General features: G+C 38.0%; 1 protein-coding gene and 1 long non-coding RNA gene across 5 annotated transcripts; one reads left to right on the top strand and one right to left on the bottom strand.

The window, feature by feature from the left end:
* Window positions 1–45767: 45767 nt before the first annotated feature.
* LOC138182451 (uncharacterized) lies at window positions 45768–117748 on the bottom strand. Of its 4 annotated transcripts, none has more exons than XM_069118320.1 (5): window positions 117497–117748; window positions 98447–98535; window positions 97506–97730; window positions 63684–64151; window positions 45768–46682 (listed from the first exon to the last, which is right to left on the bottom strand). In XM_069118320.1, the coding sequence occupies exons 2-5, from the start codon at window positions 98461–98463 to the stop codon at window positions 46385–46387; spliced, it is 1008 nt and encodes a 335-aa protein (XP_068974421.1). In that variant the 5' UTR covers window positions 98464–98535; window positions 117497–117748; the 3' UTR covers window positions 45768–46384. The 4 variants fall into 4 exon arrangements, with proteins under 4 accessions (XP_068974421.1, XP_068974418.1, XP_068974422.1 ...); XM_069118317.1 differs by having other exon boundaries at window positions 97506–98367; XM_069118321.1 differs by lacking the exon at window positions 117497–117748 and adding an exon at window positions 99160–99657.
* LOC138182665 (uncharacterized) lies at window positions 50527–51051 on the top strand. Its single transcript, XR_011173843.1, has 2 exons — window positions 50527–50829; window positions 50944–51051. It is a non-coding gene; the product is annotated as an uncharacterized LOC138182665 (long non-coding RNA).
* Window positions 117749–141256: the final 23508 nt, after the last annotated feature.

Consider the following 141256-nt stretch of genomic DNA (forward strand, 5'->3'; position numbering starts at 1 on the left):
CCGTCCCGGAAGCCAAGGCCCTTGTTCGCAATGTCGACGACGGAAGAGACGACGATACCCATTCTTTGGTTCTTGCGTCCTCGGTCGGGGCATGGACCGTTGGAAGAGGTTGCGCCGTTTGCTTCCTGTTCTTTCGCCCCGCTCTCCCTCTTCCTCCTCCAATGACGGTAGTCAATCCTGCCTCGTCGGCTGACGACTCCCACGGTCGACCGCGAGGTGTCTCTCGCCGACCGCAATCGTGCTTGTATGGTTCTTGCGGCGACGCCAGCGTCCGTAGCCGGGGGGATTGCTCCCCCTGGCATTATTTCTCGCCGATACTCTTCCAACTTGCGAAGGAACAGGATCTTGAAATCTTCTAATGGATCTAAAAGGTCCTGGATCGCCGAATCTACCCGTTCTTTTGGCATGTGTATTACTCCCCGACCCGTCGGGACAGCGGAGACGACGCGACGCCGACCAGGGGTGTGGGGGAGGTGGGGGAGGGGGACCCATGACCATTCCCGCCGGGGCCCGGGGAGCATTTTCTTTTGTCCTCCTCGTAGAGGTGATCCCCACCTCTTGTCCTGTGCCGTCGTTGTTATCAACTTTGGCTGTCCTCTCCGCGCGATCCTTGGTCAGCCGTTCCACCGTTTCTTGGAGACGACTGACCTCTCCCTCCAGAAAACGCACCCTCCTTCGCAGGTATGCGACGTCCTCCTCTTCCTGATCGTGGGTCGGTTCCGCTTCTTTCACGGTCGCTTGTTTGTCGACCGGTCCAGTCCTCACTTCGTCCCTCCGCATGTCGTCGCCGCCGTCGGCACCGCCGCGGATGGTAGAGGCGGCGGCGGCCACGGTGGCAGCCTCGGCGTCGGTATCGGTGTCGGTATCCGTCCCGCGCCTCACGCCCCTCTTCTTCATTTTACCGGGAGCCGGAAGTAGCGCGGAGTCCGGATCCCACGCGGGCGCGTCCCCCCGCCGTGTGCGATGTCCCGCGCCTCCCCCGCGGCCGTTGGCGGCGGAGGCGGTGTTTTCTGTAGACTCGGCAATCCTGCGGTACGACCGCTTGCCGAGTGTGCCAGCGACGGTCGAATAGGAAGAGCATGACAACATTTCGTCGTCGGATCTCAACCCCCCGCCGCCACCGCGGCGCCTCCGCATCCCAGCCCGCGAAGGTCCCGGGCCGATAGTCAAAACGTCGGGTTCCTCCAACCTCTCTCCCCAGTTCGCGAGTCCCCTTCGCCAGACGCATGAGCGTGTCCAGGGGCCTGGCGGCTCACCCCCGGACGGCCACTGTTGCTCGATGACGACGCAGCGGGGCCCGCTTTACAACCCGCGGCTGCGCCGGTACTGGGGTATCCCTCCCCTGCACCGTAAACGATTCTTCGATTCGTTTTCCTATCCATTGTTATACAAAATTGCCGAGGTCGTCAACAAGGGTTTCCATCCTGGTGCCACTCACTCTTTCGCACCCTGCCCCGGTCAAGGCTGGTGCAGGGTGACGGGGAGCCCCACAAGAAGGTGAGGTGAGTGGTCTTGGCGGATACGGGCCCACCAACTTCTCCGAGGTTCTCTGCACCGGTTCGGCAAACTGGCGGGGGGCAAAGGCGCTGACCAGTCACCGTCCGGCTATAGGAGAATATCAGATTCATCGGGGTTTCCCAGGGCGTGTTCCCACTCCCTGAAAACCCGTAGCCGCCTCGTGCTCCCCTAATAACAGGACCAAGTGAAAGTTTAACTTCAACCCAATACATCGAAGGAAAGCCCACAACAATATGCTTTATCAACACTGGTAAGCAAAACTGTCATATTACAAACGAAATAGAAAAACTCGATAAACTAAGACAAATTAATAAATTTGCACAAATAATGTGTACCAAACCTATTGGTCCAGAACTTCGAGAACCTCTTGAGAAAATCCTTATGAATTACTTAGACGTTTTTAACATGGAAACAGACTCACTACCATGCACTAACTTAACCGAACATACAATCACACTCAAGATAGACAAACCTATAAACATCAAATCTTATAGATCGTCCGAATGTCATAAAAAAGAAATTGAGACTCAAATCAACGACATACTAAACAAACGAATTATAGAATCATCGGACAGTCCATATAACGCACCAATTTTGTTGAGATTATTCGATGTGTAATCAGAGAAAACTAGTGGATAAATTGTAAGGCAGAAAATATATTTAAATATAAGTGTAATTATAAGTAAGAATACAATTTGAGCTGGTCCAGATCCGCACGCTAGCTGTGTTACCCAATAACTGAAAACCCCGAAGCCAACGTCGCTTGTCTACTGTTTATGGTCTGACTTCGTCGCAGTCTTTTGTCTACGCGCTGTCGATGGCTTCAGTGCTTGAGAAACTAAAAAGACCAGATGTAGAGTTTTCTTATAAGCGTGACCACTTCAACACCCTCCCTAAAAACTCTACATGTCTACAAACAATTACCTCTTAATATCTTTTTTATTTTTCAAACCTAACTTTTGTCTTAAATATTCAAATCTTGGTTTTGGCAATGCCTTTGTACATATATCTGCCAGTTGCTCTTTGCTTGTTACATACGTTACATCAATTTCGCCTCTATTGTATAAATCTCGCAAGAAATGATATCTTACGTCAATATGCTTACTTCTTTGATGGAATTCTGGATTCTTAATTAATTTCACGGCACTAGTATTGTCTACACATAGCATATACTTAAGGATCTCTATTTTACATTCAAGAAATATTTTCTTTAGCCACATAATTTCTTTCGCTCCTGAGGCTGCACTGACATACTCAGCTTCGCCCGTAGATAGAGCTATTGTTGTCGCTTGCATTGCCATGTGATGGCCGCATTCGCATACTTACATACAACGCCTGATGTTGACTTTCTTGTTTCTTTGTCGCCTGCATAGTCAGCATCACTAAAGGTTTCGAGACTGCCTGCTTTTGTATATAAGAGTCCCATGTCCGCGGTCCCTTTTATGTAGCGCAAAATTCGTTTGACTAATTCCCACTGATACTGGTTTGGATTCTCTAAATGTCTCGCCGCTATATTTATTGCAAAACTAATATCTGGTCTACTTACGGTTTGTAAAAACATTAAGTTCCCTACGGCTTCTCTGTATGGTGCGTTACAATCATTATCGCCTATGTTACTTTCGTTCCAATTAGTCTCGATAGGTGTAGAAACACTGTTTGCCTCATTCATATTAAATTTTTCTACAAGAATCCACGTCTTATTTTCATGGTGCGATTTCATTTCATCGTTCATAGCTGTTTCCCATAACTCTTTCTTTTCGGAACTCATCGCTTCGTTAAAATCCACCGGTAATATTTCCGCTACGTACGTTACTGGGCTACCATAAAAATCGGTTCGTTTGATCTTAGCTCTATCTCTCAATTGTCTCACATTGTCGCTAGTTCCAGGAGGTTGTTTTTCATGTTCACTCTCTACACTTTCATACGTACATGCTCTATCGCTCTGCGCACACACATCTTCGCGCTCGACAATTTTCGGTAAACTTAAATTAATAAATTTCGCACCGTCTAGTTCGGGCTTAAATATTACGTCACGGCTTAATATTACATTTCTTACTGTCGGCACATACACTCGATACCCTCGTCCGTCATCTAGATAGCTTACTAAATATCCTTTGTTCGCCTTTTTGTCAAGTTTTGTTCTCTTCTCCGCAGGTATGTGTGCAAAGCACTCAGTACCGAAAACCCTAAACTTTTCTAAATTTGGCGGTTTTCCGTACCACAGTTCATACGGTGTTTTCTTGTCTTGTCTCGTCGGCCCGTTCTTATTTATGACATGTACTGCTGTGTTCATGGCTTCGGCCCATAAAAACAGCGGTAGATTTGGTTTCGAATATAGCATCGATCGGCCTGCCTCTACTATTGTTCTATTTTCCCTTTCTGCGACACCATTCTGTTCAGGAGTGTGTGGGACGTTAATTGTGTGCCTAATTCCCTGACTTCTTAAAAATTCTTTAACTTCTTTATTTTTGAATTCTTTCCCTCCATCACTATGAATTTCTTTAATCTTATCGTTGAATTGATTCTCAACTTCTAGGCAAAAAGTTTTTAATTTTTCGATTACTTCTGACTTATGTCGTAAGAAGTAAATCTTTGTGAATTTTGAAAAATCATCCTTAAATGTAAGAAAATACAGTTTCTTGCCTAATGACTCGACTTCCATAGGTCCATATACATCCGAATAAATAATTTTGCGAGGTTTAGTCGCACGATTGATTTTTTCATGAAAACTCGATCTATGCTGTTTCCCGTACGCGCAACCTTCACAGAAAAAGCTACTATCCTCCACGACTTTCATATTCGAATTTTTTAAAAACTTTTTAACATGTCTGATGTTTTGATGACATAGCCATTCGTGCCATAACTGCAATGTGTCCGCGTTTGACTCTGCTCTATTGCTAAAATTACAAACTGACGGTATGATAACTCGCATATCTATTTTATACAAATTTCCGATAACAGAACCTTTTGCTATTATTTTCTGGTTTTGTAAAAACATACAATTGGTCCCTTCCTTTAAAACACAGAAATCTATGCCCCTTCTCGCAACAGATCTAATGGAAAATAGGTTTCTTTTCATACCTGGTACGTACAGAACATCGTTCATTGTACATGTTACCCATTTGCAGTCCACAAAAGTCTCTACTTTGATTTTTCCTTTGCCGCACGCATCCATGAACGTACCATCGCCGATCTCTATCTTCACCGTGTTATCGAATTCTTCAAAGATGCTGAACCATTCCCGTCGTCCTGTCATATGATCCGTAGCTCCTGAGTCGATTATCCAAACATCAGGGTTTGCCGCTTGTATCGCTGAGGTGCTTCCTAATAGACCAATTCCGCTGTGATCACGATTTTGATTTCTAGGTTCCTGGCTGTTTCTACTGTTGCTTCTTTTATTATTTTTAAAACAATTTTTACTGGTGTGGCCTTTCCTTTTGCATATAAAGCATCTAAAGCAATCCTTCTTTAGATGGCCAACTTTTCCACAATTGAAGCAGCTTGGTCCTTGTTTCTCGTATTCACATTTGCTTGACTGTTTCTGCTGTTCCCTTTTATAATTGTTACCCTTTGTTACCAGCGCCACCGATGTTTCCTGGTCGTCTTTCTTCCATCTGGTTTCTTCTGTCATCAGCCTGGTACTAAGCCTGTCTAGGGTCTTCTTTCCTTCTTTCACCGAATCCCACGCACTGTAAAAATGGTCAAATTTGTTTGGTAACACCGATAAAATGCGTGTTATCAGCATTTTCTCGCCAATTTCACTCCCAAGGGCTTTCATCTTCGCCGCTATCAATTCCAACTTTGATAGGTTGTAGGCGACATTTTCAGATTCTACCCATTTAAAATCGAAGAACTGTTTCTGGACCATATTTAGATTCTCATCTGACTTCATGTCATATACTGTATTCAACTTTTTCCACATTTCATGTGCTGTTGTGCAACATAAAAGAAGATCCAACGGTTTCTTTCCTACTGAAGTCACGATTAATTTTCTCGCTAACCGATCTGCTTTCAAAAATCTTTCACGAGCGATTTCTTTCGCCGCGCTGTTACCTGGATGACACAGATTCCCTCCACGCACGTTGATCAGGTCGTCATCTTCCTCCAAAAGTGTACGCATAACAAAACGCCACTGGAGCCAGTTTTCTTCGCTGCGTAATATCTCGATCTTCGCACTTGCTGATTCCATTTTAGCACTATCCCTTACTTTACTAAGCACAACACTTTAACAATTTATTCACTTTACGTTGCTGCCTTGCAATTTACAGCTCTGGGCCCATAACCTGTTGAGGTTATTCGATGTGTAATCAGAGAAAACTAGTGGATAAATTGTGAGACAGAAAATATATTTAAATATAAGTGTAATTATAAGTAAGAATACAATTTGAGCTGGTCCAGATCCGCACGCCAGCTGTGTTACCCAATAACTGAAAACCCCGAAGCCAACGTCGCTTGTCTACTGTTTATGGTCTGACTTCGTCGCAGTATTTTATTTACGCGCTGTCAATGGCTTCAGTGCTTGAGAAACTAAAAAGACCAGATGTAGAGTTTTCTTATAAGTGGTGACCACTTCAACAAATTTGAATAGTTCTAAAGAAATTAGACGCATCAGGTAAACAAAAATGGAGAATCGTTATACATTTTAGAAAATTAAACGAGCAAACAGATCAAGACGCGTATACTTTACCAAATTCGGACGAAATACTCGATCACTTAGGCAAAGCTAAATTTTTCTCAGCCCTAGACCTCTCGTCAGGATTTCGCCAGATACCTATGGAACAAAAATCCAAAAAATATACTGTATTTTCAACTCCACAAGGTCACTTCCACTATAATCGCATGCCCTTCGGACTCAAAAACGCACTAGCAACGTTCCAACGCATGATGGATATCGCGCTACGGGGATTAGTAGGAAATAACTGTTTCGTATACTTAGACGACATCATAATATTCGGAAGCATCATCCAAGAACATAATCGAAATCTAGCTATTGTATTAGACAAATTACAAAATTTAAGATTAAAGATACAACCGGACAAATGCGAATTTTTGAAACCAGAGTTAGAATATCTAGGACAGGTAGTAACAAAGGATGGAGTAGAACCCAATCCTAAAAAGATTCTGACCGTGAAAGATTTTAAAATACCAAAAACCGCGACTCACATAAAATCATTCTTAGGACTCGTTGGGTACTACAGAAAATTTATATGCAATTTTGCTAAAATCGTGAAACTACTGACGGATCTCACAAAGAAAGACACTCCATTCCACTGGACTGATAAACAACAGCTTGCATTTGACACACTGAAACAAAATCTCTGTGAAACACCCGTACTACAATACCCAGACTTAGCAAAAACATTTACATTAATAATAATAAATAAATGCAAGTAACGAAGAATTAGGAGCAACACTCTCCCAAGACGGACATCCATGTTGTTACATATCCCGAACCTTGAACCCTCCTGAGAAAAACTATTCCACAACCGAGAAAGGGTTACTAGAAATAGTATGGTCAATCAATAGAGATTAAAGCAACATCTACTTGATAGAAAATTTAAGATTCAAAACGGTCATCAAGCTTTAGAATGGTTAGAAAATGTTAAGGATCCCTCGGCGAGACTCATGCGATGGCGCTTGAGACTCGGGGAGTATTATTATGAAATTGGATACAAAAAAGGAAAAGAAAATACAGCTACAGACGCTCTATCCCGATAGCATACTATCACCAATGAAGAAATCCAACCCGATCTAGAAGACCCGAACTATTATGACGAATATATCGACTAGAAAACCAACATCATCCCAACTCCAATAACTCAAAAACCTAACAGACCACACTTTAAACAAATTACAAAGACCGAACTAGGAGACTTTAACGAACAGCATTGGTTGCATCAATTAACTAAACACTTTATTAAACACTAAACTGGACACTTGCATATAAGAATAAACGACAATAGTTTCAGCATATTAGAAAAGGTAAACATTCAAATCGTGCTAAGGTTTCTAACAACCAGATTCCCTCAAATTAGACTAATATTTGGACAAGATCCGCCAGTAGACTACGATAACGAACAAAAACAAACGATACTACGCGAAAATCATAATGAAATAGTAGGACACTTAGGTATACACCGCAGCGTGGAACGAACACAAGAACACCATCACTGGACAAACCTAGAACAAGACGTCACAGAATTTATACAAAACTGTGAAACCTGCCAACGAGAAAAACTAAATCGTATCAGGGCCAAAGAGCAACCCATAATAACTGACATACCCCTTAACCCTAATGACAAAATCGCAATGGACATATTCGGACTTCTCACCAAAAACCAAACAAGGCAACCTGTTACCAACCAATTTATCCTGTCTATCCAAGATTAATTAACCAGATATCTCGTTCTCATACCTTTAAAAGACCAAACAGCAAACTCAATCATTAACGAACGTTTGGATCACTATGTGTACATATTTTCCGCACCGAAAAGTATCCTCACGGACATGGGACGAAATTTCATATGTAAACTGATGGATACATTTGAAAAGGCTTTCAAGATTCGACACATAAGAACTACTTCTTTCCACCCGCAATTTAACGGATCTCTCGAACGAACACATGCTGTAGTAAAAAATCTTATTCGAACTTGTACGACCAACGGACAAAACGATTGGGACAAAAATTTTAAACTAATATGCATGGGATATAATACTTCAGTACACGAAACGACCAGACATAACCCATTTGAACTAACATTTGGACGACAAGCTAACATGCCATTCTCAATATCAAACACTCCCACCCTAACTAAAGATCAATTATTTAATCTCTAGAAAAATCGACATAACATCTATATAGCCAAAGCAAAACACATCAACGAATCAAACAAAAAGCGATATCAGAGAGATCAGATACAAAAAATCATTAAAACACAAACAATATTCCAAGTAAAAAATAAAATATAGGTACATAACGATCACAAAACCAATAAAATAGACCACGAATGGCTAGGACCGGCAGAAATCCTCTCATTTAATCCACCCACCTATCTCAATGGCCAAACGCAAAGAATCCACGGTAACAGATCAAAGCCTTATTTTTCAGGAAGGAGACCATAACATGGATAATTCAAACCCTCGAATATATTCAAAGCGATTTAGTAGTAAGACCATGAAATTATACCAACGTTTCCATAAAACATATCGACGAAATTTTCAACACTATCATATCAGGAAAACAGGAAATCATAAACCCACAAATTATAGAAACTAAACAATTCTTAAAAACACTCGACCAAATAACGAAACAAAACTTCATGAGTAATCATATCTAATCTTCAGTTCAAAACTTTCAACTAATTCTAGATCTAAGTAAACTAAAATTATGGATAAATGATAACAAACTTATATATACGATAACTGTACCACTTTTAGAAGACAACGAGTGTTGAACACCCGTATTGAAAACAATTATCTTATTGAAGTCATACATGTGGTGTAAGTCCGAAATCAAAGATGAAAACGTTACAATGCTTAGCTTCTCACCTTTCTTATATGTGTTGTCGGTCGCACTCTTGGAATATCGTACTAAGTTAGTGTAGTTGTTGAAAGACTGACTGTATGAATCGTTTACGATTAACAAATGCTTGGTTTTACTTCTTGACGATAGTCAAAGACTATATTAAAACAATTCTCGGTTTCGCAAAAACTACTGTCCTTCTGAACTTGATATTAACTCTCGATAAATTTTTAACTGACACTTGACAAAATTTCAACTAACTGAACTGAACTGTATAATTGAACTGAATAACTGGAGTGAACTTTCTTTTAACTGACTGAACTTAAAGACTCTAAATAAAATTTGAACTGACTGAACTCAAAGACAATCAATAAAATTTCAACTGACTGGGCTCTCGACAACTGAACGACTGAAATCTTGTTTCTAAGTGGCTACCCTTATTTATACTGGACTATCATGGAAAATTGTAACGTGACGGATTAATCCATGATAGCGCGAAGTTTTGGCACGTGATTACTTCTGCGGACGCTGCAAACTTCGGTTCTCCTAGTGTCCTTCCAGAAATATTAGGGTTATAGCTGATGTGGTTTTCGTGGAAGTATTATTGAAGTTTTCCTTTTTTAAAGAAGTTCTTGCTGCTGTATTCTTCTTACAGTATTAGTTTCTGCTGGTGATAGGTCGTACTCTGCTAAACACATGGTTACCTTGCTGATGCCGATAATTGATCCTTTGGCGCGGGTCAGTTGTTCGTCACTGTAGATGCTATGTGAGAAGACCGTTGCATCTCAACTTCCATTATCTGCTTATTGCACTGTGTATTATGGTGGGGAGACCGCGCGCAAGGCAGTACGTGTCAGTGGACGTCTAATTGTTCCTTCTTTCTATTTCGATATTCTCAGATTTTAATTCTGTTCAATAATAATGTTGTGTATCGGTTTATTAATTTATAGTAGTGTCTTTTATTTCCTTTAAGTTTTCTGTTTTTCTTTTTTTTTTTTATTTCGTTTGCCTAGAGTTGTGGCTCGTGCTATTAGTGAATTACGGCATATCATGTTACGGCTGGTATGAAGCGCGAGACGTGACACATACAATTAGAAGATTGAGATATGACGATGGATTGTAATTTTGCAGCCAGTGCGTCTTGTTGAATAAGGAAATGAATCATAAAGTCTCACTCCAAGGACGTCTGAACAGAATGGCCTTATCGAGAGACAGAATCAGGAAAATCATCGGAAGTGCCAAAGTCATGTTGCATGACAGGATCATACTTATGTGCTAAAGCAACACACATGGCGATATGTCTGAAAAATCGTACAGCCTCCAAGACACTTTTGGATTGTTTTGGTAAAACTTAATTATGTTTATATTGCAAAGGGTGAACGCTCGAAACGGGAGAAGAATTCATTGGAATGTCAGATATTTGTATTGAGATATGTATAATTTTCTGTAATGGACTGGGTTAAATGCGTAGCAGAGATACTTGTATGTGGAGAGCACGAGGTGGCTACGGGTTTTTAGGGCGTAGGAGCACGCCCTGGGAAACCCCGATGAATCTGATGTTCTCCTATAGCCGGACGGTGACTGGTCGGCGCCTTGGCCCCCGCCAGTTTGCCGATCCGGTGCGGAGAACCACGGAGAAGTTGGTGGGCCCGTATCCGCCAAGACCACTCACCTCACCTTCTTGTGGGGCTCCCCATCACCCTGCACCGGCCTTGACCGGGGCAGGGTGCGAAAGAGTGAGTGGCACCAGGATGGAAACCCATGTTGACGACCTCGGCAATTTTATATAATTACAATTTTAACAATGGATAAGAAAACGAACCTAAAAGTCGTTTACGGTGCAGGGGAGGGATACCCCAGTACCGGCGCAGCCGCGGGTTGTAAAGCGGGCCCCGCTGCGTCGTCATCGAGCAACCGTGGCCGTCCGGGGGTGAGCCGCCAGGCCCCTGGACACGCTCATGCTTCTGGCGAAGGGGACTCGCGAACTGGGGAGTCTCGGAGAGGATTGGAGGAACCCGACGTTTTGACTATCGGCCCGGGACCTTCGCGGGCTGGGATGCGGCGGCGCCGCGGGGGCGGCGGGGGGTTGAGATCCGACGACGAAATGTCGTCATGCTCCTCCTATTCGACCGTCGCGGGCACACTCGGCAAGCGGTCGTACCGCAGGATTGCCGAGTCTACAGAAAACACCGCCTCCGCCGCCAACGGCCGCGGCGGAGGAGCGGGACGCCGCACACAGCGGGGGGACGCGCCCGCGGGGGATCTCGACTCCGCGCTACTTCCGGTTCCCGGTAAAAGGAAGAAGAGGGGCGTGAGGCGCGGGACGGATACCGACACCGATACCGACGCCGAGGCTGTCACCGTGGCCGCCGCCGCCGCCGCCGCCGCCTCTACCATCCGCGGCGGTGCCGACGGCGGCGACGGCATGAGGAGGGACGAAGTGAGGACCGGACCGGTCGGCAAACAAGCGACCGGGAAAGAAGCGGAACCGATCCACGATCGGGAAGAGGAGGACGTCGCATACCTGCGAAGGAGGGTGCGTTTTCTGGAGGAAGAGGTCAGTCGTCTCCAAGAAACGGTGGAACGGCTGACCAGGGATCGCGCGGAGAGGACAGCCAAAGTTGGTAACATCGACGGCAAAGGACAAGAGGTGGGGATCACCTCTACGAGGAGGACGAAAGAAAATGCTCCTCGGGCCCCAGCGGGAATGGCCATGGGTCCCCCTCCCCCACCTGCCCCACACCCCTGGTCAGCGTCGTGCCGTCCTCGCTGTCCCGACGGGTCGGGGAGTAATACACGTGATGCACGTAAAACGCTTACCGAGGGAACGGATAGATTCGGTGGTTCAGGACCTCGAGACCCACTAGAAGATTTCAAGATCCTGACCCTCCGCAAGTTGGAGGAATGTCGGCAAAAAATAATGCCAGGGGTGGCACTTCCCCCGGCTACGGATGCTGGAGTCGCCACACGAATCGTACAAGCACGATTGCGGTCGGCGAGAGACACCTCGCGGTCGACCATGGAGTCGTCGGCCGACGAGGCAGGATTCACCACTGTGGTAGGAGGAAGAAGAGGAAGAGCGAGGCGGAAGAACAGGAAGCCCACGGTGCAACCTCTTCCAACGGTGCATGCGCCGACCGAGGAAGCAAGAACCAAGAGAAGGGTATCATCGTCTCTTCCGTCGTCGACATCGCGAATAGGGGCCTTGGCGCCCTGGACGGCGACCAGAAGCAGCGAAACGAGGGCACGGACTTTCGCGGAGGCGGCCGCTCGGCCACCGGTGCGCCCCCGCACGGGAAGGGAATCCATGCGAGCAGCAGGCAGCGGCAATGGACTCGGAGCTATCGGGGCAGGAAGGAAACGCAACGCTAGCGGGCGGGACGCGCACAGCGAGAAAGTGCCGGGCCTTCCCCGACCCCCACGGTGTGCCGCGGTATCGCTCGCCGTGAGGGACGGCTCGGGCTTCACGTACAGGGACGCGATGTCAGTGGTGAAGAGAGAAGTCCAGCTCTCCGAACTCGACATCACGGAGTTAAGACCGAGGAGGGCGATCACGGGGGCGCTGCTATTCGAAATCCCAGGCCAGGACGCTGGAAGTAAAGCATCACGACTGGCCGAGCGGATGGCGGCCACGCTGAAAGATTTGCCCGCCAAGGTAACCGTCCCGCGAAGGACGGCCGAACTAAGAGTGACCGGACTGGAGGACTCGGTCACCGCAGAGGAGGTGGCAGCCGCCGTTGCTGAGGCCGGGGGCTGCCACGCCGACGAGGTCAACGTGGGTGTTATACGTTCCGCCCCTCGGGGCCTCGGGTCGGTATGGCTACGCTGCCCGATGACAGCGGCCAGGAGAATCAGCAGAGGAAGAGATGCCGGACCAGGAGGTAGGATCAACATAGGTTGGTCAGCGGCGAGGGTTTCCCCTCTCCCTGCGCGCCGACTCCAATGCTTCAGGTGCATGGAGTCACGCTTCGGGTCACGTGCGCCGGGACTGCACATCGACGGCCGATCGGTCGGAGCGCTGCTACCTGTGCGGGGCGGAAGGACATCGCGCCAAGGACTGCTCGGCGCGAGTACCCACGTGTCCGGTGTGCGCGGACCTGGGACTGCCCGCGTCGCACCGTATGGGATCACCGGCATGCAAGCCGCCTGCCCGTAGGAGGAGGGCCGCACAGGAAGCAAGAACCGTTCCAGGCGACGGTGGGGATGCGGTGACGAGGAAAGAAACAATACCGCCGTCAACTGACCCCACGAAGGACGGAAGAGAGGATGGCGAAGTCAGACACAACGACTGCGAGGGGAACGGCCCGGAGGAGGCTATCGAGACGGAGCCTTCCCCGACGTGAGCGGAAGAAGAGAAGGAGGACAACTGCTCCTGCAGTGCAATCTTAACCGCTCCCGCCGTGCTCAGGACTTAATGTTTCAGAGCTTGACGGAGCGGCGGATTGCTCTAGCGGCAGTGGCCGAGCCGTACTGCATTCCCGACGCGTCGTGAGGCGCTGGAGATCTGACCGGCTCGGTCGCCATATTCTTGACTGGGATTGCGGGAAGCCCTTCCTGCTCGGTAATTGAGCGGGGACGGGGCTTCGTGGCCGTGAAATGGGGCGACCTGGCCGTGGTAGCCGTCTACGTGTCGCCCAACATCTGCCTGGCAGAATACGCCTCCTTTCTGGACGGACTCGCGGCTTGCACGAGACGTTTGGGCGCCTGCCCGTCACTGGTCCTCGGGGACTTCAACGCCCACTCAACGGCGTGAGGCTCCCACCGGACCAACAGAAGGGGGCGCGATGTACAGGATTGGGCGGCCGCACTCGACCTCCGGCTTATGAACCGGGGGTCGTCCAGCACGTGCGTGGCGTGGCGGGGCGAGTCCATAGTGGACCTCACATGGGCAAACCCCACCGCATCCCGCCGCGTTTCCGGTTGGGAGGTCTCCCCGGAGGAGACCCTCTCGGACCATCTCTACATCTTGATGGAGGTGGCGGTTGGCGGCGCGATGGGCTACCGTTCGTCGGGTGCGCGCGGGCCTACCGGCCCACCGGGAAGGAGAAGAAAATTCCCGCGGTGGGCGGTGACGCGGCGCGACGAGGACTTCATGGCGGCGGCCGCTATAGCCGTGGCTTGGTTGGAAGAATCCCCGACCGACGAGGACGCGGAAGCGGGAGCGACTCGGCTGGGACGCGACATGCACGCGATCTGTGATTCATGTATGCCACGGTCTGGAACGCCGCGCCGCGCCGGCGCTGTGTACTGGTGGTCTGAGGAGATCGCTCGTCTCCGCGAGGCGTGTATCCACGCTCGGCGCCAATACACCAGATCCCGCCGTAGACGGCGGGAGGACGAAGGCACAGTGGCTCGCCTGTACGAGGCCTACTGCGAAGCGCGGAGGCCCCTCCAACGAGCCATCAAGGAGACGAAGAGGCGGGCCTGGGACGAGCTTCTGGCCAGCCTCGACTCTGATCCCTGGGGGCGTCCTTACAAGATGGTATTGAACAAACCCCGTCCATGGGCGCCTCCCTTAACGGAGAGCATGGACCCTCGGTTCCTGGAGGAGATCGTCGGCACCCTGTTTCCGGGAGCAGCGAACGAGGGAGTTGGCACCTTCACCGAAGAGGAGGAGCAGGAGTCCCAACCACTGGAAGAGGAACCACGGGTCACTGCGGGGAGTTGGAGCCCGGAATCGAGGGTCACCGAGGAAGAACTGGCCGTGGCCGTCGAGAGGAGCGGAGCGCGGAAAGCTCCGGGTCCTGATGGAGTCCCGGCCCGCCTGTGGAGGGACGTCGCCGGGGTCTTGGCCCCAAGACTAATGCGTCTGTTCGACGAATGCCTGTCTCGAGGTGAATTCCCCACTTCGTGGAAGGAGGGGCAGATGGTCCTACTGCCGAAGCCGGGGCACTCTCCGGACTTGCCTTCCGCCTTACGGCCGGTGTGCCTTTTGGACGAGGCGGGCAAGCTGCTGGAGAGAGCGGTAGCTGCCCGCCTGGAGTCGCATTTGTCCCGGAGCGTGCCCGGGTTGCACGATGGCCAGTTCGGTTTCCGGAGGGGGCGGTCTACGACCGACGCTGTCGCCCGTGTCCGCTCCCTTGTCGAGGGGGCCGAGCGGCGTGGTTATGTGGCGTTGGCCGTATCGCTGGACGTAGTCAACGCCTTCAACAGCATCCCGTGGGACAGAATATGCCGGGCCCTCGAATTTCATCGGGTACCCGCGTATCTGCGGGATGTGGCCCGGGCTTTCCTCCGGGACCGGAGTATCGTCTACACCGTCCGGGTTGGGGGGGGGGGTGACCGGGAGGGCTGTACACCGCGGGGTCCCGCAAGGTTCGGTGTTGGTCCCGTTGCTGTGGAACATCGCGTACGACGCGGTGCTTCGGACGCCGATGCCTCCGAACTCGGCGCTGGCATACTACGCCGACGTCACGTTGGTGCTGGTCTGGGGCACGGCATGGGGTAGAACCGTCCGCCTGGCGGAGCTGGCGGTGGCCTGCGTGGTAGCCGACATCAAGCGATTGGGACTGAGAGTGTCCCCTGAGAAGTCCGAGGCAATGTGGTTTTGCCGCAAGGCCGATCACGGGACGCCCGCAGCGGGTTACCGCCTGAGGTTGGAAGGGACTGAGATCGGGGTCGGGACCAGCATGAAGTATCTGGGCCTGACCCTCGACAGCCACTGGACCTTCGGCGTTCACTTCGAGCGCCTGACGCCGTCTCTCGAGGCGACAGCGAACGCCTTAGGACGCCTGCTGCCTCGGCTGTGCGGGCCCGACGTCGGGGTGCGCCGGCTGTACGCCGGCGTGGTGCGATCGAGGCTCCTCTACGGGGCTCCGGTCTGGGCGGAGGACCTGATGACCAATCGTCGCAGTCTCCTAGTGGTCAGGAGGCTGCACAGGACGGTGGCCATCAGGGTAGTGAGGGGCTTCCGCACCATTTCGGCGGCGGCAGCGGCGGTGCTCGCCGGGTTTCCCCCGTTCGAATTGCAGGCCCTGAGGTGCCGTGAGATTTATCTCCACACTCGGGGTCTGTCGGACGGGGCGGGCCCGGGGGGCGCCGACGTCAGGGTTCGGGCTCGGCGAGCTTTGCTCGACAGATGGCGCGCCAGCCTCGACACGAGAGCGGGTGCGCCGGTGATAAGAGTCCTCGGGGCCGTCCTTCCAAACTGGGACGTTTGGTTGGACGGCGGTGGGCCTCCCCTGACCTACAGGGTGACGCAGGTGCTCACCGGACACGGTTGCTTCGGTGAGTATCTGCACCGAATCGGGAAGGAGGCGACCGCGCGCTGCCACCACTGCGATGCGAGCGTGGATTCGGCGCAGCACACGCTGGAATACTGTCCGGCGTGGGCGCGGCCGCGCCACGACCTCATCGTGGAAATCGGCGGGGATCTTTCGCCTCCGGTGATCTTCGAAGCATTGTTGATAAGCGAGAGAAGGAGGAGGGCCGTGACCTCCTTCTGTGAACAGGTCATGCTTCGAAAAGAGGCTGCGGAGAGGGTGAGGGTGCGGTACTCTCACCCTGAAAGGACCGACCGGTGAGGGCGCGGCAGGGGTCATGGACGCGCTTCGGTGAGAAGCACTAGGTCCGCCGCGTCCCCCGGCGGGGTACAAACTTAGGCGCTGGCAGCTCAGCGCCCCCGGGGCCGCAGAGCAGCCCGGTAGGGGAACCGGACTGTCTGGCACGGCGGCCCCGGCGACGAGGCGCGGTGTGACATGGCCGCACACCGCTCCACTATGTGACGTATTGAGCGTGGGGGGGGGGGGCGGTGTATCGCTTACACCGGTTCCCGGGCCCCTCTCGATCGCAGCCGTGACGGTCATCGTGGAGGTTTTAGTCTGTTGGAGTCCGGCACTACCACGCCGCTTTTCCCCAGAAGCGACCTGGTGTCCGTGCGGATTTCCTCCACGTTAAACAAAAAAAAAAAAAAGAGATACTTGTATGTGGGTATCAGTGTGTGGATGTATGTGTGTGCGCGGCATCTCGAAAACAGATGACTGTACACTATTCAGTCGGTGATCCATGACTCCGTGACGGTTTCCTCTTGTTCAATCACTCTACAGCCCGATATTCGCCTGTAAACGTCGGAGGTGACTCATATGACGCTAACGCCGGAGCAGCCCCTCCACCTGACGCAGGTGTCCACCGAACCCTTTGTTCTCTAAGGAGAGCCTCTAAGGAACCTGAGCCTACCTGACGGAGTGCAGTTACGGGCGTCCACAGCTAATCTGGCCTGCGGTTCCCGCATTTCAGAGAGTGAAAACCATGACAACAACCTGGCTACGGTGGTAGTGCATTACGCATCCACCAACCTCGTCTAAGAACTTTTAAAACACTATGAGTTTGCTGTTGGATGAGACGCACAAACCTACCACCATTATTCCCCGCGGCAAACCCTCTGCCTCACTCACGCGCTTAAATCACGAACATCCGGCACTAAAGCCCACATTGCGATGTCTGAGCCGTCTAGGTCCGTAACATATTTAGGGCCACACCACGGTCTCCATACCCGGAATGGTTTGGTCATCACGGTCGAGGCGTCCCTCGTATTCCCCATTGTTTAGAAGAGCAGGGCCTGCGTCCGCCTCGAACATCCCAAATTAGCCTGGAGGAGATGCATAAAAAATTGAAACAATCACATCCATGGTTTTTTTCCAGGCCATCTATCTTCACCGTGGTAGCTCCTCCCGCAGCATATTTGAGGCGGCAGCAGCTGGCCCTTTGGCCCGTAGACCCCTTTTACTCTAGGGCAGAACTTCCGCCTCGTCCTTCTCTGAGACATAAACTTATTGTTTGCCGGCCAAACTCTGGCAAGGGTCTGGTTGTCGAGGAGACCACGAATGTCGCAGGAGTGAGGTGGAGGACATGGAAGGGCGAAAACTCTTCGCGAATGAGCAATGTGCGTAGAGTGAGGGAAGAGCACCGGTATGAATTCCTGATCCCGAAAATCTAGCACCCTCCCTCCCTCTACATATTGAAGGAGACCAGCATGGAACCAGGTTCTTCTAATCGGCAAGAATCCGGTACTATTCCTTTCTCTAGTGCAGGGAAATGAAGAGTTCTTCCGCGTTTAAAAAGACAAAGAAAGAAATGCTATGTATATGTCGGAGATGAAAGAACACCGGAGCCTTTGGAATTTCGGATAATCCCGCAACATTGTAATCTAGAGTCTACCATAGCTGTAATTAAACAATTGTAGTTATTCAATTCGATTGTAATTGTTCGAGACTTATGATAACGAGCTTGGTAACAGTCTTTGTCCCAACTACGGGAAGATAGGGGAGATTTATTTTTTCAACGAACGACGTCTCCCAATAGCAACTTTCCCTCCAGGGCGGCTAGCATCTTTTTCTAACCACCGATATGGAGATTGACCAATTAGCAGCAACGTCAATTTCCCTTACTTTCTGAACGAAAGCTATCCTCGACGAATCCGATGATCTCGTGTCCTTAGACACACCCCATCATAGTTTTCCTCTGTGGCATCATCGGGACGGGAAGTCATTTTCTCTTGCGATCTCATCGACGAAAAGAGTAACGCCTTACGATCGGTGAATATTACGCGTTTTATTAACAAAGAGTCCGACTTAGATTTTGTGAGCACGTACATCTATCATCCCGTTGACCGCGGATTCGTTATCGAACCTAAGGCCATTGTTACTAGTGTCGCGAGCGCCTAATCGCCGTGGTTGATTGTCAAGTCTGTGGTATCCATAGTTGTGTTAATAAACCATATCTTTGTTATACAATAACGATGGCTAATTCCAATGAAGATTCATCAAACACCCACAACCCTATCCACAATGCCATCCTGACATATATATATTATCGGCAATTATGTGGGAAAACAAATACGTTAGTTTGTAGACAATGAATTGTTTCTCCATCCCTTCTCTTTTTCATTTTGAAAGCTGTGTACATTTTTGATATACAGGAAAGTGTGCGTTAGTTACCAACCGTTCCACGTAATATATTTTACATAGTATTTTTTATTTTGTGAAAATTTATGAAGAGATATGACAGCATGCATTTAAAGAACTGTAGATTTTCATATTTCGATAAAAGAGTAAAGAAATAAGAAATTGATTATTATACTATATCTCCCTTGATACTATGCAACTTCTGGTTGAATGATTTTTTCATGCTGCACATAATTGGTAAATAATTTGAAATCGTTAAAGCAGGTGCCTCACTTTGTAAATAATAACGAGTTGAAGTTTTAAATTTTGGTGTGACAAGGTTCTTAGTTTTGAGACTACCACAAAAGTATTAGACACTGATCTAAATTTTCTATCCCATTCTATGTCATTTTCATATTTCGTATTTTAAAAGCACAAAGAAATTTTTCTACACAAAATATTACCGACTTCGAAATGCGCTGGAAAAATAGTGAAAAATAGTTCTCATTGTATTTATATTCAGCTATTTATATTTATGTTCCTCATAATCAGGTGCGCCAAAAGTATGAAACAATTTCGACTTTATTTATATTTTATTTACATACATATGTAACAACAATTAAAATTACTGATTTACTTACTAAATAGTATATTAAGTATGTCGGGTTTACATTGGAATTAGGATTAGGGGCGTGAAACGAATCGTCGTTTGGTTTACGCATTGTCGATAAGCAATAGAGAAGACATTGACTAGTGCAGATACGATTATTATAGAATTGGACAAGCAACCGTGGCAATTAGACACTCGAGAAACTAATGATAATGATCCTAGGTTCAATAACGTATCCGCGGTCAACGGGGTTGAACGTGCCCACAAAATCTAAGTCGGACTCTTTGTTAAAACGGGGAATATCCACCGAGCTTACAGACGCTAAGTAAGTCGCTAATACGATCTCGCGAGAGAAGACTTTTCGTCGCGATGATGCTGCAGAGGAAAACTATGATGGGGTGTGTCTAAGGACACGAGATCATCGGATTCGTCGAGGATAGTCTTCGTTCAGAAAGTAAGGAAAATTAACGTTGCTGCTAATTGGTCAATCTCCATATCGGTGGTTAGAAAAGATGCTAGCCGCCCTCGAGGGAAAGTTGCTAGTGGGAGACGCCGTTCGTTGAAAGAAATAGATCTCCCCTATCTTCCCGTAGTTGGGACAAAGACTGTTTATCTGTTTGAAGGACTTTAGGTAACTAGATCTTAGTGTTTATAACGGCCCTCGGGCTAGCTGATCACGTACTGTGGAGACACATCGACATCTGGCAATCATCTTACTCGAAGAATAGGGACTGCGTGTGGCGAGCCACGGGACACAGACCGTTGGAATGTTCACTGTCGCGTGTCGCCAGAGATATAACTTTTACGGAGAGCTATAGAATTACTTCATACCTTTGTTAGGCAAAGCGTTCATCCCGTGACCGCGGCTACGTTCGGCGACTGGCTATCGCCTCGAGCCCAAGCTCATTATCACAAATCTTGAACAAATACAATCGGATCGAAAGACGACAATTGTTTAATTACGCCTATGATAGAATCTAGATTACGGTGTTAAGGGATTTTCCCGGGGTTCCAAAAGGAAGGCTCCGATGTCCTTTCATCTCCGACAAGTATATTACACTACTTTCAAAGAAGGGGGCGCAAAATGCCGTAAAAAGCCTCTAATAGCGCCATACTATAACATTTTAGCCCTTTTATATTTATATTATACAAATTCCAACAAATTTATTTATTGCATTTCATATGCAATAATATCAATCAAGTGCAATATGTTGTATTAAATAGCAATACATTACAATATAACACAAAGTCTCGAAGAACATATGTATATGTGTGTGTTCGATATCGATAACACTGTATTTGTTACTCGCCGAATTAACTTTGGGTAACTGATTCTCGAGGGAGAGTAGTGACTGAATGCGCGATGAACAATGACACCAAGAATTGTGCTTTTCTGAATGATAAAGAGATTTTGAACTATCTTCGTCCGCTGAAACGAGATTTACGATAATCGCTATGAATGGTTATACGACACGATACAACTATTGAAACGTGATGTATAAATGGTTAATGGTACACTACTACGTGAACGCTTGTTTATGATGCTTATAATTGAAAAATCCGCACGAGACGGTTCACTAGTCGTCTGATTGATTAAACAATACTTCAGTCCATGAATGTTTAGAAATTGCTTACAAGTTGAAGAGCTCGTATAGGACTGTTAATTGATCGTTTCGACTGTTTAAATGATTCTTTCTTTATCAATGCTTGGAGACGTTGACAAGTCAGGGAATGAAGATGAAACTGTTCTCTCCGAATGCTGAGAGATAAAAAGGGGTTCTTTACTCTATATCTGGTGGAGAAGATGTTCACAGTTGAAAAGAGTTATACGAGACCTAAGAAGAAACTGGACGAATAAACTTCTTAATAATAAAATTCTTACTCTATGTCTTGTGGAGGAGACGTTGACGATTTTAAAGCTGGCACAAACTATTTCTCTTCAAATAATGAAGACTACCGATTCTTACATCACGTTTGATGGAGATAACAATTCAAGGACATGGACATGGATGGAGACTGGACCAATCGTAAATAAACGTAAATAAAATAGAAATTATCTTATACCTTTTTAGCGCACCTAATTTGTATAAATACAATGAAGATTGTTCCTCATTTTCCACCGCATTTTGAAGTCGGTAATATTCTTTTTGCAAAAAAATCTTCTTACTTCACATTTTTTAGTATAACGACCAATATAGAGCTAACGTAAAATGGTTTTCATTGTCATTAATAAGGCGATAATTTATTTCTATCTATTTATCATTTATTTCAATTCTCAATTCTTATTAATAAATAAGAAATTGTATGAGCTGTCCAGTCTCGCATGCGAATAAGGAATAAACCAGCTGTACTCTGTCACTGATATTATACTTTAAACAGTGATAGATAAACAGAGAAGGATATTTCTATCATTTAATAGTTTATTTAATTTAATAGTGTGTCGCGTATCATTTCATAATAAAACAAAACTTATACCCAAAAACGAATCCTCAGAAGAGTGCTTCGAGCGACAGAAACAGAAATTAAAGTTTATATTGAGAAACGCAATTTCAAAGTGTTCGCCCAGGTTGCTGCTTTGGGATCATCTCGATATGTCTAATGATTGCAGAGCCATCATTGAACACACATAAATGAAACTAGTGAATAACAAATTCTTTGCAATAATAATAGCTAACAATGAACAAATTGTAAAAATTTTGCAAACGGGTTCAATTGGTGATTTAGTCTTACTAGATGCAAAAGATTTTATTCCGATAGCTCAAATCACTCCACAGTAATCGATGAACATAGATAACAATTGGATTTTTGAAAAAAGAATTATTTACAAATGCAACAAAATTTTGTAATGAGACAAACGGGAGAACATTTCCTACGAAATGCAAAAGGATTCATCCCCATTAGTCAGAGCCGCTCCGAAATGATCGGCGAACATGCATACAAAAAAAAGAAAAAAGCGTATATACAATATACTTATCGAATTGAGATATCTTGCTACTTTTCCGAAGTCGGTATAAAATACAATGTATTATGCTATATTGGGGTATGTACTATTTTTTAGATAACGAAAATACGGGAATTTTTTATTTGTTATATATATAATTGTTGATAAAGTATAATAAAAGATAAACAAAAATTTTTATAATACAAAAATATTCAAACACGTAACAAACACCATAGTTTTCCAACTTCCACAAAAACGTAACATCCAAGAAAAATGTTCAATAAATTTAAAATCTAGTAAATTTAAACTTAGTATTTATTAGTCGTCTATAAAATTTATGGTGGACGGCTCGTGAAAATAGGAACATATCATTCCATATGCGACAATTAGTGATTTATAATCACGAAATAGAAAAATTATTTTATAAAGCTGCAAATTTCATAAAAATAAATAAGAGTACAACATTGAACATTATAAAACAAATATAAGAATGAACTGCACATTCACTTATTTTCAGCAATTGTTATAGACGCGCTACTTACATTTAAATAAATAAAATTACAAAAGAACAAAGGATAAATGTTTTAAAAGCAGCAATACTAAATTAAGAAAATAGGATTACTGCGTACGCAGAAAAGATGCGAAAAATATTGCTAGAAAGACTGCAATGGACGTATGACCAGAGAAGAAGGCAATAAAAGAATATATTTCAAAAGAAAGTGAGAAAGAGAATAACATTATTTTTAAAAAAGGTAAAACTATGTGTTACTTTTGTGATACTTTTGGCTCTGATTTTGCCTTTTGCGGATAATTGGACCACACCGGTCCAATCACCAAGCATCATCAAGAAGACGCGATACGGATGGGTCAGCGGGGGGAGCCCTGTCACCCAATCAACCATAGACCTCCTTCGCGCCTCCACAATGCATCTACATGCGAATTTCACTGTCTTCTGTGAAATCCTCCTGGGCCGAGGTATTCCACGATGCTTCATGGGACGAGCTGTTTCACGACACTTCCTGGTTCGTGAACTTGGACGGAAAATATTCAGGCAATGCCAAGGACCACGGCGATCCAGAATACGAGGAAGACAACATATCCTCAACGCACCGGTCTTTCGGCCGTATCATCGAATACATTCTGGCGACGACAGCCTCATCCAGACAACCACAATTCACACGGCAACGAGCATCTTGGAACGAGGTGCCACACAGCTCGTCCTACTATCGAGCCAACCCGATCCAGCAGAATACGGACAATCAGCAATCAACAAAGAGTTGGGCGGCAGCACCAATTAATTCTACCTTTACAGAAATTTTGATCGGTACCCTCTCAACGGGTGGAGGATGTTACGTCGGGCGACCCTCTACCTAGACCAGACCATACACCGCGGGCCAGACGGGAACCAGATGTCCGCTCATCCTTACTGCGTACCCTCAATAGTCTTAAGGACCCATCATAAATCCCAGTAATTTGCTAACTAAGGTCCTTCAGACCGAACAAATATCGTTTTTCCAAATTATTTTCTAAAGACTATTGTCTACTACGGCTTAACAAGGGAAAGTTAGTTTTTCTCACGTTCGGTATCTTCCGTTAGCAATTTTCTATCGAGGGCGGCTAAGACCCTTCCTAGTCCACCAACCTTCGTTTATCCAATCAGAAGCAATGCATACTGCCCTCACTTTCCTGACCAAAAATGTCATGAACGAATCCGATGGTCCCGTGCGCTAGACACATCCATCGCTAGCTTTCCTCCGACACAGCATCGACACTCAACTTTACTTGTTCTACACCGCTAGAAAAGTCAACTACTTCTTCTACACCGCTAGAAGGGTCAACTTCTTTCTTACTTCTTCTTCTTCTACACTGTTAGAAAAGTCAACTACTTAAGTCGAAGTCCACCATCTACATCTAACGTCAAAATCTAACGTCTAAGTCTAAGCACGAAAAGTCAACTTAACTTATTATACAACGCTAGAGGAGTATAACTTATATCAACTATCTAAGTCGGTTCTCGGGAATATCGAACATTCACTTCCTCTATTAAGTATCCTCTAGTGCTACGTCCACTAACATACTAAATTCAACTATAAGAGTCGTGCGACAAAGTCATCTACGATTTATATCTACTCAACAGTGTAACTTAAGTATTGGAAATAAAAACCTTATAACCCTGTGAATCACAGTGTTGTACTAACTGAATCGCCCCTATTATCTTAACGGAAATCAGGGGATCGATCAACTCGTGGTGTCGATTATTATAATCGTAACGGGAATTTACGAGTCCCGTTGACGTCTCTCCTCGCGATTGCGTCTCCCCGCGATTGGTCGAAAATACATGGTCCGTCGAGCCGGATTCAGTGTCAGTGAAGAGTGCACTGACCAGTGACTATACAGTGTCACGTGAAATCCACATTCCAACGACTTACCAACGACTCCAACCAAAGGAGCTACCATCGGAAAGGAACTCCTCCCTCGCTCATCATCTACACGAGCCCACGCCGCACTGTAACGAGTAGCAACCGACTCCCAGATCAACGTCCATTTGATTAAGGTAAGGTCGTTCCTGCTGTTAAAATCAAATATGGCCCACGCTGAACCGATCAGCACATTGCGGCGGAGACGAAGCGCCTTAATCAGCCGATTGACAATCACGAAGCGTTAACTCGACGAATATGAAGAGTCTGGACGGGTAAGCAAGAACTATCTAATATCTTGCCGCAAAACGTTCGACGAGAATTGGAGGAAGATAATCGCGGTTCAAGACGAATTAGAAGCGTTAGATCAGGAGGAAGCTGATCGTGTAGTCTCTTTAACGCAACAGTATAATGAGATTGACACATGAGATTGATCCTAGACCTCCATGACCAACTACCACCAGCAATCCCTTCGACACCAAAAACACGTGATTCATGCGTGAAACCCGAGCCGACACCAATCACTTTACCAGAGGCCCACTTGTCTGAATTTTGCCTGGCACAAGCCTATAACAAATTTTCAAATTTACATTTCTCGAAAACAACGCGCCTTGTGAAAAAATTTTATTCTACGTCTTCAATTTATTTTCACACGTTGAATGACCGATCCCCTGTTGATTATTAAGTTCTGACTAGTTCGAAATTAACTATGTTTAAGTATACTAGATACATTTTCAAACTTGATTTATCGAAAACTAAGCCTCGGATGAAAAAATTTTATTGCATATTTTTTTCTTATTTTTTCACAAGCAGTCACCTCCCATCCGTTTAACACGTTATTCGACCGCACCCTGTATACAAATGTGTATAGAATAGCCTTTTCGTGAAAGTCCAACGCACGAATGCTGTTTATTCGTTTAGAGATAGCAGAAGATTAGCCTCACTGTTGGGAAAAATGTTACAAAACGACATGAGCATGGGCCAATTGAAATAAATATAACAAGTAGGTCAGAAACTTTCTAACACGTTGGTCAAATTTCCCTTAGATACATACTTAATACTTACATAATTTCAGAAATAATTTTTTCAAAAGATACTGCCAACGTGAAAATCACATAAAAATTTAAGCATAGCTGGAAAAACAATCTTTGCTGTATAATTGTGCAAATATTCTGCAGCTTCCATCACACTTTCGTAATGTGAATTCTATTGAAAATTTATGGACAAATTGAATAAAAAAACATTCGTATAACTGTCATGAATTGAAAAGAAGAATTAGAAAAGAGTGACTGTTTAATCGACCGTTCGCGGAGAGACGCGATCGCGAAGGAAGCGCGTCAACGGGAGTCGTAAATAGGATTATCAACGCCACGAACTGATCAACCCCTTATTTCTGTTAGGATACTAGGGGTGGTTGAGTTAGTATAATACTCAGGTTAACAGGTTATAATATATGGTTTATTCCAACAAATTGTTTCACGGATTATATAAATATTCGGAGAGACTCGCGGGTTAGGTTACGATGTCGAATTGTAATGTCATTTACAATAAGGTTAGAAGTGTTTGACTCGTATAGTTATTAGCATGATCACGTTGTTAGTCGGAGTATGACTTGCAATTAGTAGATAGTTTTGGCCACTTGGGGTAAGGTTAGTTAGGTTAGTAGAGAGTTGTTGACTGTTCTAATGTTGGAGAATCAATGAAGTTCGTTGACGATGCCGTACGGAGGAAAGCTAGTGAGGGGTGTTTCTAGAGTACGAAGAAAGCGGATTCGTTGATCACACTTTCCGTTAGGAAAGTGAGGGTAACGATCAGCGATGCCAATTGGTTAGAATAAAGTTAATAGATGAAGATGGAGAAAGCTTCCTACCAACGTGGATCGTGGGTGACATTGCTCATGTGAAAAACTCAGCTTTCTCCGTGATTCTTCAGAACGAACAATAAGCGTAAGGAATGTTTTAAGGACCATCTATAAACCAAAGATTCTTACGGGACTTGCGAATCTTGATTGTTAGAAATACTAAGATTTATGGTGTATCCTTAGGTTTATTGAGGATCTAAGTAAGGGTATGTGGACATCGGGTTGCCATCTTGCCTGCGGTGTGGGGCCTGGTTTAGATAGAGAATCACTGGACGTAACAGTGACCTATAGAAAAATATACTATTATTTACTTATACCATTTGCCATAGTAAATATGAATATAAAAATAACTTTAATAAAATAATATTTAATTTTTAATTAATATAAAAATATAAAAAAATATAAAATATGAAAATAATATATATATAAGTCTGCTTCACATTATGATTAAGGTTAGGGGCGTGTAACAAATCTTCATTTGGATTAGACATTGTTGTTATACAATAGAGAAGATGGTTACTAGTACAAATATGATTATTACAGAATTTGACAAGTAACCGTGATAATTGGATACTCGAGATACTGATGACAGTGATCCTAGGTTCAATAACAAATCCGCGGTCAACGGGACAACAAAATGCGCTTTCTTCCAAAGTGCAAGCACCGAATCAGTCGCAAGAAACACCACGGCAGGAAACTCGCAGGGAAGTGCGAGTACGGACGTCGAATAGTCGATGACATATGGGGCCCCATCCTCATCAAAGACGTCTAGGGGAAGAAACAGGAAGCTGACACCCACAGCTCCAGACATACCTATGCAACTGACCTTGGAGATGAAAACATTTTCCACAGCGGACATAGGAGCCGAACTAATTCGGCGAGTAGAGGAGATAATGAAGGTGGCGGCAACATCGTTGAACTTAAAAAACACTTACATTAAGACCTTAAAGGAGGCAGCAAGCACCATTGCTGCGGGCACGGTGGAGCTGACATGGAGGACGGAGCCCGCCTACGCCACTTTAGCTGCCTGGATGGCGGAGATGCGGGTGGAGGTACTAGAGAAAGAGATCGAGGTCCTCCAGAAATCAGGAAAGGCCGGGTGTGTCCGTCAGGAGAACGCACGGTGTCACGCCTCCACTTTAGAGCTCGGACACCCTAAGGAGGAAAACGGAGCGGGAGAAGGAACGTCTCCCTGCCCGCGAAAGGAAATTCGAAGAGCACGGGCCTTCACTAATGAGGGCCCTGGAAGACTGACCTACAGGACTGGCGTCATAGTCCGGAAGCAAGGCAGAGAAAGGCAACCAGGGTTGAGGGCAATGCCACCCAAATATCGTCGACCTCAAAGAGGCAAGAGGGTGGTGAATGGAAGGCAGTCGAGCATAAGAAAAAGAAGAAGGATGCGAAGAGACCAGGTGCTGCCAAGGCGCCTGGGACCCCGTAATGAACCCCAACAGGAGGGCCGGTGCAGGAGACCAGGAAGGTGGCGCTCCCTCCCCCTTCGCGGTCATCTGCGGTGATCATAACGCTGAGCGAGAGAGCGAAAACATCATATGCCGAAGTGCTGGTGGCGGCTACACAGAAAGTCCCGCTAGCCGAATTCGGTACTGAACGAGTGAAAATCAAGAAGGCGATGACTGGGAGCATCATTGTAGAAGTTCCCGGGGACAAAGAGAGGTAGAAGGCACCCGAGTTGGAATACGGTTGACACAAGCCTTGGATCCGACCAGGATGAGAGTTGCGGCCCCAACAAGAACGGCGAAGCTGAGAGTAACTAGGATCGACATCTCGGTCGGAAAGGAGGAGCTTCGAGACTCCCTGGCGAAGGCCGGAGAATGCAAGGCACTCGAGTAAGAGACATCAGGACTTCCAAAGGTAACCCTGGGTCAGCCTGCATAAGGTGCCCGACAGCAACAGCGTGGAAACTAAGTCAAGCGGGAAGAGTTCTTGTGGGCAGGTGAATGGCGAGGGTCGAAACCATCCCGAAAAGGCACTTAAGATGTTATAGATGCTTAAAGCTGGGACACGTGAGAGTGACCTGCGAATCTACGAAAGATTGAGGGCAGCTATGCTACAGGTGCGGAGGCATCGGTCATCGGCCAAGAGATGCCTGGCCTACGTGCTCTGGTGCCCGCTCTGTGAGTCGCGTGGTGCGTCCGCCACCCACAGAATGAGAGGGACGGCATCTGTTCCGCCGAAAACTAAAGAGACGAGCAGGATTCTGGAGCCTGTTACGGACAGGAGGCAGGGTGACAACGCGAGAGATCTACGGCAAACAGAGAAAAGGATCACGAGTCCGGCAGATGGCCGGGAGGAGGCCATCGATATGGACTTGGTAAGTAGATTCGTGCGGCTCCTCCAGACCAGCTTGGGGCGATCGAAACGGGCACAAGACCTGCTCTTCCAGACGACAAGGGAGAGCAGGGTTGTCCTGGCAGTAGTAGCCGAGCCCTATTGTATACTAGACACTGTCTAACTGGGTCGGACATCTGGATGGCTTGGTCACTATGACGTGGACGTCAGCACCGGGCACGACCGCCGCGGGGATCCTGCACGAGCAAGGCAAGGGGTATGCCGCGATCGAGTGGGCTAGAATGGTGGTGGTGAGCGTATATGTATCCCGGAAAGGTGGCCAGGTCGCGTTTGAAGAGTTCCTGAACGAGGTTGGCGATTGCGTGAGACGATACCTTTCACGTCACGTCCTCGTCCTGGGAGACTTCAATGCTCACTCCTCGCAATGAGGGAACACAAGGACAGATGTTCGTGGCCGGGTGCCGTCAGACTGGGCTGCGGGCCTGGGGCTCCTCTTACTTAACAGACGCTCAACTAGCACATGCGTGGCGTGGGGAGGGTGTTCCGTTGCCGATATTACACGGGGTACCCCCAATGCCGTCAGACGGGTCTCAGGCTGGAGAGTAGCTGAAGGGGTTGACAGTCGCTCAGACCACCTGTATATATGCATGGAAGTCGGAGCGGAGACAATGCCCGCGAGAGAGACCCACTGCATTAAAGGAATGGAACGCTCCCACCCGCCACCAAGATGGCGCCTCAAGGATAGAGACATCGAGATGCTCCAGGCAGCAGCCATTGTCGTGGCCGTGAACTGGGACGCCCGTAAAGAGAAGACAAGCGTGGACGAGGAGGCGGAGAACCTTCGCCGAGACACGAAAGCGGCATGTGATGCGTCAATGTCGCGCTCCGTGCCTGGGGCTGGACAGAACGGGAATGTGTACTGGTGGACCCCGGAGACCGCAGAGCTACGGGCAATGTGCATTCGAGCCTGCAGGCGGTTCTAAAGAGTCCGACGTCAGCGGCTTCATGACGAGGAAGAGATCTGCCTCTGTTACGAGACATATAGAGAGACGCAAAGCATCTTACAGTGAATGGACCTCGTCCAATCGGTCGAATCCGGCATTGCTGGAGGAGGTCATTCATTGTTCCCGCCACAGGTGGACAGTCCGAAGCAGCCGCGCACTACCACGACTTGGACAGTGGAGTGGAGGGAGGAACTAGGGGTTGCGGAGGAGAAGATGCTGGATGCGGCAAAGAAGATGAGCTCCCACAACTTGGTGCCGGACCCGGAAGGAGTCCCGCGACGGATATGGGCAGAGACGATGGCGGTTATGACCCCAAAACTACGTTACCTATTTACAAGGTGTCTGAGGGAAGGAGCCTACCCTCGGATATGGCGCACGGCGAGGCTGGTCCTGCTTCGGAACGAGGGACGACCGACAGACTCGCCGTCCGCATATCGTTCGGTGTGCCTACTGGATGCAATGGGCAAGCTAGACGAGAGGTGTGGGAGTGGTGGCGCTCCCACCTACTCACCGAAGACCAGATCCGGGGCCACCGACCCGTTAGATAGGTGCTGCCAAACTGGGAGGCTTGGAGAGATCGTGGAGGTCTTCCATTGTCCTTCCGGATGTCGCAGGCGCTCTCACGACATGGAGTATTCGGGGTATTTTGGAGTATTCTGAAGAAAATCAGAAGAGAGGTGACGAGCACCTGTCACCACTGCGACGAGGACGAGGACACGGCCCAGCACACGTTAGAATTTTGTCCGGAGCGGGAGGCCCTTCGTCGTATTTTACAGCTGACGATTGACGAAAGATTTGACCCCTCGTCAGTTGTGGAAGCGATGCTGCGGGGACCATAAGATCTCCTGATAGTACGCTCATATTGCGAAGGCGTAATGTACGTAAAGGAACGAACAGAGCGGGAGAGGGTGAGAACATGCCACCCTTGCAGGGTTCCGCGCCGAAGGACGGCCCTACGTCGTCCTAGGTGGTCATAGAGGCCGAAACGCCGAGGAGGATCCGGACCTCCTCAGACTTCCATAACGGCCCAGGGTTAGCGTAGAGAGGGGTAATCTCTACCAATGCCCGAACTAACTAAAGAACTACTTCCTCAAACAGGAGAAGACGCAGAAATGCTACGACAGTAATCCGAAAATTTTCTGGGTCCCGGACATTCCAGCTGAGCGTCAGGCGATCCACCCTGGGGTTTAGTCGGCGTAGTCCGACACTACCCCGCCGCTTCTAAGCGGGAAGAGGGGATGTCCATGGGAATTTCCCCACGTATAAAAAAGATGAAAAAAGTTCACTTTGTAAACCATCTGTCTGGCCTGCAACGAGTTTTGATTTCCTCTATCAACCCGCTCACAACTGTGAGCGTTCGGACGCGTACATAATATGTAACATGAGAACTAGAGATAATTATCGATATCTCATCCACCTCACCGGTTTTAATGATTTTCGAATATGTTGTCGGTGGCATGATTCTGAAGAACTTTATCCTATACATATAACCGCCTGTGAGCTCTAGTTTCCAAGATGTTCGCAAAAAGTTGTGATTACCAGTACAACAAATTCTGACCATAATTTTGCGTTCGTGGCAACGTTTGTGTTAGTATTCAAGACTGCTCCACAGCGGCCGGATAAAATGATGCCAAAAAAGGCTTTTCCTCCACTTACGACTAGTTCCGCAATTAAAAAATTCATTATCGAATATAGCACAATTTCTATTCGCAAGTGCAAAATCAAGGCACGACTTTCCGCGACGAATCAGTCACGCACGAGTACGAAGTATGTACATATATAGAGTACATACATGCTGTACTCACATCTAAAACAATCGCGCGCGAATAAACGTCATTATGCTGCTAGAAATGTGAGGGATCCTCACTGAGGGCGTTTTAATATGTAATATTATTAATGCTGTATAATATACTAGTACCTCAAAAACAATCCCCTGCTAGCAGCTTTTAAGGTACTAGACCCTCTAGTAAAAAACGAAAGTAACATGTGCATGGCTTTAATGAAACAGTAGGCGATAGTAACCCTGGCTATTAAATGCAGTTAATCCATAAATAAAAAAAACAGAATAAAATTTAATCTAATTATTTATTATTTTAATGTGCGTTCAAAATGTTGATCTCTTTTTATTATATCCGGAGATACGCTTGCACAAGAGTTGAAAATATGCATTTTCATGTCTGCACTCAAGTCCGAACATCTCCAGATACGTCTTTAATCATGCACCTTAGAACATTGAAATAAAAATAAAACGATTAAAGTGTTTATTTTGTTTCCATAATTCATTTTCCGTGAACTTCCACTTCACAATCTACTTGCGAAATTTTCGATTTAGGTCATTTTAAAGTCCTGGTATGCGACAAGATCGAATGCGTTTTAATCTCATTTTTTAATGGTAAGCATAGAAATAAGTCTTTCCTTTTAAAAAGATATTACTATTACTAAAGTCTCAGAAAATATGACCTTGAGATGATCTTCACCTGCGTAGCCTAATTTCTTTCTGAAATACAATACCATGCTCTTGAAACATCTTTTTATATCATGGCAAATAAGAGAGTAATTACGAGTAGTAATGTTACGAGATGACAACCTTTCTTTTTTGTACGTGGAGAAATCCTCATGGACACTCCGCTGTTCTAATAATCGCGTAACAGCAGAGTAGTGTCGGACTCCTACCGACTAAAACTCTACGATGACAATCGTACGCGTAGACAGGAGTGCTCCAGGAACCTCTCATGAATTAACTTCTGTTGCACCCCCTTCCGCGCATTCTTGTTCGAGCCAGTCGTTATAATTCCTGACTACTGAATTTGGCGTTAGGGGGGACATTGCCCCTAGCGCTATCGTCCCTTCTAGTCGTGGTCCGTTGGGACGGCGATGGAGCGGCTCTAGGTCGCCTGACTGCCATCCTCCTCCATCGTCTTATCCTACAAGGGTGAGAGTTTTTCTTTCTCTCCTTTTCTGCTCGCTCCTTTGCGAGCGTAACTCGCTCGCAGAACAAGTATTGTCAAGTATTGTCATCTTTGGTTTCGGGTGCTTTCCTGAGCGTAAATTTAGCGCTATACAGTACCCGGGCACCCCATAGGGCTACAGGGGTTTGGGTTACGCCCAACCAGCGCACAAGGCACCCAGTGCCTTGCTACCTGGATTAGCTAAGCCTGGCAGGAGCTGTCGCTCGCCTCAGGAAGCCGGACGAGGTCGGCCCTCTTTACAAAGCAAGACCAGCCCCGTCGTCCGCCATGCCCGAGGATAAACTCCCTCTCTCAGGCATCTTGTGTAGAAGCGTCGAAGTCTGGGCGCCATGACCCCCATCACTTACCCGCAGATCCGGCCCGAGATTCCGTCCGGGCCCGGCGCCACGTCGCGGGAGGTCATTCTTCTGGTCGCCTCCCACATCTGTTCCTCCGTGACGTCCCAGGTATCTCTCCATTCTATCAGCTCTGTCGTTTCCCGCGACTGTTCTGCCGCACTGTCTTCTTGCGGGGGGGGGGGCGTCCCGATGATCTGCAGCAGCAGCGCAGGTTCCATCTCCATTGTTACCAGGGGAGCCTTCGCGCGAAGTTTTCGCGTCATCGTCCTGTATGGCCTTCCCCATTGGTCAGACTCGACTGCTTTAACTAGTTGCCCGGTAGCGCAAGGAGACTTCTTCCTTGTCGCGTCGTCGCCAGCAGCGCGCCCTCAGGTACCGTTTTCGGGCCCGGACGCATCTCATCCCCCCAGTTCCGCGATGTCGGGGTTCCATCAGTAGACTGTTCTGGTTCGCACCGTGCCCGGTGTGACTCGTGGCATGGATCCATCGCAAATTGCTGTCATGGCTCGGCGAAGGTTCTCAGCCTCCTCTTCCACGCCTGTTTCGGTCGTCGTCGTCGAGGCCTCCCAGCTCCAAGCTGTCGCTATAGCGGCCGCCCGGAGTAGATCTTCGTTCCTCTCCTTTACCTTCCATCTTGGCGGTGGGCGCGTGCGTCCTCTTCTCGGCGGACCGCGACCATCGCCCGCGGTCGCCGTTCCAGGTCCAGGTGTGTCCTTCACCTCCATGAATATGTAGAGGTGGTCCGAAAGAGTCTCGATCCCCTCGACCACTCTCCAGCCTGAAATCCGCCTGAATGCATCGGTGGAGGCCCATGTAATCTCGACGACGGAGCCCCCCTGCACGCCACTCAGGTACTGGTCGAGCCCCTGTTCACCAGCAGGAGTCCAAGTCCCGCGGCCCAATCTGACAGCGCGCGGCCGCGCGCATTGGTCCTGGAGTTTCCCCATTCCGTGGAGTGCGCGTTGAAGTCTCACAGGACGAGCACTTGCCGGGGAAGTCGTCGCCTGACGCAGTCGCCAACTCCGTCCAGGAATTCCTCGAATGCTGCCCATCCGCTGTTGGGTGACACGTACACTCCCACCACCACCATCCTTGCCCACTCGACCGCGACGTGTCCATTCCGGAGCACCCAGAACTCTGTATGGTTCGGCCACCACCGCTAGGGTGACCGTGCTCTCCCGAATCGTTTAGTAGAGCAGGTCTTGCGCTCGTCTTGACCTTCCCAGGTTAGTCTGGAGGATGCGCATTTTTCAATCACCTAGTGTCGTCACTTCCATGGCTTCCTCCGTGCCAGCTTCCTTGTTCACAGGCTTAGGGTCGCCTTGCGACGGCGAGACTTTTTCGTTGCCACTTGTGGCTGTGGATCCGCGGATGGTGCTCTTGTTCCTTTCTTCGGGGGGGGGGGGGCAGATCGGTCCCCCCATCCTGTGTACAGATGGTGCGCCGAGCGCATCGCAAAGCAGGCATTTCGGGCTCGCGGCTGTGCATGCTTTGGCTTGGTGTTCCGAATGGCCGCATCTATAGCACAGGTGCCCCTTGTTCTCCTTGGAGATGCAGGTCTTGCTTACGTGCTCAATCTCCAGGCATTTGTAGCACTGTAAAGGTCTTCGCTCGATGGCTTCGACCTTCGCTGTCGACCAACCTATGGCGACCTTGCCAGCCTGAGTCAGTTTCCTCACTGCATCGGCTGGGCCTCGTATCCACACAGATCCAAGGCCGTTTCGAGCGAGGCGGATTTCTCCCAGTCGGACGTCCTCCGCCTTGCAGCCGCTCTCCTTCGCCAGGGTGTTCTTGATTTCCTCCTTAGTGGCCGATATATCTATCTTAGTCACCCTTGCTTCCGCAGCTCGGAAGGGTGTCGCCACGCGGATCTTGTTCGGATCCAAGGCCCGGGTCAGCCGTGCTGCGAGCGCAGCGGCCTTCTCCCTCTTCTGGTAATCGGGGACCTCCAGAACGACGCTTCCGGTAATGGTTTTGCGCATCTTCGCCGCGTTAATGCCGACCTCGGCTAGGGGGACGTTGTCCCTGGCCGCGGCCAACACCTCCGCGTAGGATTGGCCCGATTTATCCCTCAGTATGATCGTTACTGCCGATGTTCGTGGTGTATGTGGGAGAGGCAGCTTGTCTCCCCCTTTTCGCGCGTTCTCCGATCCTCCTTCTGGGGCTTTCCTCGGTCTCTTCACCCCTGTCCCGGGAGTTAGCTTCGCCGCTTGTTTCTTCTCTGCCTCCTTTTTCTTTTTATTTTTTCTTTCGACGGTCTGCCATTACACGGCAGCCGCTTGACCTCCCTTGGTCGCTGGAATGTTTGGAAATCCAGGCTCTATCCTTCTCGTGTTCTCGTCGGGGACGACTTCCTTTTCTTTCCTTCTTTCTATATTTTGAAGGCGTTCTTCCATCAACCGGAGCAACGAAGGTCCTAGCTCCTTCATCTTGCGTTCGATTGCGGCGAGACGCATTGTCTCACTGCTCTTCTCTGCGATGGGGCGCGAGTCCAGCTCCTTTCGGAGTGCCTCGTTCTCCGCCTCTAATGTCGATATGCGTCTTTCCATTATAGCGAGGGCGCCGGAGGCGGGGTTCATTCTTCTCACCATCTCTGTTGCGCCAGCAGCAATGGTCCTCGCCGTTTCTTTCAGCGTTTTCCTCTGTGTGCCCTGAGGTTGCGAGATGTCTCGGCAACCTTGGTCACCTCAGAGGCTCGACGGATCAGTTCCGCTCCTATGTCCGCCGTAGTAGATGTTCGCATCTCTTCGGCTAGGTCCGTGGGGAGCTCGGGGGATCGGCCGGCTTTCCTTTTCTTCGCGCGGGGCGCTTCGCCGGCGGGTGTCTCCTCTTCCTCCGTCGGTTCTTCCGTCCGTAGGTTCCCCGCGTTCAGTGTGGAGTAGGAGAACCCTTCCTTAGGAGGGACCGCCTTCTTCATGCTTCTGGTGCTGACGTATGTCGGCTCAGCAGCCAACTCTGCTTCACCCCCTCCTCTCACGGTTTCCTCTACCTCTTTATCTTTCCCCGCGGTTGCGTCCTTTTTCCCCATTGGGCGCGCAAAAATGGCCACTTGTTCCGCATTTATCACTTCACCAGTCACTGCCACTTTCGAATGGCCCGCGCAGCGCACTTTCGGCGCACTTGCCAATATGGCTGCGTCCGTGTAGTTCCTTGGGTAGCTTGTGCAGCGGCGCTGTTGTCACGCGTCCTACTATGGCTACCTCACCATCATAACCTCACACTCGGATTAATTTCGGCTTTAACGTCTTTCCAGACCGGATTTCGTTAGTTCCTACACCCGCATTTCTTTCACAGGCACTAGTTCTTCACTCTGGTTACCTTCCTTGTCCAAATTCTCCAGTTTTCCCGAGATTTCGATCACGCTCACGGCTCCGTCCTCTCTACGTCTGCTCCACGTGGATGCCCCAATGGAACCAGATGATGACCAACCTATACAGGATGTTCGGCTACAGGTCTCAGGAAATTTTTAAGGAGTTATTCTTGAATCCGAAATAAGACGAAAAACAAAAATTAAAAACATGCCTTTTGTCTTTGTCTTTTTTAGATATCAACAATTAAGTCTGCCAAAATATCTCTGTGCGCGAGCAAGCCGCCTTACATGAAGAAAAGAATGTCAGCTCGAGGAGTGAGATGCACAGTAATCCCCAAGTCGAACGATACATGGATAGCAGTTTATTTCGTATAGATCGTAGGGAAGAAGATTATGGCATTCAAAAATCGTAGACTAAATATTAAACCTGCCTACTCGTTGAAATCCATAACGCCCCATGGAATGGTCAAGTAGAGAGGATACATGTTTCCTCTAATCTTTTACCTCTATAAATAATTAATAAATGAAGGCAAATAAATTAATAAAGTTCACACATGCACCGCAAGTGTTACTGTTTACAAACAAAATAATACATGAAATTACACGTAAGGTAGCAATTAATACAGAAATAAAGGAATTAAAAAAATTCAAGAAACTAAAAACTAAACGGCTTAAAAAATTTACAGCGGAATATCATAAACCTATACTAAAACTATAATGAGTTTTGATTTTATGTTTATACAGTTCTAGTAAGGTTTCTCTTTCGTTGTCGAAATGATTCTGTCCTTCCAGAACTGTTCTCTCCTCTTACAGTATTTCTAAAATCGCTAAAGCATATTACATAGCAAGGTAGTAATTTGACATTTTGTGATGGAAAGTGAATATTTATCGAAAAACTTATAGTCAGTTTTTCAACAGTTCCTACAAGATGTCAAATTAATATTTTATATTATTCCACGACTATAGTCATAATGTTTGTTCCAAAATAAATAATAAATGCAATATTTGTACTTCTTCTGTATGTTAGAGTTTTCTTAGATCATTCTTCTAATCTTTTTCTTTTCTCGCTTAACGCTTAACGCATAAATATTGAAGACGATAAGGCTTTAAAAATTGAGATATTTCCGAAACCCATCTGCTAAACAGAAAGTCCACTTTTCCACTGACTCTCTCTAATAAATCTCTACCTATGTAAAGTTTGAGATTGTGTAAAATAGATTTGCACTTTCTATAAACACATTTGGTGCACAGCCTCTTCGCTTCCTCGATACCATACCCGTGTATCGTAAATTTTTCTTTCGGAATGAACTCTCCATCACTACATTGCCATGTTTTAGACATTTTGAAGCAAGAGACTAGAACCATTTCGGAAGAATGAAATCATTCCTACAATTGACAAGAAACTATCATTATTATATTAAGAAGTGTTACTGGAGTGTATTGTGCGTGCAGAGCACGTAGTGAGTGTATTGTGTGTGCAGAGCACGTAGTGAGTGTATTGTGTATGCAGAGCACGTAGTGAATGTACTGTGCGCGTAGTGAGTGTTCTATGCGGTATAGCAATATTTATATTGTAACCGTATTTATTACAATATGTATACATTTTAAGAACTTTCGGACATGTAATTTTACTACAGTGCGGCGGACTGCAATAGCACAAAAGTGCGAAGTTTACACGCTGAAAAATATCCCAATAGGACTATACCCAGCATAAAGATATTTTGCAAAATAGACCAACGATTGCGGGATACCGATACGTTAAAACCTGCGAATCTGGCGGACGAATTCAGCACAAAGATCCGGATCTGGGAGATAGAATACTGCACCGTATACAAGAAAATTCAAGAAAAAAGAATTTTTGCAAATGGATAAGTCGAGAAATTCAACGCAATTCCAATTTCCCCATGAGAATATTATTTACTGATAAGACAACATTTAATAGATAATATAGAATAATATACGTATAACATAATATAAGGAACATTTCTGAGCGCGCGAAAATCCACACACAAGGGAGTATTCTAGTCTAGAAATTTGAAAAAATCGAAAAATTTTTTTCATATTTCCAAAGGATAGACATTCAAGAATATACCCTTAAAAGGATTTTTCAAAATTTCAATTATTTTATGAGTTACAGCCATTTTTGTGACGCGATATCTGCTCCAGTCAGACCAGGACAAATGAGCAATAGACGGTAGACGCTGCCCGAGTACCTACGTATGAAAACTCTCATAAAATCTTTACTGTATTTTATCCCTTTTTTAAGGTATTTTTAATTCAAGGCCATATTATTTTGTCGGAATCTTTTCGTCTTAGTATTTATTTCAAGTTAGTTTTGAGCCAGTCTTCAAGCAACGTGTACGTGCTAACTCTGACAACGTTTTATAAATATTTAAAGTAAAAATTGTTTTATATATTGCGATTTTAAAGTAAAATGGATAAAAAAACATTCAAAATTCAGCTCTAAACGGGCATGCAAACCGAAGAAGAGAAGATTTTTCGGTAATCAATTTACCGTAGAAGAAGGAACCAGCTTCACTAGTGCATCTGCAACAAAATTGAAAAGTTCGAAAATCCTCCTCTAAATAACGACGATTTAAAAGTAATAAAACCAATTTATGAAAGCTTATCAACTGATACTTTATTGGAACGATGTTTGGGTTCTGAAATCCAAAATAATAACGAATCGTTAAATTCGTTTAATATGGACTTTTGCTCTGAAGCACATCCACGCAGGAACGCAGACAATTCAAATTTCCACTTTCCTCACAGTATGTATTTTTAATGAAGGCTCTGAACTCCGAGCTTCAGAAGCATCAAAGGAAACCAGGACAAGGAAAGAACTTCGGAGAATAAGCATTTTGAAGTAGAGGAAGGATTCTTGTATGTAGCAGGAAACGCCGATTAAAAATATGTAAGTATGCTGTACCATTCTATGAGTAAAATTGCCGGAAACTTGTCTCAAAATTTTAAACGCGTTTTTCTCGAAACTACTTTTTTCGAGTTGGCGTGTACGATATCCCAAGTTCTAATGAACCGGTATATTTGAAATTTGGTATGAATGTTTGGTAAATTCCATATAGATGTTTAAAATTGTTCAGTCATATTTTACTCGCAGTAAAGTTTCCATCATTATTAATCATTGTTTTTGTAAAAATGTAAAGCTTTTACCTGTAAAATCAGAGCACTGACTGATGCGAGTTCTCAACTAATTGGCGATCAGTCAGATTGCAACCGATCGGTTGATATCGCGAACCGTTTTTCTTTTTTATTATTTAACTTGTACTTTACAATTTGTTCAGCTAGACATTTGGTAAACTTTTCTAGCGTAATTGCTAAATAACATGTGGATGGCTACCCCCAGCGGAATATTTGTATAGAAAATACACGTTTATTGTATGAAAATGATTAAAAATATTTTATTCGAAGTATTGCCCATCGCTAGCTATACATTTTTCCCACCTGTCTGGCAATTGGTGGATGCCACGTCAAAAAAACTGTCGCTCTTTTGAGGCAAACCAGTCATCGAGCCATTTTCGTACATTTTCGTAAGAAGTGAAGTGCTGGTCAGAAAGTGCGTGTCCCATCGATGCAAATAAATAGTAATCGGATGGAGCCAAGTCTGGTGAGTAAGCCGCGTGCGAAGATATTTCCCAACTGAACGCTTCAATCGTTTCCTTGACCGGTTTTGCTGTATGTGATGGTGCATTATCATGAAGCAAAATTGCTTTGTGTTGCCTTTTTTGATATTCTGGTCGTTTTTCGCGCAAAGCTTGATTCATATCGATCATTTGTTGTCGGTAGCGCTCAGTATTAACGGTTTCGCCAGGTTTTAACAGCTCAATTCGCTGTCTTGAAACTTTTTCGGTGGTCTTCCACGTTCTTCGTTCCTCACGTCAAAATTGCCACTTCTGAATTTTTTAAACCACTCAAAGCACTGTGATTTACCAAGAGCATGCTCACTGTAAGCTTCGACAAGCATTCGATGTGATTCTGCAGCAGTTTTCTTCAAATGGTAACAGAAAATCAATGCTGTCCGCAAATCGTAGTTTCCAGGCACAAAATTTGACATGTTCAACGCTATTACAAACTATGCTGTTGTATGAAACTTGTATTGTTCTGAGTCGAAAATGTTTGTGAGATGTCAACAAAGACTTTTGGCATCAATGACGCAGTTTAGTGATAACTACATTATCAGCCATCTATAGGCAAATTCTGGTTTCATACTTACAGACCTGGTATGATCGCCTCGTAAATTTTTAGTTTATTTTCTACGCTGTGTTTAGAATTTCAACTAGTTAACCAGTACATCTGTCTGATTGGATATTTGGTGGTTTCCGTTTTCGTAGTGTAAATGTAATATGGTTGCATTTACTGGGGGTTGCCTTTATTTGTTTATCTTGTAGCCATTTTTCTATTTTTATGATACGCTCTTGTAATAATGTGACTGCTGTTTCTAGATTAGTGTGGCTGACTAGTACAGACGTGTCGTCCACGAATGTCAGTATTTTGCTGTTGGTAGTTGTTGGTACGTCGACCGTGTATAATGTGTATAATATTGGTCCTATTAAGTTAGAAAAATTTACCAAATGTCCACCTGGACAAATTGTAAAGTAAAAATTAAATAATAATAAAAGAAAATATTGGTCCTAAGACGCTTCCTTGCAGTACTCCTGTCTTAATGTCTTTTACTTCAGAATATACATTCTTTATTTTTACTACAAAGGTTCTGTTGCTTAGGTATGATTTGAGTAAGTGGTCGATTTGTTCCGGGAAATATTTTTTGATTGTTTGTCAGAGGCTTTCATGGTTCACTTTGTCAAATGCTTTCTCGATGTTCATGAAGAGGGCTGTACAGTATTGTTTCTTTTCTATTGCTAGTAAAATTTCTTTGACGAGCCTATGCATTTGCTTTATCGTGGAGTGTTTATTTCTGAATCCAAATTGGTGATCTGGTATTAATTTTTCTTTCTCTATTGTTGGTTTTAGGCGATCGCATATTACTTTCTTTAGTATTTTGGAAAACATAGGAAGTAGCGATATTGGTCTGTAAGATGCAGTTTGGTGTGAGTCTTTGCCTGGCTTAGGTAACATTATGATCTGTGTTAGCTTCCATGGATTAAGGAAGTATTAGATTCTTAAAATTGCATTGAATATTATTGTGATTAAACGTATTGCTTCTGGAGAAATTTTTTTTTCTAATTTTGGGGGAATTCTAATTTCTTGTGCTGTTGTATTAGGTATGGTGTAGTGCTTGTCAGTTGGAGTACTAGTATTCTGCGCATTTTCGTCTGAATGACATTTGGTTTTACTGTTGCGAATATTATATGGAATAAATGTATTACAAATGTGGTTGGAAAGTTCTGCAGCTTGCTCTTCGTTGCTTTTGGCCCATGAGTTGTCTGCTTTTCTGATTGCTAGGATTAGTTTTATTGACTTCTTTATTTTGTTCGTAGCTTTCCATAGAGAGTAGTTGACATTATTTCCTTCGCAAGTTTGTTTAGGTGTTTTTGTTTTCTTTTGTTCTATGTTTTTGCCATTTTGCTTTCGCTTTCCTTTTTTCTCTGATTTTGTGGAGGATGTCTGTTGGAATTATTTTTGTTTGCCTGTTGTTTGGTTCATAATTAGTAGTTGCCCATGCTGCTTCTTGTATAATTTCTGTCAATATTGTAACTGCCTGTTCGATGCGTTCGGGTGTTTCTAGTGGAATATTGCAGATAATTTTGCTCTCGATTAGTTCTTTAAATGTTTGCCATTTGGTGTTTTTATCGCAAAGCGACTCTAATTTGATATAAAGTATTGGTCTGCTTGTATATTCTATCATTATCGGTGTATGATCAGAGCTAAGCTCAAGACTGGGTGTTATTTTTAATTTGTTTGCGTTTAGTCCTTTTATAACTGCAAAATCAAGCAAGTCAGGAATTTTGTTTAGATCTGTCGGCCAGTATGTTGGTCTTCCTGTGGATAGTATGTTGAGATTATTAGTTCCAATATATTGTTCTAATATTGCACCTCGAGGTGTGTTAATTCTTGAGCACCATAGCGTGTGCTTTGCATTGAAATCTCCTGCTGCGATGCATTTGTCACCTAAGAATTGAAAATACTGTTCCCATTTTTGTAATGTCATTTTGTGTCGCGGTGATGCATATACTGCTAATATCTGGAAGTAATTGCTGTTAGTTTGTATTGTAATGGTGGATGCTTGAACGTGTTCCTGACTAATTTGACTATGTAAGTGATGTTTGATATCGTTTCTTATTATCACTGCGGCCCCTTCGTGTGCTTTTCCTGAGGGGCGTTTGGTATCATAGATTGTGTAATATGGTATTTTCATGTAAATTATTGAAATGAAATGTGTTTCTGAAACAAGTAATATGTCAATATTATTGTTGTACAGAAATGTTTTAGTTTCCAAGGCCCCTTGTTGGAGGGTATTGGAGTTCCAAGCTGCTATTTTCAGCGTGTCCATTTCTATTTTTTACTTAACATGTTTGTAAGTAGTTGTAGCATGACTGTAATTTGTTGTGTTTGTTGTCTGAGTACTACATTTTGCTCACTTATCATTTTTGTTATTATTTCAGTGTTTTTGATGGATTGCTTGAGCAGTTCCTTGATTTCTGTAGCGTCGTTATTGTTGTTGTTTTGGTTTTGGTTGTTTAAGGGTGGTGTTTGTTTAGTTATTTGTACATAACTTCGGCTACCAAAGGTGCTGATGTTTCTATGGCTAGTGTTCGGTACGTTCTGTACATTTGGTGTTGGCTCTGGTTCTGCAATTTTTTGTTGTGAGGGATAGTTGCTGCATGTTCTGCTTCGAAGCGATGGAAACAGTCTTTGTTGTAGTTGTTTTCTGACTTCGCATTCTTTATAGCTTGCTGGGTGGTTTCCATTACAGTTATAGCATTTTACTTCGTTTATTTTTCCTGTGTATAGGCACTTTGCTCTTAGGTGCTTTTCTGCACATTTGACACACGCCGGGTTTCTGTTGCAGTAGTTTTTTGTGTGTCCGTATTGTTGACACCGTATGCATTGCGGTATGTCCTTCTTATAACGAGGTGGCTCAATTGTTACTATTGTGTTTAGGACTTTTTTAATGTCAAAGATTTCATTGTTGTTAGCTTTGGGTTTAAGTTCTATTAGAAACAATGGTAATGGCTGTTTCGTATCATATCTGTTTATATTATTTATTGTTCTTGCTGAGTGTCCCATTTTTACTAATTCCTCACATATATTTTTTGTGTTTGTCCTTTGGTGTAGACCTCTAATTACTATTTTGTAGCTTTTTTCTGTTTTGAGCTGGTATGTATGATACCCAACGTTTTTCTCCCTTAATGCTTGCGTCACTTTTCTAAAGATTTCTGGAGTTTTTGTTTGTACTTTTACTTGTTCTAGTTTTAATTGCTTTATACCGTAGTTTTCTGTTCCGGCAGTGTTGTTTAATAATTCGATTAGGGGATCTATTATTTGAGCATCTATGTAGATCGGTAGTGGTTTAACGATATGAGTTGTAACCTTTTTCTTTTGGGTCTGTATCCACATCTTCTACCAGTGAGCTGAAAGAGTTTCGGAGTGAAATGTATTGTAGCTTTTGCTTGTATTGTTACTTTTCGGTATATGAAATTTTCGCAGCGCTTGTACCTGGTATTATTTTACGCTTTTTGTGATCTGTTACTATCTTCCAGTTTTCATCAGCAAGTTTTCTTTTTATAAGCTAAAGCTAATCTTTCCTGTTCTTCGTTAGTTGGTTGTTTTCGGCTTAATGTATTTGTAGCTTTATTTATGTAGTATATTCCACCTTTGTTTTGTTATTTTGATTGGCGGTATTTGTTGTTGCATTTTTGAGTTTTTACCATTTTACAGTGTTCGTTGACGTTTTGACCACCTAAATTCACTACTTGCACTTTCACTGAAGCACAGTTTCTCACGTCTGTTTAGCTTGGCTGCTCGTGCGTTCGTGTAAGTAGATTTGCTAATGTGCAGAAATATTTTGACCGATTTATAATCGTCAGTAACTAAAAAACAAAGCCGGAAACGAACTCCTTTTATTCTTGATCTTCGTTTCATTTTGACATCAAGAATCACTCCTTAAATTGTGGAAAATCTGTAGTCCAGCACTCTGTATAGAATATTTGTATTGTATAGGAAAAGACGAAATTATTGATTTATTTCTTCTTTAACATTGACATTAATAAAGGATTTTCAAATAATTATTGTCTTCTGTAGTAGAATATAGTATAGTGTGAAACTATTACGTAGCTATATATCTTATATTTAATTGCGTACTACTAACCAATTAAATTACTAGTCCTTTAATGTGTAAATAGATTATTTTAAAATATGTAATCTTTCTCTAATATCTTTTTTCTATTTTAAATTTTTATTTTTCGAAAGTCTGATGTGATAGAGTATAATAATCATATTGACATTTATCAACTTCAAATTTATAAAAAGATATTTGAAATTTTGTTGGGAGTAAAAAAGATATTTATTTGATTTGATGACTACTTGATCTTTATTTATAAAGTTACATAAAATGGTTAAAGTATAATCAGAAACGGGATTTAGGTGTGAGAGCGCATTCAAAATGCCATTTTTAACAATTTGTAATATGTCAACAGCACACGAAGGAATTTATTTTGATAAATGGAAGTTTTATATCGTAAAAAAAAGGAATTTTTAACCATCGATTATAGCCATGAAGCTTCGCAAAATTATATGTATAGTGACTGAAAAAGTGATGTCAGTCATATGTTTGTCAATGAGAAATCTATAGATTCACAAAAACAACAGTCTTATATGTATGACTGCTTAACAGACAACAAATACTTAATTTCTTATAATTCTTTAATGAAACATCCCCGCATATGGAACCTCTTTTATCTATTTGACTTCTTGAACACCGCAACATCAATTTGGCACTACATAATGTTTCGGAATACCCGTAAGTGCGTACAAATGACGTCACACGCTGAATTCTTTGAAATTTAAATGGTGCACTTCAAAACATAAATTGTAAAATTATACTCAGTATATTAATGTATTATAGAAATAATACTTTAAATCGTAAAAGAGTAAATAATTGTTCAGTGTTATTTGTTGTGAGAAATTTGAATTTTAATATACTTTGATACAAACTTTTATAACATGTATCGTAATTAAATGTTAATGTTAAGCGTAGTGGAAAGGTTAATTATAATCGCCCAAGATTATTATATCAGGAGTCCCATTGAAATCACCGACACTGTTTTCACCGACAACAACTCACCGACACCAGACTTTACCGAAAATGTTACTTCGCTGTGCTAATACTGTCAGTCAGTTAAAGTTGTTATCATTCAAAATTGTTATAGAGCAAATGTATGTCTGGTGTCGGTGGAAAAAGTGTCGGATTTACATAGAACCCTGTATCAGAGGTCAAAAGATCTACATAGTCGATTAGATATTTCTCCATCATTAACTACTTAGCGAAATCTGTGTATGTCATGGTTTAGTAAACCATCGACTACACTTATGGGCGGCATCTCTGAATTCTGGATATATTTTCCACCATAACACATTTTTATCTCCCTTTACACGGCAATGTGTATTCTCTGTTTCTTTATTTAAAATAAAACATTTTCTGGCCCTTGCACTTTTTTAGGGTGGTTTTAATTCTTAACGATCTTAACCGGTTAAATCTTTCGGCCTCTAGCACTGTTAACACAATTTATTCTGTACTGTCAACAATAGCAGTATCGTCAAGAGTATGTAGCCAATTAAAGATCATCATATTTCTTTCATATTTGGATAATTGATTTCCACGTTCTCTTTCAACATCTTTAATGGTCAAAGCATGGTTTCGTTCCTTTTGTCCCAATAGTGCAGGCCCAGTAGTACCTGTTGTTCCAGGGACCAGCAATGTAGTTCCAGAAGCTGTTTGTGCTGCACTCGCTACAACCTCCAACTGATCTAAATTGAATTCGCTTTGTGAAAGTCGCTCCAAAGCACGATATGTTGTTAACAATCTACAAATTATGAAAATTAGGTATTAATATTCAACTGTTACACACATTTCATATACTTCTTTTTTATTGTCATAATTGCTGAAGGAAACATATAAAAATAAGTATTGTTAATTTTCATGCTTTTACTGCCTTATTAATCGTTTTAAAACCCAATATTACGCTTATCAAGAAATGATCATATCAATATTAGTACTAGAATCTTTAATACTATTCTTGATTTGTAATATTACCCTTGATTTGTTATATAGGGTGTAAGAAATGTTTGTCACAGTTTATGTTAAGGAATTAGAACAATACATGGTATCAAGAACGACATCTATTGGAGCGAAATCAAAACATTCCTTTGTTCTAAATCTTTTGTCTCCTAGCTAAACAGTCGTTGATCGCATCCTGTTCTGCATTTATATATAAAAAGTTTTGTCATAAAAATAAAGAATAAGGCGTGGTTAATACAAACCCTACTTCATTTTCATCGCTTTATCTAGTTTTCTAAGAACTGTTTATAATGATGATTTAACATTCTTAGATTAATAGAGATCTATTAAAAAAGTAAACTGCAGAATTGATTTTGACCTTTAAACTCAAGATTAAAATGTTTTTTATTGCATTTCATTCTGTTTTTCTTGCATTTCATTTCTGGAATTGTGTTGCAACTCGTCCGTTTATCTCGAAAAACAACAAAGTTTTATAACTTTTTGGACTAACTTTATTTACAACATACTTATACAGTGGGATATTGATGAAGTAACGAATTTCTGAAGCAATCGAAGCAATGCTGTTAAGTATATACTGTATTGTCTCATTATGGATAAGGTCGTGATTATAAACAGGGCGGCGATAAGCCGAGCTTGATAATGCGAGCGGCAAGAGTAGCGAGACAAATGAAAAGACAGCGGCAGAAAATAAATTAAACTCATAAATTTATATAAGATAACCTATATAGTAACTACGCAACAGAGCAAAGGCCGATATTTGCCATTGTGTATTCCATTATATTTATTCTTTTAGTAGGCATCTAAGCGGTAAATAGATAGTAACGATAAATACTTTGGAATATTTTGGTATCTTTAATCAGGTGTAAGCCTACCTATGGCAAGATAATCATAAGTATTGTAGAAATATACATTTTTTCTTTGCGCGCGCGAGGAGGGGAAAATGCTGTTACGCATATCCAGAGCGGACTATGTGGGACTATGAGAAGAAATAGGGGGTAGCGGCATCATTTTCCCCCTTTTCTGGATGTTTATGCGGAGCTCAATATTGGCGCCACAAATGTCAATTTTACCGTTTATCGCTGCCGCTCTTTGTATAATCACGACCTAACTAATCCCCACTATTTATTTTATTTTAATTTAACGACAAATACAAAAGACGAAGAACATGTGATACTATAGAATCATAAATTTTAGTGGTAATATAAAGGCAATGTAAATACAAAGAAAAATGAAGCCCTACAATGAATAGATTTAGATGAGTCATTAAAATTGATTTCTTTTTATTTGGCGTAGGTGAATGTAACATTGGTGATTGGAGCAAAACAAAATAAAAATAGTAACGTTCTATTGAAGTAATAAATTACAAACTATGCCCGAATAGAAGAATTGAAAACACTATTAATGAAGACAATAAAAAGACATTTTGTTTTTGGATTTCATATGAGGGAGATATGACTATCAGTGTTCGGGATTTGGAGTGGCCGTTGGTTACGTCTCGCGGCTCTCTACATAAACCAGATGTCTAATCATCCTTATTGCGGACCTATCAAAAATCTTAGCATTTTTATAGTTAAGGTTCTTAAGACCGCACAAGTATCTTTTGAGTTAAAGCATTCCTTAAAGTTATTGTCCATTACGAGAAAACACGGGAAACGAATTTTTCCCATGCAATACCATCCACGAGCGTCATTCGATTGGGGACGGCTAGCCCCATCCTTACCCATCAGTCTTTTTCTTATCTAGCTGCTAATTAGCAGAAATAACCGTTGCCCACACTTTCCTAACCAAAATTGCCATTAACCAATCCGCTGGTTCCATGCGTTAAACACACCCATCACCAATTTCCCTCCGCGACAGCACCGAACGACAGTAGTTTTTCAATCTTCAATCGGTCAACATTGTAACTTGCTAGTGATTCTTTCCATGTATACTAAAGAGTGCAAATAAATTAACTAAACATAATACTACAACGCATCTTTAATTTACCTACACCTTGAGCGTTAATCTCATTCACGGATCGCGATCACTTGTGCCTGAGCACGACGTGAGATACTCTGCTTCAGTGAAAGTGCGCAAAGCAGTGAATTTAGGTGAACGAAAAGGCAACAAATACTGGCAAATGGTAAAGCTACAAAATGCAGCAACAAATACTACCAATCGAAATAATGAACAAAGCTGAAATATATTACATAAATAAAGCTACAAAAGAAATGGAAATGATTCAAAACCACGAAGAATACAGCTACGATGACAAACTATCATATCAAGGTGAACACTGGAAGACACCAAAAGCGCACAAAAAGAGTAAAATAATACCAGGCACAAGCGCCATGGGAACTTCACATACAGAAAAGCAACAATGACTACAAGATACCTTACTCCGAAATTCATTCGGTTTAGTAATAGAAGAAATAGATACAGACCCAAAAGAAAAGGTTACAACTCATATCGTTAAACCACTACCGATCTACATAGATGCTCAAATAATAGATCCCCTAATCGAATTATTAAACAACACTGCCGGAACAGAAAACTACGGTATAAAGCAATTAAAACTAGAACAAGTAAAAGTACAAACAAAAACTCCAGAAATCTTTAGAAAAGTGACGCAAGCATTAAGGGAGAAAAACGTTGGGTATCATACATACCAGCTCAAAACAGAAAAAAGCTACAAAATAGTAATTAGAGGTCTACACCAAAGGACAAACACAAAAAATATATGTGAGGAATTAGTAAAAATGGGACACTCAGCAAGAACAATAAATAATATAAACAGATATGATACGAAACAGCCATTACCATTGTTTCTAATAGAACTTAAACCCAAAGCTAACAACAATGAAATCTTTGACATTAAAAAAGTCCTAAACACAATAGTAACAATTGAGCCACCTCGTTATAAGAAGGACATACCGCAATGCATACGGTGTCAACAATACGGACACACAAAAAACTACTGCAACAGAAACCCGGCGTGTGTCAAATGTGCAGAAAAGCACCTAAGAGCAAAGTGCCTATACACAGGAAAAATAAACGAAGTAAAATGCTATAACTGTAATGGAAACCACCCAGCAAGCTATAAAGAATGCGAAGTCAGAAAACAACTACAACAAAGACTGTTTCCATCGCTTCGAAGCAGAACATGCAGCAACTATCCCTCACAACAAAAAATTGCAGAACCAGAGCCAACACCAAATGTACAGAACGTACCGAACACTAGCCATAGAAACATCAGCACCTTTGGTAGCCGAAGTTATGTACAAATAACTAAACAAACACCACCCTTAAACAACCAAAACCAAAACAACAACAATAACGACGCTACAGAAATCAAGGAACTGCTCAAGCAATCCATCAAAAACACTGAAATAATAACAAAAATGATAAGTGAGCAAAATGTAGTACTCAGACAACAAACACAACAAATTACAGTCATGCTACAACTACTTACAAACATGTTAAGTAAAAAATAGAAATGGACACGCTGAAAATAGCAGCTTGGAACTCCAATACCCTCCAACAAGGGGCCTTGGAAACTAAAACATTTCTGTACAACAATAATATTGACATATTACTTGTTTCAGAAACACATTTCATTTCAATAATTTACATGAAAATACCATATTACACAATCTATGATACCAAACGCCCCTCAGGAAAAGCACACGAAGGGGCCGCAGTGATAATAAGAAACGATATCAAACATCACTTACATAGTCAAATTAGTCAGGAACACGTTCAAGCATCCACCATTACAATACAAACTAACAGCAATTACTTCCAGATATTAGCAGTATATGCATCACCGCGACACAAAATGACATTACAAAAATGGGAACAGTATTTTCAATTCTTAGGTGACAAATGCATCGCAGCAGGAGATTTCAATGCAAAGCACACGCTATGGTGCTCAAGAATTAACACACCTCGAGGTGCAATATTAGAACAATATATTGGAACTAATAATCTCAACATACTATCCACAGGAAGACCAACATACTGGCCGACAGATCTAAACAAAATTCCTGACTTGCTTGATTTTGCAGTTATAAAAGGACTAAACGCAAACAAATTAAAAATAACACCCAGTCTTGAGCTTAGCTCTGATCATACACCGATAATGATAGAATATACAAGCAGACCAATACTTTATATCAAATTAGAGTCGCTTTGCGATAAAAACACCAAATGGCAAACATTTAAAGAACTAATCGAGAGCAAAATTATCTGCAATATTCCACTAGAAACACCCGAACGCATCGAACAGGCAGTTACAATATTGACAGAAATTATACAAGAAGCAGCATGGGCAACTACTAATTATGAACCAAACAACAGGCAAACAAAAATAATTCCAACAGACATCCTCCACAAAATCAGAGAAAAAAGGAAAGCGAAAGCAAAATGGCAAAAACATAGAACAAAAGAAAACAAAAACACCTAAACAAACTTGCGAAGGAAATAATGTCAACTACTCTCTATGGAAAGCTACGAACAAAATAAAGAAGTCAATAAAACTAATCCTAGCAATCAGAAAAGCAGACAACTCATGGGCCAAAAGCAACGAAGAGCAAGCTGCAGAACTTTCCAACCACATTTGTAATACATTTATTCCATATAATATTCGCAACAGTAAAACCAAATGTCATTCAGACGAAAATGCGCAGAATACTAGTACTCCAACTGACAAGCACTACACCATACCTAATACAACAGCACAAGAAATTAGAATTCCCCCAAAATTAGAAAAAAAAATTTCTCCAGAAGCAATACGTTTAATCACAATAATATTCAATGCAATTTTAAGAATCTAATACTTCCTTAATCCATGGAAGCTAACACAGATCATAATGTTACCTAAGCCAGGCAAAGACTCACACCAAACTGCATCTTACAGACCAATATCGCTACTTCCTATGTTTTCCAAAATACTAAAGAAAGTAATATGCGATCGCCTAAAACCAACAATAGAGAAAGAAAAATTAATACCAGATCACCAATTTGGATTCAGAAATAAACACTCCACGATAAAGCAAATGCATAGGCTCGTCAAAGAAATTTTACTAGCAATAGAAAAGAAACAATACTGTACAGCCCTCTTCATGAACATCGAGAAAGCATTTGACAAAGTGAACCATGAAAGCCTCTGACAAACAATCAAAAAATATTTCCCGGAACAAATCGACCACTTACTCAAATCATACCTAAGCAACAGAACCTTTGTAGTAAAAATAAAGAATGTATATTCTGAAGTAAAAGACATTAAGACAGGAGTACTGCAAGGAAGCGTCTTAGGACCAATATTTTCTTTTATTATTATTTAATTTTTACTTTACAATTTGTCCAGGTGGACATTTGGTAAATTTTTCTAACTTAATAGGACCAATATTATACACATTATACACGGTCGACGTACCAACAACTACCAACAGCAAAATACTGACATTCGTGGACGACACGTCTGTACTAGTCAGCCACACTAATCTAGAAACAGCAGTCACATTATTACAAGAGCGTATCATAAAAATAGAAAAATGGCTACAAGATAAACAAATAAAGGCAACCCCCAGTAAATGCAACCATATTACATTTACACTACGAAAACGGAAACCACCAAATATCCAATCAGACAGATGTACTGGTTAACTAGTTGAAATTCTAAACACAGCGTAGAAAATAAACTAAAAATTTACGAGGCGATCATACCAGGTCTGTAAGTATGAAACCAGAATTTGCCTATAGATGGCTGATAATGTAGTTATCACTAAACTGCGTCATTGATGCCAAAAGTCTTTGTTGACATCTCACAAACATTTTCGACTCAGAACAATACAAGTTTCATACAACAGCATAGTTTGTAATAGCGTTGAACATGTCAAATTTTGTGCCTGGAAACTACGATTTGCGGACAGCATTGATTTTCTGTTACCATTTGAAGAAAACTGCTGCAGAATCACATCGAATGCTTGTCGAAGCTTACAGTGAGCATGCTCTTGGTAAATCACAGTGCTTTGAGTGGTTTAAAAAATTCAGAAGTGGCAATTTTGACGTGAGGAACGAAGAACGTGGAAGACCACCGAAAAAGTTTCAAGACAGCGAATTGAGCTGTTAAAACCTGGCGAAACCGTTAATACTGAGCGCTACCGACAACAAATGATCGATATGAATCAAGCTTTGCGCGAAAAACGACCAGAATATCAAAAAAGGCAACACAAAGCAATTTTGCTTCATGATAATGCACCATCACATACAGCAAAACCGGTCAAGGAAACGATTGAAGCGTTCAGTTGGGAAATATCTTCGCACGCGGCTTACTCACCAGACTTGGCTCCATCCGATTACTATTTATTTGCATCGATGGGACACGCACTTTCTGACCAGCACTTCACTTCTTACGAAAATGTACGAAAATGGCTCGATGACTGGTTTGCCTCAAAAGAGCGACAGTTTTTTTGACGTGGCATCCACCAATTGCCAGACAGGTGGGAAAAATGTATAGCTAGCGATGGGCAATACTTCGAATAAAATATTTTTAATCATTTTCATACAATAAACGTGTATTTTCTATACAAATATTCCGCTGGGGGTAGCCATCCACATGTTATTTAGCAATTACGCTAGAAAAGTTTACCAAATGTCTAGCTGAACAAATTGTAAAGTACAAGTTAAATAATAAAAAAGAAAAACGGTTCGCGATATCAACCGATCGGTTGCAATCTGACTGATCGCCAATTAGTTGAGAACTCGCATCAGTCAGTGCTCTGATTTTACAGGTAAAAGCTTTACATTTTTACAAAAACAATGATTAATAATGATGGAAACTTTACTGCGAGTAAAATATGACTGAACAATTTTAAACATCGATATGGAATTTACCAAAGTACTCATTCAAGTAGAAAAGCTATCTGCCGGCCATGCAGCAGTTACACGATATAAAGAGATAAGTCTGTACCAATTGTCCAAAACTTTGCCATTAGAACTAAAGAAGAAAACTTCAGTTTATTAAAAAGGAGAGAAGAATGCAATTCTTTCGCGTATACTACGACTTAGGAGATTATAAGCTCTACCTTCTTGTAATTGGTAATTCAATAAATGCAAAAGCATTTACACATGTTAGTGGCAATATTCTACCATGTAGATATACACTACTTATAGTAAAACGGCTTAGATAATCATTTTCATATCTTGGAATCAATTTCATATCGACTTTGTAGTATTCATAACAAAATTTTTAAAGAACAAAAATATTCGTTTGAGGACTGTGTTATTAATAGGTCCATGTAATGTAATGGATCATCCCTCCTAGGAAACAATAAGTTCCGTTCAAACAAAATTAAGGTAATATTTTTATCTTCACGTGTGACACCGATTTTGCTCGTCAAATTGTTTTAAAGGTATTGAAGAGGAATTATAAATAATTCTTGTTCGTTTTATTATTTCGTTGACTAGTCTGTGCATTTGCTCTATAGTGGAGTGTTTGTTTCTGAATCCGAATTGGTGATCCGGTATTAATTTTTCCTTCTCTATTATTGGTTTTATGCGGTCGTAAATTACTTTCTCTAGTATTTTAGAGAACACAGGAAGTAATGACATTGGTCTGTATGATGTAGTTTGATGTGGGTCTTTGCCTGGTTTAGGTAACATTATGATCTGTGCCAGTTTCCATAGTTTAGGAAAGTATTGAATTCTTAGTATTGCGTTAAATATTATTGTGATTTGTCTTATCGCTTTTGGCGGAAGGTTTTTCAAGATTTTACCATTGATTAGGTCGATTCCTGGTGCTTTATTATTTTTTGTTTTCTCGATTATGTTTATAATTTCTTGTGCTGTTGTTTTGGGTATGGTGTAGTGTTTGTCAGTTGATGTACTAGTGGTTAGCGCATCCTGGTCCGTATGACTATTGTGGTTGCTGTTGTTGATATTATGTGGTGTAAATGTATTGCATAGGTGGTTGGAAAATTCTTCAGCTTGCTCTTTGTTGTTTCTTGCCCATGTGTTATCTGCTCTTCTGATTGCTGGGACCAGTTTTATTGTCTTCTTTATTTTTTTTGTGACATTCCATAGGGAGAACTACAACTGTAGTTCTCGTGTGCAGATAGTGACTCAATGAACTTTGTGAACTCGTTGTTGTTGTGTTCTTTTATTTTGCTTTTTATTTTCTTTGCAAGTTTGTTTAGGTGTTTTTTGTTTTCCTTTGTTCTATGTTTTTGCCATTTTACTTTCGATTTTCTTTTTTCTCTAATTTTTTCGAAGATGTCTGGTGGAATTATTTTTGTTTGTCTATTGGTTGATTCAGGTATGGTGATTGCCCATGCTGCTTCTTGAATAGTTTCTGTAAATGTTGTTACTGCTTGATCGATGTGTTCAGGTGTTTTCAATGGGATGTTGCAGTTGATTTTGATCTCAATTATTTCTTTAAATGTTTGCCATTTGGTGGTTTTATTGCATAGTGTCTCTGAATTGCTGTAAAGTATTGGTTTGTTTCCGTATGTAATTATTATTGGTGTATGATCGGAGGTAAGCTCGAGGCTGGGTGCTGTGTTTAGTTTATTTGCGTTTAGTCCCTTTGTAACTGCAAAATCAAGTAGGTTAGGTATTTTGCTCGGGTGTGTCGGCCAGTATGACGGTCTTCCCTTGGATAATATATTGAGGTTATTGTTTCTAATGTAGTTTCCCAAGGTTCTACCTCGAGGTGTAGTGATTCTTGTTCCCCACAGTGTGTGCTTTGAGTTGTAGTCTCCAGCTGCGATATACTTGTCGCCTAAGTGTTGAAAGTACTCTTCCCACATTTGTGATGTAATTTTGTGTCGCGGTGGTACATATACTGCTAACAAATGTAAATGGTTACTGCTAGTTTGTACAGTAACGGTGGTTGCTTGTATATATTCCTTACTAACTTGGCTGTGTAAGTGGTGTTTAATGTCGTTTCTTATTATTACTGCGGCCCCTCCGTGTGCTTTTCCTGAAGGATGCTTGGTATCATATATTGTGTATTACGGTATTTTTATGTAACTTTTTGTAGTGATGTGTGTTTCCGATACGAGTAGTATGTCGATATTATTGTTATACAGGAATGTTTTAATTTCTAGGGCCCTTTGTTGTAGTCCGTTAGAGTTCCAGGCTGCTATTTTAAGCATGTCCATTTTTATTTTTTGCTTAGCAAGTTTGTGAGTAGTTGTAACATGACTGTTGTTTGTTGTACTTGTTGCCTTAGTATTGTGTTTAGCTCACTTACCATTTTTCTTAATATCTCCGTACCTTTAATGGATTGTTTGAGCATTTCTTTGATTTCCGTATCGTCTTCGGTGTTGTTGCTTTGATTCTGATTGTTTGTGGGCATTGCTTGTCTAATATTTTGGGTTACTTGCGCGTAACTTCGGTTTCCTTGGGGATCTATGTTTCTGTTTATAGCTTTTGGTTCATTTTGTGCTTTCAATGTTGCTTCATTATCCGTTATACTTTTGTTGTGGTTGGTAGTTATTGTTTGATCTATTGCGAAGTGGTGGAAACAGTTTACGTTGTAATTGTTTCCTGATTTCGCATCCTTTATAGCTGGCTGGGTGGTTTCCATTACAGTTGTAACATTTTACTTCATTTATTTTCCCTACGTATGGACAATGTGTTGTTAAATGATTTTTTGCACATTTAACACATGCCGGGCTTCTGTTACAATAATTTTTAGTGTGACCGTATTGTTGACACTGCATGCATTGTGGTATATCTTTTTTGTGGCGTGGTGGTTCCACTGTTACTATCGTATTTAGAATTCTTGTGATTTCGTAGATTTCCTTATTGTTGGTTCTAGGTTCCAGTCCTATCAAGAATATTGATAATGGTTGCTTCGTATCGTATCTTGTCATATTGTTTATTGTTCTTGTTCGGTGGCAAATTTTTGCTAATTCATCACTTAGTTTTTTTTGTGTTTGTCCTTTGGTGTAGACCTCTAATTACTATTTTGTAGCTCCTTTCCGTTTTGGGCTGGTACGTGTGGTATATAGCGTTTTTTTCTTTTAATTCTTTTATCACTTTCCTATAATTTTCTGGGGTGTTTGTTTGAATTTTTACTTGTTCTAATTTTGCTTGTTTTATTGTGTAGTTCTCCTTCCCAACTATATTGTTTAGTCGATCAATAAGCGGGTCTATTATCTGAGCTTTGACAAATATTGGTGCTGGTTTTGTAGTGTGCGTTGATTGAGTTATGTTTTTGGTTGATGGGTCGTCGTCTATTTCTTCCGTTAGTGAGCTGACGGAGTTTCTTAATGGTAATTCTTGCAGCCATCGCTGCTTTTCTGTATCTAGATTTTCTGTTACTTTTCGTTTCTTGTTATAACTTGCCACCTTCTAGCCTTCATCCTGTTGGGTTAATTCGTTATCGGTATTATTCTCTTCTTTGTTGGATATTGTTTCCATTTCAACCTCGTTCGTAGCTGAGCATTCCCGTTCTTCGTTTATTGGTTGGCTTGGTTTTGATATGTTTGTTGTTTTATTTATGTAGTATTGTTCATCTTTGTTAATTATTTTTATCGGTGGGATGTGCTTTTGCATTTTGGTATTGCTTATAGTCTTCTTAGTAGAAGACACGGGTTTCCACCATTTAGCTATGGGCGTTGCCGTCCGCAATTTTCTCTTCCCCACTTGCCGCACTTTTTCTGAAGCACTGTTTTACACGTCCGTTTAGCACGGCTGCTCGGGCAGAACTGATCCGGCGAAAGTGAATAGAAACAAATACAATCCAAGTGTTTCCTATCTTATTAGTGAAAAATTCCAACGCTCCTAAGCTCTACCCGAATCATAGCCTCACAGCCTCTCGACTAGTTACTCAACTTGAATTAACTAGCTCGATGATGGCCCAAGAATCGCGACCAGGCTCTCTGGAGCAAACCGCACCGCACCGCGCTACCGCCTCCGTGGCAAAAAAGCAATATATCCCTCAATACTATTGACACCAAAAACATTAGAAAGCGTAAACTAGAATCAGTGAAAACAAACGCAAACGCTAATCAGAACGAACAGTCAAGAAGGTGTGTAACCACATACAATAGAGATACTCAATACTAGAATCCACAAACGACTCCATGCACGTTACAGATTCACCAACTAACCAACATACGCAAAAAAATTCCCCTTCCCCACCTATATTTGTTGATGATGTCATCGATATACAAACAATGATAAAGTCGATTGAGAAAAAAATCAACAAAGAGGAATATAAACTAAAAATAAATAATAACCAAGTCAAAATTCCGCCGGCTAACCCAGACTCATATAGAAAGATAACAAAACTATTAAAAACATTGAATGATAACTTTCACACCTACCAACTTAGACAAGAAAGGCCTTATCGAGTGGTACAACGCAACATCCACCACTCGGCTAACTTAGACGAACTGAAGTTCGAACTCCTTAAACTTGGTCATGAAGTAATTAACATCAGCAACATAAGACATAAAATCTCAAAACACCCGCTATCCTTATTTTTCATCGACTTCAAACAAAAACCTAATAACAAACAAATCTATAACATAACTCGACTAATGAACACGGTAGTAAAAATCGAACCTCCTTTAATAAAAAAAGAGATAGTGCTATGTAAAAGGTGACAAAGGTACGGTCATACGCAGAAATACTGCAATCATAATTTCCGTTGCGTTAAATGTGCAGGTACACACCTCACTGAGCAGTGCACTAAATCACTAAACCACTGTCAAGGAGACCATCCTGCTAACTACAAAGGTTGCTCAGCCTACAAAACCCTATACATAAAAAAGAATCCTACACTCAGAGCCAAAGAGACAACCAATCAAATACTCCAAAATTCACTACTACTTCAATTTCCTATGCCCAAGCAGTACAAGGAAATCAAAATAATCCGAAAACCCATAGTAACCATTCTCAAAATAGTGTTCCCAATCCACAAGACACAGACAACTTCTCTAGACTCGAAAAATTAATCGAAAAACAATCAGGACAAATAAATAACTTACTATTATTATTAACACTCATCATGGATAAATTAATACGCCCCGACGCAAAATAAAACCAAGACGCATAGCTCTTTGGAATGCCAACGGTCTAGCTCAAGACAAATTCGAATTAGAACTCTTCCTAAAACAACAGCAAATCGACGTAATGCTCATATCTGAAACCCACTTCACCGACAAAAACTATCTGAAAATAAACGGTTATAACTTCTACCATACCCAACATCCCAGTCGAAAGACTCGCGGCGGCACCGGAGTCATTATCAAATCCAGCATTAAGCATTACGAGCTTCCATCATTCCAGAAAGACTAGCTCCAAGCTACAAACGTAGCAATAGAAGACTGCCATGGCACAATCACCACTTCAGCAGTATATTGCCCTCCCAGACATTCCATTGCTAAAGAAGACTTTGATAACTTCCTTGATGCTCTGGGCAATAGATTCATAGCTGGAGGAGATTATAACGCCAAACATACCCAATGGGGCCGCAGACTTGTCACAGTAAGAGGCAAAAATCTCTTGAATAGCATGATCACCAACAATCAACTACCTCACCACATATGAACAGTTCAACAATTATCGAGAATCCACCTAATGGCTTTATCCATAACCAACACGCCAACTGGCAACTCTTTAGAAAAGTCTTTAATCACTCAACTTCAGCCTCCATTTCACTAAACACAAATGAAGATATCGAAACAGCCACGGAATACTTAAACACGACCATAATAAACGCTATCCGCTCCTCCACACCTACTAAGACTTCTATCAGCAAACATGAAATATCCCCATTACATATTAAAAAAATCGCAGAAAAACGTAGACTAAGAAGAGTATGGCAGACCCATAGAACACCGGATGACAAACGCAATCTAAATAACGCAACTAGGAAGTTAACCAAAATCATCAAAAAATATAAAAATGACTGTTTTCAAAAATATCTCGCCGATTTGTCCCCCACAGCTGACTCCAACTACTCACTATGGAAGGCTTCCAGGAAACTCACGCGTCCCCCGCAAATAATCCTACCAATTCGCTGCCCGCAAGGCGGATGAGCGCGTAGCTCTAAAGAAAAAACCAACCTGTTCGCTAAACACCTCTCCAACGTATTCAAACCTCATTCCTCCAATATCGCCCCGAAAATAACGGAATACCTGCACTCTCCCTTCCAAATGTCTCCTCCTATTGAACCTTTCACTTCTCTAGAGGTTACAGAATTAATCCGTCGCCTAAATTCCAGGAAAGCATCGGGGCATGACCAAATAAGTAATACAGCAATCAAGGAACTTCCCATAAAACGGATTTCACTCATCACATCAATTTTCAATGCAATCCTTCGCCTTGAATATTATCCGAAGCCCTGGAAAATATCAATGATAACTCTCATCCCTAAACCCGGAAAACCAATACACGAAGCTAGCTCCTATCGCCCAATTAGCCTTCTACCCACTTTGTCAAAACTATTCGAAAAGATGCTCACGAATCGACTCCTTCCACTCTTAGAGGAATTGAAAACACTGCCAGATCGCTAATTCGGTTTTCGGAAGCAACATTCCACGATAGAACAAATTTATCGTTTAACACACAATATAAGCCAAAACCTAGAAAAGAAAAAATACTACTCTGCAGTATTCCTAGACATTCAACAGGCATTCGACAAAGTGTGGCATGAAGGACTTTTCTTCAAACTGAAGAAGGTCTTACCACACACATATTACTCCATCCTAAAGTCCTACCTAACCAATAGACAATTCATGGTCAAATAGTTAGACGCCACAACCGCAACATTTCCAATAGAAGCCGGCATACCCCAAGGCAGTGTACTTGGACCCTTACTGTTCTCCATCTACACTGCCGATTTACCAACCTTAGCAGAGATAAAAACAGCGACTTTGCTGACGACACAGCACTACTAGCATTCCACTCAGAGCCAATAATGGCATCCCACACTCTCCAGCGAGGTCTTGACTCCATGGAAAAGTGGTTCCACAAATGGGGCTTCAAAATTAACGAAAATAAATCCACAGGTATCCTTCACGCTGCGAAAACAAACCTGTCCTCAGGTGACCATTAGCAATATCACAATTCCTAAGAAGGATTCAGTCAGATACCTGGGCATGACTCTAGACAGGAGATTGGTATGGAAACAACACATCATAGACAAATCGAAGCAACTCAAGGCTGAATTTAAAAAATTTTACTGGCTCATTGGCCGTCGCTCCAACTTAAGCGCTCAGAACAAAATAATGCTATATAAAGCCATACTAAAACCTGTTTGGACAACCACCACAACCCATTATTCACCCAACTACTTGACACGACGGACCAGATCCGCAGACTAAAAAGAAAATACCCTTTAGATTGAAGCATCAGATTCAACTAGAAACAACATAATATAAATTATTATAAACCAAGTTATTGTAGCACGCCAAATGAAGTTACTTAAAATTCTCAACGAGAATTGATTGTAAGTAGTCTACCAAATAAAAACAAAAAAAAAAAAAAAATTCCAGACAGACAAACAGATAAACAGAAAAGTAAGCTAAATGAAAACCATTAAAAATTAGGCGTGAAGAAGGTGCTTCCATATACAGGGTATCTCATTGTGGTTTACCCACTCAATTATCTTTTAAAATATTCAATATTCAAAAAAAAAATGTTCCAAATAAAATTTACTTGGTTTCGACAGGGACATCTTGTGATGGGTACAAATTTTATCTAGGAGGACGCGCTCTTGTGAATTTAAGATAACCTTTATTTTTTAAAATGCCACTATATGTTTTTTATGCGTCATTTGATTCTTATTCTAATTCTGCAAAAAGTATTAAAGTTCTTGGATCGAATAATGATTAGTTTAAAGGATATTTTAACTGTAATGTTGCAGAAATTATCATATGTAGGATAAGGAAAACATAAACAAAAAAGTATTGCGTTTTCGTTTCTTATCATTTATGTGATAAGTATTACAACATTAAAGCTAAAATGTCTTTTAAACTAAACATTTTTCGACCCAAGTATCTTAATAACTTTTTGAACAGAATTAAAATATACATTGAATGGTGTATAAAGAAATGTATAATTCCATTTAAGAAAAGACAAAGATCACCTTGATATTTCGAAGACACACCCATTTAAATAAGATTTGTCATCATCACAAGATGTCCCCATTGAAATAAAGTAAATTTTAAACATTTTTTCCGAATAATGAATATTTTAAGAAATAATTGTGTGGATTGATTAAAATGAGACACTTGTAGATACAATTGTATATGTATATGAATAATAAATAGATGTGTATGTTATGTACTATGATATGTTACATATTATGTATTTATACAAACAAGCAACTGCATTTCTTATGAAATAAATGCCTATCGTGCATATTTTTTTTTTAATTTTTCTTTCTAAGGCTATACGCGCACTAGCGACAATTTGTTGCGCGACAATTTTGTCACTCTTGCTCGCATCAATCAAAAGTTCAATTTTTTCTTTTTCTAGTAACAAGAAGGTTTGAAAAAGGCAAGTTGTAGTCGCATCGGCAAATGCTCGATTATCTAATGCGTTTTGGTTCTTCATGAAACGGTTTAATGGAGGTTTCATTGTGTTTACATTTCAATGTCACATATGATGTAAATAAAGACAATCATTTGAATATTTACTGTGAAGAATGTATAATACCATAGTAAAATATAATAGTGGTTAATCAACTTATTATTCATATTTGTAGAGTAAAGTAAATTAAATTTAATATGATCCGATCAGATTATAGTTGACATAGAAATGTTCTCGTACTGCTTCGTGCCATTATTGAAACAACAGAAAATTAATGAATAACGGAACAGTATAATGCCTAGAAAAAATTTTAAGTTATTATAATTTTTAGCGACTCGATCAGTACTTCAGTCAAAAACTTTTAGCACAATTTCCTGCTGAAGATCAAACGTTTCGTTGTCGTACGTGCATATCTATTGATGATGGCTTTGTATAATACAGCTTATCGCTATATTCACTTATAAAAGTGGCTCTTCCAATAGCAACCATTTAAGTCAAAAGAATGCTAATTTGGGAAAATAGAATTTTCAATCCTCCCCCCACGATTCAGAGATTGTAAATTTGTGAGCAGGGATCATTGACAATAATATTGACCTTGTCTATTTACCTGCACAGACTGACAAGTTAAAATCAGTTACAATCTCTATGTTTACAACATAACTGCACTAACTGTTATAGTCCATCACATTTTTCTTGACTAGTTCGAAAATTTTTAATCGATTGAAACTTGTTGTCTTCCATTATTCCATTTTTCCATTATTTTTCCATTATTTTTTATTGAATTTGGATATATTTTATCAATAACACGAAGTGAATTTTTACATACCATACTAATAGATGGCACCAATTCCATAATTGATACTATTACCAAAGTGTGTTGGTGAAGAATCAAATGATAAAATTACTTATGTATCTACTTAGTCTAACAGCTAATGAGACTTTAATATAACTTTCAAGAGAATGGTTAGGTTGCACTAGATAATTCCAGTATTATATGCTGAGATTTAATTAAGATAATATTTAGAACTAACTAAGATAGGAATGTAATGTATCAAACTAAAGCAAGAATTAAAAGTAACTGAGAAACTAACTGAGATTTAATCTTGTAATAAGTAGGATACAGTGCAATAAACAAATACCTTGAGTATCAAGATCAAAATCTATTTTGTGATCTATTTTTTGACCGATCTCTATTTATTTACGAAGAAAATATAAAATTGAATAATAATTAATAATTAATTCTTAAACCAACCTTCGGCGTATATAATTTTGGCGAACCTTCTTATTCACAGACCTAACAAAATCAGCTCCTGTGAAAGGTATGGATGGATGTGATGCAGTAGAAGGTTGTTGAGCTGATTGAGAACTGGATGTTTGTTGCTGACATTGTTGTTCTTGCATAGCTCCGCCATGAGGACTAGGAAGTTGCGATGTATTGGCGACTGGTTCACCAACAGCAACCCATGTGCTGCAGGATCTCGAAGCATGATCAAGTCGTGCATGTTCCAAAAGCAAAGTATTTCTTTGGGCAGTGTTAAGGGCCAAAGTAGATACAGCTGATCGCAACCCATTCGGCCCTAATATATCTGGACTTGGCAGTTGAGATACGTCGCTCGTGCTAAAACTTTTGCGAAGTCCAAGTGCCGAAGAAAGTACTCCACAACTACGAATTAATTCATTTTCTTCTTCAAACCAAAGAATTTCTGGTATATCTGCTGGCCTAAGGAAATGAAAGAAAAAATGATGTAGTTGCATCAAGTCCTTAAATATCTTAAATTAATTATATTAGATTTTCCCAAATTTCTACATTTTAACCCGATTAGTTGAAGGAAATACAGAACTAATTCTCCATAACATTGCATTGCATTTTACTGTAACTAAATGTTTTTTAATTTTAGTAAATAAATTTTACTGTATAGTTAATATGTTCAATATCAAAAGGACTAGTTGTAAGAGCTGTTTTCTTACTATTTTATATGTTAAGAAATTAGCATATTATTATTTGTCGTAAAAGTTTAGATGAAATATAACAACTTTATTTTAGTAATAACGCAAGATGACATATATTAATAGTGAAATAAAAAAAAGAATAATATTAGAAATAAAATGGCATGTCCGCATTCCATATCAAAGATTTGTATCTCTTTCAAAAAACATAAATCAAAAGATTTTTTTAAGAGGATATAACGCAACACATAACATCCGTCCTCTATTTATTTCTTAAGACACGGCACTAAAAATGTATCCCAAAATTTGATTATATTTATATTATGTTTTGTGAATGAAATTATAAAATATTTTGTTTGAATTATGCGAACATGCAGAATGAGGATTAAATTTACATTAGATTATGAAAGGTAGAAACAAATAATTTTTTATTTTAGATAAAATTTTCTTGTCAGGTTATATTCTATCATTTTTCTATATAATTTATAAAATAATCAGTTTATTTCCGTTAATCTTAATTTTTTGTCCTCTTTTTCTTACGCAATAATATCGATTTTTTATACTTAGCGTTTCCGCAAAATTATATTTTTTTCTACGTTAAATATAGTTGCGGAGTATAGTTGCGGAGTATAGTTGCGGACATACAATTATCGTATTATCTACTGACGATGAGCGTTATTTTGTTACTACGTGTGCATTGTTCACTATTCAATAATAGTACATGCTACTGCGAAAACGGGTGAAGAAAGTCACTCGCCTGCATTGAGCATTATGGCGCAGCTATGCGTCTTGTCAATGAAAGAAATTAGCCTAGAGATATGCATAAGTCTGTCATCTTTGACACTTTTAAATGCCTTTTATAGCATAGTATGCGTGTGTGTTAATTGATATTGTATTGCAAGTTCTTCATGTACAATCTTTACCGCCGTATTGTGTCTGCTTGTTCTACTGGGAAACTGCACGTGTATATGGCTATGATTTCTTTAATTATATTATACATTTTTTGTAATTTTTTGTGTCTAGGACACTGCCTTCTGTTGCTATGACGAATATTATGAACCATTTGCAGAAGAATTGTTTATCTACGTCTTGTCTTGCATGATGTAGTGCTTATCGTGTATTGCTTCCTTTTCCCATTTATCTTTTTTCTATTTCATAGTGAGTATGTAGGTATTTTCTGGCTTTTCTCGTCTTAAGTCGAGTGGTGTGTATATATAGTATGTATTCATATGTCTAATATCCCTATCTCTCCTTCTTTTCGGTCCAATGTTATTCTGCTATGCATAAATTCGGGTGCGGTTTGCAGTGTTTTGTAAGTTTTTTCTAGTTAAAACTTCGATATACCAGCTATCGACCTTTCAAACTCAAGCACCCTACGGAGATCCTTACTAAGTTCTCGCCCCAGTCATAAATTAAGATAAGGCTAAATAGCGCTAATAGGGCTATCTTTCATAATATCGTTAAGAAAATGCGTTGCGTCTGGGTATGTTAAGATTGTTAGTATAGTGTAAAGGCTTTTTGATTTTAGTATTTGTATGAGTCTATATTTATATTCTCTTTTGAGTTGTTCTTTAATCTGGGTATGATTTACATTCCTGTTTTGTTCGAATCCGAATTATACAAGGTGTTCTGCTACAGGTGTAAAAAGATTTAAGGGGTGATTCATTAAAATTAATATAAAACAAAAATTAAGAAGAAAAAGATTGCGTTTCCGGTTTTTTATTTATCAATAATTAAAACTCGATCGAAATATGCCTGTGCATGAGCAAACCTTCTTACACGAACGGAAGTAGATCAGCTCGAGCAGCGAGGTACACAATGATCCTCAAATCGAATGACACATGGGCAGCAGCTTAACAAGTACCAATCGTAGAGAAGCATAACTATGGCATTTAGAAACGCATCCTGCGCAGCGTTTTGTAAGAAAAATCGTAGATTAAATATTAAACACACTTACGCATTGAAATCCATTGCGACATATTGGCAACCGTCCCGTGAAAATTTTGAGTAGTGAAAATTAGTGTTTCCCTTAATCATTTCGCTTCATAAATAGTTAATAAACAAAAGCACATGTAAAGAATGTTTATTCGAAGATTACACACATATTACGATTTTCCTGTCCGTAAATTCCACAGAAGAATCATATACGCATTCAGTATTCTTGAAGTACTATTGAATGTGGTCGTACACTGTCTTGCATGAATCACAAGCAATTTCCACGCAAATTATTGATCACTACATATTATATTATATTATAATAAATAATGAAAAAACAAAAGAAATTAGAAAAAAATTGCTTAACCTTATTACTCGAAGGATTAATTAAGGTATTATTTTATGAAGTAATGTGTAATAATATAAGTTAATATACTGTCACGTCCCGCGCTGCGCACGCGCCGTAACGTAGACTAAAACTACCAATAGCGTGAGTGAGCGTTTCAATTTGAGATTCAAATAAAATTTAACAATTTGTATAGAAACCAAATTCGAGCCTCACAACCCCCATGGAATAACCCGCCACATGACGACCCCTCCACGGTAGACCTAATTATAAATAAGCGTAGCGACATAGAAGACACTCAGATAGACGGAGAGATAATTCCTTGGTTCAGAGTAGTTAATTCCTCGGTTCTGTGTGATTAGTTCCTCAGTTCCTGGTGATTAATTCCTTGGTTCTTGGCGATCAGTTCCATAATTCTTGGCAAGTAATTTCTTTGTTCATAGCGATTAATTCTTAGTTCCTTTAGCTCTTAATTTCTCAGTTCCTTTGCCTTTCAATTCTCTAGTTCCTTAGTTTTTCAACTCTTCGTTTCTTTAGCTCTTAGTTTTTGCTCTTAGTTCTTAAGGTCTTTAGTCCTTTAGTTTTTAGCTTTTAGTTCTTTGTTTCATTAGTTCCCAGTTCTTGTCAGTTTGTTAATCGACGTGTTTGTATTTGTCAATTTGTAAATTATTGAAAATCAATTAAATTAAAATCTTGTAATTAATAAGAGCGAAAACGTATCGCGAACGATTGTAACTTCGAGCATTTGATCTCAACGACAATTCTATCAATACCCAATTAGAATTAGAATAAACATTTGTTGTGGAAGATATTTGTCTAATAATATAATAGGATTAAGCGAACATTTATTTTCACCAACCTTAATCCTCTCCCGTGCCAGTACTCCTGCGCGTAGCAGGTTAGCCGAAACGTGGAGTTTAATTGCCAATCGCATTAAACATCAGACAACGCTACCATTTAATCTAAATTCGAAAATTAACGGCAACACAACCAAAACAAATCAAATAAAAACGTAACAATACAACTAAATGGAAAATTGTATTTATCGTTTTAAATAGCTCTTTTAAACTTTCGTTGTCAAAATGATACTATTCTTGCAAGGCAGTTTTAATCATTTTTGACACTAACCTTACCAGGCTCGATCAAATAGCCGGCTTCAAAATTTAATTTATAGTTGTACACTCATTATTATTTCTTTTGTTCATCTACTTTATGTAAATTCTTATATTAACAAAAATTGAAAATTGATCAGATAATATTGTTAGTGGAGTTATATTCTGTTTGATTATTGATCAAGTGTCTCTTTATTTTCATATTGTCAAGATTTTGGTAGAAATGTTTTTCATATCTATAAAATTATATGTTTTGTGTCTTCCTTTCATTTAATTCTGTTGAGAAATGTTAAGTTGGTATGATCACTGGTTGCTACAAGCTAAGTTGGTACGACTTCTAACGACGCTCTTTTGTCTTAGAAGTCGACCACGTTGTTCTGTTGACTTGGAGATTCCTGTGTGGTAAGACGTGCAATAAGACTGAAATATATTGGAGAAAACGAATCTAAGTGAATCGTTAGTTTATAAACCCAAAACCTTATTAAATAACAAATTCTTTGTAGCTTTTCTATTTGTCAAGTCTTTCTATTTGGTTTTACTTTTGTTTCCTCTTTATTTCCACTGTTATAATATTTTTTGTTTGTTTCGTATCATAGTTGTTGTGATAACCGCATGGATCAGTAATTGTTGTCATTAAGTGTTGTTACGATACTTTATGTGGCTTTATTATCCATATATTACTTTTGGTAATTAGAGGGACCTATCCCTACCCATTTAATTATGTTACTTAGTATTTCATTGTCTCTACTTTGCTATGTAATTATGAGTTGTGTTCTCTGTAATAATGATGTTTGTTATGGTTGTGTTGTTATCTTGCGTTGCTAGTTAGATGGATGTCCGTAGTATGTTATTTGTGTGATTATATTTGTGTTATAGATATATATATATATGTCGGAGATGAAAGGACATCGGAGCTTCCCTTTGGAACCCCGGGAAAATCCCTTAACACCGTAATCTAGATTCTATCATAGGCGTAATTAAACAATTGTCGTCTTTCGATCCGATAGTATTTGTTCAAGATTTGTGATAATGAGCTTGGGCTCGAGGCGACAGCTAGTCGCCGAACGTAGCCGCGGTCACGGGATGAACGCTTTGTCTAACAAAGGTATGGAGTAATTCTATAGCTCTCCTTAAAAGAAATATTTCTAGCGACACGCGACAGTAAACATTCCAACGGTCTCTGTCCCGTGGCTCGCTACACGCAGACCCTATTCTTCGAGTAAGATGATTGCCAGATGTCGATGTGTCTCCACAGTACGTGATCAGCTAGCCCGAGGGCCGTTATAAACACTAAGATCTAGTTACCTAAAGTCCTTCAAACAGATAAACAGTCTTTGTCCCAACTACGGGAAGATAGGGGAGATCTATTTCTTTCAACGAACGGCGTCTCCCACTAGCAACTTTCCCTCGAGGGCGGCTAGCATCTTTTCTAACCACCGATATGGAGATTGACCAATTAGCAGCAACGTTAATTTCCCTTACTTTCTGAACGAAGACTATCCTCGACGAATCCGATGATCTCGTGTCCTTAGACACACCCTATCATAGTTTTCCTCTGCAGCATCATCGCGACGAAAAGTCATTCTCTCGCGAGATCGTATTAGCGACTTACTTAGCGTCTGTACGCTCGGTGGATATTCCCCGTTTTAACAGAGTCCGACTTAGATTTTGCGGGCACGTTCATCCATCACCCCGTCAACCGCGGATTCGTTATTGAACCTAGGATCATTATCATTAGTTTCTCGAGTGTCTAATTGCCACGGTTGCTTGTCCAATTCTATAATAATCGTATCTGCACTAGTCAATGTCTTCTCTATTGCTTATCGACAATGCGTAAACCAAACGACGATTCGTTTCACGCCCCTAATCCTAATTCCAATGTAAACCCGACATATATATATATATATATTTATTTATTTATTTATTTATTTATTTATCTATTTATTTATTTATCTATTTATTTGTTTATTGTATTAATATTTGTATTATAATTATGAAATTTTGGTTTTGTAGATTGTTGTTTTCGTCTATATTTGAGTCTTTAGCAACCTCTTCCCATAATTTTGCAGTTCATATGCATTGAATCTATTATTTTATAGATTAGGACTTTGCTACGTGATGATGTTTTGTGGTTGCGGGTACTTATATGTACCATTTTGTGTCGCTCCTGTCCATATTCTATGGTTACAATTTCTAATTGTGTGGCTTTGCAGTAGCACTACACGACAATTTTATTCATTTTGTATGTCCGCGTCATGCGTTGCCTTGATTGTCCGGCTTTCGTAGTTGTTGCTTGTCCCGTCAAAACACTTATTATATCCCGGTAGAGGTGACCACCTGTGCTACACATTACCCTTATTGGTTTGTATGCTGTTACCTCCCGCAGCAGCTTCAAAAACACTCTGGCGATTTCCATATTATTCTTATATGGAGGATATGAATTCTATTATTATCATTATTGTAGTCTGTTCCTTTCATTCTCTTTGCATTTTTATGGATATATTTTTGTATTCTTTTCACTGTACTATTTTCTATATTAGAGATATTTTGTGTGGATACTTTGATAAATTGTGTTTCTAAATGGTTGTAATAGTATCTGTTCAACAGGGAAATGTAGATATATGCCATAGATATCTTTCCAATGGCCCAAACTATTCAGCGCATTTATAGAAGACAGGTTAACACTTAGCCAACCGCGCGCGCCACGGCGAGCTATGTTTCCACCGCGCTTGGCCAAGCCAATCTATACGCTGTCCTTCGCGTATTTTTCCAAGTATCGAGGACTAATATTCACTACTCAAAAACAAAGAAGTCTAAAAATTATTTAAGTGGTTAATTATATTTTACGGTAATGGTTTTATTTAACGATTTCACATATTATTTATACAAAACATCAAATTAAAAGTATATATTGAACGTATAAAAACATATAGGTAAAATTAAAAACATTAAAGTTAACTAAAAATAAATAACACCACTTGAACGTGAAATTAAAAATTCATAATGCATTTTAATATTTTTTTACAGCGTGGTATCGTTCGGTTAAAACTTTATTTAGTCATAATAGATAGTGTAACATTTAAATAATTTTAACACCACTAAATTGGTGTATTTCATTATATACTGTACTTTATAAAAGCAGAAAAAGTGGCGCGATTAATTAGGAACAATTCTAGGTAAACAATAACTGATAATAACGATAAAAAAAAGAAAACGCGTTGCTAAAGTGAAAAAGGGAGATCTCCCCATCCGGTTACGCAGCGGTATTCTTCACAGAAGGGAGATCTCCCTATTCGGTTGGCTAAGTGGGTTGGCCATATAGATTATATGCTAAGATATTTTAATGATGGACTAACGCCTCTTCATATCTTTTAACAATTACTTTCCTGGTACAATTTCAAGATCTTTTCTTCGAGATCTTCGTTTCTAATATACCATAATGCCTTGACCATTATTCGCAGAATAATTATTATAAGAATTTGTAGCGATTTTGTACAATAAGCCTTTGTGTCATATTTTGTAAAATATTTTCTCAAAGCTTGGGAATATAGCAGAACAGCATAATTTATTTGCAAAACGAGTAATGGTGTTGTTAATAAATTTATGAACTTCTTTGATTGTAGGATACTGATTACAGGAATTGAATTGATGATCTGGTATAAAATTTTTTGCTTTGATGGTTGTTTTCATTTCATTGCTATTCTATCGGTTTGGGAAGTATTTTGTTCTTAATACTGAATTACGAATAATAGTCAGGATTTTAAAGAAAGTTCCTTAATAATTCTATTGTTGATCCGATGACATTCAGATGATCTCTTTATTCGAAAATTGGAAAACTGTTTCAAAAAAGTAATGTTCGTCAACTATATTGAGCTTCGTTCTTTTTTCTTTTTTTTTTTTTTTTTTTTTTATTGATTAGAATACTACAATCAATTCTCACAGAAAATCTTTAGTAACTATGTCGTCGTGTTTCCATGCCATGCTATGTAAACTTATGGTAAGGCTACTTCTTTTCATACGTATTTTAATAAATTAAAGTTTCCTTTGCTAATTGAATCTGTTGTGTCGATGTAGTGTATAATGCCTTTTCAGTCCTCTCCGGTAATCTGCTCTGTTTAGAAACACCCAGAAGTTACCTGACTAGAGGATTGGAATGCTTAATCAAGCGTGTGTTGTAATGGTTACTGAATTTCAAAATTTCTTCTTTGACTGTTGACATTTTAAGTCTCTATGAATGATTTCATTGGTTACGTACCAAGAGGCATTACAGACAAGCCTTAGCGTTTTCGATTGGAATCGCTATAGGATCTCACTGTTAGAGTTACTGCCTGTGCCCCACAGTTGTATCCCGTAGGTTCATACAAGTTTTAGAATAACATTTTGTAATATAATTTTGCTTAAAAACATTAGTCAAATACTCATTTCTGGACCTTTGTAGAAATATTTTGAGTTTTCTGTTGACGAGTTGCGTTGTTCAGTTTCCTTTATCTCCAGGGTGTCTACTATTTTGTCATAACCTTTGTAGATTCCTTCTATCTTCGATTTTTTCTTTATAGCGTTTAGACACTCGTGTTGGATTATATACTCCAGCTTAGCGATAGAGAAGCGAGCCACATTTATTACGTCGTTTGTCAGATATTTAACTGCTGCATTTATATTTTCTTTCGTTTTTAATGGTATTAGTGTTGATGTTGAAATGTTGAAGGATTCCTTAAAGTGAGACCAATTACTTAGTTTGTTATAGATTGAAATAGCAAATTGATTTTCAATAATCATAGAGCCGACTATTGCAATAACTGTTAAGTGATCTCAGGACAATTCTAGAGAAGAATTAACTTGAATATACCTCGGAGAAACATTTTTGTTTATGAAGAAGTCCAGTAAGTCGGGTAATTTGTTTGTGTCCGTAGACCAGCGCGTGAGCTCACCTGTACTAATGTAATTTAATTTACTTGACAAAATACTTTTGTATAGTGATCTACCTTTTGGAGTGATATTACTACTAGCCAAGTGAGTATGTTTAGCATTAAAGTCGCCTCCTGTTATAAACCTGTGACCCAGGCTTTCCAAAAACTGATCAAAATCCTCTTTTAGTAGGCTGTACCTTGGAGGACAATATAGTAGATATTGCAAACGGATTATGCCAATCTTGAATCATAATGTTAGTTGCTTGGAGATGATCCTTTTTGTATGGATCATCGTATGGATTTTGTATATTATAATAATACCTGATCCGACATGTGCTCTGCCGCAGGAGTGTTGAGTGTGATAAATATTGTAATCGTTGACTTTAAAGTAATTTTTGTCCGTAAAATGAGTTTCAGAAATAAGCATTATATCTATTTTTTGGCAGGTTTAGAAAAATTTCCAGCTCGTTTTTATGCTGAACCAAACCGTTACTGTTTTGAATATAACATTTTGAAAATTTTCACTGGCATACGCTTCTGTTCCACTAATTATATTTCTTATCAAATTTTAACCAGTCTATCACATCAGCTTTGTCACAATTTTGACATCTCAGTATATTATGTAATGTTGCATGCGTTTCATCTATATCTTTTTTTATTGCTTTTGATTCTTCCGCACACTTCTTGGCATTGATCCTTCTCCATTTTCATATGTCAGAAGCTACCTCCACTTTTCGGTCTTGCTTTCTTAACATTTCCTACCATGCAGCAATCTCTTAAGTTTAATCTTTTAAGCAATTTTATTATTTCCTCACCTATCTTGCAGGCAACATCCTGTAGATAATTTTCAATTGATCGTCCTTCATTTTTTATATCCAAATTAAATTTCTTAATACTTATATATTAATAAATTTCAGCCGATAACATTACCCATTTTTATTTTGACAATCTTTCTATAATTCCGTAATCGTTTCGAATGAAAATACTATACTGAAATATTGTGAATAAATTTTGTTTTGATAGAAGTCTAAGCACGATTTTCATGATTGAAAGATACAGTTTGTTAATAGTTCTTAATACCTTTACAAACAGCGAAGTTGAGAAGTTCAGGTTTCTTTTTCTTATATTTTGGTACAACAAGTAAGCTCTGTTGTTCATATAATATCTATAGCTAAGTAATGAATAGCTTGTTGAAGACAATTATGTCTCCGATTAATGACTATGTATCCCCAATAGGGGCTATATCATAAATGGTACGCCAACAAAGGGAGTACTCCTGTCATATTTAGAATTTTGGTAAATTGTGAATGGCTGCCGTGTTAGGCATATTATTATTTATTTTGATTATTACAGTTGTTGCTTGAAGATGTGCGAAGTTTAGGCGCTGTGCTGGCGACCTATTTGCGCCGGCGTCACCGTCGCGGCAATTTGTTGCTGCGGTAAAGAACAACATAAATCTCTATGAAAAAATACCTAGACGCACCTTTGAGTGGTAATTATGCAATAAATTTCTGTCTATTAAAACGGGCCTTCGTACTGCTTGATCGCAAACAGAACGCTGAACCTGTCTTGTGAAGCAGTACATTATTTTATACATATAACTCATTTCACAGGAGCGGTTTCGATTTTATTGGATGCTACATCAAATTTTCATTAAGTTTTGCACTTAATTCATCAAAAGATTTTACGGGCATACGAAAATAATTAAATAATTTCTCTTAAATCAATAAATATGTAAGTAAATGCTTTCTTCTTTGAAAAAATCGACACCCTTTTTATGGTAAATTGATACAGTATTAAATAATACAATATGGATATAAGGCAAATACATTTTTTATGATCTTGATAATGGGTTGCCACATCCATGACTAAACTGGAACTGAGCACATATACGACATGAAAATGGACACAAAATGCGGCAATAAATTAACGCAAAACATTCTTGTGAGTTGCAAAAAAATTTGAGGACCTAAACACAGCAGTAAGTTGATCCATTTGCTGGTGTCATACGCTCAAAAAGACCACTGCTTAGAAACAGTAATAGGATAGGCTAGACATCCTGCATACAACAGCCTTCAAAACAATAACGAAATAGCAACGGAATAGGCGCATCTGAGATATACCAAACGACAACCCCTCCAAAGGAACTAAAACCACAGTATAAAAATCCTCCAAATAATAATCAATAAGAGCTCGAATCAGTCTGTTAAAATATTTTGACTCAGTTTCTTGAAATGCTTTCAATCATTCTGTAACACTTTGAACCGCCACTCTGTTGGATTTGCATAATTAACTCTATTATCATATATAAAGTTAAATTTCTTCGCCTTATTTGTGAAACGTTCGAACTGTGACGCGAAGAGATTGTGACATCAATCACATCTCAACCTACATCAAAGACATCGACCTCCGAACTTCGGGCTCTTTTGGACACATCACCACCTACACAGAAGCTATGACACACCTTAGTCCACATCATAGATAAGACATCGACCCCTGACCTTCGGACACTTTTCCACATCATAACCTACACCGAGCCCCTCAACATCCTCAAACCAAAACGTATATAAGCCAAGACTTCACCCAGCTCGGGGAGTTCTTGTTCTAGTCGCTGTTCTTGTACAACCTCCTTTCTCCTGTTCAGTGTTATTCTGTTATTGTAAGTGCTAAAATTATAATAAAGTTCGATAAAAGAAAATTAATAGTTGGGTTACTACTCAGCTTTCTTTTCTCTTACAATCCAAGTATCACTTTTACGTGACAAGATCACCGGCGATCTATCGGTTTCGTGATTTATTGTGTCTCCGACGTGACACTGGCGCAAACCGTTCATCTGCATTAGGCAACCGACCACTAGGGCAAAGTGGCCTTTCTTTTTCGATTTCTAATATTTATTTATTTATTTGCCTTCCCCTCCTAAATTGTGATACTTGGTGGGAAAATGATATGTGCCTTAATTCCAGAGTGTCTAGACAATGGGAACCCATGCCGCATTTCATTTAAAGTTCTGTCATTTTTGTGACTGCACGTGATGTCAAACAGTACCACGGAAAGATTCAAGATTTTTACAGAAATTTTATAAATGAAGATATTGATAAAATCTAAGTAAAGATACTGATAAAAGCATAAATAAAAACATATTAAGATATTGATGAACAATATAAATCATATAGGATTACGGAATAGTAGCGTTACTCAGATGCTCTGTTATATGCTAAGCTTGATGCTAAATAAAACTTAAAGATTTTGCATATATCTCTACTAGTTACGTAAATATTATTATTATACATCTATAGTATTTTACCTTTATTGGTTTTATTTCAAAATATTCTCTAATACTTCTCAAATAATGGTTTTTTTTCTTATCAAAGACGACACAAGTTCCCGTTGTCCAATTACTAAAATTTTACACATACCATTTTCTCCAACAATTTAAAGGGATAAGTCTAAAAAGCTCTAAACGAATTTTTGTTTGCTGTTACTAAATACTAGCCTAGTGAAGCTAGTTGCGTTATGCAAGTGATGCTTAATATTATTTTTTATGACCATTGTCGTACCACTGTGTATTTCACCTGTTGGATGTTTCATATCGTATAGTATAGAGTAATATTAATATATTGCTTCCCAATCCAAATATAATATACACTACAGAAACATGACCAAAAAAAAATTACCAAAGAACTTATAAGGGAGGATGAAGTGGAAGAATACAGAAGAATACTGGCAAGATTCAGATGCGGAAACGAGACCAAAGCAAGGGAATACTGGAAAGAAGAGGGGGAAAAAGATGCAGACTATGCAGAAGGAAAGAAGAAGACCTAAGACATGCAATAGAAGAATATGAAATAACGGGAGGACCAAAGGACATAGGAAAAACGCTAAACGAGACTGGAGAAGGTTTAGCAGAACTGAAAGCAATAATAGAGAAGAGAAGGGCAAACGACAAGAAGGAGACACAGCAAGGAGGCTAAAGACCAAAGTTGCAATAGATTTTTAGTCATTAGTTGCTAATTTATAGTTCCTAATTTTTAGTTTTTAGAGGTAGAATAAACAAGGTAGTGCAATAGAATAAACTGGAAAAGAGGGGAGGTAGACATAAGAGAAAAGAAATAGACATAAGAGATGTAAAACCGAAAGTTCGTCCAAAGCCGAAAGGCACGGACTAAGCAATAATAATAATAAGTATAATGCTTCCCTATCAGATATGTCTCAGACGCTTGTATTATATCAATATTGTGTGTAGTAAGAAATGCTTTTGAATTTAACATCCAGTGAACTAGCCTTCCGCGTTTGTAAGTCTATGGATGAAAATATTTTATGCGGTAATAGTTCTAATAAATCAAACATGTTCGATGAAAATGAAAATGTAAATTCTGATCATGAGCTTCTAAATAACTGTAATGAAATCTTGGATGATGAAAATGAAAATAATATTCTAGTGCTATTTACTATTTCCTAGTACACCGTAAGTGGAGCACATCATAAAATATTTCCATTTATTTATGTTTTCGACATATCTGCAACAAGTAATATGCGACAGTCATAGTCCAAACAACCAATAGATATATGTCGGAGATGAAAGAACATCGGAATTTCCCGGCTGGAATGTTGGGAAACCCCCAATACCCTAGTTCAGACTTTTACTATAGCTACACTTAAGTAATAAAAATAAGAAATAGTTCTAATGTTCCAATCTGGCTTTATGACGATGGGTTGGGGCTCGAAGTGACATAGCGGGTCACTGGACGTAGCCACGATCACGGGAGGGACGTGTACCTGACAGAGGTATGGAATGATTATATGGCTCTCCTTAAAAACAAAGATTGACCCGAGAGGTGGGAACAGAAATATATAAGGGCAGTTTCATTTGGATCAGGGCGTTAGTTAAGCAGATAGTTAGTTAGTTAGTCGTTGGGCGAATTGCTGATTGAGTTATCGAAAAAGTTATCCGAATCATGTATTACGTTGGTACTCGTCATCCCGTGGACCGTGGATTCGTTATCGAACCTGAATTCGTTGTCACCATCATCTCGACCATCCTATCGCCGCTATTACTCATAGCCTCTTGTAGTGTCCACATTCGTACCAATAAACATTAGCTACATCCGCGATGGTAAAGTAAGTAAAAGATCATCGAACGCCCAAAATTCCAATCCTTCTCCGACATATATTTAATCAGATGGTTAATCGTTAGTAACCATAAATATCGTTATATTTATGATTCAATTGTAAACCACACAAATTTTAATGCTGAATATGTGATTCTAAATACAAGAGTAAGTAGATCATCTCGTACGAAAGTTGACAAAAAACTGATCCAACAGATATAAAGAAACTTTTCGCTATTATTATGTATAAGGAACTAATAAAATGTCCTCTCATTAGTTTATATCGGAGCAAAAAGAAATTTTATAAGAACAATTTTATTTTTGAAATTATGTTACGTAATTGATTCCAATTATTATCGAAATCCGCTGGAGCAGATCGATTAGCTAAAGTTCGAGACTTGCTTCAAATGCTAGGAAATTATTTTGTAGCAGTAAAGGATTCTAGAGAAACGATAGTAATTGATGAGAGCACGCTTCCCTGGCATAATCCCCTAATGTTCCGACGATATAATAGTATTAAAAATAAAAAAATATGATGTGAAAATTTATAAATTGTGTGATCTGAAAGGTTATACATATGCTAATTATGTGTACACTGGAAAGAATGGTTGCCTGCAAGGAATATCAACCGAAGAAATGGCACACAACACACACAAAAGAAATAGTATTACATCTGACTGATAAATATTTATATAATAAACGCACTGTTACCACAGATAATTTCTATAGTTCAGTTTTTCATTGGCAGAGATATTATTTGAAACACAAACACATCTTGTGAGAATATAATGAAAAAATCAAAAAGATATTCCGAAAGAAATAGTACATGCAAAACTGAAAAACTATCTAAATGTTGGCAATAATAGCAATGAGAATAGATAAATGCCCTATTAAAAGGGTTTCGATTAAACTCGATTTGTCATTAGTTGAGACAGAAAAGAAGCACCAAAATAATGAGCAAATAAAACGCCAGAAATGGTTGTCACATATAATGCTACTAAATAGGGAATTGATATATCTGATCAAACGATAAGCTACCTTTTACCACTGACAAAAACAATAACATAATACCACAAAGTGGGATTTAAATTTAGTTTAAATATAGCGATTATAAATGTACTAATAATTTATAAATAATTTGGAAAGAACGATTACTAAGTTGTTCGTTTCAGACAATCTTTCATTATCTGGACTGGATGCAACTGAAACGCAAGATTCCACCGAAGAAAAGCACAGACTACAAAGAACTATTGATAGAGACAACAAAAAACCAAAAGAGGATTAAATTATTATATATTTTTCTTCTCGATGAACTAAAGAAGTTCATCAAAAAGTTTATTTAAATAATTGTTATAGCACCTTAAAGTTTATTTTTTCTTTTTATAAAACATATTTTTTCTTTAAACCCGCCAAAATTTTTAATTTCACATTATTTTCTGCTTTTTTTTTAGTTCATCGAGAAGAAAAATATATAATAATTTAATCCTTTTTTGGTTTTCCGTTTCAGTCAAGAATTACGAGGTGGATCTTTCACGCCGATTGAAAACTTCAGCCCGTGAAATAGGCTGAGAAATCTGTTATAATTTTTTTTTTTTTACTGTAAAAAAAATCTTTTTGTATTCGTTAAATATATATAAAACCATACCTCAAAATTCAATAATTTCATTTCTTTCTTTCCCTTCTAAAAAAAATCACAAAATGACGCTGTTTTAGAACATTCTAATTCAGGACACCCCCTTAAACTGAGAAAGCACTTGCCCGGCAAGCGAAATATCCGCGTTCGAATCCCAATTCTACAACTCCTGCAATTCGTAGGGTGAAAAATATTCAGCCGATCCAGTTGCTGGAACGATTCGAACCCAGATCTTCCGCTTCCCCATTAATTAAAGATATTATTTCCTTGGCCGTGCTGTCGTACGCGGATAAGTCTAAAGCAACTTTGATGTCGACTCGCATGGGCGACGTTTATTGCCCGTTTCCCATCTTTGTCAATTACATTTGACGATCGACAGATTGGGAAGCAGTCTAATCGCAAACGTAATACGGTCCGACTGTGACGGCCGAATTAGTTTAAATAGAAGTTTTTATTATTTTAACATATTTTATTTATTAACATATTTTTTATTAAATGCTTTTATTTTAAAGATACATCTTCACTCAATAAAAATTATAAAAGGCATATCCATTTCCTAAAAACAATAGCATTTTTATTCTACAAATGTTTCTATTTAATAAAAATTAATAGTCTTTTTAACAACAATCAATTGTTAGTAAATATTCTAGAAGCAAATATTTTACAAGTATATAAAATGTTCGGCTACAGGTGTAAAAAATTTAAAGGGTGATTTTTTATCCTAAAATAGGATGAGAATCAAAAATAAAAAATTGCATTTTGGGCTTTGTTTTTTAGTTATTGACAATTAAAAATTACCTGAAATATTCCTGTGCGTGAGTATACCCACTTACATGAACGAAAGTAAGTCAGCCTAAGTAGCGAGATGCACTGCCTCATGAAATCTTCGAGTAGAGAGGATTAATATTTCCTCTAATCATTTGCCTCCATAAATAATTAATAAATAAAATTACATACAGGTACCATTTACACGATTCAGTAAACATCATCAATCCAGTTACATAATCACAGGCAAAAGATTAGAGGATATATTTATCCTCTTTATTCGAAAATTTCATGAGGCGATTTTCGTTATGCTATTATGAATTTCAATGAGTAGGCAGGTTTAGTGTTTAATCTACCATTTTTCTTACAAAACGCCGTGCAGGATGGTTTATGTTTTCGAATGTCATAATCTTCTTCTTTACCGCTTGTACAAGATAAGCTGCTGTCCGTGTATCGTTCTATTGGAGGATCGCTGTACATCCCGCTACTCAGGCTGATATACTTTCGTTCGTGTACAGAAATTTGCCCGCGTACAGGGATATTTCGGCTGATTTTTAATTGTCAATAACTAAAAAATAAAATTAGAAACGCAATCTTCGAGAATCACTTCTAAATTTTTCTACCACCCCGAACATCCTGTATACTTATTTAATGGGATATTCTAGTTAACTTTCGGAATCCAGTCATAGAATTTTGCACACATTTTAATAAAAAAAAGGATGCAAAAGGAATCGATTTTTCAAAGATAAACAGCATGTGATTTCAAATTTTCTACAATTGTCTTCCCTTGTCATAATCTATAATAAAATATATTTTAAATAAAGTACAATTTTCTGTGAAATATGTTTGTGAAATAATCCTGAAACATTGAACTCATTGTCCCACATTTGATTTTTTGCATAATATATTTTCATATCGTGGTTATATAAAGCTTAAAACTGAGTCGAATTATTAAAATATCGAACTGAATATTCTTTAAAATTAACGCGTAGTCTCGGGGAGAATTTTTGCTGGAATATGTAGAAACGCGAGTCCGAATCTAAAAATGTATCTGGGTTATTTATGTACGATAATAGATCCTATTTACTCTGCATCTAAGTGCACAGCATAACCACATTGTAAACAAAATCCGAAAACTAGTGGAACTTTAACATCATTTTCTAAGAGAGTGGTTACATTGTGCATGATCATGACAAGAAATCATGATTCCTTTGAGACTTTTTGTGCCATAATCAGTAGAATATAACATAATACAAAAATATGTAACTGTAACTCTCAAGGATATGATCTATTTTGCACAGACTTTTTTTTAGAGTGATCCAACGTATTCGCTGTGGTGGTTTTTACGCCTATCTCTTATACATCCCGTACATATTCGGTTACACTATTATATCTGTAATCATACTATGGTGTTAGAAAATTATGCGAGACACACTTAGAGTAATTCGTAATTCATTCCGACAGCGTTCAGAGAAATATAAACAAGTAAATGACAAGAACTCTGAATAAAAACATTACAAGTAAGTGATACGATCACATTCAATTTTGTCTGTTTTTAAGATTCAAGATTAACTCAAAATCATTTTATTACTAATCGTTAGATTCGTTTTTCCTTCGGCTACAACTTACAAAGAAAAGATACATTCACTTCGAAAAAATCAAGATCATCTTAATATCTCAGGAAACATAAGATATAAAGAAAATAAAATCCATCCACTCAATGAGTCCCTTCAAATGCAACATAATCCATTCAAACCTTGAGTTATGAGCTATTTCAAATAATAGTTCTTATTGACTCATACTGTGTGCTTTATAGTTGAATTCCGAACTTGACACTTGATGATTTGTGAACCTTACCGAGTTTCCGCGATCACACGATGGTTTTTACGTTGATCGTTGATATATGTTTTGGGAGTGACTAATTATGAAAGTGGTATTTCGTTAATCTTGCAGAATGTTATTTAATCTAACACCCTAAAAACGACCTCAAAATTGTGCAAACGCTAAATGAAGTTTCTGAGCCAGTCAGAGATTTATATAATCCTAATATATCGGATATATAATAAATAATAAATAATCTCTTTGAAATCGACATTTCAATAAAAAACAAATACTTTAATATTCATAAGGATGTTGATGTAAATTGTTTAATTTATATAAAAAATATATTTTTGTTTTTATAAACATTACTATGTTCTTAAAATTTCTCTTCATATTTCCCCCTTTTAGACATTTTTTATTCTCTTCAAGATCGGTCTTGAAAACGCGGACTCATTCTTTTTATTTTTCACGCGTGTAAACAAAGAGATTAAAACAGTCTCAACAAAATTTCTATAAACTAACCGAATTTTATTATCTTTTATCATTATTAGTCGTATTGACAGTATAAGTTCTTCCGTATCTGTAAATAGTCTTAGTACTTGTCATTTATAAGTATACGGACGTTGTTTTTGAGACTACATAATAAGACAAAGAAAAAAGTCCATGCAAAGTTGCTCTTGACTTCGAAAATGGGGGTCAAACTTTTTTGCTTGCCTTGTATTCTACTCATCGCAAACACCAACTTTGCAATAGGAAGCATAGGTCGCAATTCAACCATTCCCTTGGAAAATAATTTTAACATTTCATTGCATTTGCATTGACATTATTTACGACATGTTATATTTTGCAGTCAAATAGAAAGTATTAATGGGGATATTAATGGGGAAACAGGAAATTATATCTTAGTTCGTGAATGACCGATCCTAAGTAGAGTGATATACCTAACTGCATGATTTTAAAATATTACAAAATTATTATTACAATACTTCATGAGAGTAATGAGCTAGCGAGAGCGCTAATAAATAGCGTAAAAGAGGATTCGGTGTTATTAGTCTTTTCTTGGGTGGACACGTAAAAGGCACATGAAAGCTACAACTACATTTTTTTTAAATAGTATTATATATTTTTGAGTTGGTCGATGCTATTTGTTATTCCATATAGGAAACTATTAAACTGATCATGCCTAAAAAGGAATTGGTTCAGGAGGCATTTTAATAAATTATGCTTTTTTTCCATAACTACCATACATATCAGTAAAAGTAATTTTGTAACATTATATTTTTAAAGCAGGCTGGGATTTTACGTGCAATGAAATAATTGCCTGAATCCTCATTAATATCGCGATATTTATTTTCTATATCTATTCTCTATATCTCTATGGACATGTTGTAAAATATCATTTTATTTTATTTATTTTATTTATTTTATTTATTATTATTTTATTAATATCATTTTCCAAGACAACGGTTAAGTTGCAACGGCTAAGTTTCACGTACTTAGTTCTCGTGATGAGTAGAATACGATGCAAGCAAGAAAATTGACTTGCTTTTCTAGGTCAGACAATTTTACATGGAATTTTTTAGTCAAATACAAACAATATTATACACTATAAATATACAAAAATGTTGGATGAGACTTATTTTTCTTGTTTTGCACTATACAGGAATGGTTGTATGCAATCTATCTTATACCAGTGTGTGCGTTTGGTCGAATGATAATATTACAATGTTGCTTGCCATGCAATGCTGTATTATGAAAAATATCCAAAACACGTGCTTGCACACACACGATTGACTTTATAGACTGTAATGTAATGTAGCACACATAAAAATGTAACGTATGTTGTTATGAAAAATATTTTAGGATGCTTCTTACTTTTTTATTCAATAAAAGCATACTTTCATATTATCAATTAGCAGAAAAATAGAAATATCACCTATCTTTTTTCCTTTTATGCATCACACATATGTGGTGCAATCCAACAACTGCTGAGATTGTCTACTTACCATTTTCTATTATTTTACATATAAAAATATGTGTCATATTATGTAACATATTGAAAATTCGAAACTTGGTGCGAAATGATTAAATTTGTTTTGTATTGTTGATAATTTATAAGAAAAGATGCACGTTATGAGCAATATACATAATACCTAAATATACATGATCACAAGCTTACCAATCGGATACTGATACGATCGCGAATTACGAATGACGGACAAGGGCCTCCCATCATCAGTTACACAAAAAGAATAATGGAAGGCGCCACAAGCTCTCTACAGGAGTGCTGCCATTACCGCAAATTATGATTTTATATCATAAAAAAAAAGAATGCGAAATCTACCAAGTGTAATTTTATTATCAGTATTTCTTGCAATTTTTATAAGTTGCGCTGTACTATACTTAAAATTACTAATACTACGGATTATATATTATACGATACTACAGCTATACTACTATTATAACATTAGTATAATAGCGTTAAAAAGTGTTGAATATAATCAATCGTATTTTATGTAAAGAATTTGTAAAGTTATTTTACATAGAAAGCTAACAAAGAATAATGAAACGAATAAAGTATAGTTAAATACACAATATTATGTCTAACGAAAGAATAAACTTGGAAGATCTCTCGCTAATTGTTCTGAAAAACGTCTCATTTGTCATGTTTATCCTAAAATTGCACATTCTAATGTGATAACCAGAAATTTGGGACTCTCAGATTCAATTATAAAAAGATTCTTTTGGTAAAAATATCCCAATGTTTCATAAGTACTGCAACTGGTTCTATTAGAAGTTAAATGACACAAAAATACTCACGCATATACTTTGTAATAACTTATACCAAAATTAATCGAAAAATCATCAAATCAAAAATGTATGAAAATGCGCGTAAATATCGTAGATTTTCTCGCCTCGGATCATAGAATATGTGACAAATAGCGAATATCTGCTATTTAGCATAAGTTAAAATTAATGGAGATAGACCAACTAGCAATCAGATAAAATAGTAATGCAAAAAAGAGGAGAATCACACAAATAGAAACACGTATTGAGAGTTCAGAATACGATAGATACATTAAAGCAAAAGATATCCCATCAAGTACAAAAAGGAAAATCCCAGAAAACAGGAATGAATTAAGATTCATATTAAGATCCAATACGAAAAATATTGGAACTAAATGGCCTGCAAGATCGGCTCTACAACAAATAAATATCGAACACGAAAGAAGCAAAAGAAGGAAAAACGATATGTGAGTTAATGAAAAAATCATAGACAATAAAACACTCATGAATAAACAATTCATGTTAGAGACATCGATAAACACGGTGTTCCTGTAGAGGTTTAAAAAATTTAAGAGGTCATTCATAGAACTAAAATAAGATGAAAATCACGAACAAAAAGATTGCGTTTTCGGCTTTGTTTTTTAGTTATTAACAATTAAAAATTACCCAAAATATCCCTATGTGCGAGCAAACCGCCTTATACGAACGAGAGTATGTAAGCAGCGAAATGCACAAGAATCCTCAAATCGAACGATACATGAACAGCAGCTTACCTCGTACAAGTCGCAGAGAAAACGATTATGACATTTCAAGACGTAAACCATCCTGCTCGACGTTTTGTAAGAAAAATCGTAGATTAAACATTAAACCTGCTCACTCATTAAAATCCATAACAAAAGCACCGCATGGAATTTTCAAGTAGACAGGATTAGTATTTTCTCTAATATGTTGCCGCCAGAAATAATTAATAAACGAAGGCACGTGTAAACAATGTTTATACAAATTTCGGACTTTCGGTTTGGTTCGGGGCAAGGGTAACACGCGGACGGAGAGCTCTGTGGAAAAAGTGAAATGTGAAGGAAAAAAGGAGAAGGAAGCACAAAATGACATGAAGAAGGGAAAATAGAGGGTGAGCATAGCACGAGGAGAAAGTGAAAGAAAAGCGAAAAGAAGACAGGAACGAGAGAGAGATACAAATACGAAAAACTAGAAGAGAAGAGGTCAGGAAGTCAGAAGCGCGGCAAACAAAGTAAGATAGGGAAACGACAGATTGCGACAAACAGAGGAAGGCCAAGGAACACGGGTACAGCGGGAGATAAGGCAGATTTCAAAAATACATTGGACAAATACAGCTTGTTAGAAAAAGAGACACCAACCAGGGAGAGAGGAATGGAGGTAATGATGGAAAAAATGGAGAAAATGGAAAGAGGATACGAGGCAATGATAAAGGAAATAAAAGGTATGAAAAAGGTTCGAAAAGCAAGTGAAGGAGATGAAGAGGGAAATGAAAGAGGAAAGGGAAAGAAAGGAAAGAGAGGGAGCCAGAGAGAAGGAAGAGTGGGAAAGGGAAAAGAAAGAACTATTGGGCAGAATCAGAAGAATCGAGGAGGAGAAGGACAGGGCAGAGAGAGAGAGAGAGAGAGAGAGAGAGAAGAAGGAACATAGTAATCAAAGGAGTAGACTGGAACGAAGGAAGCAATAAAGGGACAGTAAAGGAGTTCATAAGAGAAAAAATGAAAATAGGGGCAGAAGTAGAAAGAACACATATGATAAGGGTGGGGGACAAAAACACAATAATAGTGGCGACGATGAAATCAATGGAGGAAAACATAAGGATAATGAAGGAGAAAAGCAAATTGGAAAAGGGGGTATACATAGATGACGATCTGACAAGAAAAGAAAGGGAAGTACAACAACAAATAAGAAAGATAGCCAGAGTAAGAAGGGAAAAGGGCGAATATGTAAGGAGAGGATACAAGAAACTAAAAATAGAAAACAGATACAGGTGGAACGAAAATGAAGAGAGGCTGGAGGAAGAAAGAAAGAGAGGGGAAGAAAAATGAAAAAAGGGGAAAAAGGGGGGAGACTACAAAGGAGATGAAAATGTGCTTCTGGAATGTAGCAAGGTTAATAAGTAAGGACAAGGAAGTGTGGGAATATTTGAAGACATTCGACGTGATCGGACTCACGGAAACATGGATAAAGGAAGACAATTGGGAAAAACTAAAATATAGACTACCCAAAGAATTCGACTGGAAATGCAGAGCAGCAATGAGAGTAAGGAAAAAAGGAAGAGTAAAGGGGGGAATAATAACGGGTATAAATAAGGAACTGAGAGAAATAGAATACAAAGAAATAAGTGATAATATAGTGAAAAGAAAAATAGTATACAGTGATAAGACGTATAGGGTAATGGTGGTTTATAATCAAGACACAAAAGGGACATGGAAAGAAATAGAGGAAAGAGTAGACGGAAGAGAAGAGAAAGTGATAATCATCGGCGGAGACTGGAATGCATGAACGGGAGAAGAGGGAGGGCCGATAAACGAGGATCTAGGGAAAGAAAAAAACAGGCGATCAAAAGACAAGACAATAAACATGGAAGGAAGAACTCTGATAAGTACCTGGAAGAGAGAGGCAGGATGATAATCAATGGAAGAGATAAAGAAGGGGAGGAGTGGACATATATTGGGGAGAGAGGAAACTCAGTAATAGATTATATGATTGATCAGGAGGCGACAGAAGAAATAATCGATATGAAAGTAGGAAAAAGAACAGAGTCAGACCAGCAGGCCGTTAGAAATAGAAATAGGAGGGGGGCGAAATTACGAAAAAATGAGGAAAAGAAAGAAGAAGAGAAGGAGAAAAGGGAATGGACAAACGAAAGTGTGGAAAAATACCTGGAGGAATGTAAAGACTGGACCTGCAAGGGAAGAACAATAGAGAAAATGTGGACTGAAATCAAAAAGAAGATAAACGAAGCAATGCCAAAGAAGAAAGTGAAGATAAGGAAATGGGGCATGGAAGAGAAAGCGTGGCACGACAAGGAGTGAAAAGAAAGGAAAAGAGAGGTGAGAAAGAAGATGACAAAGTTTATGAAAGGAAAATGCAGCAGGGAAGCGTTCATAGAGGAAAGAAGGCATTCAAACAGTGGTGCAAACAAAGAAAGGAAAGACACGAAGAAGAAGAAATGGAGAAAATAAAGAAGATCAAAACAGAACAAGAAGCGTGGAGATACATAAATAAATATAGAAGAAGAAGAGAAGATGAGGATATAAGTGAAGAAGAGTGGATAAATCACTTTATGGAAATTTTAGAAGGAACAGAGCACAAAGAGGGCAGAAAAATGGGGGGCATAGAGTGGAAGAGAAAATAATGGAGGAGAGAGAAGATAATATAGAGAAGGAAGAGGTGATCTACCAGCTAAGAAACTTGAAGGAAAAGAAAGCAATGAGAGAAGACGTGTTAGAAAATGAGGTATAGAAGTATGCACCGAAGTAGGGGAAGCGTTATGAGAATTTTTAAGGAAAATATGGAATGGGGAGGGGATACCAGAAGATTGGAAAAAAGGAGTAATATGTCTGATATATAAGAGGGGGGACAAGAGAATAGTGAAGAGTTACAGAGGAGTAACATTAATGGATACAGCATACAAGATCTATGCAGGGATACTGGACGAACGACTGAAGGCAAAAATTGAAAACAAACTGGAAGAGAACCAATATGGATTCAGAAAAGGAAGAGGAGTAACCAACGCGGTATTTGTAATAAACCATATCATAGACAAACAGTTGAGCAAAGAAAAAGTAAGAGTAAAGAAAATTATATGCCTGCTTTGCGGACTTAGGAGCGGCGTTCGACAGGCTAAACAGAGAGAAACTGGAGGAGAAAATGAGGAAAATAGAGATTAGCGAAAAACTAACCCGAAGGATTAAAGAGATATACGCAGAAACAAAGAATCAGGAACAAAGAGTCAGGAACCGCAACACAAGAGAATTTTGGACAGTGAGGGGAGTCAGACAAGGTTGCCCGTTGAGCCCGACGTTATTCAACATCTACGTGGCAGGACTGGAAGAAGAACTAAGGAAAGGTCAAGCTGGGGGCATAGTGGTAGGAGAAAGAAAGGTATGGTCACTAACATATGCAGACAATATTGTGCTGATGAAGGATAGAGAAGAGGAGCTAAAAGAAATGTTAAAGAGATTCCAAAAATTTTTAAAGAAAGCCGAATTAGAAGTGAGCACGGAAAAGACCAAAATAGTAGTTGTTCGGAATTTAGTTGGCCGTCCGTTTATGGCACGGACAGGCCCATTTCCCTCATTAGAGGAAATTCTGAATTACCGGTCTTCTCAGGGCAGTAAACGTAATGACTCGAGGCCAGGAAAAACCCAGGAAAGGACCAGCAGAAAGGTCACGGTGGAGAGAAGGGATACAACTGCGGGAGGAGAGAATCAGGCACTGGGAAGAGGAGTTCATCTTCAACCATCGGACAGTTGAGACATAGGACGACAGAGTCCTCACTTCGTTCAACTACAAGCAACGAAGACTACATACACAGGACGACATAGTCCCAACTTAGTTCAACTACAAGCAACGAAGACTACATACACAGGACGACAGAGTCCCAACTTAGTGCGATTAAGTGATATAACGAATACAAATAAAGTGCCGTCCAACTCTAACACTCGAGTTATTACATCTCCTCCACCTTGAACGTTAAGTCATTCGAGGTACGCGATATCGACCGATCGGTTTGACCTGACCGGTTGCTCTTTAGTCGATAATACGCAACAGTAATTTTCGAAAAAAGAAAGAACAAAAAGAGACAAAGAAAATGGAAATGGGGAGAGTAAGAATTAGAAGAAGTGGACGAGATAAGATACCTAGAGTACATACTACAGAAAAACGGCAGTGATGAGAAACACATACAAGACAGGAAAAAGAGAGCAACAATAGCAATGAAGAAAACATGGAGCGTGGGAGAAAGAATATTCAAACAGAACTACAAGAGGAGAATGAAGATGTTGAGCACTCGCAGAGAGCGTGGCGCTGTTTGGAGCAGAGGCATGGGGCTGGAACAAGGAAGAAAGACTGGATAGAATACAAAGAAGATATGCGAAATGGATATTAGGTTTAAATATGACAACACCAAATTGATAGAAGAATGCAAGATAACAGAAATAAAAGAAAAAGCATTAAAAAGAGCAGCAAGGTATGAAGAGAAAGCCCTAGAATCAAAAAAGGAACTAGCAAAGGAGTATATAAAGGAAAGAGAGAGAATCTGAGGAAATGATCAAGAAGGGAAAAGAGCAAGAAAGAGAAAGAAGGGACTAGGAGAGGTGAGAAAGGGAGGGACGCAGATAGAAGCAAGAGAGGAGCAAGAAAGGATGACAGCAAACCAAATTATAGAAGAAAGAAGAAAGAGAAAAACAGAAGAGAGGGGGAAAAGGATAAGGGAATCCAAATATAATACACACTACAGAAATATCGCCAAAGAAAAATTACCAAAGTACTTAGAAGGGAGCATGAAGTGGAAGGACAGAAGAATATTGGCAAGATTCAGATATGGAAACGAGACCAAAGCAAGGGAATACTGGAAAGGAGAGGGGGGAAAAAGATGCAGACTATGTAGAAAGAAAGAAGGAGACCTGAGACATGTAATAGAAGAATGTGAAATAACGGCAGGACCAAAGGACATAGGAAAAACGCTAAATGAGACTAGAGAATGTTTAGCAGAACTGAAAGCAATAATAAAGAAGAGAAGGACAAACGACAGAAAGGAAGCACAGCAAGGAGGCTAAAGCCCAAAGTTGCAGTAGTTTTTAGTCATTAGTTGTTAATTTGTAGTTTCCAGTTTTAGTTTTTAGAGATAGGATAATTAAGGGAGTGCAATAGAATAGAGTGGTTAAGAGGGGAGGTAGATATATAAGAACCGAAATAGACATAAGAGATGTAAAACCGAAAGTTCGTCCAAAGCCGAAAGGCACGGACTAAGCAATAATAAATAATAAAAAAATAAATACAAATTTCACACACACGCGGCGATCGTAAATAGTAAATTCTTTTCGAGGGCGATCTTTTCTTTATCGCGAATTTATGTACTTGCCTTATGACGTAGTTTATCTTAAGGTCTTTGTGAAAAATACTTTCACTGACATACCTCAAAGCGGTTGTTACTCTCAAAGCTTCATCTTGAAATCTTTGGATAGTGTGCAAGTTGCTTCCTTGGTCAGAGTTGCATACCATGCATCCATATAAGAAAGTAGCTTTGTATAATAGAATTTTTTTTGTAATATGAGGGAAGATTTGTATCCCAGGGCCCAATACAGACTTCCTACTTTTAAATATAATTATTTTTTCACTATTTATATATTATTTCTCTCCATAAATTCTTTTTCTAGATACATTCCAAGATATTTAATTGTGTCTTTTATAAATATTGTATGTAGATATTTCAATATTGTATGTAGATTGTTCAATTTGATTTGTGGTCACGTAACATATTTTATAATAAAAGGTGGGCTGATTTTCTTGCACGAATTTTAATTTCTTGTCTATTTTTTGGTTCACACAGCTATCTCGTCCAAAGAATTCTGTAGAAGTTTTAATGGTTCAGAGAGATTTTCGTGCAATGGCAATATCATAGCGCCGTTTGAATATGTAACTGTAAACATATTTTCGCTACAGGGTCAAGAGAGGTCTATAAATACATATGTATCACTTTTTATATAGCATTGTATTGCACGATTCACAGTCACATGGTTCTCTTTAACACGTTTTATTCATAATTACACAATTTTTTAACACATTTCATTTACATTTACTCGATGTTTTTTACTTACTTTTACATAGTTATAAAAAAGCACACGTACGAATATTTCAAATCTTACTTTTCTTAAATATAATTTATATTTTCATGAAATAAAATATTTTTGGTGAATGTATTTTTGTATTTTAAATTACTTTTTGTATAGTATGTGTTAATTAGTTTGGTACAGGTTTTATACTTTCTTACAAATCAATTTTTACACAGCATTTGCTATACGATTTTGTTTGTATAGTGCGCGTTTACCATATAAGAAGAAAGGCAGGTGTATCCGATATAACATGGAGACTCAAACGCTTTCTTGAGAAACATTGGCTAGTATGGGACTTATCTTGAAGAAACTGCCATTTTGTTTAACGTGAAAATATTTTTCGTTTAAATAAAACTTCTGTAGAATATAACAATTGTGTGGCAGTTCTTGGTTGAGTTTGTATAATTAGCTTGTATGCGATACTCTATCGATTGCTTGACCTGCTTGCTTTCCAGTAGTGTTCCCGGAATCCAAATCGATATCGCAGTATCAAACAATTTTCTTTTATTATCTGTTTTACTTATTTTAAAAATAACTTCTCAGATAATTTTGACAGGGTGGCTATAAATAATTGGGAAAGAAATCGATTTATAGGAAAGTAGTTAGATATTTATCTAAGTTCGGAATAAGGATGATTTCAGCAAATTTCCATCGTATTGGAAATTATTGGTTTCTGATTATTCGATTATTTATTTGCTTATTGTGATTATGCACTGTTTGTGGTAATTCTGTTAAAATTGTGTGTTATTAAATTCCATCTCTTTTGTTACTTCTTTGAAACTGAAATGTTGAGCATATTTACTAAGTTACGATGAGGTGTTTGGGTAACCCATAATGGCATTGCTCTCGTTACCAGATGTCAAATCGTCATCGGATTAAAAGACTTTAGATAAGTGTATCGTGAAAATTTTAGTTTTATTCTAATCTTCTCTAGCCTACGAATTATTTTCCTCTCTTACAGATGGGATAGTGACTAGTTAGTTTTTGTGGTGTGCAAAAATAAGCGTGTTTTATTTCCTACAATTGATAAAGTTCAATGTTAATATAACATTGTTATATATTAACATTTTATATATTAACACTTTGTAATATAAAAGTCAAAGAAAGTTTCTACTGAATCAGTTGGCCAACAAAGTAGATTTATCTAGTTGTATCCTCTTGATAACATTGTTTTATGGAGTATATCACCTTTGTAGTTGATGAGTCTTGAACTCCATTGCGGATATTTTGCATTGCAGTTTTCTCCTGCTATAAACCTCTCATTTAACATATTTAAATATTTTCGGTATCGTGGGAGATAATATACCGCAGCTATGACCAGTGAAGCTCTTGAGTTCTTTATTTTGATGTTCGCGATTCGAAGGAAACATTGTTCATATTATTTATTTCACGGTGTGACATCTTTCCATTAATCCCTCAAACGATTATGTAGCATATATACGTCAGTATCAAAGTCAATTCACAGCGGAAATGACGGATATAATCAGATTATGAAAATTATTGTGTATATCACTGTTTATGTCAGATATGTTAACTTATGGGACTTTGCTGTATTATACTTTGAAATATCTTATCCTACTGGCCTACTTGTTCAAATGTATCTTTTTTTGTTCAATGGTAAATTCAATTCTCAAGATAGTGTATTGGTTACGATGTACATATGCGCTAGTAGCGGGAAATTCACGCTAGTGTGGAAAACACTTTCAGTGATAAACTATGACGCTCATGGGATTAATAATCGTAGCAGTACCTTAAAATGAGTGGTTCCGTCTGAATATAGCATGGAATATATTTTGTAGTTAAAGATATTGGAGTAGTTTTTATTTGTGAAATATGTTTTTAGAAATAGGAGCATATCCATTTTCTTTTGCTGTCTTAAATCGTTTGCGTTTCATATGATTATTTCTAAGTCATAACCCATTGTTATTATTTTTCGGTAACGGTCGTTAACGCATTTATGATTATATTGCTTTGATTCATGAACTGGTTAAACAGTGTTTTCAATTTGTGTAAAAATTGGTTCCGAATTGAGTTATTATTAATATAGTTATTATTATCTACTTTTTCTGTGTTAACTTTTCTGGTCTAAACATAATTTTTCTCTTATTTCTTAGTTCTGATAATTTTTGTGTCTCTATCTAATTTACCTCATGGTTTGTAGATTTCTGTATTCGTGTACCCTTTGTATTATAATTTACGAAATGAGGGCATAATGTACATTTTTCTGAAATGTCTCTTGATGTATTGCATATGCTGAACCTGGAGGATAATTTTTTGTTCATAGTAGACAATAATATGGTTTTGTACAGTATCTCGTGGTCCATATTTTTGACAACAGACATCTCTCTGTAATATTGCGACAATAAATATTAGTGAAGAAGATGGGCGTCCTCTTTTTTAACATTTTGACTTAGTTATATCCCGGTATTCGAGTATTATAGTTTGATTTCGCACTTGCGTTCGCTTATTACCGTTATTCGTTCACTTATATTTACACACAAAACGTGCTATACATCTTGTCTCTTCGACTATTTAAACGCGACTTTCTTAAAGAATAATTGGAAAAATTAACTGAAATGAATTCGGGAAAGGATTAGATAGTCAGATAAATTGCAACAGCAGATTTAAAGAAATAGAAAATATTGAGGAGGCAGAAGATAATTCAAACAGTGACAGTACTTTCTATATCACCAATGAAATGCAGAATGAATAAAAAATGGAGGAAATACCGACATTTAGAATGATATACGACAGATAAGTGAAAAAGTTACTCAAGGAATATAGCAATAACACAATCGAAACATACATAATAAGCCTAGAAACCACCAAAGGTACAAATTATAATCTGTGGAAAATAGTAAAAAAACATTATAAAACTGAAGGAGACTAATGTTCCATAGAGAACGCATAACGCGAAACAGAACTAGCCAAGAATATTTACAATACAAACAATAAAGTAAAACATACAAAACAAAAACTGAAACCTCCAGAGAAATTCAGAACAAGTTAGAAAAAAATCAAAGTGTTAATAAGAAATCTTAACCTTAAAAAGATTTCAAGATCTAATTATTTGAAAAATCCTAAAAGACATAATATTAAAATCAATTAAGCACATTACAATATTGTTCAATGCAATCATGAGATTCTAAGACTTTGTATTAGTGTGAAAATATGCAAGAATTGTTCTACTACTTACCAGAGAAACCAGTATAAACATCCACTTTATACAGACCGAGGTTATTACTCTCAAAATGAGAACTACCAAAACATCAGATAAACATGTTGCGTAGCTACGTAACTAACGGATTCTTTTATATTAAAATAGACAATGAAAATTCAAATACATATAAATAAATATTTTTTACTTCAGATTCTCCTAAAGGACTAAGGAGATTGATGTTAACGTTAACGTTAACGTAATAATGTTAACGTTCACAGACAATACCACAATTTACGATATCAATAATAATTTCAATTTAGCATAAAATCTAACATACAACTATAATATAACCCCCCATTTTTGAGCCGAAAGGTATAAAATAAACTTAATTACTACTTTGCCATATAACTATTATATTTATAAATGGTACAAAAGACACCGAAACCAATTAAAAAAAACTTATTTGTTGGATAGCACAGACAGATATTTAGAAATTATATTACATAAAATAAAATAAACTCCTCCAATAATTCGTATAAGAAAAAACATCAGCAGTTATAAATCTGCTGCATTGATTAAATAAAAGAAAATCAAAATCAAAATTTAGAAACAAAAACAGAATATACAAAATAAGTCATTAAAACTTTTTATGTAAAATAACTCGTTATCCTTATACCAAAAAATGTTTCAGACAAAATATATTGTATTTGATAAAGTTCATGAACTCAAATGGACATTTTTATAAGAAATTTGATAAGAAATCGAGTGGCTTAGATCCAGTGATCGCTGTGGCGATAACATAGATCGCTACACGAATTCCTTATGGTCATCGCGATCATCGGATCTAACACCATTCGATTTCCTTTTATGAAAATATTTAAAGACAAAATGTATTCTCATCCTGCTAGTAGTGTGCAAGCCATCTAACAACGTATTTTGCTACAATTACCAAAAATTGTAGAGAAAGACATAACAGAAGCGTCAGATAAAGTAAAGAAAGGTGGGCGTAAAGATGCATAAACTCCAATGCAGTATCGTTCGAACATTTGTTATTGCGTAAATATCATATTTGCAGATATATCGAAATAATTTCGCAAACTCTTAATTACAGTAAGTTTTGAATTAATAGGTCTAGGGTATTAAATACCTTAGTACGTTTTTTTAAAAATAAAAAACTGCATCGACTATGCCAATCAAAGGTATAGAATTCTGTTTAAAAAAAATGCAATTGCATTTTTTAAGCATATCAAGTGTAATAAATTATTAAAGTGTAATAAATAATAATAATAATGAGTGTAATAAATTATTAAATTATAAAAGTGTAATAAATTATTTCCGCATTATGCATCATTAGATACTATTTAATATTGACTCGAAGCATGTTTACCCATTTCTAACCATTTGGAAGATACATCTGTCCAGTTACGTGAGACACACTATACATGTATTTTAAACCTGTGACTGTTTGTATCCCAATACTTTTCTAAGCGATGCGATGTTAAAATGAATCACAAAATAACAAGTTATTTTATGCAATAGCTTTATCGACACATTGTGTATATAATAATGGTTGGGCTATTATGGACATATCCTTCAATTCTATAAAATACAACCATCAAAAGCAATCTGAAGAAAATTAAAACAGTATAATCCAAACTACTGAGGACGATACTTACGATACTGTACCATGGTATATAGGTAATAACAACATAGCGAATACTTTATGCGACTTAACAATCGTATAAACCCTTAAAAATATCAACGAAAGACACTGGATCAGAATGAAACCTTCACCACACCCTAACAATGGAAATTGCATGATACACTACCATCTAAAGTCACTAAATATCTATCCTAGGCTAAAAGTTACACCCATTGCAGAACCATCCAAAAACCCCGCTACTGGAACATTCGTGAAGGCGACAGTAATACGGATGAATGCATCAATGGAAAGAATGAAATGGAATGAATAATTGAAATAAACAAATGATTGTAAAGTTTAACTTAAACTTATTATAGTTATGTTATATCAATAAAGAAACTCTCTACATTACTGAAACTAATGTACATACTAATTATTAAATCTAATGTAATGTAAAACACTTTTAGTATATACAAGGTTTGCGTAACTAAGTTTATTTGAAATAATGGATACGTATCATTTGTTATAATTAGCGCGCAGTGGTTAAAAAAAGTATTTGCAGATCATTGCATTCATTATAGCATTTACAAATTAATTAATTAGATCTACATGCTTGAAACTAAAACATAGGATTTAATAACAGATGCTTCATTGGAATAAAAATTTGAACAAGACGTAAACATTTTCTGATATGATACACCACAACTCCCGAAAAATGATTTATAAGTTGATCATACAATCTGTGGTTAATTGTGGCTAATGGGCTTGTAGCGCATAAAGCTGGCTAGCAGAATATATATTTCATAAGCAACGCCGTATCTCCTACAAAGATTTTTTAATTGATCAACTAGGCAAATATTTTATTCCAAAAGAACACGATTTATGTCCGAAAACCTCAATTTTAATTAATGTGATGATTAGTAAAGATAAAAATTAGCAAAAATCTTGACATGTTTCTAATACCTCAATAGAATCGCCATCTACCAATAAAACTTTTGTTAACGACCAAGGCGATACTTTCGATAGACTGTCCGTATAAATAAATAACACAAACCTGTTGCTTTGAACCTGACGAGAGTCAGGTTTCGGTGATGGGCCACGACCAGAAAGATGTATATCGGTATAAGATTTAAAAGTAACGAGTCTGTTAACCCCTCGCAGTTCGCTTGCTATTGAAGAGACGCTAAATAGAGAGAGGTCAGTCGTAACACTTTCATGACTCGGCGATCGTAACATTCGTGACGTCACTTGAAGTGCTGGACATTGTGTATCTGTTAAACTATTACAGCATTGTATAGTAGTAGCCGGCGGTATTGGTGATGCCGGTTTTGCTTTACTTTCAGACATTTTCGTATCTCTCAACGTTTTCAACTATTAGAGAACTATTATTTTTTCATAAAATATGAAAAATTGTATGTTATTGTATTCATTATTTATCATCATACTTAATTCAATGTAACAGTTTTTCATAACTAATGAATTTTTTCTAATTTTCAGTTAATGTTAACGGAATGAAGTTATTTATCAACTCGAAGTTCTTAAAATTTCGTCAAAATATATATCTTCATTACTTTCGAAGTGATCAATTATATTCTTAAAATCTGACATTGAATGATAACTTTCAAAGATTTATTAATGTAATTCTAAATAGTTTCACAAAATTATGGCAAATAATATTATATCGTATTAAAACACTAAATAAATTAATTTTAGATACATTCGAATACTGCATTTGAACAGCAATCAAATTATTTAAAATTTATTTAAAAATTACTTGCAGTTTAGCAGTTAAATTGACAGAAATTCAATAAACAAGTATTTTCTATTGCAATTGAATTTGTTTTATACCAGATGACGATAACATTCTTACGCCCGCTTTCATATATATTTGTTTTTATTATTTTTCGTTTATATCTCTGTAAAATCAAGAATTTTGTTGCTGTTCCAAATTCATTACTGCGGACACGAGGATGATTGTAATATATACTTCTATACCTTTTAATTGTATTCATTAGAATATGGCAATATTCCCATATTAATTCCGTACTGTAACTTGTCTAGTGTTTTGTCGGTCACCAAAAACCCTGAAAAAAAATTATATATGTTATTATATATTATATTGTCCTTAATATAGTATTATTGGTAGTAATGTATATATATATATATATATATATATATATATATATATATATGGTAGTAGTTTACTTTTTGTAGTTAGACTATTGTAGTTGCCTAATAAAATCTTTGTCATACCACAAGATTATTTGTCATGATTTTGGGCGGTGATTCTACACCCCCGAATTAATAGAGATTTGTTAAATAAATAGATCGCAAAATTGCCCTTTAGTATGATTTTCAAGGTCAAAATTTTTTTTATTACATCGTATAGTACTATCACGAGGAGCCACGTATCGAAAATGATTCCTCTTGAAAAAAAAATGTTTAAAGTTCCGTTAATTTTTAAATTGATCTTATTTATTATATTGTGGTAATATATTACAGATAAAAGATAATATAAACACCAAAATAAATAAACTAAAATTGATATATACTAAAAGTAAATAAATAAACAAAATAAATAATATAATAATAATATAGTATCATATAACATAATGGGTATGATGATAAACAATAAAGGTTAGAAAGCGTGCCATTGATGAAGCCGGTGGGAACTATTCTTTATTACGTGGTATAATATCAACAATCGCCAAGAATTAATAGAACTCTGCAGCATCGAGGAAAAGTGATCCAGATCATCCAGATCATCGTGATTCCCAAAGAGTTCAATGGTTGACAGTTGTTACAGCAATTCTTCATTCGATGGATCTCGTGCTCATTGGCGTAAAAAGCAAATTTTTACGTGTGTATTCATTGATGTATATGCGAAGAATAGCTCGTCGAATTATACTTTACACGACGCAGTGAGAAGAATAATATGTGATGAAGATGAACATCCTTACAAGGTTCACCGTGTGCAAGAACTTCATAGAATGAACTGTTATTACATAGGTTCGGATTTTGATATTTAATTGATTTACACAAATTAGTTTTGTATGCTCTGTATTTCACCACCTTGTACAATCATTACAACACACCGGATACTCAGATAAAAAAACGTGGCGGACGGGGAAAAACAGAAGAGAACCGCAAGCAGTTGTACCATCTTTGGATATAGAAACTAGTGATCACACCAACATGACATTTATCTCAACATGAACTATATCGCTCAACGAAAATTTCATCGCTGAATGCGATTAATTTAAAAGATATTATACTATGAAAATTATTCGAACGCAACCCATGATGTCTTAAAGATATCCTGTTCACGGATAAGAGCAAATCTTCCACAGCAACATTCTCAATCATCAGAATGCCAAATTTGGACGTATAGTAATCCTCACATTATGACACAGAGATTTAGTTAAAACCGCTTGATATGTCTGATTTATTCCACATCTGAATCTGCATCTTTTCCATATAAATAAAGACTATTTGAAAGTTAAAGTAATAGATGTTATACGTTCAGAAGTAAGTAGATATTAGCATTGACCTTATTTTGTGCTACTTCTGATTTCAAAATATGAATAAAATCAATTTCAGAATTAATGAAACTTTCAACATTTTTTTCTAAGAAAACCGGTCATTTGTGACTCATGGTTCTTCTGAGACTTTTGTTTCCCGTGATGAATACTATATGATGCCATAGAAAAAATTTTGAGAAATCTTCCCAAATCAGTCATATATATCAGTTCAATCAATAATATTTAAGGTCAATTTTGTGGTCCATTTTTTAAACAGATCTCCACCGATCTGAAGATGTAGAATCACCTTCCAAAGCGATAATAAATAATTTTTGAATAGCCTGTACATGTATGATTTTGAACTCCCTAGTTAAAACAAAAGAAAACAAAACGGTAGTATCTTATGATATGCTATTAGTAATCGCGTTTAGGATTCCAATAGTTCAATGAGAGGGTGAAAGAGAGAGAGAGAGAGAGATTTCATACAGACTCCAAAGCACCCAAAAATATCTTTTACTGCCTCCTTATTCTCCGTTGCTAGAAAGTTGATACTTTTGTTTGAGATAAATCCGAATGTTTCGTATTGCAGCCAGTAAATTAAGACATGTTTTACTTCCAATTCGTTAGAAATACACATTAGGTTGCTATTTATTATAGCAGGGTGTCCGGTTTTAATTTATAAATGCGGTCTACCGATAAGCTATCTGCTGTATCAAAAAAATGTTTAAACAACAATCGAATTATGTCGAGTAGGTTCATGCAAAAATTATAATTCCACTTAAGAGAACATATGTCACCTTTATATGATCTCTACGCGTTCATCTACAGAAAAACTAATTACTAACACATTATGTTCCCTCAAAACCATTCAATTCCTCTTTGAATGTCTTTTTTATACAGCAGGTAGTTTAGCAATAATTCGTAATTATAAATTACAATCAATTCGTACAAACCAAACCCTCTTGGATTATTTTGTCATCCAACGCAATTTGCCTATGAGTGTTAATTACACAAGCATTTTTCTGTACGTTATTGATGCTTCAAACTTAAGTATCCAATTTTCTCTCCTTACGTCAAGTCCCCTATTCTGCCACACAGGGTATTTCATGTGAAATAGGCCACCTAAACTCTTTCGTTACTTGTTATAATACGAGATATATATTTACGTATTTTACGTAACATTAATAAACTTGTGTAATTTAATTGATTTTAAGAGGCAAATCAAATAGAAAAAACTTTTCTTAGCAAATATAATTTTTTAATAGTTTTTTCAAAGTCATCTATGTTTTTTGAGGATATACACATAATTTCTTCTGTTGTATGTTATAGTCAACATTACTTTACATTCATCGATGTATGATGGTAAAATGTCCTTGAAGTCACAAATTTTAAGATTAGTGTCGAACATTACATTACATTCAACGAGATTCTAGGTTTCAACCACGACAAAAGTCAATTTAAGATTGAAAATAAACACATTTATTATTGCTCTGCAGATATTCAAGGATTTACTTTCAGTACATCCACAAACGATAATGCATTACTCGAAGGAGACAAAAATTGAAATCATTTTCATTTATGATAAAACTCAACAATGTCTAACAGAAACTGGACAGAGTTACAAAGAAAGATTTCGAATAGGTAATTGTCCATCGCATTCTACATACACAAATATTATTAAAACATTTCGTGAAAATGGTAGTATCGGTGACAAACATGAGGAACGTAAGACTATTACCCATGAAACAAATCATTAAAGTTCATCAAAAGCTGCTAACCTCTCCTTTCCGTGAGGAAGGAAAAATGCACATCGCATACCTATCAGCCCTCCGCCCGTACCAGTCAGTTATGTAGGGCTGGCGAGTTGTCATTTGCCGATTCATTAAAAACCCCTCCTCGTATCCGCTATAAGCGGCATCCATCCACTCTTGGTACGATTGTTATACTTGAAGAGTAGTATAAGGCGACCTGGAATCTCACTGAAAATAAATTCTATAGTAATTTAAAAATTTTAGAATCACTTCAAGGTTATACTATCACACATGAATAATATGTACAACAGTGTTAGCTGTAACATACAGCAACAAAAATTATATGTATTATTACAGATTAAGAAAATATTTAACTGGACTATTTTACACAAAATACCCCGTATATGACGTTATAGATCAGCGACGCTTTAAGTGAGTATTTTTTAATTTTGTCCATAATTTGATTCTGTTGTAAATTAGATATCTACATATATTCTGCCATATTCTGCGAATAACTCTTTCAGGCTCGAGCTCAAGCTTCTTTTTTGGTTCAATCCTTTCACCAAATTGACCAGCAATTGATAGCAAAACTTTGAGAAGTGCTTCCCCTTCACCGAAAAGATTTTGGATGCAGATATTGCTCGCTTCACAATTTTCCTTTCTAATCTAGTTTTTCCTACTTCCCTTTGTAGCATGTAGTCTGGAGTGTATCATAGAACACTTAGCAATTTTTCCAGAAAGCTGTTTTGTGTTTCTTCGACTCCCTTTTCCTAATTTTTAGGTCAACATCGCTATAGTTACTGATTGAAGTAACTTATTCTAATCTGGGTTTCCCAATTATTATTTTTAACCGCCACTAGTGGTTTCCACATTATTCTTAAAGATATTTTTGCACTGCTGACAAAATGTTTAGACGCCTCAAAAGTGTGTCCAGTGTGAATAGGACTTCCATATTTTCATTATGTCTATTGTGCCTTTTTTGTACTTGATTTTTCTCCTTTTTTTGTTTTCTTGGTTATTTTACATATCAGCATTTTCGTTTTTATGTATACAGGGTGAAAGAAAAAAAAGGACTCATAATTGCTAGAGTAGATAATACTCGCCAAATGATGAAAAAAAGTTCCAACAAACATGGACTAAAAAATTAATAGTTTCAAAGTTATAAACAATTTTTTGTTTCGGTTAAAGTGACTGACTTTCTCACTTCGAGAGTTATCGTACCGTATGGAAACAATGGATTATTTGCCTTAATACTAAATGATAGGGAAATAATTGGAATGTTCAGGGATCAAGAACAAATCTCTAATACGAAGGTATTAAGCGTGTAGTGAAAAGGAGAGAGGGACATGTAGAAACTTTCTGTAATCAGGAAAAGAAGAAAAAGAAGGAAGATATCCATTGTTTCTATGCAGTAGAATAGTTCTCGAAGCAATAACGTATTCGGTTTTATTGCTCATGTCGAAAGCGACCGAATCGGTGATTATCATATACAGACATATGAAATGTATGCAAGTACGTACTACTAGACAAACAATTGAGGCGGCAAATGAACAATTCATCGTAATGTGAATAAACTGTTACAGTAACAGTTATTATACACCATACTAAATACCATTAATTCATATGTTTGGGAGTTGATCATGCGTTGAAAATATTGAAATGTGTACACGCTGCTTTCAATTGTTACCGATTCGTCAGAAAGCTGCATCGTCTGAACTAGTCATAAGAGTGTGCACAATTCTTTTAGATCATTATAAGTGTCCAGTTCTTGCATTACCATATTTTCTTGATACTCAATTATTTTCTTATTATACCATATCATTGCGTCTTCTATCCAGATTCTGATATTTCTTATCACTTGTTCATTATTTGTTAATCTCAAGGATAGTCTTATTGGTAGATATGTTACTAAATGTTCTCCAAATTTATTATACTTGTTCATATTAAATTTATACAACTTACGCCTCTGCTGTTCCAGCAGATGTACTAACTATTGTCGGACAAGAATGTTTTCTTCAAGTCAAGTTTTTCTTTCTACGTGTTGACATTCACATTGAAAAGGTGAAAACAGTTCCCAAAGTTGAAAATTAGAAACAGATATCACGGAATATCTCCAGAATTTAGGTTATATTAAAATTTTCATAATTGCTAATATATACTAATTGTAAGCAAGGCTTGTTTTCTATTTACTGCAACAGCTTTATACATGTATTGAAATGTACTTTATCCAATAGCTGAAAATTTTAGTTTCCTTCTATGAAAAGAATTCATTTTCATATAATTCTGATTAAACTAACATAACTGTTCTTCATTTTCTTTCAATTTTCTTCAAAGAAATGACTGGTTTTTAAAAAATACGTGATAATAGAATATTTTTATAGTTATTGATTTATTACATTCTTACAGAAGGAATTCTATTCCATGTAGTACATTTTTGACATTATTAATCCATCTGGGACCATGATCGACCTAAAGGAGGGTTGACACATTTATGAAATTGTAGAACCAGTCATTTTGACTGCTGTGGCATTTCTAACGTTAACATCTAGCGATGTAGCGATCGATCCGGAATTTTCCTGATAACTGATATCATCATATTGATTAATGATACGCAGTAGAAATTTAAAAAACATATGGCAAATCGTAGAAAACGAGGAAACTGGTTAATTGGAGTTAAATAAGCAGATTGCAGGACCCTTTTACACTTTGGCAAGTATCTTTGACCGGTATTGGTATAAGTAGCCCTGATACAAAATTATTTCGAGTTTGAATACATAAAAAACAAAATAAAATTCATTTTATTATTCTTTTAGTTATCGTTGCGAAAGTCATTACATCATTGCGGAAAAATATAACATGAAGTAGGAATTTTAAAATGAAATTGTAAACACAGTTAATTTGACTGGTGTGGTAGTTCTAGTGTTAATTAGCACTCATATTTCTTTCAAAGTAAGCATACTGTCGTTCACAAAATCTTGTGAAAATAATATGACATGAAAAATATTTTACAAGATAAATTATCATATATTAAATATTAATTAAATATATTATATTAATTAAATATATGAGATATATTAAATATTAATACAGTTATCGCACATTATACGTTATTTTCTTGCATAGTTGTGTTAAACATTGCAACATTGATCACTGCTTGTATTTGTTATATAAAGAGCTAATAAAATCAAACTATACAGGATGTTCCGTGATAAGTGCAGAATGATATAACTACTGAAGGTAGGTGATAGGATAAAAATGTACGGAAACTTTTATTGTTTGTTTTTTTCAGGAATGTCGATGTCGAAGAAATTTTTCCCTACAACTTTTCAAGGTTATACTAAAGTCCTTCATTCTTTAAAATAGAACTATACATATTTTATGCGCCGTATGATGCATTTTTTAATTCTCTACAAAATAGTATTAAGGTGCTAGGGTTGAAAAATAATTAGTTTAAAAGATATTTTAGTTTCAATCTTCTATAACTTATGGTATTAATATATACTAATAATATACTATATATATACTAATAATATGGTATTAATATATAATATAAATAGCAATATTTTTAAAAGCTCCGTATATCTTAAAACTCAATTTTGTATATAATCTTGTGTAGAATATATCTTGTGCAATAAATTATATACTTAGATTAAGAGTTTATTTGTCCTAACATTCCGTTTTCTTCAATGTCATAATTTCGTTAACTACTCGAATTTCAACAAATTCCTTCGCCAGAATATTCAACATATGTATATAAAACGTAAAAATATTCAAAAATAATTTCCCCGATTTCTTTTTAAATATATAAGATGATATATGCCTTTAAAAAAGGTAAATGCTGTTTTGAATAGAATAGATTAATTATAACACTTTGACAAGCCATTCATTTTTAACATAGCTGATATAACAGCATGATTATAACATTTATAACAATAATATGTCCTATTTTATTTGTAGGGTTACCAGAGGAAATGCGACAATGGTGTTTAATATTCTTTATTTGATATTGTTTTCATTAAAAATTTATTTAAATTTGTTTGAAATAATGAGGTTCGTAAAATTACATTAGAAAGAGATAACGTGTAATGTGAAGTAAAATTGACGTACCGAGTCAATAATCTTACAATGATTTCTCTGGAATAATTATCTATTGAATATGAATATGAAAACAATGTCGTAATATGATCTTCTATAATATTAAAGTTTAATCAGATATCTATGGGACTTTTCAAACAAATCTATAACCAGAAGTTTACTGTTACACTTCTGAGGGATAAAAATATTGGATCATACAGCAAATCATTAAATATTTTTCTTCACAGCATGTGGTGTATAAGGTGTAAAGAAATTATATGTTAAACCCATCATAACTGGTTATTAATGTAAGCAAGCAGTCGCAAAATTGGTCTTGATCTTGAAATTCAAGATCAAATTTTTTTTGCTTGTGTCGTATTCTATTCATCACATGAACTAAACGTATCAAGAAATACATGAAAGGGTCGAAACTCAACCGTTCTCTTGAAAAAAGGTATCAAAGTTCCATTGACATTTGTGTATATGAACATTATTGCTGATAAATACTGACTTTAGGGGAGGTACCTCCGATGAGCTTGACCATGTCATATATTGTCAAGGAGGCTATCCTGGGCAACTTCCAGAGGACTTTAGTTGTCACTCGTGTTCCTTAGGAGATTCTTAACAAAAAATTCTTGTCACTACTACATAAATTGTGTCTATACGTGTGTGTCCGTGGCGGCATATACACTAATATTGGTTGTCAATCGCCGTAAAGCGTCCGGATAAAACAACATCTAACCCAAACCTAATTTTTATCTTTTGTTAGTAATGTAATGCATATAAAAGGAGGTTGAGCGATTCACGATAATGATAACGATAGTTTGTTGTAAATATCTCGAAAACTGAGAGAGCTCAGCGGTTATATATAATAGGAAAAAATTGTCCAAAATGTTGATTATCAGAACATATTTAAAAACCATCGAATGCCGTCCGCTTTCTAGATAAAGACCGATATATGTACACGTGTGCGTGGATGTGCAAAACAACAAAACATGTGTTAGATGCTATTTAATTCATTTCAATGTACGACCATGGGCAGTATTCACTGTAGTGGTAACGACAGTTTTCTGTTAATAACCGTTTAAGAAAGATTAAAGGAAGTAGTGACGGCTACAACCTCTTGGATGTTACTCAAGAGAGTGTCTTTGACAACAAATGTATATCAGGGTCAAGGTCACCGAAATTATTTCTGTAAAATTAACATTTATCTTATTAACAATATATTTGTCTTTCCCAGTCATATAAAAAAGTAAATAGCGTGATATTATTGAAAAAACAGAAAATTATTGCTTAGTGCATAAAATAGTTTGCCCTAAATAGAATAGATCTAACTTCATGATTTCAAATTATTGCAAAATTACTTACTGTATGAGAAAATCCTTACAAGTAAAAATTAAATGGTGTCGAAGAGGGCACTATTTCATGTTATTAGTTTCCTTTGAAGTAAGAAAGTCAACTACATTTTCTTAATAATAGAATCTCATTTCTTAATGTGTTGGACATTCAAGTATATAATGATCTACCTGCATTTTATCCATATGATAATATAGCAATAATTATATAAATAACCCACTGATTTATAAAATAATATTTAATTACCATGATGGACAATTTTTTATTGTCAAAATTTATGCAAATTTGTTTTTTTATGAGAAAATATTATATTAAGTATTATTTATTGATAATTTGAGGAGATATTTTTTAAAATGATTTTGGATTTATCGTTTACCTTACTTACAGTAGGTAGTTACACTTATACGTGTTGATTTAAATACAACCGTTAAAACATTATGATGGACACTGTTACGATACTCCATTACGACACCCTACGACACGTTACGAAACTCTAGATTTGGAGCCGGCAAATTACTACCTATGAAACACAATTAAAAAACAAAATTATTTGTGAATTATTCACGATAGAGAAAGCATAAATTAAGTTACTTGTTTAAAAGTGCAGTATCATTGCAGAGATAATCCAATATGCTATCTGTTAGCATTAAATAATTATATAGCGATTAAATATTTTTAATAATTTGAACTTCTTCACTTCTACTTCTTTTACTTCTACTAAAAGTAAGCATTCAGTTAGGCATTTAAAACGATCTAGATTTTAATGATTTGTTATATAAATTGACCATAGTAAAAATTGACTATAAGTGAAATACTACATTTATAAATTTTTAGGTGTATGGTTGATTCCAAAAATATAGGGATTATGTGGCTATGACTTTGTGCATACATCTTTTCATTTAATTTATGAATTGTAATAAACTTCAAATATACCAGAAGACATGCTGGTTGTTATAAAAGAGGCCAGCTAAATAAATAACTATATGTGATTTTATCGGTATTTTTTAGAAACTATCAGAAGTACTGAGGAAATATCCAGAGGACTGAGATTTCAATCAAAGTCTCATATAATCAAGTGTATTTAAAGGTTTTTACTTGAAAAAGTCAATAGTTTCACACACTTTTTATCACAAAGAATTAGTTAAGAGATAATTAGTTTTCTGATGGATTATTTACAAAATTTGAACATCCAATATTATATATCAATAGTAATTTGCAATCACTTAGATTATAAACGAAATAATTACTAATCTTGATAATTGTCAGTTAAACTTGAAAGTGAGAACAAAAAATTAAATTTAAAAGATAATTAATGCTTTTAAGATTAAAAACAAAAATCTTGGAATTTTCAAATTCAATGAATATTTATTCTTTACATAAACAACCTAGTTCTTCAAATCTTGCGTCTTTTATCGTAAATTAAAATAAATAAATTGTACATTATTTTCTAACAGTCAAAATTGAAAAATAACTTTATCTAAACAAGGCAAGCCATTTATTAAGTATCTGTGTAGTGTAAATACAATCGAGACATACTTTTATCAAGGCCCTGAATACTTCTCTCAGTTCTCCCTGTCATATTGTTTGACAGGGGCCTGAGACCAGAGAACTGAGAATTTTGAGGTTAAATGATAAAAATTCTCAAGTGAATTACTATTCTAATATTAATTCCAATATAAAAGAAAAATTGGATGCCACTTTTATATTTGCGTTACATTAAATAAAAGTTAATAAAAATTAAAAACTTGGATATAATACGACTACAATTTTAACTAATCAAAAATGGCCACAGTGTTCGAATATTTTTATTACGTGTTATTTGTATGTACTTAGTTGTAACAAATATTGTGTAATTCATTTTTATATTTTGAATTTTTCTTTTAACTTAACGTACATTTAGTAAATGTACATACAGGGTGTTCAGTTACAGGAGTAAACAAATTTAAAGGGAGATTCTTGAAGCCAAAATAAGACGCAAATCAAAAATAAAAGGGTTGCGTTTTCGGCTTCATTTTTTAATTATCATCAATTAAAAAACGGCCGAAATATCCCTGAAAGTGGGTCAACACAAGCAGCGGGATACACAGTGATTGTTAAATCCAACGACACACGGTTGTCAGCTTACCTCATGCAAGCTGTAAAGAAAAAAACTATAACATTGTGAAACATAAACTGTTCTGCGCGACATTTTGTAAGAAAAATCAGGGATAAAACATTAAAGCTGCTTAATCATTGAAATACATAACAACATATTGAAAACCGTCCCATGGGATTTTCGAGTAGACAGGATTAGTGTTTTCTCTAATCCTTGCATTTCATAAATAATTAATAAACAAAAAAACATATAAAGAATGTTTACACGAAGTTTACGCATTGTCCTATCCGTGAATGTTCTCAGAAAAATTACGTACGCATTCAATATTTTTGAAGGGCTAATAAAGGTGATCTTACGCTGATCTCGCATGACCCACACACATTTTCTATACAAATTATAGGTCACTAGATATGATAATATTCACATACACACACGTGGAATAAAAAAACGAAGAAACAATTATAGATAGGATAACTACAAACGAGGAAACAATAAATACAAAAAGCTACAAAATAATTGTTTGAGCTTATACTCATAGGATTAATTAAAGTGTCGTCTTATGATGTGATGTGTAATAACATAGATTAATATACAGCAAAATGTTCGTTGTCGAAATGATACTATCCTTGCAAGGCAATTCTAAACATTTTAAAACACATCTGGTGAACAGACTGTTCGTTTTCTCGATAGGTATATTCAACCGTGTTTTTAAAAGGAACACCTTAGATCCATGACTGCTTCTAACTAATTTCGAATTATATAAAGAAAACGAAAAAGTGGACGAAGAGTATCGTAAATTTTTCTTTTCGAACGAACTCTGTACTACTAACTTGCCATGTAACATGTTTTAACGATTTTGGAAATATGATAAGAGAAGAGAACAATTATAGAAGAACAAAATCATATCGACAGCTAAAGAGGAACGTTAGGAGAACTGTATAAACATAAATCCTGTATAAAACATGTATCCTTTTAATCTTTTAATTAATTCTAACGGGAGTGATTTTGATGTACAGTGTGTGTAATGCGTACAGTGCGTGTTGTACATATTGTGTTCATAGCGTACTTTTTTTTGCAAGAAAACAGAGGTTATATCGAATATTCACTGTAATGTAAAACGATTGCTATTTTCGTTACAATTTTTCTGTGAACAGTCTGGATACTCGAGGTGCGTATGCGATCTTTGTGTAAATATACTCTAAAATTCCATACTATAGTTTTCGATATGCTGTTATAAATTTTCCATGGATTAAAAAGTTTAATGTTTTATCTATGATTTTTCTTACGAAACCTAGCGCAGAATGATTTATGCTTCCACACGTCATAGTCTTCTTCTCTACGACTTGTATGTGATAAGCTGCAGCCCATGTGTCCTTCGATTTGAGGATCACTATGTATTTACCTCGCTGCTCCATCTGATCTGCTTTCGTTCGTATAGGTAAGTTTGCTCGCGCATAGGGATATTGTCAAAGATGCGTGTAAGCCATTATACAGTTACGAGAATTATATCCATTTGCAATAACAATATCTTTTATTTAAAAAACTTTATTACGTGCTATTTGTTTATGATTATGTACTTAACTATTAATTAAAATTTTCTAATCTGTAACTCAAATGCAACACGGGTTCCCGTTGTTTAATCATTCTATTTTTCATATATTATTTTCTAACCAGGTGTCACCTATTTAACCAATTGTTTCATAAATTCTTTTTCCGTAAACAACCTTACAATGACAGGTACATTTGCTTCATTTTTGTCCAATTGAAGATCACAATAATCATCATCAGAAACTATCCTACACTAGCGTTACCAGCTACCATTATAGTTCGAATACTATTCTATCCCTACCTATAACTGATTTTTATTTATGCTATATAAAAAATTGATCGCCTAATCGATGATGAATTGTAAAAGTAACCTAAAGATTCCGCGAATATCTTGGAACCTAAGACCGAGCGACGGTTGCATTATGTATAGAAAAAAATTGTTCAGAATGTTGATCTTGACAACCTATTTCAGGGTCATCGAAATCGATGGGACCGCCCTTATTCAAAATAATTACCTAATATTTTTCTAAATTATTTCATTGCGTTACCATCAAATGAATGAGTGTTAATCCAAATAATTTCTTAAATGTTTCCTAATCCTTTTAATTCAACATTTTCAATTGTAACAAAAATACGTACATATTTTCTTACAGTTTTTCACACACAATTTTACTACAATATCATGTTTTTCTGACAAAATGTTTGGAACGAGAGCAATTTTGAGAGCAAGTATGGCTATCAGAACAGGGCATTATTGAAACAACTTTTATTCAAATAATTATTCAAATAAAATTTTTATTTTATTTGTTATTTTCTCTGTTACTTTAAATTAGATGATGTTATTTGAATAACAGTTTATTTAAAAAATCAATAATTTTATTATTTATTAGTTTATTTAAAATTTAGATATTTGTTATTTGACTGTACCAGGAAAATAATTTTATTTCTATCGTGGGTTGATGGTAGAACCACTATTTCAAAAGCACAAACTTATGACAATATGTATTATCGCCGGTGTCTCTGCTCTCTATTGTTTATATTGTCTATGTTTATGTTGTTTATGTTTATATATATTGTCTAATGCCCTATTCTAGTTATATTTATTACGATTTGTACTCTTTATTTTATTCATTATTCGTTTTATGTTCAACAGACCTAATTCGATTAACATAATATGTAACATTTCAAACATGTTTCATTTTGTTTACAAGTGCTTGCTGCTCTTCCATTATGAGGTCCAGTTGAATGATTATTTTTGTGTTACCATTATTAACAATCTTGCAAATCAACCAGCTGATGAAATGCTTGAATTTCTAGTTGTATTGAGAGCGAATAATTTATAATAATTAGTATGTCTATTATGTATGCAAAAAAATTATCATTTTTTATTTTGCATTATCGTTTGAAACTATCACTTGACAATAATTTATTTTTCAAATAAGATTAGAGTTTATTTGTACTTATACTTATTTTGAAATAAACTTTTGTTATTTTATTTAGAATAATTATTTATCCTTTGTAAAAGTGCTCAATTTTGGCAATTATATTATAAAAATTCGTGGACTTCAAGTTTAAGGATTTAATATAGCTAAATAAAGAAATAATATAACAAATTATTTCATCACAACTTTTTATATTGGATTATTTGTTATTTTATTTGAATTATTTAATGAATACAAATAAGAAATTATTTGAAAATGGTTTGTTTGGTTTTAACACAAAATGAAATTACTTTTTCAAAGTTATTAGTTGAAATAATTCATTATTTCAAATTGTTATATTTCATTTTATTTCAAATAAAATACATTGCTTCCTACCACGCCATCTGAATACCTTTGTTGTTCACTATACAGGGTATTTCACCTAATTCGACCATCTTAAATATCTCGTAGCTTATTTTTTATGATAGGAAAAAATATCAAATGTAAAAGATATCAAATGCGGTGATAGGCAAAAAATTTTTCTCGGAGTCACTTTTTCGAGATGTCAAGGACATCGAAGTATTTTTAAATGGGACTACATATTTTCATGACATCAACAATCTTACAGCTCATAAAAGAATCATGAAATGTTTGAAATTAATTTCAATACCCGTTCAGAGTAAATGAAGGAATCTCAATTTCATTGAAACAGTGTGTGCTCACAATGATCAGAAAACATGCGAGAAAGGGTTCTACATGGATATACATCAATTACTACAAAGATACTTAAAAATATATAGAAATCATCCATTTGCCGTCTCCAAAAGTGTGTTGAGGTTAATGGTGCATATTTTGAACACTTTCTGAAATAAATATTTTGCATTGAAACGCCAATGTCTTATCTTTGCTTTTTCCCTATACAAACATAATTTTTTCTTTTTTTTTTATAAGCTATAAAACTGTTGTAATGAAAATATGTAGCCCCATTTAAAAATACTTAGATGACCTTGAAATCTCGAAGAAAAAAGCAACCATGAGAAAATTTGTTTGCCTATCACCACATTTTCCCCTTCGAACCTAATATTCTCTCCCTCTGATAGTTTTTCCTATCATAAAAAATAAGTGAGATATTTAAGGTGGTCAAATTAGGTGAAATGTAAATGTATACATACATATGCATAAGTAATAAATAAAGGAATAATGCAGCAATCACAAAATGCTGCCCCTGAAATCGTCGTACTTACAAATATTGATATTCTATCTGGTATTATTAAAATACGATTAAAATATAAATCGAAGGAAAAATAACACCACATCCGTCGTTACATTAATTAATATGTATTTCATTGATTATTTGAAATTTTACTCTAAACTGCATTTATCAGAAAATTGTATATCGATAGATACTTGAATCTGATTTAGTAAGATCTTGTTACTCAAACCTAAACGACAATGAATACATTTATTAGATAAAGGTGTTGTTAATCCTTTTAAACTGACAGTTCTACAATATTCTCGATGCATATCCTCCTATCATACATCGTAAACCAACTAAAAATAAGCAACTCGAAAACATATTTCATGCGACATCCTGATCTATAATTGTTTCATGTGTTTTCTCTCGTTATTGATTTCAAATCATCTTTGCCAACATTTGAAACGTGTACATTTGACACTACTCGCAGAAACTCGAATTCCTTTTTTTACCTAATTTTTATTATTTCCAACAGCAGTTTTTGCTTATGATGAAACATTGCTAGTTCGTTAAACTGATTATGAGCACATTTATATCTCTCTTTAGGCAATATCCAGGAATTGCAAATTGTTTAATATTATTTAATGCTAAAATATAGATCATTCATATAATATATGTAAATAAATCATTGTGACCAATTAAATTTCGTTTCGCAGATTATGACCCATTTACACTTCTTCCGATACTAATTCATCTTCTGGTACTGAGTACCGGAACGACCTTATAACTTTGTTCCAAGTGAAGTTTTAAGAAAGCTACAGAGGAAAATTTTACATTGCTTAACACGTTCTATCATACTGCTGCGCAATTTTTTGTCCCAAATACATCAATGTAATTGCAAAGTACAATTATATTTCACTTTAAACGGAACTCTACAATTTTGTTTATATAAATCGATTTCCTATATTATTTTACATATAAAAATCATTGATATACAAACTATTTTATATTATTTACACTGATAAAGATAGCTATAATAGAATTAACTGTTTTACATTATTTATAGTGATAGTTTAGTTTGACTATATTAATTTTTTGAAATTTGATCACGAAGCTTAATGTTTTCTCTTCATCTCCACCAAATTTTACATTATTTATATTACTTATATATAGTTATTCAAGTCATTCAAATTAATTACAACATTATATTAAATTTTAATTAAACAACAATTTGCTACAAGCACTGAATAACATAAAATACATTGTATTATCTAAATTTATGTAAAATAAGCTTGTATATGTAATACAAAAGAGAAAAATCATGCAGTTACATATAGAGAAAAATGAAAAATCGAAATAAGATTAAATAGAGTTAATATTTTATACATATTTATGTGTGATTCACATTTCAAATCATATTCACCTTCAAAATCTTTACAAATTAGCAACATTTAATTAATAAATCAGTAATATACTTGTCTCTCATCTCAAGAATTAAATGTTCCCTGTCCTGCAGCTCTTTCATTGATTTTTTAACAAAATAACCGTTTAGTAAACGTTGATTATAGAAAATTTTATTTTTTGTTGCCTTAAAAGGTGAACTATTAATCTTATCCATAAAATATTTTCATCATTTGATGATGTTTTGGAATTTCAAAAATATTAATATGGTTGTAGAATAAAACAAATAAGTGTGTCAATGCAACCTTTACTCTCATATTACTCATATATATTTTCTACAAAAGTACTTTTTACAATATAAATATATTTATCTTTTTTGTCCTTAATAGTGTTTAGAATATTTCATAACGTATAACATTGTATTAAAAAATTAATTAAATCAAAAGTTAAAAATAAATATATCTTACACCGTTTGTATTTTCACTATATATACCTAACCCCAATCTAGAAAGGAAAAACTTGTTCATAACATCTCACTCTGAAATTATCACAATGTATATCTACAAGCCAATCAATATCATGTGTGCTATTTGAAGTATTAACGTAATTTTTAAATAATAAGGTACATAATAAAAATAGATATAACTTTTGATATTTTTGAATAATATTTCGAAAAAATGTCCATCAATAACGAGTTAAATTAATCGAAATAGTTGTTATGTTATTTATGTCCATACGTATACATTATGTGATAATGTACTTCAAATTCACATTATATATACACATATACATGACATTATATATCAATATAGGTTCAAAAATTTGATTAATCAAGTATAAGTCTAATCGGTAGTTTAGTTTATTATATTACTGCTACTATTTTTTGTAAGTATACAAAATAGTTAAGAATATAATTTGAATTCAATCCTTTGTTACAAAATTAATATAAAATGATAAAACACATAATATAATAAAATTAAGTAATTAATGCTTTGGTAACAATTTTAGATATAGCGTGAATGTTGCATATGAAGGTTACAGGAGAAAACATGATAAGTACATTTTTCAGTTTTCTGACTTTAATATCACTTTATGATTAAAGAGGAGAATTTTAAAATGAAATATTTCAAAATCCAAATAGCCTGCTAAGTCCACAGCCTTTTAAAAATAACTAGTAAATTGACGACAATTTGTAGAAGCCCAAGCTATAATTATTTTGAGAAACAATATTTTAGTATCTTCAATATCGTAACATTATGACGAGCAATGCATATTTTTTAAATTTTGGAGAGAATGAAAAAACACATGACTAACTCCGAAACCAAATATAAAGATACTAGTAATACGAAATTGATTGACAATGTAGTGAGTCCTAAAATTACCTTCCCGTAAAAGAAAAAAATGTAACTTATCATGTTCTTTTCCAGTAGTCTTCGTATGACATCTTCCGGCTAAAATAAAATTGTTCGATAATAATTTGTTATTTATAGTAAACTATTCCATGGTACACTGAAGGATATAACTGACATGTATTGTACGATACATATGTATGTAATAATAAAATGCAGTGCTGAGTAAAATATGTAGAAAAAATATTTAAAATACTATTTTATGTAGTCGTCATTTTACAGTTCAAATAAAATAGTATTTCAAATAGAAAACAAAATTTTGGAAAATAACATTATTTTTATTTCCATATTGTATTGCATAAAAATAAAATATTTCAACTTTGTATTGTAAATAGTATCTAAAACATTTAACAATTAAAATTAAAAGTGGAAGTAGATTAAGAATAAAGTCAATGTTGGAATGTAAAAATCCATAATATTTGCAAATTAAATTTATTTTCTTTTTAAGGTTGACTATTCGCATATAACAAGGTGTATTGTTCAAAGTTTTCATCACTTAGACTACTCCTTTATGAACAAAAAGTCAATCCAGCGTAATTTAATGGTTTCTTAATTGAAGGACACGTCGATATCGACATATATTTTGAAAATAAATAAATAAAATTGTTTCTTCTACTTGTACTTTGTGATACTTTAGATTCGCTAATTTTTATCATCCAAATATTGCAATAATTCTAATTCTGTAATATTGTTGTGAGTGTCAGAGATATCACTACTGAGTTTTTCAATAAATGTTAAAAAGTCATGTTTCTATATCTTGTATTCTGCCTTGCGGAAATGAAAAAGACTGAAATCATGTATCTGGAATTGCTATTTCTTTTAAAGCTCTTAAACTGTTTCTCTAATATAATTACGTTTATCTATCATTATATTCTTTAGAAGCTACTGTAATCTTCATATTGGATAGTAAACAAATATAAATTAATCTAAATAAAATATGTCAATATAAGCCTCACTGCTTTCAGTATTCCTCAAATAAAATATTATTCTTTTTCTCACATTTTTTCACTAAAACTTTTTCTCGCAAGTAACCTATTTTATTTTCGAAAGTATACATACGAATTAAAGAAAAACAGGCTGTTTAGAATTTAATACTTGAAATAATATTTTACCCAGCTCTGATAAAATGTTATCCTTTTCATAATGCAAGTATCAAATGATTAATAACTAATATGTACGGGCATGTATTATATATTTGGACACCATTTCACACTTTTATTTATTCTTTAAAATAAGGAAGTCTTCGTTTAAAACAGTGACAGTTTTGTAGTTACCTTGTAACATGTATGTATTGTTTTTCTAAATGTTGTTCTGATTGTTGGCAGCGCTTTCACTATGGTATTTTTAAATACTTCTTGTTCTCTTCTTTCTGTTCTTCTAATTTGATTTTTAGTAGACGAAGATAAACACTATGAATCACGTGAACATGAGAACACCAAGATCGAAATTTATAGTCGTATAAACAGGTTCAAAACGAGAGAAGATCGAACGATGATTGCTTCTCCTGGGCTACGGTCGGCGGTCAAGTCGACGTCGCTCACTGCACAGGCGTCGATCGATAGAAACAAGAAAAGCCACCCTTGCAACTTGCGAACTCTACCCAGGGATACAGGACACACAACATTTTATTATACTGTGTTTTTAAAGTTATATATATAACTTTTCATATAATTCTTTTAATCGCTATTTTGATGTACATACAAATGATTTACGTATGGATTTGTACTTTCGACATCTTCAAAATTAGAATAATAATGATAAAATCTATTAAGGTGAGATAAATATAGTTTTCCACTATATATATGGTAAAAATATTTTATCGATGTAGTAAAATACATTTTATGCAGTAAATTGCTGGTTCTAACATGACTATTCCTTCGTTGTAACAACACTTGTCATATTATTCAACATCTTACAGTTTACAGATGACTGTCATCTCAGTCGAATTTGTGAGGATCCAATTATATTTATAAACTAAAAATATCGGCATTTCATCGAATATCCTTTTGAATCACTCTTTTTGATCCACTGCTTAAAAATAATAAACAATTTGTTCTGGAATGTTCTTGCTTTTTCCTAGAATTAGATCTGTATATACTGTCATTTTTTGAGCCCAGAAAACTGATGCCAATAACATTTGACTTAATTTCAGAAGAGATTTTTATCCAAGGGCAGGACAATCACTCAAAAAGTCGAAGTAAATAGCTGAATATAAAACGTATACAAATTACGGCGCAACAGCAAGATATTGTTAGCAAACTGCTTACAAACAATATCATTTGATCTCATAAATATAGATTTTATATTTCTTGACATATTACGCAGGTTTTCGCTTAGAACCATTACATCTTGCTTTGAAGTTCTCTATAATAAATAAATGGCAATTTAAAACAATTTCATTTATAAGTACAAAACTGCAAGTATTAATTATTATATTAATAAATTGCAAAACGGTAAAGGGAAGGTGTAACATATATAAATAACTTTCTATTTCAATATGTTACATAAATATTACAATAAAGTATTTTACTAAAGTATACATATATGTATAAATTATACCTATATTTTCAAGACCTTATATTGTGATATTTCTATCCATTTCTATCTATTCTATCCATTCACTTGTTTTAGCATCCAAAGTGTGTTAATATCACATTTAATTCAAACACACTTACTTGTGCTTTAAATTCAACACTTTTACTGTTTTTCCTTCTTAATCACTATTAACGGAGGAAATTGGGAAACTCGGAAATTCAGAAAATTATGAAACCGTATACAAGCAGAGTAGATCATTTATTTTGTGTTTAAGATCACCCCTTGAAAAAAATCTAAAATTTTCTTTTGCGTCAAAAATGTAGAGAAGAAAATTAGACGAAGTTGTATCGTACTTTTGTTTATAAAAATAATTTACAAAAATCCATATTTCTCAACTAACCCCATCTTTAATTCTGAACAAAAAAATTAGACATTTATATTATGTAAATTTATGCAAAAACATTTCTCACAATTACCTGTTTTCAGATGTATACTAGATGTTTTTATCGAAAGACTTTACTCTTTTTAAATTCTGATGTAACTGCCATACGTTCTCTCATAGTCTGCTCACCAAAAAGGCATCAATGCCTTTCCCACTCCGTGGCCAGATCCTTTAGATAAAGTCTCTATTCTTTGGCAGTGCGATGTCGGGATGCTTGCTACCCGTAAACTATCTCATGCATTCTCTAAATACTCATATCATCAACACCTCATAGCACTTCCAATCGCCGAGTATCCACTTTCCAAACATTCGCTCAAAGATCCTACCGAAGTTCTTAATAACTTATTTAATTTTTGTTTCTTCTCAAACTCTAGGAAAAAGGCGAAATTAATTTTTTTATTGAAACGAGATAGACCGGAAACGGGCATCTCTAGCTATCGCCATATAAGCCTCTTACAAAAAATTAACAAGTTCTTTGAGAAGGTAATCAGTAAGGTTTACTACAATGATGAGACATTGCAGTAAAATTGAAATTCTCCAAGATTTCCAATTTAGATTTCGATCAGATGATAATATTTTGCATGCCATGTCTAAAGTTATCACGTCAACAATAGACATTTGCCGATGAAGGAATGTCAATTTTTGCGTTGGGGCCCTGCTTGTGGACTTGGAAAAGGCGTTCGACACGGTGTAGCAATGCGGATCAATTTATAGATTGAATAAACTGAATGTTTTAACCTATCTAATACAAATGATTTGGTGCATGAACACAGGAAGGAATTTTTCTGTGTCCGCTGATGGTTTAACATGCGATTTAACATTCGATGCTGTTGAATGGATTATAGCAGGATACTATCAACGCGTCTACTTTGTGCATATTTATATTTCAGCGATGTTCTCAATTTGTTTGGCTTAAGCAGTGGTAGGGTCAATTCAGCATTGCATTTTGGAATGATTTGGTGATTTATGGGATGAATAAATATTCTTTAAAGATAAATAAACGTGATCAGAACATTTTTAATCGTTTTAAAATTTTTAAGCTCCAGATTAACATCCCAACTATCTCGTTTCGCTCCTGCATGCCCACATATCACCACACTAACTCGTAATTGCTTATAAAAAAATATTTCATTATCTGTGTACCCACCTGCAATTTAAATTGCAATTTTCTGAACATATAAAAGTCTAGATGAATAAATTCCAGAAAACTTTCATAGTCAACAACAATCTTCTCTTCTCAAGATATTTAGACAAAGGGGTTAAGCTCCCTCCCTATAAATTATGTATATATATGTCGGGTTCACATTATGATTAGGATTAGGAGCGTGTAACGAATCTTCATTTGGATTATGGATTATGAACATTGCTGTTATGCAATAGAGAAAATATTTACTAGTACAAATATGATTATTAGTACAAGTGTGGATATTACAGAATTGACAGGTAACCGCGGCAATTAGACACTAATGACAATGGTCTTAGGTTTGATAACGAATCCGCGGTCAACGGATAACAAATGTACTTTCTTCCAAAGTCTAAGTCCGACTCGATCTACTTGTCTACGGTACAAGTATTACTAAACTAGCTCTTTGTTAAAATGCAAAATATTCACCGAGCGTAAAGACGCTATGTAACTTGCTAATGAGACCTCACGAGAGAGAATGACTTTCCGTCACGATGACGCTTTTTTTTTTTTATTTGGTAGACTATTTACAATCAATTCTCGTTAAGAATTTTAAGTAACTTCATTTGGCGTGGTTCAATAACTTGGTTTATAATAATTTATATTATGTTGATTCTAGTTGAATCTCATGCTTCAATTTAAAGAATATTTTCTTTTTAGTCTGCGTATTTGGTCTGTCGTGTCAAGTAGTTGAGTGACTAATGGGTTGTGGTGGTTGTTGACTCTTGTGTTATATCTGCTTCTGAACTTGTATATTTCTTCTTTGACTGTGGGTATCTTGAGGTCGCGGTGGATTGTTTCGTTGGTGACATACCAAGGTCTATTAAGGATCTATTAAGGTCAACATCTATTAAGGATCTTAGTATTTTTGATTGAAATCGTTGAAAGATTTCTATGTTGGAGTTATTCGCTGTTCCCCATAGTTGGATTCCATAGGTCCAAACAGGTTTTAGTATGGCTTTATATAGCAATATTTTGCTCTGAGTGCTTAAGTTGGAGCGACGGCCAATGAGCCAGTAAAATTTTTTAAGTTTAGCCTTGAGTTGCATCGATTTGTCTATGATGTGTTGTTTCCATGTCAATCTCCTGTCCAGAGTCATGCCCAGATATCTGACTGAATCCTTCTTAGGAATTGTGATATTGCTAATGGTCACCTGAGGACAGGTTTGTTTTCGCAGCGTGAAGGATACCTGTGGATTTATTTTCGTTAATTTTGAAGCCCCATTTGTGGAACCACTTTTCCATAGAGTCAAGACCTCGCTAGAGAGTGTGGGATGCCATTATTGGATCTGAGTGGGATGCTGGGAGTGCTGTGTTGTCAGCAAATGTCGCTGTTTTTATCTCTGCTAAGGTTGGTAAATCGGCAGTGTAGATGGAGAACAGTAAGGGTCCAAGTACACTGCCTTGGGGTATGCCGGCTTCTATTGAAAATGTTGCGGTTGTGGCGTCTAACTATTTGACCATGAATTGTCTATTGGTTAGGTAGGATTTTAGGATGGAGTAATATGTGTGTGGTAAGATTTTCTTCAGTTTGAAGAAAAGTCCTTCAAAGTCCACAATTTGTCGAATGCCTGTTGAATGTCTAGAAATACTGTAGAGCAGTATTTTTTCTTTTCTAGGTTTTGGCTTATATTGTGTGTTAAACGATAAATTTGTTCTATCGTGGAATGTTGCTTCCGAAAACCGAATTAGCGATCTGGCAGTGTTTTCAATGCCTCTAAGAGTGGAAGAAGTCGATTCGTGAGCATCTTTTCGAATAGTTTTGACAAAGTGGGTAGAAGGCTAATTGGACGATAGGAGCTAGTTTTGTGTATTGGTTTTCCGGGTTTAGGGATGAGAGTTATTATTGATATTTTCCAGGGCTTCGGATAATATTCAAGGCGAAGGATTGTATTGAAAATTGATGTGATGAGTGAAATCCGTTTTATGGGAAGTTCCTTGATTGCTGTATTACTTATTTGGTCATGCCCCGATGCTTTCCTGGAATTTAGGCGACGGATTAATTCTGTAACCTCTAGAGAAGTGAAAGGTTCAATAGGAGGAGACATGTGGAAAGGAGAGTGCAGGTATTCCGTTATTTTCGGAGCAATATTGGAGGAATGAGGTTTAAATACGTTGGATAGGTGTTTAGCGAACAGGTTGGCTTTTTCTTTAGAGCTACGCGCCCATCCACCATACGGACAGCGAATTGGAGGAATTATTTGCGGGCGGCGCGTGAGTTTCATGGAAGCCTTCCATAGTGAGTAGTTGGAGTCAGCTGTGGGGGACAAATCGGCGAGATATTTTTGAAAACAGTCATTTTTACATTTTTTGATGATTTTGGTTAACTTCCTAGTTGCGTTTGTCATCCGGTGTTCTATGGGTCTGCCATACTCTTCTTAGTCTACGTTTTTCTGCGATTTTTTTAATATGTAATGGGGATATTTCATGTTTGCTGATAGAAGTCTTAGTAGGTGTGGAGGAGCGGATAGCGTTTATTATGGTCGTGTTTAAGTATTCCGTGGCTGTTTCGATATCTTCATTTGTGTTTAGTGAAATGGAGGCTGAAGTTGAGTGATTAAAGACTTTTCTAAAGAGTTGCCAGTTGGCGTGTTGGTTATGGATAAAGCCATTAGGTGGATTCTCGATAATTGTTGAACTGACTGTTGCTATAACGGGGGAATGGTCAGAAGAGAGATCCGCTGAGGAATTGATTTGGACATATCTTGGCGAGATATTTTTAGTTATGAAGAAGTCAAGTAAGTCAGGTATTTTGTTAGTATCAGTGGGCTAGTATGTGGGTTCATATGTGGTGAGGTAGTTGATTGTTGGTGATCATGCTATTCAAGAGATTTTTGCCTCTTACTGTGACAAGTCTGCAGCCCCATTGGGTATGTTTGGCGTTATAATCTCCTCCAGCTATGAATCTATTGCCCAGAGCATCAAGGAAGTTATCAAAGTCTTCTTTAGCAATGGAATGTCTGGGAGGGCAATATACTGCTGAAGTGGTGATTGTGCCATGGCAGTCTTCTATTGCTACGTTTGTAGCTTGGAGCTAGTCTTTCTGGAATGATGGAAGCTCGTAATGCTTAATGCTGGATTTGATAATGACTCCGGTGCCGCCGCGAGTCTTTCGACTGGGATGTTGGGTTATAACCGTTTATTTTCAGATAGTTTTTGTCGGTGAAGTGGGTTTCAGATATGAGCATTACGTCGATTTGCTGTTGTTTTAGGAAGAGTTCTAATTCGAATTTGTCTTGAGCTAGACCGTTGGCATTCCAAAGAGCTATGCGTCTTGGTTTTATTTTGCGTCGGGGCGTATTAATTTATCCATGATGAGTGTTAATAATAATAGTAAGTTATTTATTTGTCCTGATTGTTTTTCGATTAATTTTTCGAGTCTAGAGAAGTTGTCTGTGTCTTGTGGATTGGGAACACTATTTTTAGAATGGTTACTATGGGTTTTCGGATTATTTTGATTTCCTTGTACTGCTTGGGCATAGGAAATTGAAGTAGTAGTGAATTTTGGAGTATTTAATTGGTTGTCTCTTTGGCTCTGAGTGTAGGATTCCTTTTTATGTATAGGGTTTTGTAGGCTGAGCAACCTTTGTAGTTAGCAGGATGGTCTCCTTGACAGTGGTTTAGTGATTTAATGCACTGCTCAGTGGGGTGTGTACCTGCACATTTAACGCAATGGAAATTATGATTGCAGTATTTCTGCGTATGCCCGTACCTTTGGCACCTTTTACATAGCACTATCTCTTTTTTTTTATTAAAGGAGGTTCGATTTTTACTACCGTGTTCATTAGTCGAGTTATGTTATAGATTTGTTTGTTATTAGGTTTTTGTTTGAAGTCGATGAAGAATAGGGGTAGCGGGTTTTTTGAGATTCTATGTCTTATGTTGCTGATGTTAATTACTTCATGACCAAGTTTAAGGAGTTCGAACTTCAGTTCGTCTAAGTTAGCCGAGTGGTGGATGTTGCGTAGTACCACTCTATATGGTCTTTCTTGTTTAAGTTGGTAGGTGTGATAGTTAGCATTCTATGTTTTTAATAGTTTTTTTATCTTTCTATATGAGTCTGGGTTAGCCGGCGGAATTTTGACTTGGTTATTATTTATTTTTAGTTTATATTCCTCTTTGTTGATTTCTTTCTCAATCGACTTTACCATTGTTTGTATATCGATGACATCATCAACAAATATAGGTGTGGGAGGGGAATTTTTTTGCGTACGTTGGTTAGTTGGTGAATCTGCAACATGCATGGAGTCGTTTGTGGATTCTAGTATTGAGTATCTCTATTGTATGTGGTTACACACCTTCTTGACTGTTCGTTCTGATTAGCGTTTGTGTTTGTTTTCACTGATTCTAGTTTACGCTTTTTAATGTTTTTGGTATCAATAGTATGGAGGAATATATTGCCCTTTTACCACGGAGGAGGTAGCGCGGTGCAATTATGGTTTTGCTCAAGAAACCTGGTCGCGATTCTTGGGCCATCATCGAGCTAGTTAATTCAAGTTGAATAACTAGTCGAGAGGCTATGAGGCTATGATTCGGGTAGAGCTTAGGAGTGTTGGAATTTTTCACTAATAAGATAGGAAAAACTTGGATTATTTTTGTTTCGATTCACTTTCGACGGATGGGCGTCACGTGTTGTTTTGTGAACTTCACAGGGCACTAGACACACGTCTGCACGCTTCGGCACTCGAACTGGAACACGATGACGCTGCAGAAGAAAATATGATGGGGTGTGTCCAAGGACACGAGATCATCGGATTCGTCAAGAAAAGCCTTCGTTCGGAAAGTGAGGGAAATTGACGTTGCTGTTAATTGGTCAATTTCCATGTTGGTGGCTAGAGAAGGATGCTAGCCGCCCTTGAGGGAAAGTTACTAGTGGGAAGCGCCGTTCATGAAAAAAATAGATTTCCCCTATCTTCCCGTGACAGATGTCGATGACTCTTTTTCTATTTCATTTGATATTGTTTATTCTTAACGAATTGAACATTTCTTTCTATGTTGTAATTTAAAATTTATTAACGATAATTTTCTACAAATTGATCGCTATTACATATGTATCTGATTTTGATTACTTTGCTATAAATATGTCACATGCAAGAATTAAAAACAAGGGAGCAAGTGCGATACAGTAGGACGACCCATAAAATTCATTCAAGCATTATCCCCATAACTAAATGTTAAAATATTTTCTGGTATATCCCTAAAACTATTTGGGATAGAAGAATGGCACCAATGGCCGAAACTTTTTGAGGGAGAAATATAAATGTGTAAACAGATTTGTTGAAAGCCCATTTGTTTAGACAATATATCACAACCTGATATTTATCGATAAAATTTTTTGTAAACAGTTATCATCTTTCATGTAAATTTGTTTCTGTAAACTATACATTTAAACTCGAAATATGGATGAAATTAAATTTTGGGTTTTCGAAAATTAATAAATATAATTATTATTAAAGTCTGCTTATGCGCGGTGCTTTCCTACGGGGAAATAAAACTCTATTGGCTAAATTACTCGCACAGTATTGTTTTAAATATAAAGCAACAAATAAACATACCATTTGTGGTGACCTAAAAGCTGACCTATGTCTGTTTAACAGATTACTTTCTATAGAAAGCAATGCTTACATAGTCTGATTTCAACGCCTCACTATCTTAATATCTTCTATATCATTCCGTTTACAGAACTGTCCTATCTGTATCGCTATCAAATGCCGAACTTAAAGACTACAATAGAAATCAGTGAACAAAAAATATAAGAAGAGGAGTCAGTAAAATTCCTAGACTGATATAGAAACCTAAAATTAGAAAAACTCACTAACAAAATGAAAAACGAAAGAAAAAGTGAGACTAATGAGATACATTATGAATATCAAAATAGGGGTAAACTCAACGACAGCAGTTATATTATACAAAGCAATAGGTAGATCAGCCTTAAGGACTCCAATTTCCTACAGGTTCAGAAAATAAGATACAAATAAACAAAAAAGGGAAATAAATATCAAAAATAAAATTCTGATTAAGGATTTAATTGCACAGGAAAGAAGCCAATCAAAAGGTAAAGTATTACATTGATGGGTCGAACAAACAAGATGCCTACAAAGGGATGCCTACGCCAACAGGTTCGAGGTTATTTCAGACGAAAGAGGAGAATAGATAGAAAGCGGAATTAGCATACCCAAGGGATTAACCATTTTCACTACAGAGACAATAGCAGTCCACGGGGCAATAGGAAGGGCAAAAACGGAAGGCAAAGGTAAAGAAATCGTGATTCTAATTAATTAAAAAAAACACATTAGAGGCTATATCACACAGGCTGATAAGAGGGACTCGGTTATCTGAGATTCTAAGAAACAACCCCGCACCAATAGCAAAGCGCAAGAGTCTTGTGACCTTGAGATGTCTCACTATGCTTCGCGTGTTTAAGCGTCTACGTAAATTACAACTTACACTATTGCGTGACATAACATATGATTTTACACTATGCCATACTATTTAAGAAATTGTACAAATAGTCCGAATACACATTGTGCTACAATAGCTTATAAGCGATATATTTTACATGTGGTTACATGACAAATCAGTTTAAATTTCACTCTTAAATCATGAGAGGTATTTCTAACTACATAGATACTACGTAGAAAAGAATGAGCAAAGGGAGAAAATGACTAAACAGAAAAGAAATGAGGAAAAGAAGAAAACGAAGAACGAGCAGCGCCTCAAGAGCTACTGGATTGGATAGCACATAGAAACTGAGGCAATAAAATAATGGTTGTTCGGGAAAACAGAAGAGAACGGAAAAAGAGATCAGGAAGGCCAGAAAAAAAATGAGAGTTGGAATGCCAAGTACAAGGAAGACTTCCACTCTCAAAGCTCAAGGGAAACAAACAAAAACCCAAACTGGAAAGAAGAAATAAGGCGTATTAGAAAGAAGGTAAGAGATAAGGACGACGAAACAAAAAAGGCAGCGAGAGGACGTCAGAACGGAAACGCAGTGTCCCCGTCGGAGCTGGAGATAGAGATCACGGATAGGAGATGGAGATAGAAAACATGGAAGAGGAAATAGAGCATGAACCTCACCCAGAGGCAGAAGAAATAAGGGAAGAAACATAAAAGAGACGTAGAGAAAAGGAAAGAAAAGTACAGAAACGAAAACAAATGAAAAAGAAAAAAGGATGGAAGTGAAAGACACATCAAAAAAAAGAAAGGAAGGGATAGAAGAAAAAGAACAAATGGCAAAAGCAAATGAGCCAATAGTCAGAACAAACTAGAACGCAAGTGGAGTTATATCTAAGTTGCATGAGATAATGGAAATAGTACGACACTACCGTAATATCGTAAAAGAGTTTGATTAGAGATCGGTTGAAAATAGAAAAAACCGTGTACGTCATCCTTCTGTGGTTCGTTTATATTTAAGAGCGTCTATGTGACTAAAGTCACCTAGTTCTTTCAGAGATATGAGAAAAACAATAAACAACGTTAGAGCAGAAGGACGGTTTCGGGTTTCAAGGAGGGATGACCGAGAGGTCAGAGTATGCGAGTCGAAAAGTGAGTGTGTTGCGAGAGTCAGAGTTGATCGAGACATCGAAGAGTAGAGTTGAGAGAGTTGATCAAGACATCGAAGAGTAGAGTTGAGAGAGTTGATCGAGTTGTCAGTGTTGTAGAGTTGTTAGAGTTGCTAGTGAGAGAGAGTGTGTGTGTTATATTCGTTGTGACGAGAGTTGCCAAATAACTGTGAAGTTATTTGAGATAGATATGAGTATCGCATTTAGTTTCAGTTAAACAAACATCGTTTTCTGTCCAATTAATACTTGTATATTTAATTCACTATTAATAAATTGTAAGTAATCGGGGAAAAAATTTACATTTTAATTTCCACGATACTACACTACGATATAGCGGGAATCGTATCAATAATATAGTGAGAAGAGAAAGAAGGAAACATATCCAAGAACGAGGCGGTGAGAAATGAGGTTACATGAAACATGCAAGAAATACAGGCAATTGCCATATCAGTTAGTATCAAAGATCAAAGACTATATAATACTAGTTTATAGATTGACAATCTGGGGGATTTTAACGCACACATCATGCAGTGGATTTGCGAAAGAATGGATAGAATGGAAGAGAATTTGTTAGCTCTGCAAGAAAATAATATATATGTCACCAATTTGAATACAATTTCAAGACCCAGCACAGAATAGAAAGTACCATGGAATATTGAACTGGTGATAGCAATACGCGAAATATCAGCAGAAATAAGAACAACAAATGCAAATATAAGAGTTACTTAGGTTGTTTTCTTCTCTGATTTGCAACCTAAGTAACTCATAGGATATTTTCTTCTCTAATTAACCTAATGACTACAAACCACCACCTATGCAATGGAGAAATAACTGGGGAAAAGCTCTTCCGGAATCTCCTAAGAACAATGATTAAGAATGCGCAAACAAAGGAAGAAGAAGGAGGAGGAAAAACAATAAAGAAAAAAGTAGAGGTAAAAGAAGAGAAGACGAGAAAAAAGCAACAGAAGGGAGCGACGATGAAGTACGGAAAAGACAGACAAAGGGAAAGCAAAGAAAGAAAGGGGGAAGAAAGCCAAAGACAAACCACGACCGGTTGAAATAGCCATTACTTCCCAATAACTAAGGGAAAGAAGAACAAAAGGAGATAACCACAATACAGAAATCAGCAACAACGAAACGAATAGATCTACTAGAAAGAAGAGATGACCCAAACAACAAATTTGGTGGGATAAAGGATGTGAAGAAGAAAAGGAAAAAAGTGGTGAATAGACTAATGAGAAGGCCGACAAGGAGATAAAAAAATAGTAAAAGAAAAGAAGAGACGGGAATAGGAGGAATCAATCAGTACATAAGCCGCAAGGCAAGCACTACGAAGATGGAGCAAAAAGTCAGGGCATTACAAACAGGATATAATGCGAACAAAAAATCCAGCCCTAATCCGGAGTCAGGAGAGGAGAGACAGAGAACTAAAAAAGATTAATACGATCTTAATCTTTCCCATAGAAAAAAAAATCTCAGAGCACAGAAATAGACCAAACGGAAGCCAACCGAGGACGAAAAAAAAGAAACACAATATACAGGAAAACAAGAAGGGAGGAAGAAAAGAGAAGACAAAAGCAGGCGAGAAAAGAAAATACACAGAAAGAGATTAAAAGAGCCATAGGCCGTGCCAAGGACAAAATGGCTCCAGATAAAGATGGGTAAATAACAAGTTAATAAAAACGCTGACAAAGGGTTTCAGGTCTGTGTTTAGAGATATTATGAATGAAATATGGAAAAAAAATGCCGATGAAATGGGTAAACCCAACGGTAATCCTGTTAGAAAAAACAAATAAAAACGTGTTACGACCTACTACCATGGTGAGCTGGGAAAAATTATGAAGAGGGAAATACGCAACACACTGGTCGATTGAACAGAGAGAGAAAGGAAAATGGACACAAACCAGAAAAGGAGAGTCACACTAGACAACATTGGCTTTCTTCTTCTTCTAAAGGGTGCGTATGACAATGTGGATACAGAATATTAATAAAACAACTAATGCAGCAGTAATATCTAGAAGGAATAAAAGAATATATAGTAATATGGTTAAGAGACGGGACAACAGAGTATGTCAGAAATTAACGTCAATGCCCGTCAATAATGAAAACAGTTAAGAAAAATAAAAAGGTATGGTAAACAAATACTCTCCGACCTATACAAGAAGTAAGTAGCAAGAAATCTGGAAAAATATGGGGTAAGATTATTGCAACACGCAGATGACATAGTCTTATACACTACAGGGGGAGTCAAAGCCCAGAATTAAGGATATATAGAGAGGGCTATTAATACACTGGACATAAACTTAGGGAGAATCAACTTGGAAATTGTGCTAGTGAAAACAACACCAATTTCACAAAAAGAAAGAAAACGAGGAGGGCGGAGTGATAAGGGAAAAGGAACAAGCTAAATTCCTAAAAATAGCACTAAATAAAAGACTAAAAATGAACCAACACGTGAACTGTGTATCAAGAAAAACTAGCAACAGTCACACTCTTATACACTATGTATATGGTAAGACACTAGTTTATCAACCAAAGGAATGCGGAATACAACTCTACTAAATCGTTGAAGGCAAACAAGGAGCAGATAAACAAGATCCACCACGTAGAACTGAGGGCGACGATGGGACATAAAGCAACTACACCCAACATACAACGTAATCAACACAAAAACAGGGATCACGGAGGCTGAACCAAGGTAGGAACTAGTGATAGAAAAATTTAAAACATTGGTACCTCAAGGACAGGGAACTGGCGAAAATCTAGTATCTTTCTCTAAAGGAATGGGCCAAGAAAGACACAGTAAATGGGAAAGAGAAAGAAGACCCAATACTTGAAGCTTGGTGAAGATTGTGAAATCTGATCTCAATAATAGAGCAGGAGGAAACCTACAGTGGAGTCGCAGAAGGAGAGACCAAGGAGGAAGCAGAATGGAGAACCATCGAAATCAGCACGATAACGGCAGATGCAGTAAAAGAAATAGGTATTGATGATATAATATATAATGAAAAAATTGATAATATAATGCTAAACGAAATGATTATAAATTTTAGGATGAACCCAGTTCGGGCTGTAGGATACTTCACGGGTGGTTTCAGGATTCGGAAGGCAAGATTAGATGGAATAGCAATATTAAAGAATGAGACAGAAAGCTGCAGTGAGATGAGAGGCAACATGAGCCCAAAGGCGACTATACTTAAAATGGAAGCAATTGCGATTCCAATTCACAGAATCTTGAAGAGATGGAGAAAAAAGGAGAGGGGAAGTAAGAAACAAAAAATATTGACAGACTCTAAGAGTATGGTAGAGGGAATCTGAAGCAGAATGAGAAGAGGTGGAAAATCCAAAAATACAGAGAAGGAGCTGTGGCGGCACTCAACAGCAAATACCACCACTTGACACTAACTAGTGTCGGACGACGGCAGCGCAGTGGTTAGTGCCAGTTGACCGTAAACCTCCGAACAGGACGGACCTCTCAGCCCAGAAAGGGACATCAGGCTTAGGCCCTAACAGTGCGCGCGTCAAAGCAAACTAACGCTCCCAAATAGGAAAAAGAAAAAGTGACAAAAAGTGAAAAGAAAAAAAGTGTCAAACAGTGAAAAACATTGCAGTGACATCATCGCCATAAAACAAAAATAAAAAAAAACAACAAAATTAAGGTATATAAAAAAATAGGAGCCACCGAGAATGAAGCAAAAAGCAAGAAAACGGAATCCGCCCTAGATTTAACTAAAAAACAAACGCTAAAAAGAAAAATAAACGCTCAGAAAGCAGTTATAGAAATCAGTAACAGCGTTGGACTTTCCGCGCAAAAGACGCGAAAACTCAATCCACAACCAAACCTGATTGCTAGGACAAAAAGTCGCGTAAACATAAACGAGGAAATTCTCCGCACACAGGAAGAAAAAGCTGCAGAATTCGCAACCATGAGGCCCATAAGAGCAACCCCACCCCCAGCAATTACAACCAGCAATAGATTCGAACTATTGCAAACCGAACCAGAATCTCATCCCCAACAGGAGGCAACAAATTACCCAACGCCGTGCTCAACCTTAGAGCAAATAAGAAAAAAAAACGACTCATTAAGAGGCAAAATGGGTAAACACAGACCCACCACATCATCAAGACTTCCATCACCGGAGAGGCGACAGGCCTCAGCGAACAACCCTGGAGGCCCAGCGCCAACAGCATCGCCAAAGGGGGGCCGGACACCGATCGGACACCCCAGCAGACACACCGCAGATGAACGTACGAACGCCCCTACCGCTACAAGGGAAATCAAACCTCCACCCATCGTTATCACAACCCAAGACCCAAAAGACACAATAGCCCTCATGGAAAAAGTAACAAACATTAAAAATTTCCACATCAAAAGGGTACACACAGGTAAACATGCGCTATAACTACGAAACATACCCGACTTCCACAAAGCCAAAGAAACATTCAGAGCAGCAAACACAACATACTACACCTACACACCCAAAACAGAAAAACACCACACATACTTACTAAAAGGACTAGACAACAGCTACACCGAAACAGAAATACTCGCAGACCTACAATCACTACAAATAGACGACGTACAATTTACGAAAGTCTCACGGTTCACGACAAAAAGATCAAGGGAGAACAACATACTGCTCCCAATTTATATAATTCAACTATCCCCTCACAGCAATATAAGCAACCTATTAAAAATTAACCATTTTAACTATTTTAAGATAAAATGGGAAAAAATAATAAAAAGAAAGGATGACATAATCCAATGTCATGCCAAAAAAGATACAGTATGCTAACCCTAATAAATAAAGAAACCCCCGACATCGTACTCATCTCAGAAACAAAACTAAATAAAAGACACAAAGTACTCTTCAAAAACTACTCCATGATAAGACAAGACAGACCGAACGTCAGCCAAGGAGGAGGAACAGCAATCCTCATAAAAAACCCGATAAAACACAAAACAATTCTAAATGACAAAATAACAAGTTTCAAAATCCTAGAAACAACGATCATAAAAATAAAAATAAGCGATAAGGAAAACCTATTTGTCACTGCAGCCTACGCAACCTATGGAAACCGGAAGGAATTTAGCGAAGAATTCAATAAACTCTTCGAACTCCTACAGCTCAACAAACCGGAAAACTACTATATAATAGCAGGCGACCTTAACGCAAAACACACCAGCTGGAAAAACGAAATAAACAACACGAGAGGCAACTTCATTAGAAACTGGCTAGACAATAAAAGCATTCACTTCAAAACAATCTTATACAGCTCCGAACTACCCTCTTGCCCAAAAGGAGGCTCATACCTGGACATATGCTTAGCAGATGCGCGACTAAAATTTCAAAACCTACGCCCAAACAACACCCTAAAAACCTTAGCCTATGACAGTGACCATAGCGCCCTAGTATTTCACATAAAAAAGAATACATCGGACCTCCTAACACTCGAAACACAGACCGAGGCACCCAGGTACAATTACAAAAAGACCGATTGGAAAAAATTCCAAAACATACTCGAACAGAACTGCGACCTAAAGATCTACAACAACGCCAATCTAACTAACAGTCAAATCGACTCATTCCTAGACGAAATAGAAAAACATACACATATCGCTCTCCAAAAATCCGTGCCAATCATAAAACAAGAAAATTCATGCGAGCCCTATATCAACAACAAAATAAAAGAACTACAACGAGACAAAAGCTACATACTCTCCAAAGTAAACAATATAAAATTCAACTATTCTTATGACAAAAGAGAAGAATTAGAACTTCTAAAGTACCTTCTATACGAAATAAAAACACAACTGAAACAAGAATTCACAAGCTCCATAAACCATCACTGGACAAACAAAATAAAAAACATCTCCAAAAACGACACACAAACATGTTTCCACAAATAAATCAAATCTTCAGGCCAAAAGGACAAAACCCCATCCCACCTCTCAAATTGCCCCCAGAAAAAGCTTGCTTCATCCAAGAAGCAGGTATAACGACACGCAACACCATCAAAGACACAGAGGGTAACTTCATAATAGCCAAATCAACAGAAAAACTAGACATTATCGGCACCCACTTTTCCAAGACACACACACAAAACGAACACATGGGCCGTGAACAACTAAACAGAATTATCACCGCCGAAACAAACAAACTCAGAAATGAAATGGAACAAGACATAACGCTAAACAAAACAGTCAGCACATTCTCAAACGAAAACACCGCAGACAACCCCAAACAACCGGAACCAGAAATAAACTACTTCACAAACTACAATGAACTAAACAAAATCTTCTCCAAACTAAACAACAAAAAATCCTCCGGCTTCGACGGCATCCCAAACATCCTACTCAAGCGCCTACCGAACAAAATAAAATGGTACTACACAGTACTCTTCAACAATGCACTAAACAACACATATTTCCCCAAAAAATGGAAAAAAGCCAAACTGATAGCGATAACAAAAAAAGATAAAGACGGCTCATCACCCGCAAACCTACGACCCATAAGTCTCCTCCCCAACATAAGCAAAGTATTTGAAATAATCATAAACAACCCCCTCACCTCCTTCTGCTCAAAAAATGACATAATCCCAGAAAATCAATTTGGCTTCCGACACAAACACTCCACAATTCACGCAATAAACAAACTTACGTCGGACATCTGCTGGGCGTTAAACGCAAAACAACGAGTAGCCGCCTGCTTAATAAACCTCGAAAAAGCTTTCGACACAGTCTGGATCCCAGGTCTCATATACAAATTAATCAAGGAAAACTTTCCCAAATACCCAATTAAAATAGTTTGGGACATGATCACAAGCAGAACATTCGTAATGACTGAAGGATCACACACATCCAGCAAAGAATTCTCCATAAAAAACGGTCTGCAACAATGCACAGTAAACTCCCCGCTACTTTTCAATATTTACAATAGTGACTTACTAAACCTCTTTAATCTCAATACATCCACCCATAAACGCTCCATAGCCTTCGCAGATGACCTAATCATCTACGTAACAGGCCACAAAACCAAGACAATAAAAACAGAACTACAAGAACTCTTTGAAAAAATTAACGATTATTACAACACATGGAAGCTAAAAACAAACACAAGCAAATGCGAAACCATACTGTTTAGACCCAAGTCAAGCAAAATCGGTCCAATAGAAAGGGAACACTGCAGAAAATTCCAACTAAGGGAAAAAGCAAACGAAGGGGAGCTCATACCACATAAAAACTGCGTTAAATACCTAGGTATAAACATAGACGATAAACTAAGCTACAAGCAGCACATTCAAATCCAACTCTCCAAAGCCAGTAAAGCATTCTGGAGAATAAAAAGATTATTTTACTCTAAACATCTCAACAGTCAAGTAAAAATCCTGTGCTATCAAGCACTAATCAGACCAATTATAACATACGGCTGCCCAATCTGGTACAACATATCAGCCTCCCAAATGGAAAAAATTCGCAGATTCGAAAGAAAATGCATCAGAGCTTGCTTGAATACTTACAGATCCGAACACAGCGGATTCAAAAAATATGTTAAAAACAAAACAATCTACGACCTAGCCAACATTCACCGCATAGACTGTCACATATTAAAAGTAACAAGAAACCACTTCGCGCAAGCTGCAAAGATTCAAGAAAACAGCCTAATCTTCAGTTGCCTATTCCCAAATGACTCATATTACAAAAACACTCTGGCAACAGGCTACATCCCCCCAGAAGCGTTTATATACCTAGACGAAAAAAACTACCTCCAAGACCAAAATAACATCCCAGTAATATACCACATAAAAAGAAAAATAGGAACCAAAACTATACTCTACGAAGAAAACTTAAACGGACAAACCGCAGACACTAGGTGGAAATACAACATGGCCCTCCCTCTGAAAGACACTAAAGACAAACACAGAAAAAACACAAAGAAATATTGGTGGATTCCAAATCCATAATAAAACAAGAGAGAAAACCAGTAAACCGACAGAACACAACTCTGACACCGCATAACACAGGTGTAATTGTAAATAATCTGTAAATATTGTAAATAAACCTATTTGACATCCCCCTCCCCCGCCCCCTCCCTATTATCCCCCCCCAAAGGCATACAGCGCCAAAATGTAAACTACCGATGAGTCCTGTTTTGCGACCAAGTTTCAGGACAAAAAAATCAAGCAAAAACAAAATTACATAAAAGCTCCGCCCCCAGCGGCTTAAATCCAAAGAATAGATTTAAAATCACAAAAAATTGTAAAACACCGACACATAATATAGTATGGCTACGTCGTACCGTCGCGTATCGGTACTTTTGCCTAGCACATCATTACCAAAATTCACAGTTTATTATGAATACCAAAATGTAACAAAAATTGTATCCTTGGTTAAATAAACATCATTAAAAAAAAAAGCAGTGGTTAGTGCCTTAGGTTACGAACGTTCGGAACCCGGGTTCAAGTCCCGGCGAACGGAGTCCGATTTTTCATCCACGCATCTAAATTGGGAGAAAAATAGCAGTATCTACAGCCAGCGCAACAATTGTCACGGACAACACTTACGCCTCAGAGCCATGAGTGAACAGGAACGTAGAAAAACTAAAGAAGATGAAAAGAGGAGAGGAAGAGGAGAAAAGTCGAGAAACCAATGGGGGAAGACGACGGGAAAAAGAAACGAGAACCGAGACTGGCAATAACGTGGACTATAACATACGAGAGAATCCGAGGACACGAGAAAATGGTGAAAAGAGCAAAAAAACAAACAACCCAACCACGGAAAGAGGAATACAAAATACTGCTGTTAGATTTGAGGATGGCACTGACAGAGGGGGCCTAGACAGAATAAAAGGACAGGCGGGCTGAAAAGGGATACAATAGATCCAATACTACGAAAAGGAGAAACCTACGAAGATAACCAGGATAAGAGAAGATCCTGGTTTAAAAAGATTAAAAACCTTGAGAGAAGCACAATAGTAACGATGAGCCATCTGAAAGCCAATCACTACAAACTAACAAAGTCCAGACACAGAAAAGGATTCATCTATGATCAAGAAGTAGACAATATAGATTATGAATTTTCGACGAATCGCGGGGAGACGCAAACGCGAGGAGAGACGTCAACGGGAGTCGTAAATTCCCGTTACGATTATAGTAATCGACACCACGAGTTGATCGATCCCCTGATTTCCGTTAAGATAATAAGGGTGATTCAGTTAGTATAACACTGTGATTCACAGAGTTATAAGGTTTTTATTTCCAACACTTAAGTTACACTGTTGAGTAGATATAATTCCTGGATGACACTTTGTCGCACGAAGATAAGATAGATGCACAATAGAGCAAGGCTCTTATAGTTGAATTTAGTATGTTAGTGGGCGTAGCATTAGAGGATACTTAATAGACGTTAGATTTAGACGTTAGACTTCGACGTTGTAAGTTGACACTTTTCTAGCGGTGTAGAAGAAGTAGTTGACTTGACTTTCTAGCGGTGTAGAAGAAGTAGTTGACTTTTCTAGCGGTGTAGAACAAGTAGTTGACTTTTCTAGCGGTGTAGAACAAGTAGTTGACTTTTCTAGCGGTGTAGAACAAGTAGTTGACTTTTCTAGCGGTGTAGAACAAGCGGGTTACAGTGCCGATGCTGTGTCGGAGGAAAGCTAGCGATGGGTGTGTCTAGCGCACGGGACCATCGGATTTGTTCATGACATTTTGGTCAGGAAAATGAGGGCAGTATACATTGCTTCTGATTGGATAAACGAAGGTTGTTGGACTAGGAAGGTCTTAGCCGCGCTCGATAGAAAGTTGCTAGTAGGAAGCATCGTACGTGAGAAAAACTAACTTTTCCTTGTCAAGCCGTAGTAGACAATAGTCTTTAGAAAGTGATTTAAATTACTGGGATTTATGACGGGTCCTTAAGACTATTGAGGGTACGCCGTAAGGATGAGCGGACATCTGGTGTCCGTCTGGCCCTCGGTGTATGGCCTGGTCTAGGTAGAGGGTCGCCCGACGTAACAGATTATCTGATGCGAAAAAGACGAGGAGGAATGAAAAAGACTAAGAGATAGGCTGATCAAGCACGGCAAAGAGCTGAGAAGCAATGTGTGGAGCATGATAAAAGAAGCTGACACTAAGAACAAAAGTGGGGCAAAGTAAAAGGAAATCAGTATTAAACAATGAGACTGATAGTATAAGATAGGGACTAGATAAAGGAGGAGCAAAATAAAAATGAAAATAGCAAACAAATAGTAGCAACAGGATAGAACTAAGGAACATACCTAGATAAAGAAATATTTAGAAATAAGAACAACTATAACAAATACGTGTAGAAGGAAATAGCGTGACAAAGACAACTTAGAAAAAACGAAATAGGAAACACAAGTTCCAAACAAAGAAAGCTAAGTAGCTTGTAAGAATTAAGGTCTAAATAGAAATAAATACAGGATAAGGAAGTATTATGATAGTAGCACAAAAGTAACCCAAAGATTGCGTATATAAAAAATAAAGAAAAAAGAAGTACAATGAAACAGAAAAGAGTGCAAGCGTGGATCGTGGAGAGGAACACGAGCGAAGAGAGAATATGGCGGAAAATATAAAAAGAATATTATCAAAGGTATAAAACAGAGTATGCACATACAGGATGAATAACCTAAAGAAAACAAGTACAAAAGTAGTGCGTTATGTCTTTCCTTATCTTTCATACGGTAAATTTCACAACTAAAAATAAAATATCTTCTACCCAACTAATAGTTTTTCGAGGTGGGAAAGGGGGCCATAATCGTTCCCGTTGGGGCCCCGGGAGCATTTTCTTTCGTCCCCCTCGTAGAGGTGATACCCACCTCTTGTCCTTCACCGTCGTTGTTATCATCTTTGGCTGCCCTCTCCGTGCATTCCATGGCCAGTCGTTCCACCGTCTCTTGAAGACGACTGACCTCTCTCTCCAGAAAGCGCACCCTGTTTCGCAGGTATGCAACATCTTCCTCTTCCTAATTGTGGGTCAGTTCCGCGACCTTCACGGTCACTTGGCATCGTCACATTGGACATCGGCACCGCCGCTGATGGTAGAGACAGCGGCAGCCACGGTGGCAGCCTCGGCGTCGGTGTCGGTGTCGGTCTCCGCCCCGCGCCTCGTGCCACTCTTCATCATTTTATCGGGAGCCGGTAGTAGCGCGGAGTCTGGATCCCCCGCGGACGCGTCCCCCCGTCGTGTGCAACGTCCCGCGCCTCCGCCGCGACCGTTGGCGGCGGAGGCGGTGCTTTCCGCAGACCCGGTAATCCTGCGGTACGGCCGCTTGCCGAGCGTGCCCGCAACGGTCGAATAGGAAGAGCACGACGAAATTTCGTCGTCGGATCTCACCCCTCCCATCTGGAACTGCCGAGCACGGTTAGCAGATCGCCGGCCGGCAGTGACGTGGTCGTACATCCACACGATAGTCCCACCAATGACTTAGGATGGTACCACGGGGGTCGAGTGTAAGCCCGGAGGGAATAGCGACCCCTCTGCTCGGCCAATTATGGGTTTGGACTGGTGGTGGCAGTGCTTGATGGCCAAGATGCTGGCAAGAGGGCCGATTTAAGGGGTATTGGCTCGCCCCGAATGGCCTTCGGCGGGTGAGCAGCGTCCCACCTGCTCCGGAACAGTCCTGGAGAGACGGGAGGGCTTAGAATGTGCCCCGTTCGACCTGAGACGAGCGACAGTCCCTGCAGGCTTAGCTAATCGAGGTAGCAAGGCACTGGGTGCCTTGCACGCTGGTTGGGCGTAACCCCAATCCCTATGGCCCTAAGGGTGTCCGGGTACAGTGTGGCGATAAATCTACGCCGAGGAAAGCACCCGTAACCAAAGACGAGACTACTTGTCCCATGCCACCAGACACAGGCGTGGTGTGTTATGCGGACGACACGTTGGTCCTGGCCAGGAGACGCTGGTGACACGAGACGCTACGCCACGGCGAGCTTGCCGCCACCTTCGCGGTGCGGTCTATACGCAAGCTGGGCCTGAAGCTGCCCCCAGCCAAGTCGGAGGCCATATGGTTTTATGACTACCGACATAGGGGGACTCCTCCGCCCGGCCAGTATTTGGACATAAGCGGGGAGGAGGTCGAGGTAGGGCTTCAGATGAAATATTTGGACCTTCACCATCGACAGTCAGTGGAAGTTCGGGTCACACTTTAAACTCCTGGTTCCCAAAGTGACGACGGCAGTCAATCCTCTATGTGGCCCGCTGCCACATATCGGTGGGGCAGAAGTCGGAGTGCGCCGACTATATGAGGGAATCGTCCGTTCTCGGTTCCTGTACGGGGCTCCTGTGTGGGTAGGGGATTTAATGACAAGTCGACGCAGTCTACTCTTGCTGAGGAAGCTTCATAGGACGACCGCTATCAGGATCGTATGGGGATACCGGATGATATCATATGTGTCGGCGACTGTCCTGGCGGCGTCTCCTTCGTTCGAGCTCCAGGCCTTGGCGCTCGGACGAGTGTACGAAGACCAGAGGAGCCTAAGCTCAGGCGAGGACTCTCCCCCCGCCGGGCGGGTGGACCGAGACGTTCGGGGGCAAGCTAGACGAGAGGTGTAGGAGTGGTGGCGCTCCGACCTACTCGCCGAAGACCAGGTCCGTGGCCACCGGGCCGTTAGATCAGTCCTGCTAAACTGAGAGGCTTGGAGAGACCGCGGAGGGCTTCCACTGTCCTCCTGGATGACACAGGACATGGAGTATTCGGGGAATACCTGCGGAAAATCGGAAGAGAGATCACAGTGTCACCACTGTGGTGAGGGCGAAGACACGGCCCAGTACACGTTGGAACTTTGTCTGGCGTGGGAGACCTCACATCGTATTCTACGGCTAGTGATTGGTGAGAGATTAGACCCCTCGTCAGTTGTGAAAGCGATGCTGAGGGGGTGAGGACAAGGCTCCTCGCAGTCCGCTCATATTGCGAAGGCGAAATGCTCGTAAAGGAACGAACAGAGTGGGAGAGGGTGAGAACATCCCATCCTTGCAAGGTTCCGCGCCGAAGGACGGCCCTACGCCGTCCTAGGTGGTCATAGAGGCCGACACGCCGAGGAAGAGCTAGACCTCCTCAGACTTGCACGACGGCCCAAGGAATAGCGTTGAGAGGGGTGATCCCTCACAATGCCCGAACTAACCAAGGAACTCCGTCAGACAGGAGAAGACGCTAGAGTGCTCCGGGAATAATTCGAAAGAGGTTCGGGAGTATCCCAGCAGAGCATCAGGCGGTCCACCGTGGGGTTTTAGTTGGTATAGTCCGACACTAGCCCGCCGCTTCCAAGAGCGAGGGGTGTCCATGAGGATTTCCCC

Source organism: Bombus flavifrons, chromosome 8 (genome assembly GCF_040668555.2).
Source record: "Bombus flavifrons isolate JBK064 chromosome 8, iyBomFlav1_principal, whole genome shotgun sequence".
NCBI classification, from domain to species: domain Eukaryota; kingdom Metazoa; phylum Arthropoda; class Insecta; order Hymenoptera; family Apidae; genus Bombus; species Bombus flavifrons.

Coding starts and splice junctions, on each gene's coding strand:
- LOC138182451 (XM_069118317.1), bottom strand. CDS start 97,798: ATGTCTGAAAGTAAAGCAAAACCGGCATCACCAATACCGCCGGCTACT. Junction 64,152..97,505: donor CGTCAGGTTCAAAGCAACAG/GTTTGTGTTATT, acceptor TCATTTCCTTAG/GCCAGCAGATATACCAGAAA. Junction 46,683..63,683: donor CAAAATTATATACGCCGAAG/GTTGGTTTAAGA, acceptor CATAATTTGTAG/ATTGTTAACAACATATCGTG.